The 139,161-nt window shown below is 59.5% G+C and overlaps 2 protein-coding genes across 21 annotated transcripts in view; both read left to right on the forward strand.

The window, feature by feature from the left end:
* Window positions 1-320, forward strand: part of ATP9B (ATPase phospholipid transporting 9B (putative)) — a 258,697-nt gene extending 258,377 nt beyond the window's left edge. For all 16 annotated transcript variants that reach the window (XM_059895083.1, XM_059895079.1, XM_059895076.1 and 13 more), the window contains one exon: window positions 1-320. This exon is cut by the window's left edge and continues 230 nt beyond it. The gene's annotated coding sequence lies outside the window, so the exon portion shown is untranslated.
* Window positions 321-16,818: 16,498 nt separating this feature from the next.
* On the forward strand, window positions 16,819-119,186 carry NFATC1 (nuclear factor of activated T cells 1). Of its 5 annotated transcripts, none has more exons than XM_059893743.1 (10): window positions 16,819-17,244; window positions 30,350-31,427; window positions 46,913-47,072; window positions 59,327-59,529; window positions 61,430-61,602; window positions 63,248-63,388; window positions 71,257-71,312; window positions 75,773-75,905; window positions 87,940-88,605; window positions 117,365-119,186. In XM_059893743.1, the coding sequence occupies exons 1-10, from the start codon at window positions 17,118-17,120 to the stop codon at window positions 117,412-117,414; spliced, it is 2,787 nt and encodes a 928-aa protein (XP_059749726.1). In that variant the 5' UTR covers window positions 16,819-17,117; the 3' UTR covers window positions 117,415-119,186. The 5 variants fall into 5 exon arrangements, with proteins under 5 accessions (XP_059749726.1, XP_059749728.1, XP_059749729.1 ...); XM_059893745.1 differs by having other exon boundaries at window positions 87,940-88,514; XM_059893746.1 differs by having other exon boundaries at window positions 16,820-17,244; window positions 87,940-88,298.
* The last annotated feature ends 19,975 nt before the right edge of the window (window positions 119,187-139,161 follow it).

A 139,161-nucleotide genomic window follows, 5' to 3' on the forward strand; every position in this document is an offset into this window, starting at 1 on the left:
CAGGAAGGGCCCGGGAGGTGGCCAGGGTGGGGCTCCGCAGACAGTCGCGCCGTATCCGTGCCGGGGCCGGATTTCCTTTCCTTCCCTTTTTATTGTTTCTCCAAGTTTAATTTCCATGTCGAACCAGCTTGACTTTCTATTGAAAATGAGCCCTAATGATTTCACTGCTGCTTTGTAAAGCATCCATCTGTGCCGTTCTGAGAATTGAAATGAAAGGCCATTTAATGTTCTGCAGTTTCCTAACATTCAAATTCTTTCTTTGATGTTACAATGTGGAAAGTCGTCCCCACTTAACCAGAATAAAGTCTCCATGCTGTAAAGGCCCGTGTCTGTGCCGCTCCCTCCCTCCCCGCCCGCCCCTCCCGCGGGCCACGCTGGTCCCGGCGCCGCCCACGCGCCCACGGCAGCCACGTGGCGCAGGGCGGGGCATTTGCCCCTAAGTCCACGGCAGCAACTCAGGTACGTCCCGAGGCTCTGCTGTTAGTCAGGCCCGTTTCTGAGTTCCCATCCTTTCGACGTTTGAGAAGTCACACAACTGCACGCCGCGTTGGCGCCTGGCTCCGGCCGCCTGGGCCCCCGGCTGTGGGCGCAGCGCCTCGCCGAAGCTGGGCTGGAAAAACGCTTCCCTGAGCAGCCGAGTCCTTTTGTTCAAGGGGCCCTTCTGGGCGGGGAGCGGCTCCAGCGCTGGGAGCTGCTCGGGGTCTGAGCGCTGTGCCGGGACCCTCGGCGTGCCCGAGGCCCCCAGGGCTGGGTCCCACAGGAGGAGGAGTGATGCCCAGAGCTGCTCAGACTGTCCCACCAGCACCTCCCAGGTGGCCGGTCCTCCCCTGCCCACCGGGCGTCGCTGTTTCAGCTGCTCGCAGAGCAGAGCTGCGGGTTTGCGGGGATCTGGGGCCAAGGGAGGAACTTGTGCTCAGGACCCAGGGGGGACCTGGGGGAGGCCGGTGGGCCTGAGAGGGGACAGGCGAGGCGGGCTCACGGCTGTGCCAGCCACGTGCCCTGAGAAATCCCGGACGTCTCACCAGGGGTTGGGCGCTCACCCACGAGGCCTGATGGGGGCAGGTGGACGGGCTTCCCGCCTTGGAGGGGCCGGGAGGAGGCGCTTGGGGGTGGAAGGGGCTGGAAGGCCTGTGTGCAGAGTGAGCACGGCCGCGGCGGGGAGGGGAGGGGCGACAGGACGCAGGCGACCAGGAGGGGGGCTGTTTGCAGGCCGGTAGGTGCGTCCTCTAGAGGATGTGAAGCAGACGCAGCGGCTGGAGCGGGCGGTTGGGCGGGCGTTCCCCCTGAGAGCCCAGGTCCGTAGTTTGACTGTAGCTGGGCGTGAGGAGCGCTGGGGACGGAGGGATGGGGACGGTGGGTGTGAGGGGGGCCCGGTCTCCACCACCGTGTCCCCGAGAGCCTGGACGTCACTGGCCCCCATTACTGTGTGAAGTAGATGGATGGGCGGGGGGTCAGATGGACGAGTGGAGGGGCGGACAGGCGGGTGGATGGATGACAGGCGGGTGGAGAGATGAGGGGGTGGGTGGTGGGTGAACGGCTCTTCCGCAGCCCCTGGGGTGGCCCCGTCCTATTCCAGACTCGTGACCGTCATCAGTGTCTCTGAGTCAGGGCTGCACTGTGTCCGCCGAGCCTGTGAACTCGCCCGGCGGCGCCCCGGGGGACGGGGGTGCGGGCTGCGGAAGTGGCCTCTGCTCCTTCCAGCTGGGACGGCCTGCGTCGCCTGCCCGGGCCCCTGCTGGGCCTCCAGCTGTGGGAGGGCTCAGGGACCCCGCCAGGGAGTGCCACCCCCGCCCCGTGGGAGGGTGGCCGGAGCTCCCTGCACCTCAAGCCCGTCCCCTGAGCCACGTGGGTGCGGGCGTGTCCCCAAGTCCTGTCCGGGGGCCCCTGTGCGACCTTCGGCTGGCCCCCCTCCCTCGCTCCACCGAGAGGCCCTGGAAAGGCCCCTGTGCTCTGCGGACCAGGGACTTGGGTCAGGGCCTGCTGCCCTGTCACCCCGTCCCACCGGAACCCCAGATGGTCCAAGGGCAGGACCCCGAACAGAGCTGGGGCCCCTTTACCCTCTCAGGCTCCGAGTACACCGGAACCCGCGAGAGCCCAGCCCGGGCCCTGGGACGGGGTCACCCGCTCGAACCCAGCGTCGTCCCCCCGGACGCGGCCTCGGTCTGTCCACTCGGCCTACCAGGCCACGCCTTGGGGGTCACTGCCCCGGTGACTCGGTGCCCTGGCGCCCCCGGCCTTGTCCCCATCCCAGGACAGCGCTGGACAGACAATGAGGGATGGGGAGACTGAGGCTTGGGGAGGTTTAAGGGATTCCCCACCTGGCCCATGGCCGCATCCCCAGCCCGTGCAGGTAAGGGCTGGGCGGGGACCCCGGGGCCCTCGGGCACAGGGTCAGGCTCTGTTCCCCTGGAGCCACAGCGACCACACCCCCCCCTTCCTGTACGCGGGCCGCCTGGGGACACCGTGGCCAGAGGACGGGCCTGGCATGTCCTCGATCCCAGACACGCCTCGGCCTCGGGTGGGGAGGGTCCTTCACTGACACCACCTGGTCCCCACAGTCAAGGCCGGCAGCCCCGAGCCCCTCAACACAGCCCAGCCCCTCGCTCAGGAAACAATCCTGTGTCCCCCAAACAGGCGGGACCCTGGGGCGCTGCTGGACGGGTCCACACCTGGGCGGGACCTTCCTGCATGTTCTCTCCTGAAAGCTCTTTATCTTGGAATGATTTAGGCTCGGGAAGCTGGCTCCACGCGAGGAGGACCGTGCTGGGCTCCCCTACTTCCCACTAAATCCTGGTCTGAGCCCTCCGGTCGGGAAGGTTCCTCGTGTCCCTCTGTCCCGGCCGTGGGGAGCTGGGCGGGGAGCCCGTGCCCCGAGCTTCTGGGCAGGGCTGGGACGGGCCCGGGGCACGGCGGGCAGGTCGTATCAGTTTGTGTCCTCAGGAAGGGGGTACGGTGGCTGCTCCCCTGCGATCCCGCAGTCGCCGGGCACTTTGGGGCCCAGCGGGCCCTGCTCAGCCGAGCTCCGGCCGCCTGGCTGGGCTCCGATAAACAGGAAACGCCTCGGCCTCCGCGCCCCGGGGAGCGGCTGTAATTCCGGGAGATTCCAGCAGGTGGCGCTGGAAGCTAAGAAATGCCGCCCACGGCCCGCAGGGTCCAGGCTGACGTCTGGGCTCTTAGGATCAGGGCGTCTCCTTGGGCTGCAACAGCCGAGCCCAGAAAGTGTGATTCCCTGAGGGGCCGGGGTTCGTCGCCTTGAAGAACCTGCCTTCACCCGGGCGTTTGTGTCCACGCGGCGTCCACTCTGCCTGCATGGGGCCCGGGGTACCTCCTCATAATAATGCCCAGGCGGCACCTCCCCCCGTCCTCCCGGGGAGACCCCGCCAGCGGCCCCGCGGCTCCTGCCCCCGTCCCAGTGGAGGGGGGCTCCTGGTGGGCCCGGAAGGCTCTCGGGCCTTGGGCCTTGGAGACGACGGCTGAGCGGAACCACGGGGCCCAGAAGGACCGAGGTCTGGAAACAGTCCTCCCTGAGCTGCAGGATTTTCCGAATTTTTAAAACCAGAGAACAGCCCCACTCCACCCCACGCCCGGTGCTCTTTTCCAAGGCTGTTCCCGGAACCGGGCCGCCTGGGCTCCGCAGCTGCAGCCGCAGCCCGTCCCCGCGCTGCTTTCGGGTCCCGGGGCCCTCATGGCTCAGGGAGGCCGGGAGGCCACAGGCGCCAGGCCTAGCGCGTGGCAGGGGCACCTTGAGGGCACTTGTGGACGTGGACGGCCCCCGCCTGCCTCTCCCGTCCCCTCTGCCGGCCACGGGGGGGCGGGAGGGACACCGTGGACGGCTCTGAGCCCCGGGGGACAGGCGTCACGTGGCTGCTGCCCGGCCCCCAGGGTCGCAGAGGCTCCGCCCACCGCGGGCCGCCCCGGGACACGTGGCGGCCGGCGCCCGCATCGGTCATCCATCTGGCCCCCTCCTCGGGCCGCCCGGAGCTCCACGTCTGTCCACCTGGCGGGGTGGCCAGTCAGTTCCGGAGGCAGAGGCGGGTTCGCGGCCAGAAGGCCCCGGGCTGAGGCCTGGGCAGATCTTTGGACCCTCTGGGCCGACGAGCAGACACGACCTGAGCAAAGGATGAAGAAAAGGCCGGAACCGGCAGGGGAGCGGCGCCGGAGACGCCAGGCCACCACTACACAGGGCCCTGCGGGAGGGGCTCCCGGTTCCCGGGCGCGGACGGGCCCCCTCGCCCCCCGCGGCCCAGCTGAGCCCCTTCCGTGTTCACTCAACACGATGCCCTCAGCAGAACCCGAGGGGCCGTCGTCCCAGCCGCGACCCCCAGCGTCCTGGGAAGGGGCCCCCAGGCCCTGGATCCGAGCTGGGCCCCCAAAGCACCGCCAACCAGGTGGAAGGACAGAGGTTCACCCCCTCGGGTCTGGAGGCCGGGAGTCGGAGTGAGGCGGTGTCCAGGGCCGCCCTCCCTCCCAGGCTCAGGGGCCCCGCCTGCCTCTTCCCGCCTGGCCTGCCGCGCTCCTGGCTGTGGCCGCGGCGCTCCGACCGCTGCCCGCGCCCTCACCCCCGCCACTCCCTGCGCGTCTGCGTCCAAAGCCCCGGGTTCTCTGAGGACGCCGGCCAGTGGGTGGGGCCTCGCTCCGGGACGGCCTCACCGTGACCGAGCCCATCTGCAAAGACCCCTCCCAAGTCCTGCGATCCCGGGCGACCTGCAGGGGGTGCGGGACACCTCAGCACTGTTGATCCGGAGTGACTCGATATCACTTCACGGGTTCCAGTCTCTTCCTGACCCGAAGGTGCAGAGAAATCGCCAGCCAAGCACTGAGACGGTTTTAAGTCTGTGATGGAATCAGGTGCCAGGGTATGGGCTGCGCCCTCGCGGCCACACTGTGCCGGGGCCCTGTCCCCTGCCTGGCACCCGGCCCTGCCACCCGACCCCGAGGAGCTGGATCTTGAGAAAAGTCAGACGCCTGGGTGGCTGAGCGGAGCCTCGGCGTTTAACCTGTTGGCTCCCAGGAGCCGCCGGGGGTTGCTGTAAAGCTGGGGGCTTCTGGGCACAACTGCAGGGGTACCGTCCACACACAGGTGAGCTGCACTGTGGGACATCCCCTCAGCCCCGACGTCCTCCCGTCCTGAGTGGCCCTGACTGTCGCTCCGAGGGGAGTGGGCTTATCTGAAGACACCGGGGAGCGGGGGTCCTCTGGGCATCTGGAGGCTGTTGCCGTGACGACGACTTTGGGTCTCGCCCCAGGACAAGGGGTGCCATCCTCCTTACTGTTTTCCTCGAACAGGAGAGGACGGCAGCTGCGCCCCTAGTCCCACAGCCCTAACTGGGGCGACATCTCACAGCCCGGCGTGCAGCCTCCTGGCCCATGAGCCTGTGTGAGGCCCCCGCTCCAGCTGGTAAGTTCCACCCTCATCCGAAACCATGGAGCAGAGTAACCAGCAAATGTCGAGTTTACCTGCCCCACCCCCGGCCCCCCCGGCCTGAGCACCTGCTCTGCGGCAGGTCCTGAGGAAGTCCTGGAGGAGGGAGGAGGTCTGGAGAAGGTTCTAGAGAAGGAGAGGTCCTGGAGGAGGTCCTGGAGGAGGGAGGAGGTCCTAGAGAAGGGGAGGTCCTGGAGGAGGTCCTAGAGAAGGTTCTAGAGAAGGGGAGGTCCTGGAGGAGGTTCTGGAGGAGGGAGGAGGTCTGGAGAAGGTTCTAGAGAAGGGGAGGTCCTGGAGGAGGGAGGAGGTCCTAGAGAAGGGGAGGTCCTGGAGGAGGTCCTAGAGAAGGTTCTAGAGAAGGGGAGGTCCTGGAGGAGGTTCTGGAGGAGGGAGGAGGTCTGGAGAAGGTTCTAGAGAAGGTCATGGAGGAGGTCCTGGAGGAGGGAGGAGGTCTGGAGAAGGTTCTAGAGAAGGTCCTGGAGGAGATCCTAGAGGAGGGAGGAGGTCTGGAGAAGGTTCTAGAGAAGGGGAGGTCCTGGAGGAGGTCCTGGAGGAGGGAGGAGGTCTGGAGAAGGTTCTAGAGAAGGGGAGGTCCTGGAGGAGGTCCTGGAGGAGGGTGGAGGTCTGGAGAAGGTTCTAGAGAAGGTCCTGGAGGAGGGAGGAGGTCTGGAGAAGGTTCTAGAGAAGGTCCTGGAGGAGGTCCTGGAGGAGGTTCTGGAGGAGGTCAGCCCAGGACACCGTCATCACCCTCCAGCCACACGTCTCACTGATGTCCTCGGAGCGGCTCCTGTTTTTCTCTAAGGATCCGTGGTTTTCAGTCCCCGAAGGTCGTGAGGCTGCGTCACTGTCACGGTGCCGAGGCCACTCGGGAAGAGCCACCAGCTTCCTGACGGAGGTGACGGCCCACGGGTCGTGGGTGCGTCCCGCGCGGCCACCAGCTCGAGCTCAGTGCACCCACTTCCAGGCCCCACTTGGCGGGATGTGAGGCGCTCGTGCCCAGCAGACTGGATGGGCCCCTTGGTTCAGGCGCCACCGCCCCGATGCCGAGGACCCCGGGAGCCTGGCGGGGGCTCCAGGGGCAAACCTCCCACTCCTCCCCGGCCAACCTGCGTCCTCGGCCCGGCCCTGAGGTCCCACTGCCCGGCCGCCTGGAGCCCGTGCCGATGGCGGGGCTGTGAGGTCCCCAGCTGGCCGTCCCACACCCCGCCGCCTCCGGGCGTGAAGCCTGTAGCAGGAGCCTCTCGGCAGGGGTGAGGGGCTCCCCCCGCGACCTGAGGGCGGCCACCTCCTGCCAGCAGGGCGTCCCGGGGGTGCCGGGACCCCTCCTGCCCACCGCCTGGCACCCCACGTGGGCACACATGCCCGGCTGTGGATTCCACCCCCCTGAAATCGCCGGAATATTCTGACTGATGCCACCCCCGCCCCTCGGGAGTTCTCACTGCCCCCTGACCATCCCCCCCAATTTGTGACAAAATGAGAAGAAGCTGAAATGGCAGCAAGAAGGAGGCAGGTGACCCGGGCAAGCCGAGCTCCGTCTGCCATGCGGGTCAGGGTTCAGGGAGATGGCGGCCGAGCCGGGTCTCCGGGTGCAGGCTGGAGGGGTGGGCCCGGGGGTGGGGCCCACGGGGGGCGGGGCAGCTGCCGGGTGCTGGGACCTGGGGCCGGGCTCAGGCTGGTTGGATCCGGACACAGCGCTCGCAGGGTGACAGGCCTCCAGAATGCGTTGCTAACCGTCCCTGGGGGCCCCTCGCCTGGACAATCCCCCCCCACTCCCCACCCTCCCACCCCAGCACGTGGCCCTAGCGGTCTGCAGGACGTGCTGCCCTCGGCCCAGGGACCCTGTTCCCAGAGCCTCCAGCTCGGGGCACCCACATGGGTCCTCAGGAGGAAACTGGGGAAGGTGGACAGTGGGTGGACACCCAGCTGGTGAGCTTGGTGGGAACCTGCAGCCATTTCAGTAACCACATCCCCCAGGCTGGTGGGTGAGCCACTCAGCTGCAGAACCCACCCCCCTCGGGACACCGGGGCCATCGAGGGCCCCTGTCACACTGCCCAGTAGGGGCAACCAAGGCCCAGCCCACCTGGCAGCCTGGTGCCCAGCGTGACCAGATCAGGAGGACACCCCGTGAGGACCACAGTTGAGAGCATGGCTACGTTCATCATTAAAGAGCAGTGATGGGGCTTCCCTGGCGGCGCAGTGGTTAGGAATCCACCTGCCAATGCAGGGGACACGGGTTCGAGCCCTGGTCCGGGAAGATCCCACATGCCGCGGAGCAACTAGGCCCGTGAGCCACAGCTACTGAGCCCGTGAGCCACAACTACTGAGCCCGTGTGCCACAAGTACTGAAGCCCACACGCCTAGAGCCCGTGCTCCGCAACAAGAGAAGCCACCGCAATGAGAAGCCCGCGCACCGCAACGAAGAGTAGCCCCCGCTCGCCGCAACTAGAGAAAGCCCGCGCGCAGCAACGAGGACCCAACGCAGCCAGAAATAAAAATAATATAAATAAAAAATAAATAAAAAAAAAACAAAACAACGATGACGAGGGAGGGACAGAGACAGGGAGACAGAGGGGGCCCAGCCACAGACCCACTCCTGACGGGGACGAGAGAACCCCCGGGTTATTTCTTCGCTCCCCCAGGCCCAGAGCCCGTGAGGCTGTGGCCGCGCCCTTGTCCTTGGGCCCCAGAGGCCTTGCTTCTCCGCCTGCGCTCGGACGGGCGCCGCGTCTTCTCTGGAGCGCCTCCAGCCTGGAGCTGACGGCACCCCAGGTGCCGGGCCTGGAGGCCCCCGCCGCCCCTCCCCGCTGCCCCGGGCCCTGCCGAGGTCCGGCCACCAGCCTGGAGGTCTCACCGGAGCGCGGATCCCCGGAGGGGAAGCTGTTGAGAACCTGTCCAGAGCGGCCACCGCGACGCCACCTACAAACCAAGCACAAGCCGCTGGTCCCTCGAAGAGCCCAACTCAGAAGCACCGTGGGATCCAGAAACCCCACGTCTGGGCATGTCGCCCAGAGACTGAAGGCCGGGTCTCAGGGGGAGTCCGCACCCACGGTCAGGCCAGCACCGCTCCCACAGCTGGAAGGTGGACATGACCCAAACACCCGTCCACGGACGAGTATGGAGGACGACGTGGTCCCTGCGCACGACAGAATCTGACTCAGCCTCGAAGGGGAGGAAACTCTGACCCGGGTACAACCCGCCTGGACCTTGAGGACATGACGCTGCGTGAGATAAGCCGTCCCCAAAGGACAAATCCTGTGGGATTCCACTTACACGAGGGGCCTGGGCTAAGCAGGCGAATTCACAGACAGAGTGACGGTGGGGAAGGGGAGGGGAGCCGGCGTCGCTCGGGGACCGAGTGTCAGTTTGGGAAGATGAGAAAGCTCTGGAGACAGATGCTGGTGACAGTGTGAAGGTACTTAATGCCAGTGAACCGTACACTTAAAAATGGTTAAGATGGTAAATTTTTGTTACGTGTATTGACACAAGCTTTAAAGAGACAAGCACAGTACAGGCTCTCTTGCTGTCTGGGTACCTGAGGCCCAAACGGGGGAGAGCCAGAGGGCTGTGCCGGGGTGTCGGCCCCATTCCCCCACCCGCCTGGGGACCCAGCAGCCCAGGGCCCAGCGACAGCCCCAGGCTCTAGGGTGTGGGTTTGAAACAGCACCGTCACTGAGGGATCACGTCCATTTACACTCTGGCAAGATGCCACTTCCTGTTTCCAACAAGGAAGAAAGGCCAAGCAGGCTTGTAGAAAGCTGCCTTCTGCTTCAACATCAAACAGTTCAACACGGCATCTCAATGAGTTAAGTGTAAATGAATCAGAAGCACACGGATTAAATTTCCCTTGAAATTCACTCCGGTTTAAAAGTTAATGGAAAAAGTGTCTGGCAAAACTTGTTTAGAGCTTTATTGAACCAAAAACACTTTAAGAATAGTTTGGGAAGCCCGGCAGCCCCAAGCCATGGGCAGATTCCACCTCGCCGCGGGGCCAGAGCCCTGGGCCCAGGAGGGGCGGCTGGCCTGCGCCCCCCTCCCGAAAACCGCCGCGTGTAAAACGAAAGCCAGTCGGAGCAGAGACAGGACTCAGCAGCCTCCCCGTCTAAGGCCGGGGGTGAAAGCGGCGCGCCTTGGGTTGCTGCTTAATTTAACAAATTTGCTGCCAGAAAACTATTACTATTATTCCCCTTACTCTCTCACAAAAGGAAAGCGTTGTGAGCTCACAGGTGCAAACCCCGACACTCGCCAGAAACAAGAGGTGGAACCTAGTGCCCTCCGGCCGGGTCGGTGGCCAAAGCAGATGCCGCGACGGCCAAACAGGGGAGCTGAGTGCCCTTCTCTTCCGCACCCCTCCGACTTCTCAGAAATAAAGGACAGGGCTCACCAAGCCCGCAGCTGGCCTGAGGCGGGCAGGGAGGGCGCGAGGCGGCCGCCCGGGGCTCAGGGCAGGGGGAGCTGGAGCAGGATTCCCCAGGAGAAGCGAGGTGAAGCGCCAGGCCTCTGCTCAGCCGGGGGCTCGCAGCCTCCGCCCTCACCCATCCTTCCGCCTCCGCCTCCTCTCGGGCCTTGCGGAGCAGGGGCAGCGCCCGGGTGCCAGCGGCGGCTCCTGTGGGACCTGGGGTTCTAGCTGAGGCCGAATCCCACAGCAAAATAGACGGAGGCAGCGAGACAGGGAAGGGGTCTCCTCCCCGCGTGAGGAACTCAGAGTTGGGCTTTCAGGTGCCTCTGGATCCAGATGATCAACCCGCCCAGGAATCCGCCTCTGGCCGCGCCTTCCTCGCGGGCCCAGTGGGCACGGCTTCCCGGGGGGGGGGGGGGGCCTCAGAGCCACGGGCTCACCCCCCCACGGCCCCCAGGAGCTGCAGGAGCACCAGGCCTGAGTCCCACGGGGAGCAGGGCAGCCCACGACCCACATGGAGGGGTCCCCGGGCAAAGTTGCCTGACGGGGGTACCGTGGGGAGAAGAGGGGCCTGGGGTGGCACCATGGCCACCGGCCCGGCCGTGGTGGCCTCAGTGGGTCAGGAGTGCCCCCAGCGGGCTGTCAGCCAGGCTCCACGGCGGGTCCTTTGGAGGGAGCGCTGGGTGGGCGCTTCCCGGGCACCCGAGGGAGGGAGACAGCAGGACATGACGTGGCCTGGGCTCCCGGAAGGAAATACACACCACCGGCCTTTGACTTGGTTCCCTGGAGCCGCCGAGCAAAGTACCACAAACCGGGGCCTCGAACGGACGGAACGATACTCTCTCGCAGCCCCAGAAGTGCAGGGTCAGGGCACCGGCCGGGCCGGGCTCCCTCCAGGCTCCAGGGGGAGACCCCCCGCCTCTCCCGGGGGCCGGTGGTGCCGCCGTCCTCAGGGTCACGCCCGTGTCGCTGCCCCGTCACCGTCTCTTCTCATGAGGACGACGGCCACGTTGGGTCAGGCCACCTAATGACCTCCTCTTCACCGATCCCATCCGCAAGGACCCTATTTCCACGTACGGTCCACTCGCGGGTACCAGGGGTCAGGGCTCCAGCACATCCTTGGACGACACAATCCAGCCCAGGACAGTTTGACTCTGAGATGATCGTCACAGTCATTGAGCGGCCGGGGGGTGGTCACGTTTTAACCCTCACAACAGCCCACGAGGCGGAGACCCTGATGAGGGCTCCCACGGGTGCCGCGCGGGCCTGGAAGGCAGACGCCACATCAGCTTCTGCGCTGTGAGCACGGAGAGCCCAGCTGACCTGCTTCACGGTGAAAACGGAGAAAATCGTTTAAAAGAGAACAGCCATTTAAAGCCTCTGCAAACGCTCCTAAGGACGATGGCGAATGAAACATCTATTCAAGAAAATCTGTGGAAACTGGTTTAAAAAGGAGAGTCTTTGGTATTTGAACCAAGACTCCCGCAGCGTCCCAGCTCAGCGAGGAGGGGGCTGCGCTCCCGAGGCTGCAGCCACCAACGCGGGGCTCCCTGTGCCCCGTGGGCTGAGTCCCCGGGGAGTGCGGCTGGGAAGAGGGGCACCTGCTCCCACGCAGCCCCCACTCCTGCAGTGGAATGGAGGCTGTGCCCTGAGAACGCCGGGACCCCCAGAGCCCTCGCCCCAGCTTGTGAGGGTGGTTCCACGCCAGGAGAGGCCTGCATCACAGTGAAGATGCTGAGAATCAAAGGCAAGGAGAACATCCTGAAAGCAGCAAGAGGAGAATGATGTCCCTTTCAAGGGGCCCCCAGTAGGACTGACCCCAAATGAGACTGGCTTTCCGCAGAGACACCGCAGGCCAGGAGGCAGTGGGTAACACATCCGAAGTGCTCAAAGGAAAAAAAGAAACTGTCAACCAAGAATCCCATACTCAGCAAACCTATCTTTCAAAACTGAGGGTGAAATGAAGATCTTCCCAGATACACAAAAACTGAGAAGTGGCTGCTGGCAGATCCACCTTACGAGAAGTAAAGGAAGTTCTTCAGGCTGAAAGCACATGACCCCAGACGGAAACTGAATCCACACGAAGAAAACAGAGTGCTGTTAAAGGTAAGGAGGTAATTTTATGAAGCAGTACAAATGTATATTTTCCTCCTTTGCTCTAATAACTGATTTAAAAAGCAATTGTATAAAAGAATATAGATATAATGTAATGTCAGGCCTAGTATTAGTGGAAATGTAATACATGTGTAATATTTTCATCAATAACAGTACCAAGGAAGTGGGTGGAGCAGAGCCGGGATGGAGGGATTGACTACAGGTGGTAAAGGAAGCACGATTCCAGAGTACCGCTGAGTTTGCAGCATTACTATTTGTCATTTAAGTAACATAATGCCATAAAAAGGGGAAAAAGGAATAAACCCACGTAAGATTAATGTTTATGTATATCACTGGAATTAAGCTAGTATAAATCTAAACCTGATCGTGATGTTAAAATGTAAGTGGTAAACCCTAGAACAACCACTAAGGAAATAACTTTAAAAAGGGTAAAAACCATTAAAGAATTCATAATGCTACATTAGACAACATTCACTTAACATAAAGAAAGCAGTAAAGGAAGAATAGAGGAACAAAACAGACATGAGAAAAATAGGAAACAGGAAAAATGAAATGGCAGATATAAATCCAATGGTATCAATGATAACATTAAGTGTGGATGAATTTAACAAGCTGATAAAAAGGCAGAGATGGTCAAACTGGACAAAAAAAAGGTGATCCAACTTGCAGCTGGCTGTAAGAGGCATACTTTAGATTCAAAGGCACAAATGGACTAAAGGGGTGGAAAAATATACTATGCAAAGAACAAGTACGGGAAAGCTGGAATGGCTGCACGCATGTCAGACAAAATAGGTTTTAACACAACAAGTGTTATTACAAATAAAGAGGGATGTTTCGTAATGATAACAGGGCCAATCCATCAGGAAGACATAACAATTAGAAACATATGTGCATCTAACAACCGAACTCCAAAATATATGAAGCAAAAGCTGATGGAAGGAAGGGAGAAATAGTTGTTCCTACAGCAATAGGTGGAGACGTCAATACCCCACTTTCGATAATGGATGTAACAACCAGACGGAAGACCAACCAGGAAACAGAAGGCTTGAGCCACACCGTAAACCAACACGGCCTACCAAACGTGCTTAGGACGTGCCACCCCGCCACAGCGGAACACACGTTCCTCTCAAGGTCACCTGGGACATCCTCCAGGTAGGATGTTCCAGGCTATAAAGCAGACTCGGGCTGTCCAAGGCCAGCACACTGGACGGCAGTGTGAGGGGCTATGGCGGTGGGCAAAGATGTATCAGACGGGTGATAAGGACCCGGGGGGGGGGGGCAGGTGGCCTGGAGGAGGGCTCTGGGCGTCGGTGGGGGTGATGCTGAGACGCAGGGTGGGGGGCAGTGAGGTGGGGGAGGGACTGCTCCGGCCGGGGGAGGGTGCAGGACATCAGGGGCCGCGCTGAGAGCTGTGCTTAGGGGAGCTGACTGACGGACGACTGAGGCTTTAGCCCTGGCGGTGGTGCTTGGGGTGCGTGCTCGGGAGGCGAAGAAGGGCCCTGCCCTGTTCCAGGGAGGAGGGGTGGATTAAAGAGCGATTTCACAAGTGAAAGCACAGTGTACACCTCCAAACCCTAAATCCATGGACCTCTAAGGACACCTCAGACCGAAGAGGGACGTCTGGAGGGGCTGACACAGGTGTGCAGCCCCATCTTTCTCAACTTCAGCCACGACCTGGAGATGTACTGCCATTGGCTTTTTAAAAACAACCTCAGCTAAGTTGACTTAGAAGTAAATACCCTCTTCATAATTGTGATTTTCGACTTCATGCCAGTCCCACCCTCTGGCTAGCTGCCCCTGTACCCAAGCATATCTGCCAGCACCTCTGTTCAGTCCACGTGCTTCTTGCTGGTTGCCCAGAAGCTGCTGCAGGAAGAACGCACACCTGCCCCTTATGGAGGATTCAGGTGCCCAAAGTGTTTCCAAACGGGAGGACGTTAAGCTGGCCACCACCGGGCTCACCGTGTGGACCTGGCCAGCACAAAGCATTCACGCTCAACCCGCAGACGTTTGAGGTGATTTTCACCAGCAAGAAGTGGCACCTGGGTGTGCGACTGAGGAACAGGAAGAAAGGGTGGGCCGTGGCCCAGCACCTGCCCCGGAGCCCCTGCCAGTGAAGTGTGTGCCCGGAAGCTGCCGCCCTGGAGGCTGGAAAGCCCCAGGCCAGGTGGGCCATACGGTCCCCAGCGGGGCTCCCAGGGCGGGGGACAGAGCCTCCCCTTCAGGGCAGCTCCAGCCAGGCCAGGGCTTCCCAGGTCCTCCTGACCAGGTCCCGGACCGCCCACGTCCCTGAGGGTGGCGTCTCCACAGCAGTTGTGCTTAAACACAAAAAGCCGAGCAACGGCGACTGCGGAGTCTATAGAAAATACTGGGCAGGGTGGATGAATTACCCAAGTGTGCTCCAAGAGAAAGGATTTGGCATCCAAAGGGACTTTGAAAATGGTAAGCTTCTTTGGGTGTATTTGCCCCAATAATCCACAGAAACAACAGTAATCTAAAAATAGTCTTGTTTTCTGTCCTAAGCTCCTTTTAACTTCGTTAGTCATCACCCATCCTTAAAATAAAATCCGTGTAACGTCTCTCCTAGTAGCAGCTATAAACACACTTCGAGAGGAGGCCGGAGGACCCGGAGAGGCGGAAGGGGAGCGCGGGGGGCCGCGGCCGCGGGGACGGAGGCCCGTGGTCCCGCGGTGGCCGCAGGACCGGCCCGAGGCGGACACGGGGGCGCGCTGGCCACAGAGCTGCGCCGCCGCCCCCGGAACTCCCTGCGCCCTGGCGCGCGGCCACCGTGGTCCCGGCAACGGAATTAAACAGAGGGAAACAGACGGGGATTCCGTCACCCGGGCGGGGGAATAAGGGGCGCGTTGAGAGCAGACAGGAAAAGAGCTTTTCTGGATGGAGTGAAAATTATTTATTGGAGGAAGAGGAGGAGGAGGAGCAGTGGCGGCCCCCAGCCCCCAGCTCGGCCCCTCTGCAGCCCAGGGGCGCCCCCGGCCCCAGGGGGTCTCGCGGGCTCCAGGACCGGGAGACGGTCCCGCGCGCCTGTGAAAGCGCGAGAGGGGCGGACGGGAAGGGGTGAGAGTCAGTCTTTATTTTAATACAACTTTCCACACCCCCCTTCGCCCCCCGCAAGGACTCGGCCCCCTCCTCCTGGCCCGTCCTGGTAGTGGGGCGGGACCTCTCCACGCAAACTCTCCTGGCAGAACCCTGGCACCCAGGTCTGGGGACACCAGAACGTACCGCGGCCAGATCATTTTAAAGGGCGGGGCGAGGGAGGGGCGTGGGCGGCCCGACCCTAGCGCCCCCTGGCGGCTTCCGGCTCTGTTGCACGCCCCGGGCCCCCCGCCCCGCCTCCGCCCCCGCCCCGCGTCCAGCATCCTTGCGGGGTCCCCTCCCCCAGCCTCGTCGTCCTCGCGGGGTCCCCCCAGCCTCGGTGTCCTGGCGACTCCCCCGAGCCTCAGCATCCTCGCGAGGTCCCCCTCTTAGGCCTCCAGCCTCCTCGTGGGGTCTCCCACCCCCAGCCCCGGTGTCCACGCGGGGTCCCCCCTCCCTTTGCCTGGGGCACAAGGCGCGTGCCAGGCCCTACTGTCGCGGTGGGAGCAGACCCACAGGTAGTGGCACCCGAAAAGTGTCCTGACACCCACCAGACACCCGAGGGGAGACCTGCGCCGGAAGAAGGGATTTCAGTCCTGTCCGGTCGACGCCGCTGGGATGAACCGATAACCGGCGGCGGTGACGCGGGTATCGCCCCCGCCGGGCACCTTCTTACTGTTTAATATCGCGCCCGAGGGGCAGCGAAACACACAGATGGGGTCAAATGTCGCACCCCAGTTTCCCCAGGTCCCGGGCGTGGAGTCGTTTAGGGTGCCCACCCGCGCGACCTGCAGGCCTCCTGGTCCCCGCGGCAGACAAGTCTTTTGCTCTGGGTTTATTTTAAACCACATAGGGTGTCGTGCAATAGATTTATGATTTTTATACACCAGACATTTTAACCGCCCGAACAAACACTCCAGTCCCTTCCCTCCAAGGCCAACACGAAACTACGGTCCCGTTTTGGCCGCTGAGCCGCGCCGAGGAGAAGCAACAGGGTCTGAAAGAGGAAAGTGTAAAGTGAAACGGGCCGGTTGGAGAGGTTTCCCCGAGCGCCAGCTCTCGGTTCTCAGACCAGCCCCCGTCGGTTAGAAACCCCGAAGTCGCGCCCGTAAACCGCTCCTGGCCTTCTGGGGCGGGCCGGGGGCCGGCGGCTGGGAGCCCGGGGAGGGGCTCGCGGTTCTCCCAGACCCCCCCTCCCCCCCGCCAGCCGTGCAACAGGCAATCTGGGTCGCTCAGATATTTACAGAAGAAAAATGACAATAACTCCACGTCCCGGGACTGCCGTGCAATCTGTTAGTAATTTAGCGGGATGGGAATTTCCTTTCTCGGGCCTGCCAGTGGAAGCGCTTTTCCAAATTTCCACAGCAGGGAAAGCCTGCGATTTTACATAATGACTTCAGCATGCAGGGCTCTCTTGGCACCCCCCTCGTCTCCGGCCCCCCTCCCCGCCCCCTCATTAAAGCGGAGTGTGGCTCTCTCAGGACACCCGCGTGGACCCAGGCGTCCGGGCCGGGCCGTGCGCCGAGTGCGCCCCTGCCCGCCCCCCTTGCGCCCCGCGGGCCGGGCGAGCGGCGGCCTGGCGCGGGGAGGGGCGGGCGCTCGGCCGCTGGTCCCCCGGGCCCAGCGCCGGCTCGGGCGGGCGGGGGCGTGATGTCACGGCAGGGAGGGGGCGCGGGAGCGGCCGGGCCGGCGGGGAGGCGGGGGAGGTGTTTTCCAGCTTTAAAAAGGCAGGAGGCAGAGCGCGGCCCTGCGTCAGAGCGAGACTCAGAGGCTCCGAACTCGCCGGCACAGTCAGTCACCGCGCCGGGGAGGGCGGCCGGGCGCGGGGAGCGGGCGCGGGCGCACACCTCCGAGCCCCCGCCGCCCGTCACCCTGCCGGGGTCCCGGGGCCGCCGCAGCCCGGCCCCGCCACGCGCGCACACGCCCCTCACGACGCTTCTCCGGGGCGCGCGGCGCTGAGCCCGGGCCGGCGCGCGTCCGCCGGGGGAGAGGCGTCCTTCCTCGGGAGACCCGGCCCCGCGCGGCGGCGCAAGACGCCCGCGCCCCCCGCTCCCCCTCCTGCTCCTCCCGCCGCCGCCGCCGCCGCGTGGATGCCAAGTACCAGTTTTCCAGTCCCTTCCAAGTTTCCACTCGGCCCTCCGGCTGCAGTCTGCGGGAGCGGAGAAACTTTGGGGCCCTCTGCGCCCGCCGGCGGCACCATGAAGTCGGCAGAGGAAGGTAAGCCGGAGCGGCCGCAGCCCCCCGCCGCGGCCCCCGGGGGCCCCCGGCCCCGCGCCCTGAGCCCGGCGCCCGTGCGGCCCGCGCCCGTCCGACCCGCGCCCGGCGGGGTCCCGGCCCGCGGAGGGGCGAGCAGGCCGGTCCAGGGTCCGCGCGCAGGGAGGGGCGCGGGCGGCCGGGCGCGCGGCGGGCGCGCTGCACAGATTGGGAAGCGGTGTCCCCCTGGTGTTTCCCCAGAGCAGCCCTGATTTCGAGCGCGCCTTCTTGCCAATAGGTGTCTCCTCTTCTCTAGCGCTGAGTGCGCGCACTTGGCCTTCGCTGGTGCAGCCTCGCGGCTGCTCCGGCTGTAGAAACTCAGTTCAAATGCAGGCGGCTGGGGGACGGGGCGAGGTTAGGGCCGTCAGAACCACGAAGGAAGGACACTTTGGAAAGCAGCGAGGTTTCTCTGGGAAAGAGGGATGGCCGGTTTCTTCCCCCGTGGGGCAAGGCCCCAGGAAGACCAGCCGTACAGTGAGGTTGCGGGGGGGGGGGGCGGTGTTCTGCGCCCCTCCACGAGCTGAATCGGTGGCAGATTCTTTCCAGGCGCTGGGCCCCGCGAACCGCTCCGTGTGGCGCTGCCCCGCCGGTGGCTCGACTCGCAGGACTAAAAGCCACCAAAGGAGCGGTCGGGCACAGCCCCTGATTCAAGACAGTTTGCAATCTTAGAGACTTGAGAGTTCCAACCGTAGATGTTCCGGGACAGTTTGAAAAGAGTTTCAAGGTACTTGTTCATAGTCACGAAGATGGCATAAGTGTCTGCCCTGCCCTGAAGGCTGGTGATGGCGAGGCCGCCACTACTGACGGTGCGCTTGCGACCCTCCCGCGTGCGGTCTTAGGTCCACAGTCCCCTCACCCGCACCCTCTCAGCACCCCTCCCACCCCTGACCAAAGCAGCCCGGAGTTCCTACGGCGTTCCTGAAGGTGTCTGAAGATAGCCTCCGAAAGGGGTGACTAGCACCCTAGTTCGGGACCACGATGGAAACTGGGAGACACCTTTCCAAATGCCGTATCAACCCTGAAGTACTTTGTCTAAATTATTTTAAGGAAACTGCCTAGCCTGCCAATGCATGATGAGTACTCATATTCTGTAGGGCAGACACCCTTATGGGGAGCGCTAGGAAGTAAATGCTACTGTCTCCTGCACGATTCTAATAAATATGACGGCCCCTCTTGCATTACAACTGCAGTTTTCAAAGACTGCCAGCTCGGGAGAACTTCCTTATCTTTAGCAAACGTGAGCTCAAGACCATACATTCAATATAAGAACATCAGTATGGGGTCAGTGTCTTGGTGTCTTATGTTATTTCTAAGTATTTTTATCAAGGGAGGAAGATGTATCTTGTTTCTCACCATTTCATCCCGATTTAGAAAATGTTAAAACGTAAACAGCAGGTAACGTTTACAGGACAAGCTCTTACTGTTAGAAAAGTTTTAAACGTTGTCGAGATTTTGATTTTACATCCTTGACACTTATTTCAAAGTTTCTTATCACTGCTTTTTAAAAATGTGGGTCTTTCAAAGTTTAGGTTTCTTTACTTCAACAGTCGGTGGTCTGTCTGCAATAAAGAATCTTTTTTCTCTTACAAGAGGAAAAGGCATCTATGGGGGTGGTGGTTATTTGTCATGTTTCCAGCTTAAGAAAATACATTTGAAGGTGTCCCTGCTAAGAGGCAGCACGCCAGACGTGATGATGCCCTTTGACTAAACAAATATTGGTGTATTTATAAGGACTACAGAATTAGGCTAAACAGAAAGTATGATCTAATCCTTCATATAGCCAGGCACAGGGTATGAGAGGCAGAGCCGGGCCTGCAGGTCCACGCCTGCCTTGCCGAGGGCTGGCGGAATGGATCTGGCCTTCCCCCGCAGGCCCGACTGGGCTGTAGTTGCCCATCTGAGAATCTCAGGGATTCCCTCCCCAGCGCTTTCCTCCAGTTTAATGAGCATCTGGTAAAAGCTCATTAGGCACTGCTGTTTGGGAAGGCCCTGTGCTTGTCCTTCTGCGTGGGGAATGCAGAGAAATGCAGGCCTTGTAGGTACACCCACCCACCCATTCAGAGGTTGTTCCACACAGAATGCCCGGGGCTCTCCAGAACAGAACAAAGCCTGCGCTGTTCTCCTGCCACTTAACTTCGTGGCGTTGTTTCCTAATCCAGATTAGAAAAGGCCCTGCTGCTCTATCACACCCAGGGCTGGAGTTCTGGGCCCGGTGCACACCGGCAGCCTCTGACAGGAAGCGCCAGCTAAACATTTCCATCAAGACGGGAGTGTCTGCTGAATTGGCAAATAGCTGCAAACCATTTACAAGACGAAAGGCACAACAGGGGGTGCTGGTAAGAGGAGCAGGTAAAAAACGGCCACCCTCTCCGGTTACCTTGGCTGGGGATCTGAAACTAGGTGGGGATCAGCTCGGCCTTAGGATAAAGCAGACCCAAGTCCTGACCCTGGGGGGCTCGGCTGCACCCAGAAGGGTAAACCCACTTTCTCCTGGACAGAACAGTTGAGCGAGAAGTTTTAGTCTAAACAGACGGTAGAGGCTGTTGTTTGTGTGTAAATTTTTGGTGGGGGGTGAGAAGGTGGCTGAACTTAAAAAAATCCCCAAAAAGAGAGAAAATGAAATGTTGTGGCTTCTGAACGGAAAACAGTACTTCCATTTGCCTGAAGGTCAGCAAAAAAAGCAAACTAAAACAAAACAGCCCTCCAACATACATCTCAAAGATAGAACTATTATTAGAAACTAAATCAGGCCAAAGTGAACTATAGTTTATCACTGGAGAAAACCAGCGATTTGGAAAGGGTCATGAGAGGGAAAAGGTTTGGGGGAGGGGTCACGTGATTCCCAGGTTATCTGCTTCCGGAAGAAGCAATCCCCACGGGGCCAGAGGGCCTGCAGGGCAGAGAGCAGGACTCGTTTGATTGGCAGCGGAGTTGCAGAAACGGACACTTGTGCACCCCCCTCCTTTCCCACTCGACTCCCCCCCACGTGGCTGATGCTCTCACACCGCCGTCTTGGCCACCATTCTCTTGCTCTTCCAGATGCTGGTGTCACAGGGTGCCAAGATTCTCGGGGAAGTTAGAACAAACACCTGGGAGAAAGTCCTGGGGAGAGTTGGTGCTCAGGCGGGCCTAGCTTTTTATACTGATGTTGTGCGGACGAGCTGCTCTGTGTCCAGGCCTTGGGTTTCACACCCACCCCCCCCCCCCCGCGAGCTCTCCCTCAACCTGGGAAAGCTTTGGAGTCACTCACGGGTGGCTGGCAGGCTACTTGTGCGCGCACAGGCATTTGCACGCGTGTTTCAGGACTCTGAGGGGCTAAAGTGCACGGGGTCCCAAAGAGGAAGGGCTGCCCGTTGGGCATCAGCCTGCGAGTGGAAGGCGGCAGGCGTGAGCAGCAGCCCGGCCTCAAGGTGCGAAGGAGAGCGCGCTCCCAGCCCGAGCAACCTCCCACCTTCCTCTTTCGGGCTCGGGGGGCTGGAAAACGGTGTTCCCTGTGTTCGTTGCTCTTCCGCAGCGGGTTGGGGAAGAAGCTGCTCCTTTGAAAGCGAGCCCTGCGGTCCAGGGAATTCTGCTCCGGGCCCAGGCTGCGGGGCTTCGGCTGGACGTGCGCGTTGTAGACTCGGCAGCAACCGAGACGGGCTGATCCTCGTCCTACGAGGGGCCCGGCAGCTGGGAGGCCCCTCTAGGCACGTTCAGTAGGTTGGTGCGGCGTCAGCAGCAATTCGGGACGCAGATATTGATCTTCGCGCCCCTCTGTCTACGGGTGCAGCCAGCCGGCACCGCTCGCTGTGCCCGCCTCCCCGGAGTGAGGCTGCAGGCGGGCGGGGGTCCACCGCCGGCTCCCGTCCTCGCCCGCCCCCAGCCCCTGCCCACCCGGCTCCGGCCGCAGGGGCGCTCGGGCGGCGGGGCGGACGGAGGTGGCTGGACTCCGTGTCCCCTCCCCCCAGTCCCCGGCGCACGCGTATCCCCCGGAGTGCGGACCCGTGGGGCACTTGGGGGTCTCGCTCGCGCGGGGGGCCGGACCCCGAGAGCCTCCTGGGGGCCCCGGGCGTGGGTGTGGGCGCCGGGAGCCGGGACACCAGTGAAAGGCGTGCGCTCGAGCTCGCGGGGAGAGTTTATTTAAAACTCGGAAGCCGGCGGCCGGCAAGCTGCTTGTTTATGTAAACCCGGAAACAGCGGGGGGAGGGGCGCGGCGGGGGAGGGCCGGGGGGAGGGGCGCGAGCGGGAGTCACGTTACCCGAGGACGCGCGGCCGAGCGCAGGGCGCAGCCGAGCCCCGGGCGCCTCGACCACAGGTGCCCGCGGCCGGGGCCCCGACCCCGGACGCCGACCGGACCCCCTCCAGGTCCCTAACCCCGACCCCGACCCCAACCTGGCATCCCGACCCCGACCCAGGACCCCAGCCTGACTCCAGTCCAGGACCCCGACCCAGTCCTTGACTCCTGACACCGGACTCCGCCCGACTCCAGCCCAGATCCCGACCCCGGACCCCGACCCGGGACCCCACCCAGGTCCCCGACCCCCGACCAGACCCCGAACCCCGAATCCGATCCCGCCCCTGACCTCGGACCCCGACCCCGACCCCGACCCCGGACCCCTGACCTCGGACCCCGACCCTGACCCTCTGATCTCTGACCCCCGACCCAACATGACGGGGCTGGAGGAGGACCAGGAGTTCGACTTTGATTTCCTCTTCGAGTTTAACCAGAGCGACGAGGGCGCCGCCGCGGCCACCGCAGGTGGGTCCGCGCGGGCCCGGGGCGCAGGGCGGGGGCGCGGGCCCGGGCGGGCCGGATCCGCGGCGGGAGGGGCGGGCCCGGAGGCGCGCCGCGGCTCCCGCCCCTCTGCCCCGGGGCGCCCCCCAGTCTCCCGTCCCCGACCCCCCGCGGCGCCAGGGGCGGGGGCAGCGCCCATAGCCTCCCCAGCGGGTCAAGTTGAGGGGCGAGCGGGGGTAGCGAGGGAGGCCCCTTTGGAGTCGGTAGATCCCCCGGCCAAGTGTGCTAGGCTCGGGGCCGCACTCCAGCTGAGCCCTGAGCGCATTCCCGCTGGAGGGGCCTCCTCTTTAGGGCGGGGCGCCGCTCCCGCCAGGGGACAGTGTGCCAGGCCCTGGACTTGGACGTCCCGGCGGAGCGGGGGCCACGAGTCCCCCAAGCCTGCCCGCCCGCTCCCTGTGCCCTCAGCGCTGAAGCCTCCCTCCTCCCCCCGCCCCCCCCCCCCCGGAAAAGTTCCAATGGAACTAGCCTCCGGTACCTCGGACCACCAAGTTCCCCGGGCCTTTCCTTTCTTTCGTTTTCTTTTCTCGGTCAAAAATAAAGGTTCTACTTAAACAGAAGGTAAAGGAACCCTCCAGCCCCCCAGGGTGTGTGCTCTTGGATAAGAGTAAGCCCCTGAGTGATCACGCCCCCTTTTACTGGAAGACCCAGCCTGTGCCTGGGGCCGCCTTGCGTGGAGGGAACCAAGAGCCCCCTCCTTGCAGCCTGGCTCTCCCCGACCTGTCTTTCTGCCCCCTGTCGGCCCCCTTTCTGTGTCTGTCTTCAAGATGTTCTCTCTGTCCCTGCCCACGTGGCGGTGAAGTGGTGAAGCTGAGCCCAGCGCACTTGGCACCGGCGGGCGCCCATCTCTGCAATGACTGTCTAATATTTTCCGTATCATTCACTGCCCCTCTTTTAAAAGGGCAACGTCCTGCTCGTTTTTTTTTAAAAATAAATGTTCCAACCAGGCCAAGGCTGCTTGGATCTGTCCTCCCTAAACGTCTTCTCTTTTCCTCTTCCTCGGCTGTGCCGCCTCCAGGCCTTTGGGTCGGGGGAGCCAAGGCAGGCAAGGGTGGGAGAGCGAGGCAGTTGTCTGAACAGATCTGGGGCCGGAAGTGGAGAAACAGGCCCTGAAGGCCTTCTGCACTTGCTGGGGTTCGGCTGTCTGTGCGCAGGTCCTGGCTGGGCTTCCTGGGTTGTTTCCACCGGAAGACTTTCTTCCTTGGTATCCAACCCCCTTTTCAGTCTATTTAGCAAATATCTTTGATGAGAGGCTTGGTGACGTGTGGACCGCACTCCTGACCTCTTCAGGGTGTGAAAGCCAGTCCAGGACAGGGACTGCCACGCACGTCCTGTGTCCTCAGGGGCTCTGCTGCCCCGTTGGTGCTTGGGAAGCTCTCAGGGTTGGGGACGGCCTCCCTCTGTCTCTTTGCACGTCTGCTCCCCCGACAGCAAGCTGAGTAACACTCTCAAGGTGCGTTTTCAGCCTCACTGCCAAGATACAGCCCCCACCCCAACCTCCAGGGACCACAGTCCCATTAAAGCCTCCTGCAGGAAGGCCTCTGGGGTGCTGGCAGCTGGGGCCCAGCATTCACCAGGCTTTGGGGGAAGGGCAGCTGGAGAGAGCTCTGGGCAGAGATGGAAAGGGCTCCTTCTCCTTGTCATGGTGTTAGGAAGAAGTTGATAGAAAACATTCCTTCTTATCTATTTACGTGAGAAACACACATACTTTTTTCTTTTTTATTAAGACTTTTTGAGAACAGTGTTAGCTTCACGGCAGAATTGGGTAGAAGGTATAGAGATTTCCCCCTCCCCACACAGGGACGGTCTCCCCCACTATCAGCATCCCCACCAGATGGTACCTTTGTTACAGTCGATGAACCTACACTGACACATCATCACCTAAAGTTTGTAGTTTACATAGGGTTCACTCTGGGTGTTGTACATTCTGTGGGTTTGGACAGATGTGTAATGACACGTACCCACCATCATGGGGTCATACAGAGTGTTTTCACTGCCCTAAACATCCTCTGTGCTCCCCCCGTTCCTCCCTTCCTCCCCCAGCCCCTGGCACCACTGATCTGCTCACCGGGTCCACAGTTTTGTCTTTTCCAGAATATCCTGTAGTTGGACACACCGTGTTCAGCCTTTTCAGATGGGCTTCTTTCACTTAGCAACATGCGTTTACGTCTCCTCCATGTCTTTTCATGACTTGATGGCTCTAGTGCTAAATAATATTCCCTTGTCTGGATGGACCCCAGTTTATTTATCCATTCAACTTACCAAAGGACATCTTGGTTGCTTCTAAGTTTTGGCAATTATGAACAAAGTACTTTCTTCTTGTTCTTATTAGTTACTAACATTACATTGTAACTATTAATTATTAAGTTCATGATTACGTTGTTTTATTAAATTCTTCAGCTCTTAATGGGTGACAGGAGTGACTTCACATTATTTCTGGAATGAACCTGCATAGAAATAAATGAATGAATGACTAATTCTGAGATCAATTGTGAAGCGAGCTGACGCAGAGCCTTAGAGATGATACTGAACCACAAGTGGGCACTTTCTCAAAAGGACATGGCCAGCCCTGACCTTGGGGTCCCTCGTCCCTGTCACGGTTTTCTCTGAGTTGAGAGCGGCATCTGCTCACCTGTCACCCTGTCCCTCCCGCCACCTCTTGCGCTGGGACGCGGCACCCAGGTGTTCGAGGGGCCATGGGTCCTGGGGTTCTTTATTTCCAGAGCACTCGGCAGGTGCGGATAGACAGCCGTCATTTGTTGGGAGAAAGAAAAGAGAATTTTAAAAATAATCTGCCCTGGGCTGGGCTGGGCGTTGTTTGCCCTCCCGGGGCCACTCCCGGCCCCTCTAGGGAGGAGGCTGGGCGGTGGGCTTCCCTCTCTGGGGAGCAGGCAGAGGGCCTCCGGCTTCTCTCTGGGTCTCAGGAAATAGCTGCTCTGCTGTCAGCCGGGCGGCGGGCGTGGCCCTGCTTCCCGCCCGCCCGGGGCTCCTGTTTTCTAAGTTATTTTGGCCGCCCGGCTGGGGACTGTCGCCCTGGCAACTCAGGAGGAAATGGGCCGGGCCTCGGCCTCCCGGCGGCCTCGAGGGCAGGTCCCTCGCCGCCGCCTTCACAGTGCAGGATGGCGTTTCAGGGCTCACGTGTGAAAGGGGGCATCTTCTGATGACGTGAAGATTTGGGGGCGTTTTTATTCTCAGTTCCTTCCCCAGCGGTGGTGATGGTGATGGCGAGGGGGCCCCAGAGGCCCGCGTGTCTGCACAGGAGGGCGCGGGGCCCGGGCGCAGGCGGGGAGGGCCCGGGCCCAGCACCCGGAGCGCAGGCGGCCCCTTGGCCTCTTAGCAAGGTGACTGCCCTCGCACCTTCAGCTCAGCAGCCCCAAAGTTCCAGAGATGTTTCCACCAGCGGGGGGCTTCGTCCCAGAGGACGTTTTCATTCTCTGTGATGTTTGTCAGAGGAAGGCCACAGCGACTCATGGCCACGGGGTGTTTCTAATTCCTTAAACGCGGGGCCTGGAAGGTGAAGACCTAAGGCAGTGAGGCTGGGGCGTCGGAGCCCGTCCCCGTCGGGGCGCAGGGGGCCCCTGTGAGGACGGCTGCTTGTTGCCTTTGGAAATCATCTCCCTGGCAGGCAGTGGGGTGACCGGTGCCCTCAGAGCTGCGTCTGTCTGTCACCCACGGGCCTGGCCACCCTCGGTGGTGCCCTCCTGCCCTGCCCAGTAAACAGCTCCCGACAGGAAGGTCCTGGCGTGGAGCGTCATTTTTGTTTTGTTTTGTTTTGTTTTGTTTTGTTTCCACTACCTGCGTAGTATAATCTTGCCGCGGGGGCAGCGCGCACGGCTGGGGAGAGGAGGCCTGGCGGGGCGTTTGGAGGCCTGGCTGCCAGGCTACTTCCAGTTCTATTTCTAGCTTCGTGTCCTGCGGTTCAACCCCAGCAAATGCTGAAGGGGATGTTCCGTACAATGAAAAACAAAAGTCGCCGTGGCGGGCTCCCTCTCAGGGTCTGTGACAGACGACGGGGACGCGGGCAGGGGCGAGGTGGCTCCCACTGTCTCTGGTGAGGCGGCCGCCGTGTGCGGGGTGACAGCGCAGCCAGCAGTGTGCTCCGCGTCCCCGTTGCTGCCCAGGACGGGCAGAGGGTCCCCACGTCGCTGGGCAGGGGTCTGAGCGGTCGGGAGCCTGCGGAGATGCAGCCGGCCATGGTGGAAGGACACGGATCGACTTCCTTGGTGGTTGTGCAGAGATGATACGATTGTGTGGTTCTGAAATAAATGAGTTTTCAGAATGAGAGGAAATACTTCTGCCAGCTCTGGCTTGTTGAACGAGCTGAGGATGGAGCTCGCGGTGGGCGCTGGACCCACTGGGAGCTGATGCGCGGTCCGCGGGCTCCAGGCACCCCTACTCCCCACGCTGGCGTCCATCTCTGCGCCCGCCCCCGCCGGGGGCCTGGAGGAGGCATGGCTTCAGAGATGAGCCACGCTTTCATGAATGTCCACTACATTAAGCCATTTTGAATAAGCTCTCCCCAATATTTGCTTAGACTCCTGCGCCGTAAGTTGATGAATCTCCTGGGCAGGCAGCCAGGCTCTGGAGGCAGCAGCAGAAACTGGGGGTAATGGGTGCGGAGCTCTCCAGGGGCCGCCGATGTGACACGCATCAGCCTGAGCGTCTCAGGGCTGTCAGGACAGTTACTGGAAATGTTTTCATCCCAGGTAAATGTAATCCCTTTGAATAGTTAAAGAATTCAGATTTGAATACGGTTTAGGTAGGAAATTGAGTGGAAGCTGGGAGGGATGAGGGGAGGGGAGAGATGCCCCCCGCCGGCAGGAAGGCAGGCCCTGGGCAGGCTGGGACCTACCTGTACGCGTTTTGTCCGAAAAGGGAGAACTTCCATCACCGGACTCTGGCTGAGCTCAGAATCAAGTTCAGGCACTTAAGGCTTTTCCTTTGTAGTTTATTTAATTAAGGAAAACTCATGCTTAGGGGGTCTTTTTTGTGTTTTAATAAAGGCTTATAAAGGCTTATGTTTTTCTCTTCCTCGTTGCATCACGATTATTGACAGACTTTGGTTAAATAAAGGCCCCCCCTTGGAATGCCCTGGGAGTCAGCGGGCCCCCTGCTCTCCATCTCCCTCTGGGGGCCGGGGGCAGGGGTGGGCACGCTCTCAGATACCCTCCACGACTCGGGCTCGGGACCACGAATGTGGCTGTGTCCTGTGGGCAGGTGGTGGGGAGGCCCCAAGCTGATTGCTAGGATTTGTTTTAATTCTTGGAATTACCTTCCTGCCAACAAGTGGGTAGTTCAGCGGTGGGATCAGCTGTATCTCTTAAAATAAATGACAGGTTTGCATAGTATTCTTTAGCTGGGCAGGAAGTGTGGGTGTCCACTAAACCCCCTTCAAGGCCCCCCAAGGCCTCTGGGTGCCGGGGGAGAGGCCTGGCAGGCCCGTTGAGGGCGCCTACGGACTCCCCGGGCCTGGGCTTTGTGCACAGTTCGTATGTTTCCCATCAGTGTCCTGCCTGGGCTTCCCTCCTGGAGTCGATGACTTGTCTTTAAAATGAAGTCCGTTCTTCGTCGAATGCTGGATGGTCTGTGCACTTCATGTGGAGGAAAGGGCTCAAAGCGCAGGGTGGCCACAGAAGCGAGGGTGCAGGTCTGGGGCACCTTCACTCCTCCCAGGAGCGCCCGGGTCTGGGGCCCTCTTTCAGCTGGGGGGGCTGGCACAGTGTCCCTGCCATCTGGACGTTGCCCCCTTGCGGACAGAACGTCAAGGAGGCGTGGAGCTCCTGCCGCATCATAGCTGCTGCCCCGGGGTGCGGGTGGAGGGGTGCCTGCCAGAAGTCGGGGCCCCCGGAGCCTGCCGCCCCGGGCTCTTCGTCCGCAGGAGCTGGGACGGGCCTCCTCCGTGGGCCGGGGAAGGCACGCGTCCAGGCTGGTTCAGGCCGGCGAGTACCCTCTGGTGTCAGGGCGCAGGCAGAGGCAGGGCCCATGTGTCGTGCTGCGGGCCTGGGGGGGAGCCAGGGTGGGCGGGGTGAAGACCGCACTCACTGAGGTGGGGCTGGAGAGCCGGCACCAACGGTTATGAGAAGCCGCCTGAGAAATGCCGGTTCCGACGCTTTAGCTCACGTGGCGCCTGGATGGTCGGGGGGAGGGCGGGGCGGGGAGCCAGGGTCTCTGTAACTCAAACTTGACCTGGGAACACGTCAAACATAATACAGCTACTTGCTGAAGCGTCATTACTAAAATCCCCGCCCTGGACGTGTGTAACACGATTTATTAATGTCCTCCTTACCGATCACGCGGTTCTCATCGTAATCACGCAACAGCAGGTGCTGCTGGACACACCGCCCCGTCCAGCCTGCTTTTGGTTGACATCTGACTTCTTACCTGAAGCCACACAGGTACTGGGAACAGCTTTTTGTTTCTTAAACTGGCAGTTCTGGTTAGAATGGTTTGGAAAGTGTTGGGCCAGCGGTGAAGGGAGACCCTCTTAGCGGGAGGTCTGTGGATGTGGCTATAATGTCCGTGTAATGTACCACTGCGCCGTGGCCGGAAGGGGACCTTGGTTCTGCCCGGCGCATCGGCCAGATGCGTCTGGGAAGAAACACAGAGCAGCGTTTAGGCTCCCACGGTAACTGAGAGAAGACTGATTCCGTGTTGACACCACTGCCGCCCCTGATGGGTCCGGCCCCTGGTCGCGCTGCCCGTCCTTCCCTCTCGGGATGAGGGGGTGACGAGGCTTGCGGGGGGGCGTATCCGCGGACCCGCCTATCCCCCCTCTGCCCAGGCGCCGCCTCCCACTCGGAGCTTCTGGTTCCCTCCGCTGCAGTTTCACTTCTCTCCTCCTCACGGCTCAGTCTCTCCCTGGGGCCGTTTACAATCCGGCACCGATTCTGAGCATCTGGACACTGATGCTTTCTCCCCAAAAGACAGCCCGCCCTTGACCCCCGGGGCGGGGGGCGGGGTGGGCAGGGCCGGTGTGCTCTCTCTGGGCCGCTCTTCTGGGGAGCAGCAGAGAACAGTGTTTTATGGGGCAGGGGATTCAGAGTGTAAAAGCCAGAGCTTCTCGATAGCAAGGGTATAAGGATCTGGGTTACCAGAGGGAGGTTGTATGCTCCTTCTGAAATAAGCCATAATGGAAATAGATTTCCCCCTATTTGGGGAGCTGGACCCATTTCTGTTAATAAATCCGATGGGATGTGAACCTGTACTTTGAGGCCCTTGATTCTCTGGGGTCTGCCCAGGTGGGTTTCTGAAGCCCAGCAGAAGGGCGGCACTGTCATTGGATGAAGCGTCTCCAGGCTGGTGCGCTTGGCCCGGGAGGTGGTGTAGGGTTTCCACGAGCAGCTCCATTATTCAGAGACCTTGGGAGCCTCAGCTCTAGGCACACGATAATGAGGTACCCACATGTTATAAAGGGTCTGTTCAAACTGGAAATCCAGACGTGTGGCTTTGCTGCTAAAAATGACTAATTACACTAGTAGTGATTTTTTTTAAACATATTTTACTGAGGCTGTAATCAATATATAATGATTTAATATATGGCTGAACTTCAACATCCTCTGCTTCGTTTTTCCTGTAAAAGAAGGATTCTTAGGCCATGAGCCACCATCCGAAGTTACATGAGAGATCCCGGAACCTATGTGTTCGTCCAACCCTTGGGGTGTTTTCTCTGTCGCTGGCGATCAGTCTATCACAGTGTCTTTAAACGTCCAGGCCCCCATGTCTGAAACCCGCCCGCCCGTCTGTTGGTTGGACAGATCGAGCACCGTTTTGGACCAGGCACAGGCCTGGGCCCTGGAGGCAGGAGTGAACCAGGGTAGACCTGGGCGGGCCCGACGCTGCCCTCAGAGGCGTGGGTTCTGCTGGTGCAGGATGTGATGGCTGAGGTGGTGAACGTTAGGAGAAGAAAGAAAGTGGGGGAGGGTGACACGCCTGCTGGGCTGGGGGCTGCGACTCGGGTAGGGCAGGTGGGGGACGCAGTTTTTGAGAAAAAGCAGAAAGATGTAAGGGGACCAGCGGTGCGGCTCTGCGGGAAGGATGTTTGCGCAGAGGGAAGCCCCGGTGGGCGCGTGTCCAAGTGAGAGGGCGGTGGCTGGAGTGGAGAGAGGAGGGGCCCGGGAGGGGCGCAGGGACCCTGCTGGCCGGGCCGGGGCTCGGGCTGCTGCTCCGAGGGAGCGGAGCCCATCTCGGAGGCCAGGCCCGCGGGGTGGAGGGGTGAGGCCGGTCCCGGCTCGCGGGGTCCCTGAGCTCGTGGGTTGCGGTTCCTGGCCAGCGCCTCACCCGTCTCCCCCTCCCTTCCAGAGCACTACAGTTACGTCACCTCCGGCATCGGCTCTGGCCTGCCCCTCTCCTCCGCCCACCCCTCGCTGCCGGCCCCGTGCCACGACCTGCAGACCTCGGCCCCGGGCATCTCCGCCGCAGGCTACGGGGCTGCCCTGGACGGCGGGCCCTCGAGCTACTTCCTCTCCTCCGGCGGAGTCAGGCCCAACGGGGCCCCGGCCCTGGAGAGCCCCCGCATCGAGATCACCTCCTACCTGGGGCTGCACCACGGCAACGGCCAGTTCTTCCATGACGTGGACGTGGAAGACGTCCTTCCCAGCTCCAAGCGGTCGCCGTCCACGGCCACCCTGAACCTGCCCAACCTGGAGGCCTACCGCGACCCCTCGTGCCTGAGCCCGGCCAGCAGCCTGTCGTCCCGCAGCTGCAACTCCGAGGCCTCGTCCTACGAGTCCAGCTTCTCGTACCCGTACGCGTCCCCGCAGACGTCCCCGTGGCAGTCCCCCTGCGTGTCCCCCAAGACCACAGACCCCGAGGAGGGCTTCCCCCGTGGCCTGGGGGCCTGCGGCCTGCTCGGGTCCCCGAGGCACTCGCCCTCCACCTCGCCGCGCGCCAGTGTCACCGAGGAGAGCTGGCTGGGGGCCCGCACGTCCAGGCCCTCGTCCCCCTGCAACAAGCGGAAGTACGGCCTCAACGGCCGGCAGCTGTCCTGCTCCCCCCACCCCTCGCCCACGCCGTCCCCGCAAGGATCGCCACGGGTCAGCGTCACCGACGACACCTGGCTGGGCAACACCACGCAGTACACCAGCTCGGCCATCGTGGCCGCCATCAACGCCCTGAGCACCGACGGCAGCCTGGACCTGGGCGACGGCGTCCCCGTCAAGGCCCGCAAGACCGCCCTGGACCACTCGCCCTCAGTGGCGCTCAAGGTGGAGCCGGCGGGGGAGGACCTGGGGGCCACGCCGCCCACGTCTGATTTCCCACCTGAGGAGTTCCCGTCCTTCCAGCACATCCGCAAGGGCGCCTTCTGCGACCAGTACCTGTCGGTGCCTCAGCACCTGTACCCGTGGGCCCGGCCACGGTCCCCGACGTCCTACACCAGGTAAGCGGGTCCAGGCGGGCGTGGGCCGCGGCAGCGGGTTCCCGAGGCCCGGAAGCGGGAGCCAAGGCCCGGGTGCCAGCAGGGCTGGTTCCTTCCGAGGCTCAGGGAGGATCTCCCGCTCTCCAGCGCCAGGTCTGCTGCCATCCTGGCGTCCCTCTGCCTTCACACCCCTCGGCCTTCTCCCGGCCTGTGTCTGTGTCTGAATCTCCCTCTGTCAGGACCCAGTCGTGTTGGCCGAGGGCCCACCCCAAAGACCTCACCTTCACGAATTCTCTCCTTTTTAAAGGCTTGTCTCTAGGGGAGGTCATATCTGAGGTGCTGGGGGGGCGAGGGGACAGACCTTCGGGGACAGGAGTCAGCCCATCACAAGGGTTCACCGACACGTGGGCTCAGTTTTTGTTCTGTTTCCTATAAAAGCAAGTGACGCTCGTGTCTGTGTTTTTGGCTTCCCTGCTCGCACCTAATTGCCGTCACTGCACTGTCGGTGCAGATGGGGCCTCGGCTCGGCAGTTCCCCGGAGGAGCGTGCCGGCTCCTGCACCAGCCCCGCCGGCGTTTGGAAACCACGCAGCCTCCTTCTCCCAGGAGACGGCTGCCTGGCGGGGGGCCTCAGCTCCTCCAAGCCCCGCGTTTCTCTTTACCGTCGTCGTCGGGGCTGCTGGTGCTCTGTGGGGTCCACTTACTCAGCCCGGGGCTTTTATTTTTAACTAAACAGCTTTCCCAACAGGTGGGCCACTAATGACCCCTGGCAGAGTGCTTTCTGCTCGAGGATTTTTATCAGGCGTAGACCGTGCACACGGGCCCCCCCAGGAGGTGCACGGCCTTTGCCGTGGGGCTGCGGGGGCCTCTCCAGGAAGAGGCGTGTGTGACAGGCATGCAGGCTTCTTTCTGCCTGTAAATTCGGGTACTCGAGGCTTAGCGTTTTCTTGTTCCTGCTCCCTTCTTTGTTCTGGCGGCAAGATTGCACGGTAGGGCCTAGTGCCTTCCAGCCGTCGTGCCCACGAGATGAGGAGAGCGAACCGGTAGGGTTTTATTTGTTTCGGAATTTTCTCTGTTGTGCTCAGACCCTCTTTTTTTCCACAACTAAAGCACACATGAGGTAGTTAGAGCTGCCAGCGGATAATGTAGTTCTAGGCGCCGAATGAACACGGCTAAACCTTTTTGGAAGTTTGTGGCAAAGAAACAGTATGAGAGATGACAGTTTCTAAAGCATCGGACGGTGAATACTTCCTTTCTGCTGGCACATTTAGGAGTCGAGAGGTAGAGGAGCAAGGATTACCATGGTCTGGTAATCAGAACCTGGATTTAATTCCTAAATGTGGGAATTTTAAAAATCCATTTGGAGGCATTTTAAAATATAAAAACTGTTAATGCAAGCTGTCCTCTCTTTATAATTCTTCCTTAAGAAGAAGGATGTTTTGAAGCTAACCTGCTCAAGCACACAGGCCCCCACACAGTTTAGGACCTTCTCATTTTCATGGACCATGATAAGGCATCAGTGAACCCACATCATCACGGCAGGTGCAAAGGTAGCTACCGTGTCTCCAGGAGCTGCTGTGACCAAACCCCACAGACGAGGTGGCTTAAACAGCAGGCCTTTATCCCTCAGGGTTCTGGGGCTTTGGAGTCTGCGATCCAGGCACCGGCGTTGAAGTCCTTGGGCCAGGACCACCCAGGGGCCTCGCCCTACCTTGACGGCCCCTGTAAAGACCCCACATCCAAGCGCGGTGGCCTTCTGACGTCCTGGGGTTAGGACTCCAACCTGGGACTTTTGGAGGGCCCAGCTCAGCCTGTGACCCCCGGTGGCAGATGGGGTGGCTTCCTCAGGACCTCAGCAGCGGGGAGCCTGCGGGAACGCGGGTGTTTCTGGCGGGTCGTCCTGCGTCAGGATGCAGAGCTGCTGCCTGCTGTCTGCTCCGGGGTCTCGGTGGTGATTCCCTGGTTGAGTGACCTGCTGCACTTATCTCTTGGTCCCAGAGCTCCGGGCGAGGTGTGGTGCTCCCGGCGTTCCCGTGAGTTCACGCCAACAAACCCTGTGAAGGCACCGCACTTCCCCCCGAGGGTCTGAAGTCAGCTTTTCCCACTGTTTTGGTTCCACATCAAAATATGTTTCCTGGTCCCTGGCGATGTGTTTCCGTGTGATCCCACCAGCTGGTGCAGGGGGGGTGGGGTGGGCAGCTGGAGGCCACGGGAGAAGAGGGAGGTCGGGGCACTCACCCGCGGGGAAGGTGGCCAGACTTCCTGCCCGCGGGGTCTCGGGCTGCCCAGCTGGGGTGCCCGGTGCTGACAGGCTCCGAAGTCTGGGGCGGAGGGCTTATCGGGACAGATCCACTTCCCAGCCTGCGGTGCGGCACCTCTGGGCACTCCTACTTCTGTCTTGCCAGTAAAAGGAACTTTCTAATGAGAAGTGTGCAGCGTTATTCTCTTCCCAAGGAATTTGGGGGCCGTGGGATCACTGCCCTTTTGGGGTCTTTCTGTCTGTACAGCATGCGTGGCTCGCCCCTGTGTGCGGAGCCTTCCGATAGGCCCACGGGGTCACAGAATGATGCTAAATTCTTGCCACAGAAGGTGTGTGAAACCAACAGCAGTGCTGGGTAGAAGAAGTTCATAGGTTTTAAATAAGAGCTTAGACTTATCTTAGAGCCTCGGAGAATGACGCTTCTGCTCCTAAAGCCTGGGAAACGCAGGTGACTCGTTTCAAGTGCTCCCTGTCCTCACGCCCGAAAGGCCACGAGCCTCTTCTGAAAGGAGAGGGTCTTCCCACCTCGCTTCTTTCTGCGGATGAGAAAGCAATTCCGCCAAGGATGGTGCCAAGCTGCGCCCACGATCGGCCGTGGCGGTGAGGGTGGAGATGACAGGCCGATTCCCGCTCCCGGTGGATTGTTTCTCGGTGGTGGTTTTCAGAGGACGTCATATTGTCCCAAAGGAGCTAAAGTTTAAATGTCCGTTGGTTCAAGCAAACGTACTTGAGCGTCTGCCCTGGGCGAGGGTGCTTATCCAGTGTCCTCGCTGTGTGTGTCCAGTGAACTTGTGTTTCCTTTAGAATAGGCTCGGGGAAAGTCCCAACTTTTGAGGTCTTAATGTCTCTGTCTGTGCCCGGCACAAACTCTGAATTTGCCTTTAAAGGGGCAAAGTTACACGAGGAATGTATAATACTTAAAAGGAAACTAGTTTTGGGAATGTGGATCATTTTAAGGTGAGTCTTTTGTAACAGCAACAGCACACGTGTGGAATTAAATTCCTATAGACAAACTTTGCTTTTGTGATTTGAGTAGTCAAAGAGTAGACTTTCTTAAGGGGCGAGGGCACATAATGAACAGGGTTACTTGGAGCTACCGGGTTCAGTGACCCGAGGGGCTGCATGTCCAAATCAGTATTTCAGATGTGGTTTCTTTTAGGTTTTTCGGTCCGATCGATGATTTTAATAGTATCCATAACCTTTATGCTGTGTCTAAGTGTTAGTTTCTAAAAGTCTGATGAAACTACTGCTAACTCTGATTGCATTTTATAAGTTGTTTGAATATTTCAGAGTTTATCCTAATTTGGAATAAGATTAAATGAAGCTGGAGGCTGGTAACAAATCCAACTACACGTCATTCCGCTGGGGCACCCCTGGCCCCGGCCCGTCTGCACTCGGGTGGTCTCCATCGGGCCGGCCCATTCGGGCTTTTGGACCAGTCAGTCACTTCTGGGTTATTTTCCCTTTTCTGACCTGGCAAAGGATCTTCAGCCACGTCATCTGAAGATCACAAAAGGAAGCTCACTGGGGACTCCCCTGGCGGTCCAGCGGTTAAGACTCTGCGCTTCCACTGCAGGGGGCTCAGGTTCAATTCCTGGTTGGGGAACTAAGATCCCACATGTGGCACGGCCGAAAAGTTAAAAAAAATTTTAAAAGAGTACCAAAAAAAAAAAGGAAGCTCACTGATAGTGAGCTTTAAAAAGAAGACAGTTTGGGGGGAGGTCTCTGCACAGTCCCCCTGAGCACTTGCTTACAAGACCCAGTGCCAGGGTCACATGTTCAGGCCCCACTAATAAGAGGTAGAGCTGGACTCACGCCGTGATTAGCTCACCCCGGAGGCGCCCCCTGGCTGGGCCCCTGCTCCCCGGAGCCCTGACGAGTTTTCGCTCTAATCGGGGGGCATCGGGGAGCCTGGGACCTTTCTCTGACATCCGCATCCTGCTCCCAGGATGCTGGTGGCTGCTCGGGGAGGGTGGGAGCCCAGCAGACAGAGGTCCTCACGAGGCCAGAGGCTGACCTTGGCCACAGGCCTGCAGAGGCTCCTGCAGGTGAATTCGGAGTCTGAGTGCAGGACCCGGGCTGTGTGTTTCTGCAGTTGTGCTTTCTTGCTGCAGGAGTATGTGGTCTCGCAGGCCCAAACCCTCATCCCCGCGGGGCAGGCTCTTTCTGGTTTCCCAGAGTTCACAGCTGACGCCAGAAAAGGTGCTCTGTGTACTGACTTCCAGCTGGAAAAATCAGCCTTGCAGATTCAGCTGTGATCTGTGGATTTGTGGCGGAGGGAGAGGCTTCTGCCCCACCTTTATGGCCCTTTCCCCAAGGTGTACGTGGAGGATGTAGGCCCCGATTTCTCTTTTTGATGTTGTTCTATGAATGTCTGTTTTTAGCCACGAAAAGGAGAAAGAGGATCTCAAGTACTTTTGCGTTCCTGGAGAGGATAAAATCATCTGAATCTTCGTGGCTTTACACACAGATGTTTAAGTCTAGCCATTGAGATCTGCCATGTTGGCTGATTCTGTAGATAATCCAAATGCCCGCAGAGTTTCGGCTACGAAACCGGTCAGCTCCTGGCCTGGTCCTGCCCCGCCGGGCCGTCCATCCGTGTGCTTGTGAAGGCGGGGCTGCTGCGCTCAGGGGTCTCCCATCCCGGGGCCCCTTCCCGGGTCTCCAATCTTGAGATTCCCCAAACCGTGAGGAGACCCGACCAGGAGCAAGTGTCCAGTGACGACACGCACGAGTGACCACAGACACAACAGAATTGCTTTCTGCTCAGATGTTCTCCTCCGAGGAGAGAGTGGGGTGCTTGTCGGGGACCCCGCGCACCTGCAGCACACCTGGGCTGGGCCTCCGGGGAAACAAGGGAACGGTCCTGCCGGAGACCGAAATGTAATCGTGAGGCAGCGATTGTCCACCTTTAAAACTCGGCCTTCCGTGAAAATTAACGAGCAAAATTGTATTTATATGTCATGATGGGCTTCGCCTTTTAAATAAATGCTTCTAAAATACCTTCTGGAAGCTGGGGCTTGACCCACAGCATTGAGCTGGTTTTCGGTAAAGAAAGCGACCCGCATGTTGTTTTCCCCCCTGAGGTTTCCCGTCCAGGTTGGTCTGTGCTCTGAGCGCCCAGCCGGCAGCGGCTGCGCCAGCCCACGCGACTGGGACACGGAAGCGGTGCATTAATGACGCGCTGCGTTCCACTGTTCTCAGCGACGGTGCCTTTGTCACTCCGGCCACGTTGTTTTAAAGGCTTGCTGAGGTGGGCGGTTCTGTCCTCTCCCTGCTCAGGCTTCATGTAGATTTAAGCGGGCTGTTTCCGGGATCTGACCATTCCGCTCAAGCACTGGTCGTGCCGTGGAAGCCCCGGGGCCCCTGGGAACGCCTGATTCTCTCCCGAGAGTCGCTTCCCACAGGTGAGTGTGGCCACCTGCAGGGCGGTCACACCGTGATGATGCCTGTTTCCCCTGAGCCCAGAGCGCTGCAGGGCTGTCGGGACGTGCGTGCACCGTGGCCTCAGCATCCCTCCCCGGGGACCTGGGCTCGGAGCCAGCGAGCTCGCGGGAGGCGTGGATGAGTCTCACTTTACAGATGGGGAAACTGAGGCGCTTGGAAATTGCTAGACACAAGACGGAAGACAAAAAGGCCGTAAGGCTCCAGTGGCCCAGTCTGGGGGTGGGGGGGCGAGTGCGGTCACTGCAGGACTCGAGGCCGGGAGGATCCAGTGATGGCCGTGGGCCCCCCACTGCGGGGGCGCGTCTCGGGGCTGGACGCGCACCTGTAGGCGGTACTGGCGTCCCACTGTTTTATTTCAAGTCAGATGTTACGGGAGGTGGGGGGAGGCGGAGTCCGGGGGTGCTGCGGTCACTCGCTCTTGGTGTCCAGAGACCCCAGGCACGGGGTCTCCTCCGGCCTGACCACAGGCTGAGCTCTGCGTCAGCGAGACCCTCGCTGGGGCTGTGAGCTTCTCTAGTCCTCAGGGAGCAACGCGCCTGATGCAGGTACATTCCTGTAGGTGATCTGAGAACAGCTTATCTCTTACGTCCTGAGCCACTGAAGTCTGTTTTAGACTTAGAGTTTGGAAATGGAATGGTTACTATTTCATGACTGTCCAGGTTTTTCTGTGGGTCCCCTATTAAAACAGATTAACGGTGAACTCTGGGAGTTGACGCCTGACTGTCCTGGCATCTCTGGGGAGAAATCAAATCCGAGTGTCAGTGTCATGGCTTATGTATGCCCCATCCTGCGTTAGCTCGGCGGTTCTGTTTCTTGGTTTTGTAAGCAGTGTGGCAGGTGTCAGCTGAGCTTTCTCAGGCTCCGTAATGACTGGTTAGCAGCAGGCTCTGGCGGCGTCTGAAAAGGCATTTGGGGCCTAGTAACAGTCACAAACACGCTGGCATCTGCCCCCTGTAACAAACGTGAGGGTCAGTGGAGCACAGAGGGACCATCCAGAGCTCAACTTCCCACAGGGGTCCTCACCAAGTAAACACTCCTCCACCCATCCGCCCACCCAGCCAGCCAGCCACCTATCCATCCACCCACCCACCCATCCATCCACCCACCCACCCTTCTGTCCATCCACTTGGCCATCCATCCATCCATCCACCTGCCCAGACATCCAGACATCCATCCACCCACCCATCCAGCCACTCACCCATCCATCCATCCACCCATCCACCCACCCATCTATCCACCCATCCACCCAGACATCCATCCACCCATCCAAGGCATGGGCCCTCCCTGTGCCCTTTGTTCCACTCCAAGAGTGGACGTGAGGGAAAGGCAGTGTCCTCCCTTGTCTAGACAGTTCTGGTCCCCGGGGACGGAGGAACTGGGTGCAAATGCAGTCGTCTAGTCTTGGGTCAGGAGGAGAAGCCCCAGTAGTTTGAGAAATTCCTCCAAAGTAGCTTATTTTCCACCTCAGCTGGATTTCTGGACAAGAGCTCTTTCTGTCCCACTGGGCTGCCCCCACATTGAGCTGTAGGAGCACCTGGTGTCCTTAGACGTGTCTTCTCTCAGGAGAGGGTTTAGGAGTTGGAGGGCTTGTTTTCCTGGAGAACAGAGGGCCCTGCAGCGATGCTGCCCTCTTGCGAGCCGAGGAGGAGACCCCAGGTAGCTGTCCGCCCTGGGGAGGCGCCGGGTCCAGTCTGCCTGGGGGTCCTGGAGGCTGCCTGGCCCCCCCCCCGTGCAGGTGCAGGGCGGTGGGAACAGTCGGGATGCAAGTCTGGACGGCAGGGCCTGAGAGGCTTACGTGAAACTGGCCTGTTTTTGGGGGGGGACAGGGTGGGGGTGATGAGTGGTGCAGAGTAAGGATGACGGCAATCTTCCAGAAAGCTGGAAGGAAGTCTTAGCTCCTTGGAGTTCTCCACACCCTGTTCGGTGGAGCCACTAAAAGCAAAGAATTCTTATGAAATTCCTGAATCGATCATTAAGAAAAAAAAAGAATCTCTCCACGGTGGCCTTGCTGTTCTTGTTCTGAAAGTTCCAGGTCCGTGACTGAGTTTGAATTGGATTCCTGAGCAGACCTGGGCCTGGCAGAGCCTCCGAGAGTGTGGAGAACGAGCAGTGGCCCTTCCTGGGCTGCCCACCTCCCGAACACGCACTAGGCACTAGACCCCATCCGTGTCCCCCCCCAAGTCCCCAGGGTACGGGGACAAGTTGGGGACCAGTCGGGGACAATTCGGGGCCAAGGTGGCAGCAAGGAGGGGTCTGGCACTGGTGTGACCCAGACAGGGCCTCTTGGGGGGGGGATCCTGGGCCTCACGGCAGGTCACTGGCCGCAGAATCTCGGGGTGCGGGTGCCCTGCCTACAGCACCCCGAGCGTGGGCAGGCCGATATGGGGCTCTCTCCTCTCACCTCACTGGCCGCCTTGCATTTTACTGCCCGGCTCCGTCCCTTGGCCCCCTGTTCACCCACCAGCGTCTCCGTAAAAGCACTTTTCCAGCCTCCGGGAGTGGTCAGGGCACCTCCTCCAGGCCACCGTCCTCCTCGTGGCCAGCCCTGTCCCCGAGTCCCCTCAGCGCCATCTGAGTGACAGTGCAGAGGAAGCCGGTCCCAACAGCTGGGGGTGACCACCCGAGACCCCCGGGCATGAGTTTCTGTCTGAGGCCCGCCCCCCGCTCCCATCCCTCCCAGACCCATCAGACATGCAAGGCCAGTCCCGAAGGACTTTGGCCTTTCGTGGATCACAGCCAGCCCCTCCCCGAGGGCTGTTCCCTGGGAGGGTGGGCGGGTGGGTGAGGATGCCACCCACGGCCCGCGAACCTCTGGGGGGTCATCAGTGGAGAGGCCGGCTGCGCCAGGGCGCCCTCCAGGAAGGCCGACCTTTCTGGCATGGGAGGAGCTTTCTCACCCATGCCTGGCGGGGGCCCCAGGGGGAGCTGGGTGGACCTTGGGGCGAGGTGTGTGGTCCCGGCCAAGCCTTGGCCCACGGGAGCCTTTGGGGGCCCGGAGACCCTGCTTGATTAAATAGCCGAGAACTGAGCTGATAACCTTTTTTAAAATTAGGGGGGAGAAAGACAAAACAAAGCAAGTAAGTTAGGCGGCCATGGGCTCCCGACCCTGGGAAAACGTGTTACTTTAAAGTTGGGGTGACGTCCTTCCCCTTCTGCTCTGGTTCTTTCTCTCATTCGGGCGGACTTCAGTCCTGCCAAGTTCAGAGTTTGTAGCTTCAGCTCTTTTAGAAACAGAAGAGTCCTGAAAGCCTTTAGAAAGTTTTCTTCTAAGTGATAAGTCCATATGAGCCTTAGATCTCAGAAAATTCAGAATTGAAGGGATTCTACCCAAACCATCTGAACAAAAGAGGAGCCACCCTCCCCGGGTGTCTACATGGAAGGAGAACTTCCCAGCACAGGGGCTTTGCTGAGACTCTCGTACGTGGCACCTGGCGGTGGGACGTCCGGTGCACGTTGGTTCTCTGGCGTTGAGTGGACAAGGCCTTTTTTCAGGGAGAAGGTTCCAGAAGGGCTCCAGGCTCGGGTGCAGCCAGTTTAGGGAAGTCACTGCCTCTGACTCAGAACAGTCACCAAGCTCTCCAGGGCAAGAACAGGAGGGTGAGAAAGTAGACGATTTGGGGGGTTTACAATTCATATCCTTCACTGTGGGATACTTTTTAATGCCGATAAACAAAAAGGAAAGTGAATCCCTGACAGTTCCCGGCCCTGGAATATCACCGTGGTAACTTGAGTGCCTGTTTCTCAGCTTCGCTCTTTCACTCTGTATCACAGAAAACCAAACTTGTACACGAGTCAGAGACTAGCCATGGCTCCCCGCGCCCACACCTGACTGACTGATGACTTGTGGTCCGCTTGCCTCACCTCCTCACCCACACCCATTATTTTGCGGTAAATCTCAGACCTCATGAAGTCTTACCCATCGATATTCAGCGTGTCTTTCAGAGATGGGGGCTCAGTTTTAGAAACAAATCATGACACCTGTAGATACCGTACCCGACACTGATACGTGATTTAAGAGAATCCCTTGGTATCACCGAGCAAGTGTCCAGACCCCCTGACCTACTTTCTCCGAGGTGGTCGGATTCCAGCTCCAGGCCTCGTGGTCGGCTCAGGTGCGGAAATCTCTGTTTTCCCCGCACGCGGCTGTAGGGGGCTCGGCGGGTCCCAGTCCGGGTCACCTGGCACACTCCTCTGTCCCTGGTGTTCGCGGTTTTTCCTCGAACTGGTGCAGAATCGGGGCCTTGCTGGGATCTGGCTCCGAGTTCTGGCGAAGTGGTGCGTGCCGTTCCCTCAGAGGCGGGCTCTGGCGTCTCCGTGGTGGTAGCGGTGGCCGATGAAGTGGTTTAAATGGAGAGGCCTGGGGTGAGCAGGTCCGGCCCGAGCCCCGCCCCGCTGGCCATCGGGAGCACAGAGGCGCGGTGGGGACTGAGTGAGGCTGTCTGGAGCCCTGGGCCCTGCGATGACCTTGGTTTTGAATCAGTGCGAATGGCCTCCGTCCGTCTGTGTCCCCGCGGTCAGCCGCGCTCCGAGCTGGGTCTCCTGTGCTGGAGAAACGTGTCCCTGTCAGGCTGCACCCGCGGAGACTGGCGGGTCAGCTGGTGTCCCTGGGTCCTGCTCAGGGGTGGGTTTGGTTGGTATCGAGACGGGTGCAGGCGGTCGGTGGTGCCGAGGTCAGAGCTGCAGTCTCATAAACACGTGCTCCGGGGCGGCACAGCTTTTGCTGAAGTGCGGGAGGCTGGCTGTGAAATCCTTAGTGTGCTGGAAAGACTGGCCTGCCCTCGCGGGTGCCCAGGGAAGCCCCGAGCGGGCGACCACAGTGGCCGGGCGGGGGGGGGGGGGCGGCCCGGGCAGCTGGGGCAGGGCCTCGATGGGGGTGGGAGACACGGGCTGAGAGAAGTTCAGGTTCGTCTGGGGCTCTGCATGCCCGTGTGGAGGTGGGCTCCAGGCTCCAGGCCGTGAACTAAGCGTCAGAAAAGATCCTTCACCCTTTTCCTGCCTGAAGGAAGCACAGAGATTCGATAGGACACGAAAGGCTTTCCGGTGGGAAGTGGATGGTGGCAGCAGCTCCAAGAGCAGGGAATTCAGACTGGGGCCCCGGGGGGCTCCCCGATGGAGGCCGTGTGACTCCCTTCCTTGTGTCACACGAGCCGGCGTCCCCAGCCTGGAGGCCAGGGCCGGCCAGGCCAAGCCAGGCTGCGTAACACCCACTCACAGCGGGGCTCCTGGTGGCTCGGGGAGGCCGTGGGCCTGGTCCACTCCTCGGCCCGGGGGGCAGGGTGATGGTGCCAGTGGTAACGGGTGGAAACCGCAGGCACTCAGCGCCGCCGGGGCACCAGTGTCGCTCCTCGGGGTGGGGGGGGGGCGTGAGACACGGCCTCCAGCCTCTTCTTTAAACGGGAGCAAAAGGAACGTGATTCAGGTCCTTATATACCGAGTGCAAAACAGCCATTTAGAAAAACCTTCTATTTGCAAGAATTCCAGACTCGCAGAGAGTTGCAGAGAGATCTGTGTCCCCTTCAGCCAGTGTCCCCAGCCATGCCAAGCTGATATCAAGGACAGCGACCGTCATCCCGGAGCGGCCTTTGGAGACCCCGAAGGAGCAGGAGTTGGGGTGTGGGGGGCCTGGAGTCCCACGTTGCCGTTAGTCAAATGCGTGTAAGAGGTCAGGGGACACTTGAGAGGCCTGGAGACTTTCAGAGATGTTACCACTGGGGGTTCAGAGTGTTTCAGTTTATTGTTACCACGTGATGGGCACGTGTTGCAGTGTTACAGGAAGATGCAGCCTCAGAGTGCCCTTCCCTGTGTGGTTTGGCAGAGATTAAAGCCATCGGGCCCCTATGTTGGCGAGGCCGTGCAGGGGACCTGAGCCCCGGGAGGTGTCAGGAGCCCCAGGTGTTCACGCTCTTTGACGGAGGCTGTGGATCTGTGCTGAGGAAATGACCAGAAAGGCCACCAGGATCTCACGCTGGATGTTCGCATCTCTGGTATTGATAAGAGCAACAGATTGGGAGCAACCCACAAGTCCATCCACAGAGCGTCAGTCATCTACAGGACAAGATGTGGTGCTGAGATCAAACCATTTTTGATCAGTATGCTAAAATGCTCAACGTGTGATCTTTACATTAAAAAAGCCCCAGGGTGTCACACTATATATTTTATTTTGTTAACATCCATCCCTTTTGTGTAAAAATACTTACAGATATATGCCCAGCTGTGGAGGTAATTTCTCTGGCTGATTATGAGATACATACGTGTGTGTGTGTAGAGAATGTAAAATAGCTTCTGTTTGTACAGATCAGCTGGATCTTAGATTCGAATTTAACCGTGTGTTGTCTTGGCTGCGTTGAGTGTGACTTTTTAAAAAATCAAAGTAAGATGGACGTGAGTTTGAGGTTATTCAGCAGCCCTGGGCTGAGGCCATGAGAGAATTCTCCCGATGTGGTCCCCGTGGCGGCTCCTCTCCGGGTCGTTGGTGACCCCCAGGAATGACGCTCCAGCTGCAGGGCCCGTGAGGGGGTTGGGTTGGGACAGCGCAGCCGTGAATCACCGTCCTCGCAGCCGGGGCCGCTGCGTCTTGGAACATTCCTTCCAGTCTTAGGCCTTTTCTCTGAATCAGAGATACATTTACATTTTTTGTGGAGCTGCCAAATTCATGCTGAAAATTTCCAACCCAAAACAATAATCTTCATTGTCTATATTACAATATTTATTTTGTGGACCATTCTAACTTGAAACTGTGCGCACACTGTGTTGCTGGCTTTGTCCGTGATTCAGGAGCCAATTATTTCCCCAGATCTATTCTATCGTGTTCAAGTGCAGAACAGCTCAGAAGATGCTTGCCCCGCGCGGACGGCGAGGGCTTGCACTTTCCGTCCTTCCTTTGCTTCTCTCTCCGTCGCACACTCTCGTTTTTTAATTTCCTGGGAGTCAGATGAACCTAACTTTTATTTTGTTTTTCATTTGTTTCTTTTCTATTTACAGCAAAGGACAGTCTTTTCACTTAGATCAACAGTATGTATAAGATAACAGAACAGATTAGTACGTTGGATATTCTAAACGGAGACGTGGTCCCCTCCGGGCGGGGTGTGCTGAGCTGGGCAGTTTGTCTGGGGGTCGGGGAGCAGCTCCCGTAAGATGCCAGTTACCGAGGGCCGACCTCGCGCTCGAAGCCCGTGGCTCGCTGGTCCTTCGTCCTGGCGGTGTGGCCGCATGTGTCGCTGATAACCACGTCAAGAAAGTGCTTCTGAGCGGCACAGCCCGGGAGACTGCCAAACGCATCACAGAGCTTCGCCCACCAGGAAAGCTCCCATTCGATCGCTGTTTAAAGTGTTTCTCAGAAGCCACCTGACATTTTGGGGGGGGGGTGGCTCCTGCACTCAGCCCGTGACTTGGGCGTTTCTCTTGTCTGGGCATCTCGGAGTCTCCGCGCACACACGCGTCCGTCCCATTCTTCGTGGTCACATCGTCTTGAGTTTTCCGAGGCTGTACTTAGTGAGAACCGGGGGCCGGGGGGCATCTTGTTGACGTGGAATCAAAATGTAGACAGCAGACAGGGGCCTGGGGTGTGGGCAATGAGCAGTCCCACCGCCTGCAGTCTCGCTTCCTGAAGAAACCTGGGTTTAGGTTGGCCGTTGAATAGAGGGTTTTCAAGTGCAAGTTCGTCCTGGAATCTGACACGTAGTCTGGAGGAGGGGCTTCCCAGGGTTGGAAGGCCTCCCATGCAGACGGTGATTTTAGGGCCCAGCAGGGTGGACACGGGCTGAGGGACACACTCCAAAGCGGCCTCAGTGCGTGCACGGAGGTCCTGGCCCCTGGGGGGCGCTGGTCTGCCCCACCTCCGCCGGCGTCTGACTGTTGGACAGGCCCACTTCACTGTATCTGCGGTGGATTCTAGTTAGGATTTTAAATTTCTCGCCGCATTGACTCAGATGCAGCCTCTTCTCACGTTAGAGCCTTTGATTGCTGCTCGAAGGTCGAGCTCAGGCCCACTGGGAGGCCCATCCGCCCGGGTGGCATCGGGGCTGGCGGTGTCCCTGGGACCCAGTGAAGACTTATAGTGGGATGTGGTGTGCGCGGCCTGCGTCCCGCCAGGCTCTCGGCACCAACGCGTGCTCTCAGAGGAGCCCAGCGGGCGGGGCTGCAGAACCCGAGGGTAGACAGGGCGCCCGCCAAGCTGACTCACCAGGAACTTCACGTGCGTGGCGAGATGATTCCGTTTCTACCGTCACTAGAAAACCACGAATGCCCCGAAATATACTGTCCTTTCCAGGAGTATTTTGCACGTTTTTTAGAAATTACATGTTTGATTCCAATTCAAGCTGATTTCTGGGCCTTTTCTCCTTTCAGAAAGTACCTTTATTCTATCTATTGTTTTGTGTTTTAAAACTCACCCCTGATTCGTAGTCTGAGATGAGGCGGAGCAGCTGGGGGACGTCTCGGGGAAGCAGTGGACCGACTCCTTCCAGGCTGAGACGCCACGAGCGCCGCGTCCGTGTGTCTGGGCCTCTAAACAAAACACACCCTTCCCAGCCACCTGTCCCAAACGAGCCCCCAGCACGCACGGTGTCTCTGCTGCGTGCGTGGAAACGGACACACCAGCGCCAGGTGGAGCGGGGCGAGGGGACAGTGGTGCCCGGACGGTGGAGACTCCGGGAGCGAAGGCACCTTCGGGGCTGTGTGTGGAGGGCGAGACCTGGGCGCCTCCCGTCCACCTCTGCGGGGGCAGGGTGTCCCCACACTGCTCCCACCCTGCACCCCTCCTGGCCGGCCCGGGGTTGGCTTCCAGACACCTCTGAGGTCTGACGAGCAGCGTCTCTGTTGGGTCAGGTTCTGCATGCAAGACTGTGGGGACCAAGAGCCACCGCCCCCCACTGGGCTCTCGTTGTAGGAAGGCAGTGAGTGGGTGGACCGGGCCCCAGCTCCTGTGAGGACTTGGCGGCCTCTGCTTGCGGACTGTGGCTTTTTGGGGTCGGCCTTTTGTCTTTTTACAGGGCAGGACCCTGAAGCACGTTCTATAGGGAGAGCAGGACCTTTGGCCTCACGTGGACCTGGTTTCAGGTGGCACATGGCCTCCGTCTCCCGTCTGTACAGTGAGGCTGTCAGTGCCCCAGAGATCTGAGGTTGCCGTGGGCCTCGTGGACCCCTCAGGCAGGGCCCGGCTCACTCCCCTCTCCCCTCTTCAGCCTCCAAGTGACAAACCCGGCTTGCAAATCCGCCTTGGGCCCCAGGGCCGCTCCCTTGGTTCTGTGGCTCTTTGGCTGCAGCTCACTCGTGCCCTGGGTGGGCGGCTGCCCGGGTTTTGTGCACGGGTCACGGGATGCAGGGGCTGGCGAGGTTGCCGCAAACCCGCCCTCTTATCAGGGGCCCGGCGGCATCCCCGACGGCGCACTGCTGCCCGCAGCCAGCGCGTGGGGCAGAAGGCGTCGGGACCAGGCGGCCCAGTTCTCAGGCCAGGCTGATAGAACCGTGACTCTAAAAAGGTCTTTAATTCTGGAACCTGTCTTATTAGGGAGGTTAAATAATTTATAGGCCTATCGTGAAGGAAGGAGAATATTTTAAGGTCGTGTGGGAAAATGTTTCCATCTTATTCAAGAACCTTGTCATGAAGACCTGACAAGGCTCTGGGCGTCCATCACAACCGGGTTGCCATTGGCTGTGTCAGGCCATTATCCTTATTGATGGGAATTTCGGATGCAAGCCTGGCAGGCTGTGTTGCCCCTCAGGGCCCCAGAGCCTTAGGTGGGTCTGTGGTCTGCGGGAGGCCGTGGCATGAATGTTTAATGCTCTGTGTTCCATTTCAGCCCGTCTCTCCCTGCCCTCGACTGGCAGCTGCCATCACACTCAGGACCGTACGAGCTGAGGATCGAGGTGCAGCCCAAGTCCCACCACAGAGCTCATTACGAGACGGAGGGGAGCCGGGGGGCCGTGAAAGCGTTGGCCGGAGGACACCCCAGTGTGCAGGTATCCACTCTGCTCTGACCCCAAGTCCTGTCCCTGCTGCAGGGGCAGCAGCTGGGGCTGGTTTCATCCAAAGGCCACTTTGCGGTAACAGCTAACAGCGCCTTTCATTTTCTGTCTTTTTTTTTTTTTTAAATTCTCATCTCCCAACCAGTTTAGCTAAATATTTTATACACAGTCAAGTCCCAGTGTTCTCCTCAATACATATAATGGTACAGTGAGAGTACCTGCTCTACCGTGCTTGCTTCTGGAGCACATAGATCAGCTGTAATCGTTACACCTGAGGTTCCTTTTCGGTGGAACTGCTTTGGGGGAGCAGGCGATACCCTGAAGATTGTGGGGGGCGTGACCAGCCCGGCGGGGTTGGGAGGACTCCCCTGGATGGGGTTGACGGGGTGACAGCCTGGGCCTGGCGGGGTTGGGAGGACTGCCCTGGATGATGTTGACGGGGTGACAGCCTGGGCCTGGCAGGGTTGGGAGGACTCCCCTGGATGGGGTTGCCAGCAGGTCTTTGTTCAACTAGGAGGCAGAACGGCTGTAGCTTTTGCTTGTGTTTCCTGGTGGGTAACTGAGGTGACCTCGGTACAGCCTGGCTATTGCTTTGTCCCAGTGAACAATCCCCTTTATCCCCATGTGTCCCTGAGCAGTCATGTTTGACTCAGAAAAGATGGGAAAGAGAGAAAAGAGAAGCCAAGGGGAGACAGTGTGTCCAAGAAGATGCCCTGGGCCACCTTGAGGGCCCGTCTCGCTGCCTGGATGGTGGCCAGTGGGCGGCGTGGGCTGGGGGCTGCGGGGGATGGGGCCCACCTCCTCCCGGCCCTCCGCTCAGAATTAACCCCATCCCCCAGCTCACAGATGGGGGCAGACGGGAAGAGCGTGCAGCCCTGCTCTGCCCGCGGCCGCTGTTCCCCTCCTGCGTTGGCCGTGGCTGCCCACCTCCTGGGGCTGCTTCCCCACACGTGGCCACCATCCTTGTGGCATGTCTCCCCGCGGCTGTCAACAGAGCCTCGACCAAGGTCTCCTTGGGCCACGTTAAGATTTGTCCAAAGTGAAGTCCATCTGCACGGCGGCTGCCTCTGGTTTGGGGTTTTCAGAGGCTACTTTTAAAGACTGCATCCTTTCCTCTCTGAAGCCTTGGACCCTTTGAGGCGGTGGTTCCCAAAGTAAGCCTCCCCAGGGTCCCTTAGAGATGCGATTCTCTGGCCCACGTGCCCCACGGGGCCCCGGGTCTGCTCACCAGCCCCGGCACTGGAGTGCCGGCTGGGACCCGCCACTCTGCTCCTCAGCTGGGAACGCGAGGAGCGGGGACCTGCCGTGGGGGTCGGGGCCGGGGCGGCATCGGGGAGGGGCTGCTCCGGCCTCGCGGGGAGCTGGCGGGGCTCTGTCGGGGTGGCTCCGGGCGCCGCGCCCCAGCCTCACACACCCCGGGGGAGATGGGTGTACTTGGCGTCAGAGTCAGCGTGTTCAGAGCTGGTGTCCAGGCCGCGCCCGCCATCCCAAACCTGTCGCCCTCCTCCAGCCTGGGAGATACACGTGAACTCGCAGACAGGCTGTCCTGCAGGCGTTAGCATTTGGTCGTACGTGTCACCTCGTCAGCCCAACGTCTCCCAGCAAACCCCTCTGATGTGACCTGTGACCGTCCCCTTGGACGTGAGTTTGCCCTCTTGTCCTGGAACTGCAGCCGTACGGCGTTGATGGAGACGGTTCTCCCCTGTCTATCTACGCCCCCGCCTGTCCAACCCGCTCCCCATCCCTGTCATTTAGGGAATGGTGCAAGCCGGAAGGGGAAGCAGCAGGGCACCCCGTGTTTGTATTTGATTACATTTAGATAAATAAAAATAAAGCTTGCCAGGGCAGGAGGGCGCAGAGACAAGTGCTGGTCCGCCAACGCGGCAGTCAGGGCCTGGAGTTTGCGGGGTGACGTTAGGGCGACATCGGAGGCTGTGCGCTCGACGCCCATTAACACCCACTTGGTTGGCAGCTTGACTTGGGAAACACAGAGCGGGCTCAGCAGCGCCCAGCGGCCGGCAGCCCTTTCAGGTCCCTCCCGGGCGGAGGCAGGTCGGATAATGCCTGCACTTAGCCAAGTCCATGAACGGTGTTTAAGTCCCTTCCTGCTGCGGTTTCCACTGGAAGAAAGTGCGTTGCTGCTGAATGGAAAAGACGTTACAAAGGTGAGGAAGTAGGCTGTTCAATAAGGAGAAATGAAAATAAAGCAGCAGAGAAATAATGGCCAAAAGCCCCCGTTTCTTGTAAATTATATTGGCGAGGGGTGCTGGTCCTGGAGGGCAGGGAGCCTCGTGCCACGTGGACACTTCTGTCGTGAGACGCAAAGCGCAGGACTGAGGCCCTGAGCGAGGGCCGTCCCTGTCCTTGGCCTGGTGGCTGTGGTCCTGGGGACGAGGGCTTGCCCCGCCTCTTCTGGGAGCACAAGGAGCCCACACCCTGCAGGGTCACAGCACCGCGCTCCTGTGCCCACCGGGCAGGTGGCTTGGGCACAGGGTGGTGGTAGTCTCTCAGTGTAGACGAGATGGAGAGGATTGAGACTTGTGGAAGAATTCTGAAACTTGAAACCGCATTGAAAATATCTTAAGAGTGAATCCGCCAAAATTATTTCGAGTTCAGTGATGGCAGGATGGGAGAGGCTGCTTCTGGGTTTAAGCAGAATGAGGGCCCCTCCCCCTGCCACACAGCTGAACCGCGAGAGGAAACCAGGCTCAACAGAAATGTCAGCCTCTGTCAGCATTCCTCCTGCAAGAAGGTTAGTACTGGAGAGTTCTCTGATCTCTCTGCAGTAGAGGGAGTCTGTGTGCAAGGTGAGGTAGGCAGGTAAAAACAGGGGCTTTGGGGTTTGTTTTCTTTTTCAGTTAGTGGAGCACAGGCTGGATAAAAATAGAATTTGCACATAATTATAAAACAGATGAAAACAGAAAACTCTCTCAGTTGCCGTGAAAGCCCAGTAACCACAGAGTTTTATTCTGCGCCGTGAGCTATTTTAGCTCATCCTCCGACACCAGCGGCTTCTCGGAGCCTCGGCCGCAGGCCGATCCACGTGTTGGGGAGACAGCCGCCCCCACTGGCCGTTCTGCGGTCGCTGGTCGGAGGGAAGCCAGGTGTCGGTTCCGGGGCACCCAGGCCGTCCCTCGGAGCCGCTGTCACGTGGAGCTCAGAGGAGGCCAGCGGTCGTGGGGACCGCACCAGGGGCTGTTGCTGCCCTCCTAGGACAGCCAGCTCATCGGCTTGCTTCTGCATCCCCAGGCTTGTCTGAAGTCGGGGGCGGCGGCCTTGTGTAGCGCAGAGGCCCTGCCAGGCCCAGGGAGGACTCCTGCATTTCCCGAGCATCCCAGACGCAGCGGGAGCCGCCTCCACCCCGCCGCCCCCTCCTCTGAGTCTAGGAGACGCGACGAAATGCAGAGCCTTCTCTCCAGGCAGAATCAGACTGAAATTTCAGAATAGGAGAGGACTTTGCATTCACGTGGTCTTGTCCCCCGTTTTCATTTGGGGACACAGATGCGTATGGGGCTCGCCCAGCATCCTTCGGGGGCTGGTGCCGGGAGTGAGCGTTCCAGACTGTCCACCACCCAGACTTTCCAGAGTCCTTGACGGCCCTGGCGGGTGTGCCCGGCGGGTGCGTCTGGGCCCCCGAGGCTGCTGTGACGGCCCTGTCAGGTGCTGGCTCCCCTCCCCCGCGGGCTGGAGCTGGGTGGGTGTGGCCGTCCTCCATGAGGCCCCCGGCTCCAGCGGCGGGTGTGCGTGTGATGCGGCCACAGCGAGCGCCAGGGGCCCCGGGCTCTGCGCTGGCCTTTGCTGACTTTGTAATGATGGGACCAGGGAGGAAGGGAGTGTGGGTTTCCCTGAACTTTAAAATCGTGCCTTTTCCCCTACTGCCAAAGGATTCAGACACACGTAGAATCCTCCTGGGTGGGAGGCGTCCAGCTGGGGGCAGGGTGGGGTGTCCTGGCTCCCAGTGCCCAGGGCCCCTCGTGTCCTCGGTCCAGACCTTCTGCCACCAGCGCCCCGGGTGTGTGTGTAAATCCATGGGCCGCTGGTTTAAGATGCAGGAGCCCCGGGATTTAAGATGCAGGAGCCCCGGGAGCTTCCGACGGAGATGCAAAGGCCTTTTCCGGTGGTGCCAGCAGGACAGAGCGACCCGGAGCAATCAGAGCTGGTGCTTCACACCGTTGTTCTGTGTCTCCTGAGCTGCAGGGCTCACACCGACTGTCCGGCGGGATGACTGCTGGGCCCCTCCCGGCCTCCTCGGCCCGTTAGTCTGCTCGTGGGCGAGGGTCTCTGGGTGCGGCGGCCCCTCCACCCCGGGGGCCAGGTGTTCTGGGTGCGTCTGGGGGCCCTCCCTTCCGTCCAGCCTCCCAGCCCGTCCTGCTCACACCCCGCCCCGCGTCTGCGCTCAGCGCCCGGACGGCAGCCGCAGCTGGTTCCCTGCCGTTGCCGTCAGTGGGTCTGGGCTGAGGGGGGAGATTCCCCCACCTTCTCCCTGGGGAGGGAGAGCGGAGGGCGTCGTCGGGCTGTGTGGAGTTTGCCTTTCCAGTGTCCTTGCTGATAACTCAGGGTACGCGTCCCCAGAGGGGTCCCTGGGTCCCCGTGCTCCCTCTCCGTCCGAAGAGAAAGGTGCAGCTCCAGGAGGCCGATTCTGTCCACTTCGCTGTTCTTCCCGCTGCGTCCCCGTCTCCCTCCTGCCCTCCTGGGCTGTTGTCCAGGCCTGGCCGTCCCTCCTCCCTGCCCGCTGTGCTGCATCCCTGATGCCCGGTCCCCGTCCCGAGGGCAGAGGTCCCTTCCGGGAAGGTCCCCGGTTCCTGCCGCCCCGTGGGGGCTGGGGGAGTGAGCTGGGGGTCGTCACGACCTCTGACCCAGGGGTCAAAGGATGAAGCTCTGTTTACCCAGTTACCAAAATAACCTGCTCGATAGCATCTAGCCCGTCACACAGGAGGCCAGGCCTGTGTGAATAATTAATAGGTTGCAGAAACGTGAGACTCGGTGGAGGCCTGTCAATTCCTAAACAGCACTTTAGGTTTGTAATTTGTGTTCCTGTCAGTTATGAGTGACCAGTGTAACCCCTGTCCGGCCGGGTGGCTGGCGGGGGGATGCGGGGACCACCCTGGCCCAGGCAGTGGAGACTGGGAGGCCGGGCTGGCCCAAGGCAGGGTCCCGGCCCCGGCCTCGTGCCCTGCGTGGTGCAGGGGCCTCTCTTTAGGGTGGTCGGCTTTGAGGCTCAGGTTTGCCCCCATAGACCAGGACAGGTATTTTTCTATTATGTACGACGTTTGAGCTGACACCGAGGAAGGAACACACCAGGAACCAGTCATTCTTTCCAGATCGTTACAATCAGCCAGTCGGCTGTTATCACTTTTCATTTCCTGTAGCACCCCGCACCCCTGGGTCCAGAAGCATCAGCATTTCAAGAAACAGGCTTCCTGGGAGTGTCTGAATACTGCGGACAAACAGCAGTGCTTTCTTTTATCTGGTGTCCACGGCATGCTCTGTTTTACCCAAAGCTTCGCTCCATTTTTTGTTACGGAAACCGGATTGAGACGGGATCGTTAACCTGGAAGCCAAGGTTTTCACAAAAGCCAGAGAAACCGGTGCTAGTGGAAGAAATTCCTTGGGCCCAGGGAGGAGCTGAGGGCCAGAACTGCCCGATAGCAGCAGCCCTGCTCCAGCCCAGACCCCACCCACTACCCCGGGAGCTGAGACAGCGCTCGGACGCAGGTCTGGCCCTAGCCCGGACCCCGGTCGTCTGGCAGCCAAACGCCGCTGACCTGCCCGTGGGGCGGATTAATCTTTTATGCGGCAGCTGCCCTCTGCTCTTCCAGCAGCATCTGGGCAGGTGGCCGTTTCCTTCTGGGCCGGCCGCGCACACAGGCCTGGACAGTCTCACTCTTTGTAGACACACCTGTGTCGCGGGAGCTGCTGCCATTGTTCCCGCGACACAGTGGGCTCTGCGGAAGCTCAGGGCACCGAGCGGGTGGGGGGGGGGGGTTGCCATTTATGTTCCTCCCAAAGCAAAGAGGTGCCTGTGCCTGCGTGGTCTTGGTAAGGGTGTTCAGTGGAGTCGCACCGTGTCAGCACGAGAATGCAGTGAAGGTGCCAGTAACAATAATAGGAAAGATAGCTGGGATTTTGTTGCTGTCTGCTGACACACGGCACAGACACTCGGTCTCAGGTACGGCACATTGGTTTTTAAACACCTGTTTTAGAGTTTCATTGGCCAGCAGAACTGAGGACAGCGCAGTTCAAGTTTTCCTGCAGCCGATACAGTCACTGGGGGATAAAGTCCGCGAGTAGCTCAGCAGTGGAAACCTTTTCAGAGCAATAAACAACATCGTCAGCCTCCAAAAGTCTTCTAATTCAAAAGCTTTGGCTTCTGTGTTCCAGGCTGCGGAAATTTTAGAATAAAAGTCGCTTCGGGCACAGAACCTCTGATGATTGTCCATAATTCTGCTATGGTTTCTGCATTATCCCAGGAGGTTTTCCTGGTGTCTTTTGAGGACAGAGCCGTGTGCCGGACCGTTTCAGTTCAGAGCTATGCGTCTGCACCCCGGCCCCATCGCAGCTGTCAGAACACTCACACGCGGTGCAGGTGGGAGGGGGGTGGGTGCCAGACGGTGTAACGGAGATAATGGTGAGAAACCACCGTCTTTGATAAAAATGACAAAACAGGGAAATCTGTGGCCCTGGCCGGCCCTCCCCTCTGACCGGGGCTCCATGGTCTCCTGGGGGCCACACCACGGGCGGCTGAGTCCAGTACCCTCGGCTGGGGGGTGGCCCGGTGGGAGATCCCCGCTCCGTTTGCCTCGGGGCCGGGTCTCCCTCCCGCTGGCAGCCCCCAGCCTGCTGCCGCGTGCAGAGCCCTGTCCTTCGTCTTCGGGCCAAGCTGTCCGCGGGGAGGGCCTGCCGGGCGTCGTCCTCCTGGGGCGCCGCCCGGCACAGGGACGTCGGGAGGTGCGCCCACTGCGCAGCCTGCCCTCCCTGGGCAGGAAGAGGACGAGGGCCACGGAGGCCGCGCCGGCCCGAGCTCTGGGGCCCAGTGTCTGCGCCCGGTTGGCAGGCGGATGGCTTCGAGCAGCGACCGCGTGTCCAGGTCCCCCTGGCCACCCCTTCTCCTGCTGTGCGTTGCAGACGGCGCTGTCTCTGGGGGGCGCTCTGGGTTGGGGGGCTGCTGGCTCCCTGAGCGCGGGCCCCGCCCAGCACGCAGCTGGGGAGCCGCGAGCACCCCGCCTGCACACTCGAGGGTGCGGCGGCGCCGTCTCGCCGAGCCAGGCTTCCAGTCTCCTTCTCTTCCACGGGTCCGCGGGACGCTGGGCTCTGGTCAGCCCAGGTGGCCAGCTCGGCCCTGCTGTGGGCCGGGCCCTGCCCAGCGGGACTCATGATGGTGCCGTGGTGGCCGTGGTGGCCGTCCCCTCAGCAGCAGCAGGTGCCCGGGCAGGGCTGGCCCGACAGCAGGCCAGTGACCGTCGCGTGGACGTGTGGGTGGGTGTCTGACAGACAGTGCCCTCGGCCCGCACAGCGCCTCCGTCAGCCCTCGTCTGGGCCCTGCCCGAGGCCACCCTTTGGGCGCTGGTGATAAACACCAAGGGCCAGGCCCTCTGCCCGCCCCGTAGGCCTTGGGGGTGGCCACTGCCCCCGTCCATCGTGCAGTGTTTCCAGTGAGTTCAGAGAGGCCGTCCCGGGGAAGGAGGGCTCGGGAGCACAGCCTTGGCCCTGCCCGCCTGAGGTCTGGTCTGCTGTGAGCTGACCGCATGCCCTGGGCCTGTCCTCCCTCCCGGGCCGTGGGGGGCAGGGGGCGCCCTGTGGGGAAAGCTCTCCTGTGGTTTTGGAGACCGAAAGCTCACACGACGCAGTCTCTTAAGTTAATCCAGTACTGGGAAAATTGGGGTTGAAAAAAGTGGAACCAGCTTGTGAGCTGGATTTTTTCCTTCCTGCAGAGTTCCTTTGGGTATTGTGTAAAGATGCAAATTTTACATCTGGGTTAAATGCATGATTTCCCTTTAAATTGCCTGCTGCGCTGTGCACAAGGATCTCTTGCTCGGTGTATGTTTGTACCATCTCGAAACTTAGTGGAAAGTAATTTCCCTCAATTAACTGGTCCTTTGTACGACGCTCCTGCCACTGTGGGCTTGCGCTGTGGGAATTTCAGCACCGAGTAAATTTGGCCTCAGTCATTCCCTCCGCCCGTCATCCTGCCGTGCAAGAGCGAGGTGAGCATAGCAGCTAAAAGCAAACATTTTTATGTGTAGGAAACTCAGCAGGCCTTACACCTTGAAAATGGAATAGCACATTTTGTTTAGTTTAGGTTGAAGCAAAGAGAGGTCATTGTTATGACAGGTAATTTTATAAATATTATTTTGACAGATAGTAGAACGTGCCAGGGGCAGAAAACCCATGCAGTGGAACATGTGAAGTATTTAAATTACTTCTCTTAAAGTGAACTTCATGTTTTAAATAATAGATGTTTACCTTCTGGGTTAAACCTTAAATATTCCCATTTTCACTGAAATGGCATGTTTTTAAAAAGGCAAAGTTATTCCCACAGTCCGCTGCAGCCTACGTGCCGTCAGAGCAGGGCCCCAGTGTGAGTCCCGTGGGATTTGAAGTTGTCATTTTCAAATCGTCTGACCCCGGCCAGGCCATGTGCCGGCCTGGGGGCTGGGAGGAATATACGCCTTGGCCACACAAGAGACAGTCTTAGCCAAAGACTCATTTACATATTCTTGTATTAAATGTCACAAAATGGAATACTAAGAGGCAAAATTTGTTTCTTCATCAGTCTCTGATTTTATTTTTACATTTCCTGTTTTAAAAATGTAGGTCAAGTCCAGCACAGAGTACAGGTTTCTTAGGAGGTTCGTTAAATTGTCAAAAGACTGGACTCAACGCTCCCCAGCAGGGAGAAGTTGGGTGGACCCGGCAAGCTGGTCCTGGTTCCCCCCCAGCTGAACTCTGTGTGTGTAGAGATGCTCATGTGTCCACACAGGAAACAAGCTCTTCAGTTCAAACAGGAGCGGCGTCTTGTTTCTGCAGAATTAAGCCATGTTAGCAGGACCCACCTTGAAATGAGCATCGGGAGCCGGGTGGCTCCTGGCGGGTTCTCTGTGTGACGGCCTTAGAGCAGGAACGGCTCTGCACTGGCCTTGAGGGAGGCACAGCAGGCCAGGACGACAGCGAGTGGACGGGTGGGTCTCTCGGTAAACTTGATGCTTCCGCCAGTTCTCTGCTCGCCACGGCCACTCGGGTTCAGCCGCAGGCCTGAGACCGACTCCCCTCCTCTGTGCACATGCCCATCAGACACTCATCTGGTCCATATGGGCCAGACACCTGTGGGTCAGGATGATGAAAGCTCGATTATTTTAATAGGAAGGAACCACTCTGAATATGAGCACATCCGTGGGTGCTTGGAACCACGTCACAGATGAAAACGATAGAAATAGGGAGCCTGACGCATGAAACTCCTGCTGCCAGCCAGGAAATAAGATCTTCCCGACCAGCTGCAGAACTCCAGAGCAAGTCTGGAGCGCGTGCGCGCGTGTCTGAGTGTGAATGTGCACGTGTGTCGGTGCACACCTGTCCTACATGGAGCTCCTCCTCGTCTCCAGACAATCTCAAGGGTGACATTCAGAACCCCTGGGAGCCACTCCACAGCCTGCGACAAACGTGGGCTGTTCAATATTAATCGGGTGCTACAGAATGCTCCGGAGATGCCCACAGACACCGGACACCCGTGGTGAGCTCGTGTGGGGGCCTCAGCGCTGCTGGACGTTCACCTGTAGCTGTAAATTCATTCATCGGGGGCTGCGGTCCAGCAGTGGCCAGTCCTGGCTCGTGGCCTGCTGTCTCCTGCCCACAGCTGCGACCCCACGCAGACCCCGTTGGCCGGGAGACGGGGCGGGGTGGAAGGGGCCGCTGACCCTGCGGGGGCCCCGCCCTAATAAGGCGCCACCAGTGGCCTGGCGCCCAGGCACATCCTTCCCGGGGGCCCCAAGTGGGTGGCGCGCGGGCCCTGGCGCCCTGCTTGCTGAGTGCCTGTGAGTCTCCCGTGAACGGCCTGTCATTGTTTGGGACTGTCTTCTGAGCTCTGAAAACTTACACGTGGCTTCATCTCGTTCTTAAGTGAAGTCGGCGCAGTGCTGGGTCTTGGTCAGCGCGGCCTCGATGAACGGTTGGCTGCTGACTTGAGCCACACTGGAAACAGCAGGCGCTCGCTTCTCTGGGTTGAAGAGACATTTGTTCCCAAACGCAGGGACGGAGGAGAGCTTGGGGAGGCCGCAGTGGGGGGGACGGGGCGGACGCTGCTATCTGGATGTCGTAGAAAGAAATGGAGAACCAGCCAGGGCAGCATACAGTGAGTTCTCCGCAAGGAGGACAGAGGGCGGGACACCCAGGCCAGAGAAAGCGCTCAGCGCCCAGCACCGGACCTTCCAGCAAAATGCCGACTTGTTCGTCTGGACGGAGCTTCAGCTTCCATTCTAACATCCCAACTTGGAAAAATGACCCGTAGAGACAGAAGCAGGATCTCGGTCACCGCGGTCAGCTGCAGCCGGACCGGAGGTTTCCCGTTTCTTCGGGTCACTGACGCGTGCCCCTCCTGTGCTCCCTCGGTCACCTGGCAGCCTGGCCCTTTGCGCTGTGCCCCGGCCCCCTCCGTGTCCTGAGCCAGTGCGGCTTGGAAGGTCTTGGTCATCCAGTCTGAGCTTCTTCCCTGTGGGCTGTGAGGTGAGCGTCAGGGCGCCTTCCCACAGGGCAGAGACGGAGCCCGGACGGGGCTCACGGGGCGCATGGACCCGACCACAACCCCACTGCGGGGCTGGTTCTTCCGTGGCTTCCGCTCGGCCGCAGGGCTGGGAGGGGCTCCCGACCCCCTGAGAATCCCGCGGGGGAGCAGGCGGGTCCGGGGCCTGCAGGTGGCCTCGTTGGCACTGCCGTTCCAGGGCCTCTGCCGCTGTGGAAGTAGTGACAGCGCTCTCGGGGACGGCACTAGTTTGGCCCAGCAGACTGCGTTACAGTTGCTACCTGTTGTCAGAGCGGCTAAAATTAGTCCAGGGAGAACGTGACCACAACGCGAGAAGCCGCACAGCTGTGCTGACTGAGCCTTTCCGCTCGTGGGGCTGCCCCTCCCGCGGGGGTCCTGCGTCGGGACCCTTGGGGGCTCTGGCTGGACGCAGGTCGCCTGCCTCTGCAGGAGGAGGGGCTGAGCCCCAGGGGTCCTGTGGAAGCTGCCTGCTTGCTTCAGGATTTGCCTCTTGAGCACAGTCAGCTGTGACCTGGACGGAAAAGGCGAGTCAAGTTCAGTTCTGAAGAGGACTCACCCTGAGGGAGGCAGCGGCTGGAGGTGCAGGGGCACGAGGAGGGCTCTGGCCTGCGCCCATGGTGGTCGGCCCGGCGGCGGCCGGTGTAGCTCCTGAAATGCGGGGCCAGCGCTCTCCCGTGGGCTCCTCGTGCACGATGGGCTCGTTCCGGTTCTGGGGCCCGAGTCTCACTGGGTTTCGTGCCCACACACAGTGTCTTCAAGACCGTGCGCCCAGCCGGCCGGCCCACACGATCGGAACGGCCACGCGCGGCCCCCGCCACCCCCCGTGGTGGGTCTGATGCTGGTGGCAGACGGGCCACGACCTGGGGCTCCCCGCAGCCGGGCCAGGGGCGCCTGCAACGGGCACCAGGGCAGCACGCAGCCACCGCCTGCCAAGCCAGGCGAAAAAGGGCCGATGCTGTTGGTTTCTTGTTTGCAAGCATCCTGCTTGCTGCTTCGGACTGGACTGAGCAGGGGAAAGTGGATGGCGTCCTCTTGGGCGAGTGTCTGAGTTCATCAGGGGAGGCTTGTGCGGAGGGCTTGGCACGGGCCCAGCTTCGGGTGGGGCCCCACGAGCTGCTGTGTCGCCCGCGCGTGGGCAGAGGGGTGGCCTGAGGAGGAGGCAGTGGCCCGGAGGGACCGGCTCTGCTTCCCATCTGCCCCTCCTGCGGGTCCCTGTCGCTGCCCCGGGCACGGGGCACGTGTGCTCCTGGGATGCAGGTACACGCGTGCAGGTGTGCACTGCACGTCTGTGTGCGTGTGTCCCAGCGTGGGCAGCCAAGTGTTCAGAACCGACTGCGGAGCAGAGGCCCCAGACTTCGGGGCACGAGGCGCAGGAGGGGCGGGGGGACCAGCCTCGGCCCGCGCACGCGCCCCTCTGCGCCAGCCTCTGCGCGGGCAGCACGGTGGGTCCGGGCGTCGGCGCGGCGCTCACAGGCCTGCCCCCCTCTCTCCCCAGCTGCACGGGTACATGGAGAGCGAGCCGCTCACCCTGCAGCTGTTCATCGGGACAGCGGACGACCGGCTGCTGAGGCCCCACGCCTTCTACCAGGTGCACCGGATCACCGGCAAGACCGTCTCCACCACCAGCCACGAGGCCATCCTCTCCAACACCAAGGTCCTGGAAATCCCGCTGCTGCCGGAGAACAACATGCGTGCGATGTAAGCCGCGGCCTCGGGGGCTCGGTGGGCGGGGGCGGGGGCTCGGGGGGGCGCTTGCACGCCTGCATCTCTCCCCACATTTCCTCAGCTCAGGGGCCCTGGGTGCCCTGGGCTTAACACCTCGGTAAACTTTACAAATATTTATGACAGCGGATTTGTTTCTTCCTAGGGTTTCAGCCCCTGTGCATGTTGCCACTTAAACTAAGTATCTCAGTTCACAGCTGTCAGTACTTCCTCCCTGTGTGAACGTGGCACCCATTTATTTCTGCGAATGCTCTGTGGAAGTTAGAGCAATGGTTAAAAGGCAAACATTGAAACGTTAAAGAGACCAGTATGTCTGGGCCGTATTTTCACTGAGGGTTTCTGCATCTCCGATGTGGCCAGCTGGAATGTGCAGGTCAGATCTGACTCAGTAGTTTAGAGGTGAATTGGTTAACAAGCTGCAGGGTAATCTTCTCTTGTCCAAGTACGGCCTGTGGCTTCCTGAACTGAGTGACTGCTGTGTGCATTTCACTCCTGAGCTGTGAATGCAGCAGAGAGAGGGGACACGGTTGTCCCACAAGACTTACCTTCTCCTGGGGGCCTCTGGGGCGGGGGACGTAAGGCAGGAATTCATTAGCACGGGGGGCCTGTTGGAGAGTTTGGGGGCGAGTGTCTGTGGGGGGCGGCACGGAAGCCGAGAGCTGACCCTGCAGGAAGGCAGCAAGTGCAAAGGCCCCAAGGCAGGAGTGAGTTTGGGGCGTCCGTGGGGTAGCGAGGAGCCCAGGGCTGTGGCGGGTGAGGGAGAGAGTGCGGAAGCCACATCGTGTAGAGCTTTGTGTGGGATTTTGATAAGTTATTTGTAACTCATAAACCCTCTAAGTCAAAAACAAAGGGAGGGACTTCCCTGGTGGCGCAGCGGTTAAGAATCCGCCTGCCAATGCAGGGGACACGGGTTCGAGCCCTGGTCCGGGAAGATCCCCCATGCCGCGGAGCAACTAAGCCCGTGAGCCACAACTACTGAGCCCGTGAGCCACAACTACTGAGCCCACGCACTGCAACTACTGAAGCCCACGAGCCTAGAGCCCGTGCTCGCAACAACAACAAAAAAAAAAAAAATAAGAAAGGGAAGGCCTTCTGTCCATGTTGGCTTTTCATGGATTTGGGGGAATTCATTCTAAATCCTTGGGTTTGCTTCAAGAGCTGTAATCACAGTTCCCTCGGACCAGGGCAGATGGTTTGAGAGAACTGCTGGTTCCTTCAGCGGCAGCTGTTCCTTCCGTGGCTGCATTTACCAAAACACCATCCAACCCAGAGACGGTGTAGACACCATGGGACCGGGACTGGCCTGGGCTCCAGGGCCAGGGCTTCCCTGCTGCTGCTCCGGGCTGGGCTGTGGTCCTGACCTAGAGGCATCATGCGGCCTCATTTCCTTAGCTTCTGACAGAGGGAAAGGGCTGGTTTCCATCTGATGAATGACGCCTGGATTGTTCTGCTGGAGTCTGGTGTTGAATGGAACTGTTAAGTTAAATGAAATTAAGTGAAATCATATGAGGCCCTAGAAGACTCAGGATCCTGAGTTAAGGGGGACGCTGCCAGAATCTTAAGTGGAAGGAGGTTTTCGGAGCCGCCGGGGGAGCCTTCTTTGGACGCCGCGTCCTGCTCCGGGGCGTCCACGCGAGCCCAGGGCGGTGGGGCTGGGGCTTCTGGAGCCCTGAGCGTGTGGCAGCTCTGCCTGCTTGGGCCCCGGGCGCCTGAGGCCGGGGCTGGCTCGTCTCCCGCTGCCTCGGCCCCAGCCCACTTGACGGGTGGGTGTCTGGCCGCCCCGGCCCCTGGGCAGGGCCGCAAAGACCCTGCGGTGCACGGTCGCCCGGGATGGGGCAGGGGTCCGGGGCCGAGCGTAGACTCTTGTTTCCGGCAGCATCGACTGCGCCGGGATCCTGAAGCTCAGAAACTCTGACATCGAGCTCCGCAAGGGGGAGACGGACATCGGGAGGAAGAACACGCGGGTGAGGCTGGTCTTCCGCGTCCACGTCCCGCAGCCCCACGGCCGGACGCTGTCGCTGCAGGTCGCCTCCAACCCCATCGAGTGCTGTGAGTGCCGCCCTCCCTGCCTCCAGGCCGAGCGGCGCCAGCCCCTGCCGCAGGCTTCCTTGCCAGTAGCGCCTTGGCTCTCGTGCGCACAGCCTCCGAGCCGTGCTCCTCCCACCCAGCACCCGCGCCTTCCCGCGCAGTCACGGACACGCCTGCACCCTGGCCAGGGCGCCCGCAGCTCCTGTGCGCGCGTGGTGTGAGGGCTGCCGCCGACTGCCGGCACCTGCAGGAGGCCGTGAGAGGGAAAGGAAGTTTGTCCCGAGGTACCGAGATGTTTGCGGTGACCGAATTTGACTTAATACCCGCACGTTTCAGGGAACTTGAGAAAGTGGCATTTTGGCCTTGAAATCTGTTGGATTGAAGGGACCTAAGTTTGCAAGCCTGCCCGTAACCCAGGCCTCTGTGCCCGGTGGCGCTGGGTTCGCTGCCTTCGGTGTGCGGGGACAGGCATAGGTGGTGAGATGCTTCAGGCTTGGACGCTCCTGACCACTCAGCCCCTCCGGGGGCTGGGACAGCCGAGGCCTGGGGTCAGCGTCCCCTTGCAGTGACTCTGCTCGTTTTTGTTAGCAAGTCGGGCGACCGGTTCAGCTCCGTACGGAAACCCCCCAGTGCCCGCCCCCGACCCGGCATCCGGACGCGGGGGGGACCAGACCCTCCACTGGCCACTGCCCCAGCGAGAGCCTTTCCACCCGCCCTCCTCCTCCTCTCATCTCTGAAGCACCGCCCCCCCCACCGGTGTGGGCTGTCTCAGGACACCCCCGACCTCGCGGCTCAGCCACCCACCCGTCTCGGTGGGAACGTCCTGGCTTGGTTCCTTGGCCTCTGACCTGAGCGTCGGCCAGACCTCGGCGATGGGGCACCCTCCCGCCGCAGCCCCTTCTCCGCCGCGTGGTCTTCGCCTCCTTCTCACCCCTGCCCCCCGCTCCTGTGGACCCTCACGTCCAGGCTCTAGAAGTCCATCCCCAGGCCGTGGCGTCTGCCACAGATGGCTGTGCCTTCCTGCCCTGTGGTCCCCTCCCCGTGAGATGGAGCGGGACCCTCCCTCCCGGGTCCCCTGGTTGCTGGGTGACCGTGTCAGGACGCCTGGCTCGGCCTCACCCCTGCTCCTGCCAGACTTCTGCCGCCTCCCGCGTCTGGCCTCTGCCCGTCCCGCCCTCCCCGACAGCCTGAGCTCGGCCGCCTGTGGCCCGCCAGCCCCTAGGCCAGAGCCCGCTTCGCACGGGTCCCCACATCCCAGCCCCTAGCTGGGGGCGCCTGCCCCGGGGTCTCCCTGCTGCTCCCGGCGGGCGGGCCGTGTCCTCCCCATCAGCAGCAGGACTCCCCGCGGCTTCCCCAGGCCCCTCCCATGGGCAGTCAGTCACCCTAGCAGAGCGCGTTCACTGGCTCGCACACGCGCGTGTGCACGCTCTCCACTGAGAGGTGAGCCTTCTCCACGTGGACAAGTCAGAGGCGTGGCTGCCTTCCGTGTCACTCCACCCCGGAGTAAGGCTGTGAAGACACGGACCACGAGTGGCCACTCTGTTCTGTGAACCAGGGACGGGTCGCACTGCTCACCCAGAAACCCTTTTAAAGCAGGGCCGCCCCCGGGAGGGCCAAGCAGAGGGGCCTGGGCGTCTCACTCCCGTTGCTCTCCTGCCCCACACAGCCCAGCGCTCGGCCCAGGAGCTGCCCCTCGTGGAGAAGCAGAGCGCGGCCAGCGGCCCTGTCCTCGGCGGGAAGAGGATGGTCCTGTCCGGCCACAACTTTCTGCAGGACTCCAAGGTCATTTTCGTGGAGAAAGCACCAGGTATCTTCTTTTAAAACCGACATCGAGCCCTTGCCGTTAGGGCGCCGGCGGAGGTTGGCTGGCAGGAGGTGGGCGCCGGCGGCCACGGGTGCAGTGCACAGTCCTGGGCCACTGCACGCGGTGCCGGCCGTAGAGGGGCTGTAGGTGCGGGGCCTCCAGGAGGCTGTGCTCTGCTGAGGGGCGGCCCCGCGTCCGCCTGGCTAGCGGGCGCCTCCCTCGTGGGCTCCGACCAGCTCCTGCTGCCGGGCCTGCCCGCGCGGACGCGTCTTCTCGTTTCTCAGAACCACAGACCGTCCGAGGCAGGCGCCCGGGCACGGAGCGGCCACGGTAGCCGAGCGGAACCCCACTGGGGCCCGGAGACCTTGCTGCACCCCCGTGGCACCCTTCAGGCCCTCGCCCTTGTCAGCACAGAACCCCAGGGTGCAAAGGCAGATGCTGTTCTTTTAGTGACGGTGGTCTCTGGGCCACTCCGTGCGTGTGCGCGCGCCTGTGTGGGCCTCTGCACGTGTGCTCGGGAACGGGGGCTGCAGGTTTGAAGGAGAGGGTCTCCTCCCTCTGGTGTCTGGGGAACCAGGCAACGAGTCTCTCGCTGTGCTGCAGGGGAGACGCAGGGGCGGCACGGCTCCTGCCCCGGGACGCCGGCCCAACCACGTGGCCACGTGGCAATAAGGGGAGCGTGTGGACCTTCTGTCTCTCTCAGACTCCGGAGTTTGTTTTTGGGGCGGGTTCCTTGCAGGGGGCTGGCCCCCAGGCTGGGGAGGGGGCTCCTGTGGGGTCCGGGCCTGCTGCCTTGTTCCTCTCCTTCTCTTTCCCAGCCACGGTCCCCCCACCGAGCGCCGGAGCGGGGCTCATGCTGATTACCGCAAACCGCGGAGGCACTCAGCCTCCGTAATGGGGTTGATTTTGTACAGTTTGCCGGAAACTTAAGTACTTCAGTCAAAATGGGCTTAAAAGTCTCTCACGTTTAACTTGTTCTGCCTGTACGATCACACATGTGATTGGAAACTGTTTTAGAGGATGGAGCAGACCCGACCAAGTACAATGGTAGGGGAGGAATTTGTGTTCCCCAAAAGCTCCTCTTTGGAGGAGGTGAATTCTGAAATAATTTAAGCTTCTGTGCTTTAGATGTGTGCACATGTGCAGTGCGTGTGTGGGGGGGGAGGGGGGGAGCCCAGGCCCGGTGCTGCGCCTTCACCACATGCTCAGCGCGCACAGAGACGTCTGGTGGGAACCAGCCAGCGCCCCTCGCTGTTCCCTCGGCCCGTCAGCCCCGACTTTGACCTTGGTGCCAGGATGGGACTGTGAGACGTCTCCTGACCCCCTCGGCTTGTCGTGGGTGCCCGTGGGGTGCCTAGGTTGGCGTGGCTCGCCGCGGCCCGGTCACGGGGCCTTCACAGCGGCCACCCGCCTGCAGGTGGGAGCCGAGTCCTCGGATGTCCGGCCGTCGTCCTCACGTGGCCTCCCGGGCCGCCCCGGCCCCCGTGCCGGCTGAGCGCCGCCGTCGCTCGCTGTCACGTCGGGGCCCGTCCCCAGCCCGCGCGCTCCTGCAGCGGCTCTGCGTCTGGCAGGCAGAAGGCGAGAAAGCAGCAAGTGGGTGGAGACCAGACATCCCGTGAACACGGTGTGACAAGGGAGACGTAAAGAGGCGGCTGTGCGTCCTGTCACGTCGTGCTCGTGTCCGAACAGGGCTGTTGGCCCGTTGGCGCGCATACTCGTGCCCGTTCTGAGTTTGCAGGAGGGGGCAGGTGTCCACACGCTTTCCACCTCCGCCGTCATCCTCAGTAGAGTGCACACCGGTGCTGCCTGGCCGGCTGAACTGTCACTGGGCTTCTCTTGGTTGATTTGCGGGGGGAGAAACCACTGAAGTCCATTTAGACTCAAAGGCTAATCGTCCTCTAGGCTTGCGAGGAGGCCGCCTGGTCTGCTTGAAGGTTCTTTCACGCCCTGGTTGGTGGCAGCGAGGCTGGCGCGCACAGTGAGCCTGGTCTCTGGCGCCGCTGGACGTGGGCAGCGGGCCCCGTGGCAGCCGCTGCAGGAGCAGGAATGTAGCTGCCGTGAACGCCGCCACGTCCGGCGCCGGGGGGAGCCGAGCTCCGCATCGCCACGTCCCCTCGGCTGCACTGGGCCGCGCTCGGAGCGTCCACAGAGTTTCAGCGTTCCTCCTGGCTGAGGCCCCACCGTCACCTGTGTCCTCATCGTGGTGACCGAGCAGGGTCCCCGAAGGAGGACGGCCCTCGGGATGTAGAAGCAAAGCCCCTTCTGTGGACGAGGGGCCCGTCACAAAGAGCCGTGGACCAGCCACGCTCTGGCTGCATAAGTGACAGGACCTTCCGGAACGTCCTGTGAGTCTTCTGAGGTCTTTGTGTCCAGCAGGAGGCTGCAGGGCCTGGCCTTCAAGGTTGACAGCTGTGGCCTCCGCGTCAGATGACACCTCCCACGGTGGCCACGTGTGTGCGTGGACACCGGCACAGGCTCACATAGGGGGTGCGGCAGGTGCAGGACGCCATGGCAGGGCCACCTGCAGGAAGTGAGATGCTGTGCCCCGTCTCCCACTGAAGATCTGGGGGTCTCTCTTCAGACCTGTGCACGGGGGACACATCTGTACACATGCGTGAATATTTGAAACAGCCTGACATATGAGAACACAGAGAGAGCGCCCACGTGGAGGTGAGCTGCCTCTTCTGGAGACAGGAGAGAGGAAGGCTTCAGAGGTTTCGTTGCCGTGAATGTTACCAGGTTCTTGATGCCGACGCTGAAAGTCCCCGCTGTGTGCAGCCCCGGCCTGTCCTCTGCAATTCCTGGAAACTGTGTGAAGCCTGTTTTGGCTTCTTCTGCTGCACAACAGACCTCACCAGAACTTGGCGGCTTCAACGAACAACACTGTTTGCCGGCCCTCGCGTGTGGCTGGACGCAGCCGTGGCCCCCGGGTCTCCTCCGCAAGGCGCCGGGCCTCCTCAAGGCCCAGACTCAGAGGGGCCGCACCGCACTGGGGCTCACCAGCTCCCAGCCTGCCCAGACTCGGGGGTAGGACCCCCAGGGTGTAGACGTGGAGGGTCATCAGGCACAGGCGTGACCGCCTGCCACGCGACTAGACCACCTCCTTGTCAAGCCTCCTACTAAGGCCCCAAAGCCAACACGGCCAGACCCCAGCCCCAAACCCAACAGAGACAGACCCCAGAAGAAAAGATCGCGACCAGGGTTTCCTAAGACCTTAAAACGGAAGCAGGACTTGCTTCCTGCGGGGAAGCGTCTGGAGCCGGAGTCCACACTGAACCAGACGCAGACCTTGCCCGTTTTACGGAAGAGGATCAGAGTCGGGTCGTCACGGGGCCACCCCGGCTGGGTGGTGCCCGGCGGCCCTTTGGCTTTTGGGGTCTGGCCTCTGTGGTCGGCCTTTGCCGTTGGGGGGGGTCTCGGGTAGGGCCTTGCGGTCGGGTGTCACTCACCGGTCGTCCAGCTGGCACTCAGGCTGCAGCCCCGCTGCCCCGGGTGTTGGCCCCAGGGGTTCTGGAACTTGCACAGAACGGACCCCGCTGGCTGGTGCGCCCAGAAGCCAAGACTTGGTGCGGGGGAGACGCTGTGTTCAGACGTTCCTGGCGCTGACCCGGGGAAGGCAGGCGGAGAAGGTGCCGCGCGTCCACGAGGATGGCTGTGGTCATGGGCAGCTGACCTCTGCGGGGGGCGGTCTTAGGGTAGCCCTGGGCCGAGACGCCTCCGGGTGTGGGCTCGTGGGGCGGCGGGGGCGTGGGAGCTGCTGCCCCCTGGTAGCCCCAGCCTGCGACCTGCCCGGGACTGACCCCCAGTGAGTGGACGAGAGCAGCGGCTGGGCCCCTCTTGTCCTAAGGAGGCTCCTTCTCACTTTTTGGCCTCGGAATTGAGTGATCCTCCCACGCTTCTGAACTACACAACATCTTGAACAGGCTTGGGAGGGATCACGCTACCCCGGCACCCCTCTGCGGAGATGGGCAGACGGGCAGGGCCCTGTCAGGTGCGCAGGCTCTGTTGGCGTTAGGGGCCCGAGGGCCCTTCTCCCGATTCCAAGCTCTCCCCTTTATCGGTGTCCCAGGACGCGCCCTCGCCCCTGTCCCCGGGGACCTCCCCTCCCTGCAGGGCTCTCCTCGTGGGTCCGCATGCGAGAGGCTGGGGAGGGGAGCGGGCTGCAGCTGCTGGGCCGGGCGGCGGGCTCAGCGTGACCCCTGCCCTCCCTGGCCTTCACGGGCCCCGGCTGCACCTCTCCCTCCAGGGCACGGCCGCCTGCAGTGGAGGGTGCGGGGCTGTGCAGGCCGGTTGTGAGCCTTGCAGGGGCTGCAGTAGGCGGAGTGGAGGCGTCCTGTGCACGGGTGGGGTGTCACCAGAGTGCCCCCTCGGCTTGGCCCGGCTCACTTGTCTCTTCCTCCGGGCGCCTCCCCAGGAGGGCTGCAGAGAGTGGGCCCGGGGAGGGGCAGCAAGCAGCAGGGTGGGAGCGGGCACGGCAGGAGGAGCGGCTCCAGGCCCAGGCCCGGCGAAGGCGCCGCTCTGGCCTCTTCCACGTGTTTCAGGACCTCGTGTGGCGATGCCGCGTGCGGCCGTGTGGGAGGATTCATTTTCCGTGTCAGCCACGTTGAGATGTAACTCACAGGCCGCACGACTCACCCGTTTTAAGTTCAAGGGCTTGGGTTTATTCAGAGCCCAGCACATGTGCCCCAGGACATTCTCGTCACCCCAAAAGAAGCCTCGCCCGTTAGCCGTCACCCGTGTCGTCCCCCAGCCTGGCAGCCAAGGACCGCTTTCTGTCTCCACGGATTTGCCCGCTCAGGGCGTCCTGTGGGCCCAGCTGCCCCACCCAGCGGGGTCCTCGAGGTCCATCCCGCGGGAGCGTCAGGACGTCACCCTCTGAGGGCCGGAGGGAGAGCGTCCTGGTCATCGGTCACCGTGGACGGCCGTCGGTGTCACGTGGGACGCCACAGTGGCCCGTGCGCGGGCCCCCGAGAGCACACGCGTGTCGCTCCCCTGGGCGCTCCTGGCCGGGGTGTCGGGCCTCAGAGGTGCCGCAGCGGCTGGACCTTCCCTCACTCTGGAGGCGCGTCTGCTGGTCCGCGGGGCCCCGGCGGCCCGAGTGTTTCACCACGTGTGGGTCGGAGGCCGCACGTCCGCCCGGCCCTGCGGAGGGCCGGAAACGAGCGAGGCTGCTGGAGACCCTCGGGCCTCCGTCGGCAGCCCCCGTTCAGCCCTGTCCCACGGAGTGTGTGCGCCGGCCCCGAGGCAGCTCCTCCCGGGCGGCTGTGGAAGCCTCCCGGCCGTGGGTGGAGTGGGGAAGCCTTTCTGGTGACTCACGCCGCAGGGAATTCCCTCATGATTCGGAATATTTTTACTTCTGGGCTTGCGCGCAGTTTCCTACTGAGAAAGCCAGCGAGCTCCTGATAAGGCTGGAACACAAAGGGCCATTCAGGGCCGATCGCTTCCCTTCCCGGTAGAGGCTGAACTCGCGCACGACGCCCAGCCGGGCCTGTGCAGAAGAGGCCGCCCAGAGGCCGCAGGGCCTCCCATCCGAGGGAGGCCGGGGCAGCTCTGGGGAGTCAGCAGCCAGCGGGGCTGCGGGTGCCGGTGGGGAGGGTCCCCGTGAGACGACAGAGCAGGCCATTACCAGCCCTTGGCGGCTCCTCCCGTCTTGTCCCTGAGCAGGGCTGCGCGTGCACTTCTGACCAAGGGGACACTGGCCTCCAAGAGCTCACGCTGCGCTTGGGATCCCAAGGCTGGCCCCTGGGCTGTGACTCAGACACAGAATAGGGACCTCGGGGCCAGAGCCCCCCGGGGCCAGGGTGACGGGGACACAGGGAGCCCTGGGCCTGTGAGTAGGGCTTTAGTGGTGTGGTTCGAAGGGTCTGCACTTTCAGAAACCGTGCGGGTGGCCAGGCCCAGCTGGCTCGCAGACCTGGTGCGCACAGTGGGACTGCCGGCCCCCAGGCGGGCGCTGTGACAAGGACGGTGTCCCAAAGGCCCGGGAGGCCCTGGAGGGAAGAGACCCCTCCCGCCCTGCGTGTCCTCAGCGTGCACACCCCACCGCCCGCTCCACCCCACGCCTGTATTTCCCTTAAGTTTTGTTCCACGGGTGAACGTGCAACAGCGTTCCCGGGAGGCCGGGCCCCTCCCGCAGGGTGGGTGGTGGTAAGGTGAACGCCGGGTAATGCTGGGCGTCCCTGGCCCCCAGCGGCCTCAGTCTCCCCTCTCCTTCTGTCGGGAGGCCCGTCAGCCTCTGTCGACAAAAGACTGAGCAGCTGCCGACTGTTCAGGTTTTAGCGCTTAAAGCTGTTTTGGGGGAGAGGGACAAAGATGGGCTTTGTCATGAGAAAACTTGTTGATCTCAAAAGGCACCAAGGACGTGGGAGGCTTGGTTACAGGAAGAGTAACTTCGATTTCCTCAAAGCGGTTGGGGGGCCCGACGGTGCGTCCGCGTCTGCGGCAGGTCTGGGCTGCGCCACGCAGGAGCCCGCGTCCCGGAGCGCTTTGCAAGGCACTGGGATCCTCCCTCGTTTGTCGGCCCGGAGTCAGGGCACGTCGTTCACCGAGTCCTGCGCTCGCAGGACTCTGGAGCGTTTGCTGCTTTGCAGCAGCACTCCTGATGCCTTTAAGGGCGGTGGGTGTTCTTCCCGTTTCCTGCTATTTTTTCCTAGAGGAGAGATGGATGCGGGTCCCTCGGGCCTCCGGCCCGAGTCTTATCGCCGAGTGGGTCCATCTGGTGGAGACTCAGTACGGGCACCTCCGCGTCCCGAGGGGCTGGTGTGGTCCTGGCACGTCCCAGCCTCTCTGTGACTCACATTTCCTCTCTGCTCCACCCTCCGCCCCTGCCCGGCCAGCACTGCCAGGGAGAAGAAGGAGATTCTGTCTAATTTATTTATACTTTAGGATTTGGAACACACACACATTTCTTCTTGGAAAACAGAGAATAAGCAACAGCTCAGACCATCCAGCTGTAATGGTTTGTTTGGGGAGCGGACGTTATACAAGATGCAGAGGAAGGAGGCCCCTGTAGAAGAAGATTGACATCTATTAATTCAAAATAACGGCCAGACGTAGTCCACAAACAGCATGCCTGCCAGAAGGGCTTCCCAGCTCCCAGAGCATGGCTCGGCTCCGTCACCCCAGAGGGCGGGCTTCCAGGCTTCGGCTCCCTCGAGGGCCTGGTCCGGGGACAATAAACCCTTTCTTTCACGGCACTGGAGCCTTTTCAGTTTTTTCAAACATGCAAACGCCACAGGGTAAGGTTAAAAATACCTTGTGTTTTGCATTTCTGTATCCTGATGCGGCAAAGCACAGTCACAGAGAGGATTTTCTTGTTCACCCGGCAGTTCCCCTGAGCAGGGGCAGGACCCGAGGCTCCCGGGCCCCTGCTCATTAGAATAACTCTGCTCCTGAGACACGCGAGGGCTCTGTGGCCCCTGTAGCGAGGCCCCGCTCCCACCCTGTGCACCGCAGGCCAGACTCAAACCGGGTCCGAGTCCCCAGGCGGCGCCCTTCTTACCGGGGCCATCCGCGCTCCCCCCGGCTCGCTCCCCTCGGGGACCCGCGCGTGGACCCCTCCCAGGGCTGGCTCTGGGGATGCCCACTGGCACGTGGCCCCTTCCTGCAGAGCGGGGGTCTCCAGGCCCCGCCAGGTCCCCGCGCTCGGGTTTGGGTTTGAGCTTCTCCCCAGGGCCTCGTGGCCTCTCTCCAGCCGGTCAGTCACGTGGGGCACCCCACGCGCACCGGCTGCTGGTGGGCCGGCCGGGCCAGGGTGGACCCTCTCGTCGGAGCGTTCCCGCCCCGAGTCCCGTCTGCCTGCATCCAGGTGTGATTTCGGGGCGGTGCCCGGTCAGGACAGAGTAACGGACTTCTCGCGCCCTTTCTTGCAGACGGCCACCACATCTGGGAGATGGAGGCGAAAATCGACGGAGCCCTGTGCAAGCCGGTGAGTGCGGCGGGGCGGCCGTGGGGCGGCGCTCTCTGGGCAGGGCTTTTTACCGGCGGGGGCGCCGGGCCCGAGGCACATGGCTTCTGCTTTGTTAAAGCGGACCACCGATGAACATAACAGAGAGAGCGGGGAATAGAAATGGTTGGGAAACGCCTCCCGACATAAGCGCCCTCGGGACTCTCAGCACGGGGACCAAGGAGGACAGGGCGCCTCGTGGGCTGCAGGCCCCCCACCAGGAAGACCAGGGTGCACTCACACCCCCGGGGCGTGCTGTCCCCTCTGGCTGCCATTATCACCAGGGCCCCGGGGGGCCCGCTGCCCCCCGGGAGGACCTGCTGTCCGGAGCCTGCGCGCAGCTGCCCCCCACCCCCCGGGCAGGTGGGCCTCGGGGTTCCGCCAGCACCCTTGACAGTGACTCCTCACTGCTGTCCTCCCAGGAAGCGCCAGGTCACAGACGCGAGGTCAGACCTCCGCGCTGCTGCACTGCCTTGTGCATTGGCTGGCAGCCGGGGCCCCTGCGGGGACGGACGCCCGCCGCACACGCCTGACCTCTGAGGAGTTGCTGCGCTGGCCCAGGGCCCGCCTGAGCCCGTCCTCACGCTCGGCCTCCCATGGCCTTCGTGGTTGTCCACGCACAGAGGGCCCTAAGGAAGAACGATTGTTTCTTGAGTTGACGTTGGAGGATGTTTTCTGTCTGAAGTTACGTAGCTGCTCCAGCTTTCTCTGGATGAGTGTTCATACGGCACGCCTTTCAGTCTGTGTCTGTGTATTCTAAGTGGGCCCTTGCAGACAACGAAGAGCTGGCCCTTGTGTTCTTACCTGCCCTGACAGTCTCTGTCTTCTCGTTGGGGTGTCGAGACCACTGTGTGTGGAGTGATTATTGACGGCGTTGGGTGACTGTGCGCCGCCGAGCGCGTGTGTGCCCTGCTTAGTCCCAGAAGAGCAGTAGGAACCTTCAGGCAACATAATGTGCAGGCTAGCAGGTGACTTTCTGGAGACGTTCACAGTTCTTCCAGGCTCTCTGCCTCGTCCCACCAGCCACTCCTGATGCAGGTGTGTGGATGGTCCTCCTGAAGGCGCAGGGAATGGGGGTCATTGTTCAGAATCCCGTCCAGGTCAGGGACTGAATTGTTTCCTCAGGCTTCCCCGTGTGAACAGGGGACCTCGGGCTGTGGGGTTTGCCGAAGCGATCTAGGTGCCCTCTGCGCTATGGCCGGGAGGACACGTGTTGGGAAGGAGGGCCTGGGGCCTGCGCTTCCCTCCGCACGGGTGGCGCCATCAGGAAGAAGCATCTTTCACCTGCGACTTAAGCTTTCTTTTCCAAGCACCGACCCTTTTACCAGAAGGCTTTTCAAATGGAATCAGAGGGAGATGCGTCCTCCCTGGCCCAGGGGCGACACCTGTGTCCACCACCTCGCTCCCCACAGGGCGTCCAGGCCTCTAACCTCACACGCCCTCTTGGGCTCCTCCTGGTCCCCCCGAGGAAGTGCTCCGTCTCAGGCAGCTCCACTTTCCGACGGGGACTCTGGGTCCCGCAGGCCCAGCAGCTGCAGAGCCGGCCCTCAGGTTTGCTGTGACAGACACTGGCCAACGGCCGTCACCCCGAAACGGGGGCCCTCGGCTCCCAGTTCCAGCCCCACCGCAGGCCCGAGTCCTCTGCCCCCAGGCCGCAGTGCCGCCCACCGCTTCTCCCTGGGCAGGAAGGAGAGGCCTGCAGAAGCTATGCATCTTTTGGCATCGAAATAATTCCGCCAAGTTTGCATGTTCAGATTTTCCGTTGTTGAGTTTCCTTTTCCGCTGTGAACAGTGCATATATTAAAGAAAACTTAACCGTTGTCAGTCACGTGTTCTAAAAGAACCGTAGGACATGTGAATAATGATGTACTTTACGTTTACCATTTCATCTTTCTTATCTCTTAAATGAAGTTTACTTTCATATATTTTTTTCTAATTATAAAAGAGTGTCATATTCACTGTGGAAAATTGGAAGATATAACAAAGTATAAAAAAAGAAAGCGCCTAGTGCAATTTCACCACTTGGATGTAGCCCCCATTAACATTTGGGCGAATTTCCTTCCATCCTTTTCCTGTCGTGGGTGTGTATCTACACGTGCACATGCATATACCTTATGTTGTGTGCATGTTTAAAACAAGGTCGGATTGTGCTGTATATATAGTTTATGTACTATCGTGAGCAATTTAGACAATGGGTTTTCTTTTTTTTTCAATTTTTATTTTATTTATTTATTTTTGGCTGCATTGGGTCTTTGCTGCTGCGCGCGGTCTTTTCTCTAGTTGCGGCGAGCGGGGGTACTCTTGGTTGCGGTGCACGGGCTTCTCATTGCGGTGGCTTCTCTTGTTGTGGCTCCCGGGCTCTAGGCGCGTGGGCTTCAGTAGCTGTGGCTCGCAGGCTTAGTTGCTCCGTGGCATGTGGGATCTTCCTGGACCAGGGATCGAACCCATGTCCCCTGCACTGGCAGGTGGATTCTTAACCACTGTGCCACCAGGGAAGCCCCCAGACAATGGGTGTTCTTAGAGCAGGTGACATGGATGTACCGAGTAGTGCCGTTTGTAACCCTTACTCTGTTCCTGTCGTGACAGGTTTTCCCGTCACTGCATTTTCCTTCCCACCTCTACCTTACTGTGTATTTAGCCTTAGTGCTCCCACGAGGACAGAACTTTGTCACAAAATTTCATAGTCTGTCTAGCACATCAGTCTGCGCCCACATCAAAACACACGCCTCCAGCCTCTTAGAACTAACGGAAGCTGACCGCGCAGCGTGGAACCTGCTCGAGGCTCCTTGCCGTGCCGGACGTCCCGGTACTTCCGGCAGCCGCTCCTGTTGACGCCTCCCAGCTTTGCTTCTGGCCTCGGCTTAGGCAAACCCTCTTCCTTTCTGTCTCTTGTCCCGGTTCCTTCTGTAGAGATCGGGCTCCGGTCACCGTGGACCGCCGTGTCTGCCGTCGTGGAGCACCAGCTGTGTGCCGGGCGCCAGCCTCACCTGCAGGGTCTGCTCATATTATTGAATCCTCAGAAAACAGCCCCCGAGGAGTGTCTTTCTCTTCCGGTTCCCTGTGCAGGTGGTGGAGCTGAGACTCAGAGATGGCAGAGCCAGGGCAGAAACCCAGACCCGTCGGGCCCCAGCCAGGCTCCCGAACACGGGCTGCGTAGCTGGGGTGCAGACCCTCAGCGGGGTTCTGGCCGAGCGCACACCCTCGGCTTCACTGGCTCCGTCTCCTTGGGGTTACTTTGCTCAGGCAGGAGACCCGCGTGCTTGTGGCTTCTTCCAAATGGAATGAAGCTGTTAGAACAACAGGGACACGTTGCCTGACCCAAGTGTGGTCCCAGGGGACGGAGCCCAGAGGGGGCTGCAGCCCGGGTCCCGGCCCCTCCGGCCCTGCCACTCGTGTGCCCTCAGCAGCAGTCTTCTGAGCCCCATTTCTTCACCTGGAAAGGGAAGAGGTTGCCCCGAAGTTCTCCTCAGTTTTGGTTAAATATTCTTCAGATTTCATTATTAACAGGATCCAATCAATTTTGCTGTTAAATTGGGTAACAGGCTACAGTTACTCTAAGGGAAAAAAAAAGTGATACCATGGATTTTTCTTATACATTTTCCTACTTGTTGACCGAAATCATATGACAAGAAACCTTGAAGAAACCTTTTGGATGTGAACCCTCCCTCCCCCTGCCTAAGTCAAGGGCACCTCTTTGGCGCCAAGGACGGGCCCTCATGTGGACGCCCGGGCATCTCAGCACACGGACCCCAGCCTGCTTCCTTCTTCCACACGCATGCTGCCCCACGGCGACCTGTGTTTATATCTGTACTTGAAAGGGCACAGTTTTGTAAGCATGTCGCTGACTTTTCATTTAAAACATGGAGAGGTAACAGCAGCTTCCACAAGCCACCCTGATGCATCCGTGCCTGACTGTCCGCCCCTCCCAAGTTCGCTGAGTTCGACTCTCCCGTCCCCTTCAGTCTGAGAGGGTCATGGCTTGGGCTTTGGGCTGTTGGCACAGAACGTCTCCGGCGAGCACTTCCCCTGGGTCTTCGTTGCCAGTTACCTGAACTGGTGCTCCCGGCTTCACCAGGAGCACCAAGTCGGCGAATGTGGGCTTAGTTTTCTGAAGGTCATGCCTTGGTTTGGGGGCAGAGGGGCGTGGGGTCCTGTGGAGACTTTCCTGCCGGATAGCTGGTCCCCTCTTAGCATCTGCGCTCGCGGCTTCTCTCCTGGGCCAAGTCGGTGGCATCGTAGGGGAAGCCCCCCACCTGCCCACCTCACACACCCCCTCAGCCCACCTTTCGGCGCCGGTGGGAGGAATCAAGGTCCCTGCAGGCACTCAGGGGGGCCTCTCTGAAGGGGGAACCTGCCGTGTGTGTCACACTCCGGGAGGGCCTGGGTGTGGCTCTGCGTTTGCGAGATGCTCAGCGCCCCTCCTTCTGCCGCTTTCTCACTAGAATTCGCTGGTGGTCGAGATCCCGCCTTTTCGCAACCAGAGGATCACCAGCCCCGTCCAGGTCAACTTCTACGTCTGCAACGGGAAGAGAAAGAGGAGCCAGTACCAGCACTTCACCTACCTGCCCGCCAATGGTAACGCTCTCTTTCTAACCTTAAGCGCTGCGAACGAACCCATGGGGTGCTTTTCCTAAAAGAAAATCAGGAACCCTGACATGTGGTGGTTGCAAACGGTGTGGTCGCGCTGCACGCCCGAGCTGTTACCATCCTGTTAGCAAGATCGCGGCATCGGTTCCTTCCGGAGAAACGTGAAGCTTTCAGTGTACTTTCCTTTATTACTCTTGGGGCTGGGGGCTGCTTTTGGGGATAATTACCGATCATTTTGCTGGCTGCTTGCAGATATACAACCGCCAAGGGGGAGAGAAGGTGCAGCTCTTCTGTACGCAGAAGCTGAGGTGGCCTTGGTGGGAGTTTAAATTCTAGAGATGTTTAAGGTGGAGAAGCAAATAGTTACAATGGTTTTACAGGTGCCTTTAGAAATAAACCCTTGTATGAAGCCTGAAGGCTGGTGGTTGGTGTGATCATTAACTAACAGTAATGATTTCTGTCCTCGAGCTAACGTCCCACAGAAAACTCTTGGTTAGATAATTGCATCTCCGGTGACCAGGAGGCTTTCACTCCCAAACACCCTTTACTCGACCAAAAAGCACCTCGTTCAGATTGTCTGCTCACACACTTTGAGGATGGTGTCTTGGCCTGAAAAAGACCTGTTTACCTTCTCCACCTTTCAGGCTGTTTTCTGAAGGAGAACAGCATCGTGTGTTGTTTCGCCCCTGAACTAGTAGAAAGTTGTTTCCCGGCGCTGCTCAGACCCGAGGCCTGGCGCCCGGGGCCCACGCCACCCTCCTCCAGGCCGGCAGGGTGTGTGTCCAGAGAGGGCCGCTCCTGATTCGGTTGTGTCATGTAAGCACAGCTGTGCCAACAGTCTTGTTATCCTGTGACTTCTGTTTCAAAAACTTGAGATCCGTATAATCTAGGCGGGAAACCATGCACTAGGACTAGTTGCAAAAGCAGCCGTGTCATCTTCTCAGTAAAATCAAGATGTTTTTGAAGGCTTCGCTCTTTTCCTAGTGTGAAACGTCACGTACGATAGGCGAGGTGATAGAAAGCCCTGGAAAACCCGGGGGATAGCAAACAGCATCACCTGCTTTTCGGGCAAACACTAGCCACGCCTCTCCCGTGTTGAATAACGTGGTCTTGCAGTCATCACGTCACGAGCGTGTACGTGAACAGGCCTGCAGGAGTGCGTGTTGCCGTTGGGCCGTTTGTGGGGAGCGTCTTTGCCCTCCTGCTCTGGGGCCCCTCTGGGGCTTCTGTGATGGGCCCTGCGCACTCCTCACTAATCCTGCCTGTTCTTGGATATGGCGCTACATTCCTTACAGCAGAAAATCCTCAGTCTTTGTTTGAAAATGTAATGATCGTGTCCTAATTAAAATTCAAGCATGGTTGACTAAAAATTGAATGCGTTAAAGAAAACCTGGGCTTATAAAGAAAAATTACTTTCTAAAGCAGTTTAGAAATCAGCTCGAACGTCGTTTCCTGCAGTTCCTGCTCCAAGTTCACCTCCCACTTAACACAGACGCCCCCAGTCAGAGGGAGGGGGTCTGCATGCAAACCGGGCCCCCCTCTCAGGTGGGGTAGCGAGGCCGCCAAAGACACGTCACTGAGATGCTGGGCCAGGGCTGCCGAGGGGCCACCGTCTCCCCCTAACCGTACAGCTGCCGTTCAGCCCTGCAGGCTCCCTCCCACCAGGGGCTGACCTGCCCCCTGCTCCGCACCCCGTCACCCCCATGTCGGCCCAGCACACCCATCACTCGTGCTCCGTGGACCGTCAGCCGGACCCCCCGGCCCCTCGAGCTGGTGACCCAGCCCCACCCACAGACCAGTCCGTCCGTCCAGCCATCCATCCGGACCATGGCTGGCTGGCTCTCTGTGGCCTGTGCTGCTTTCGTCAGGCCCTGGTCTCCCTTCACTTCTCTCCTGGAAATTTGCCCCATCCCCAGGGGGTCGAGGGGTCCGTGGAACCCACACCCGAGAGCCCCAGCCCTGCCCTGCCTTCCTGGGTGGCCGTGCCCCGTGGGGCTGTGAGCTCCCTGGGAGCAGGGACCCCAGCCGGCCCTGACTCCGTGCCCGGATCGTGGGGACCGTCCTTTTGTGCTTTTCTTTTTTAAAAAATAAATGGACCAGTGAAAGACCAGAACTCGAGCTTCCAGTTTTAGGTTTGGTGTTTTTTCTCGCGGTCGCTTCTGCCCCCTGCAGCTTCGGGCTGAGTCTTCACATGGCTGAGCAGGTGGTGTCGGTTAGGGGCCAGGTGGGCCGGGCCACCTCTGTCACCTCCTTCCCACGTCAGGTCTCAGCCTGTCCTTACCCTCCGAAGCCTACCACCCCGTCGCCCGCCATCTGACACATCAAGTTAGTGTCCGTTGTTCAAACTGGAAGGAAGCCCGGCTGCGGGTCTGCGCGGGGCCTGGGCCGCTTGGGCCCCTCCCGTCTCTGGGGGCCGTGTTTGGGGGAGAGCCTCCCGGTGCGTGTAGGACGCCCTGAGCGAGCAGAGTGTGTAGAGCGGGGGTTCCTGGCGGGAAGGTCAAGGGCAGAGCAGAGCAGACACCCGGGCAGTTGCAGGAGAGGCCACGGCCCCACCCACGTGCAGCCACGGAGGCTTTCCTCAGTTTCTTGTGTGTCGCTGTCTGGGTTTAACCGCAGTCTCCTGAAAGAAAGCGTCCGCTCTCTCCAGCTCTGACTGTGAGCTGAGGGGCCCTGGTACCTGTCACGAGGCCGAGACCCCGGGGAAACAGCCCCAGTTAAAGACGGAAAGCAGCCCGCTCTGCGGGGAGCGGCCCCTGGGTTCGGGGGGAAGGCGGCGTCCACCTCGGCCGTGTCCCCAGGGCTCCCGTTTCCGACGCTGCCCAGTGACCCCGGGACGAGCAGGCAGGGGCGGCAGCTCACGCACTAGGGGGGAAATCCCAGCTAATGACTTCAGAGTCATGGGCCAAAGTCAGCCTGTTCCTAAAATGAGGAAGTCAGTCATGACAGATCCTTGGGTCTGGAGGGTCTGTCTCTTCCCCTGAGATGTTTCTAGCTGGTTCCCAGGAGTGCCTGCGGTGGCACCGGGGCCCCTGCCCACCTGTTGCTCAGGGTGAGGGTCCTGGAGCTTCACCAGGGTCAGCCAAGGAGGCCCTGGGGACACGCAGGCGCCCGCGTGGCCTCTGCCAACGGCGGAGGGGCTGGCCCCGAGGGCCCCCCGCGTGCCGGGTCCAGCTCGGCAGGGCGGCCGGGCCTGGCGGCCGGACTCACGGACAGGCGGCCACTCAGCTCAGCTGGTCAGCCCTGCGGCCACGGCCTCACTGCGAGCTCTGGGTTGACCTTTTCCACTGAGCGTCTGGCTCTTTCTTCCCGAGCTCGTGGAATTGACATCGCGTCCCGAAGTACTGACCTTCCCGGCGTCAGTGTGCGCGCCCGGCAGTGACTGTGGAAGGCGCCCCAGCTCCTTCCCGAGCCTCCGCGGCCGAGGGGGTCTGGAAGGCGGAGCAGCGAAGCCGGGAGCAGCCGCCACGAGCGGAGCGGCCGCGAGCGCACCCAGGCAGCTCCTCCCCAGGGCCCGGGCCCCCAGGTTCCCGCCCCGTCCTGCGCTTCGGAAGGAAATGGGCCACGTCCCCATCTCGCCACGTGCCACAGCTGCATCTCTGTGGCTTTGACCACAGGGAGCCGTGCCTCCGATCCTCAGACACACACGCGTGTGTGTTTGTGTGTGTGTACGGCACGTGGCGCCTGCTCGGAGCAGCTGCGTTCAGAGCCCGCTGAGGCCAGGCTTCTGAGGATAGCGTCCCCCACGCGGTCCCCGTCCTGCTCCCTAAAGGGCCCTGTGCGGCCGAGTTTTCTCATCTCCTTCTCCTGGCAGGAACGGGGGAGGCTCAGGTGAAGGTGCAGACCAGCCGCTGCCCGCACCTGGGCCCCGGGCTGAGCCTGACCTCGTCTCAGAGGACCTGCCAGCCTCCCCGCAGAGCAGGCTGTGCTGACGTTTCCACCCATGCGTGTGGAGGGCTGGAACGTTCCAGGTGGCCCGGGGGTGTCAAGCCTGGGCCTGAAGGCTGAGGGGAGCCGGGTGGGGCCCGGTGCAGGCCGGCGGGAGCCGGGACGGGGCACCCGCTGTGGCTGGTGGCATGACCGCTGCCCGTGGGCCTTCTGGAACCTTCCCGAGTCGGCTCAGTGGCGTGGCGGCCGCGTGGTGGTGAGCGTGCGTCGGCGGGGGACGGTGCACGGCTGTGCACGTCGGGCTCGTGCAGGCGCTGTGACGCGCCTTCTCCTGGGAACTCCCACGTCCCGGAGGCTGCTGTTAGTAAATTCCCAGTTTTATGGGCGCTCCCGCTGTTCCAGCAGGAGAACGAGGGACCGATGTTTTCATTTCTTTCCACGTTAAACCTGCCGCCACAGAGAGGCAGGGAAGTGGCTGCCCCCCACCGGCCCCCCCGGGAGGGACGAGTCAGGGCCGGGCCGTGGCCCGTGGGGAGGGTTTGGAAGCTGCCCTTTCCCGCAGCGCTCTCCGCGGGCCTGAGCTCCTCACAGTGCGTCTGGTCTGCACGCTGCTGGCCTCGCCGTGAGCTGTCCAGACCCGGTGGCAGGAGAGCCCCGGCGTGTGAAGGGGAGGGGGCTTCCCCTCTAAAGGCCGCCATGGGGTCAATGCTGTCGACCATCTTGGCTGACACCGGTCTGAGGCCCCCGACCCAGCCTTGAATCCGCAGGGAGGGGGTTGAGCTTGGAACAGAGGAGGATGAGGGGGGTGAATCGTGGGGCCTGAACTGCTGGGAAAGAAGGCGGGTGCCCTTTCCGCGGGGGGTCCGGGGCCAGGAGGCCAGCGCGGCCACACCCAAGGCTCCCCCACTGAAACCGTCACACGCGGCGGAACGGCGAGGGGGAGGGTGGTTTTGTTCAGATACCTGAGGGCCACGGGCCACCGACTGCAAAGGCAACGTGAGTCGGGAGTGAGGCCGGACCCCCAAGATGTCTGAGCACAGCCTTGTGAGGGGAAGACCTGGTGACCCCTTCCCCCGGGGACCGGGGCTTGCCCACGACAGCGCTCGGCGCGGGGGTTACCCCAGCACGGCCCCCCACCAAGTCACAGCCCTCGGTGCGCAGCTGCTTGGGTCAGACCACAGGAGGGTGAATCCCGTTCCCTTCAGACGCAGTGCTGGCAACAGTGGGTGAAGCCCGAGCGACGCGTTTGCTGGCTCGTGTGCTCTGTTTTGCCCGAAGGCCGCTGTCGGCCTAACTGCGGGGAGTCGGAGCCCTGGGTAAGGGCCCTGGAGCCACGGGGCTGGCGCCACAGACGGCGAGGCCACCTCACCCGCTCACACCCCGACTGCCCGCGATAGGGCCGTGAAGCCGGCCCATCGCTCGCCGTCCGGGCGCCCTCGGTCACTGTCTCTCGGTGCCCAGGCGAGGCCGGGAGGACCCGAGGGGGACAGGCCACCCCGTCGGGCTTGGCGGGCGCTGCCGCCGCCGCGGAGCTGGCGTCTCGGCAGAGGCTGTGTGTCTGGGTCGGGAGGTCCCCGCCATGAGCCCGGAGCCTTGTCCCGAGGGCCTGGCGCGGTGCTGGCTGTGCCGTGCAGGGGGGACGCGGCTTGTCCCCAGAGGGAGAAACGCGGTCCCTGCCGCCACGCAGCGGTGGGGTCTGCGGGTCCCCTCGCCCACTGGGCCGTCCGCCCCCCAGTCTCCTCTCGGCCCTGGACGCGCACGTAGGGGCCCGCTTGCTGAGGGCCGGAGGTGCAGGTGGCTCCTGTCACCACGTTTCCTGCCTCAGAAAAGTGGTGCCCTGAAGCTACCCTGCTGGCGTTTGTGTCAAACACAAACAAACAGTTCGAGTAACAAATCTGTTACTCGAATGCCGCGTACAAACGGAAGACAGTCTGAGCTTCGTTCTCCGGGGCTCAGAACAACCTCTTCTGCACAGGGCGGTGGCCGGAGCCGAACCGCTGCGGCCTTGGTGGGAGGGGCGGGGGGCGGTCACAGGAGGAGTCCTCGCCTGCGGGGGGTACGCGGCGCCCGTGATGTCACCAGACGTCTCTGCAGGTCCGGGGCGCCTCCAATCAGAGATGCGCACTCACAATCTGGAGGCTGCTGGAAGCAGCGCCGGGTCCGGGGGCCCCTTCCTGGCTCACAGACACCCCCTTCTCGCCATGTCCCCCACGTACAGCGAGACCCTCTCTCCCTCTTAAGACCACAGCCCTACGGCATCAGGGCCCCTCCAACCTCGCTGAACCCGACTCCTTTCCTAATGGCCCATTTCCAAGCACAGTCACCCTGGAGTCAGGGCTTCAGCCCCCGCGTCTGGGGGACAGTTCACTCGGCGGCAGCATCCCTGGCCTGTCCGAGGCCAAAGAGCTGGGCTGTGGCCCCAGGCCTGACCCCTGGCCCCGCTGCTCCCTGTGCCAACGGGTTGGGAAGAGGGAGGGCCCTGCACCGCTGTCCCCGTGCGGGGGAGGCTCGGTGCCGCTGCCCTTACGGCTCATGCCACGTCGGGTCCCTCACCGCCTCTTAGGTGGCCATCACGTCTGTGTTACGGCTGGAAAACCGAGGCCTGGGGGTCACGGGATCAGCCCCAGGGCCGCGCAGCCGGCGGGTGCCTGCCGGGGCTCTGAGTCCATCCACCTGGGAGCAGTGCAGACGTTCGCCCTCGTCCCAGCTGTGGTCACGTCTGTGTGTCCGTCCGTGCGTGCGGGAGACTGGCTGTGCGTGTAGGAGTGCCTGCTTTTCTCTTGGTGCAGCTTCGGGTTGGCCTGCTTTTCTGCGTCCGTTTTGCCTTTATTCTTCATTCGCCTGTGTCTGGACGCCGTGCGAAGCGCCGGGGATGCGACTGTGTGTAAAACCCTGAGCTCCGGGGACTCACAGAGGAGCGCGGTCTGTCACAGGCGCGTAAAGTTCTCTGAATAAGACAGCTGGGTTCCCGTGGTGCTGGTACTCCAGAGGGCCGAGGCCCAAATGTCTCCCCAGCAGCTGCCAAGCAGCCGGCCTCGGCCTCCCCTGGGCCAGAGCACGGGCGTCCCGTGGTCGGACCACGGGGCCTTGCTCTTCAGGTGGTGGGGGACACCCAGCCCCTCCTTCGTTGCGTGAGGGTCCTGGTCTGGGCATGAGCCCCAGGCACACAGGTGTGAGGGGGGCCCGAGACGGCTGCCGTGCTCCACCTGTCTGCCCGGGGACGGTGGGAAGGTGGTCACGCGATTCAAGAGAGACAGCGTCGTTCTGTGTAACGGCCGGCAGGCCAGGGTGTGAGCCCCGCTCCCCGGCAGGGGTCGTGTCACACTGCCCACTGGCTTCTCCATCCACCTGGGATCCTGGGGGTGAGGCCGAATCGAGGACCCCAGGCCTCAGTTCTGCCCCAGGTCCTGGTGCTGGCCCAGGGCCGAGTGGCCGTGAGCCGAGGGCCTCTGCTGCCTTTGTCTGATCTTCCAGTGAATCAGTCACGGGTAGCCATTTGCAAAATCCACTGAACCCCCGGGTGAAGGGCAGGGTATGGACGTGGGCACCGATCTCCACGGATGGATGCGAGCTGAGAGGCGTCGGGAGGGCGTGCGGATGGGGTGGGGCAGCTGTGCCTGGGGAGCCGTGCGTCCACCCCGCGTGCTGCGGACAGAGCAAGGCTCACACTTGCTGCTTGGCCACGTGAGTGACACGGCAGTGCGGCCGCCTCTGTGAACCCCGAGGACCTGGAGAGCGTCCACCCCGAGGAGGCACGGGTCTGGCGGGGGATCCGGAAAGGCGGCCGGACCTGCCTGGGCCTCCCCGATCCCACTGGGTGGCCAGCAGGCGGCCCACGGCCGGGCAGGTCCCCTTCTTCCCCAGAGGAGGCGGGAGTCACCGTCTGCTTTCGGTGCGTTTAGACTCCGTAGGTGCTCTGGGGGTAGCGGGCACGCGTGCCCCGGGCCCCGCGTCTGCTCCACGTCTGCCTGGAGCTGCCCCCACCTGGCGCTGAGGCCCTGGGGTCTCTGTCCTGGTCACCGTCTCTGGGCTGTGCGGAGCCCCCAGGGCAGGCAGGGTGGGGATTGTCTCCGTTAAGTGCACAGGAGTCTGTGCCCAAAGGGAGCCCGTAGTGGTGACCTCGTGCTGGGGCCTCCAGAGGTGGGATCGGCCCACCGCCCGGGTGCGGAGAGGCTGCAAATGCAGGGGAGGGCGTCTGAGCTGAGCAAGGAGGCCCAGCTCGGCCAGGTCACCAAGGACTCGTGCGCCCGCGAAGGCCCGGAGGCTGGGGTGGGGAGGGGTCCCGCCTGGGTCACGTCTCCACCCTACCGTGGGAAGAATCCGGTGGGTCCCGACGCCATGGGAAGGTGATGCATTTCCTGAACCCTCACCTCGCGCGCTCGGCCGGGTCGGGCCCACAGAGGCCCCTCAAGATCGTCTTGCTGAGACTTTCCCAGAAAGACCCCCAGGGTGAAGAGGGAGTTAACGCGGGTGCCACCGGGCAGCTTTAAACAGGTCGTAAACCACAGACATTGAAGCGGCCAGCGGCACAGACGCCAGATCGCTCCTGCCCTCCGCCAGCCCCCGGGATCATCGCAGGGCCTGGGCTGGCCGCGTGGCATGTAAATCAGGCCCGCGGCCTCTTCCCGGCTGCACCTCCAAAGCCGGCAGAGCAGACAGGGTGAGGGTTTTTAAAGAGCTCGGGGGACCCTGGACGAAAGGGGCGAGCTGGCCCTCGTGCCTAGCTGAAAATCCAGTGCAGGAGAGAGGCGCCCAGCAGGGCTTTAACTTAACCTGCTAGACACGTATTTCCTTAAGGTCGAGAACTCTGAGCCTCAGCGCGCTGACGCAGAATTTAACCCTTGCCGTTCTGGACGCCACAGGCCACACGAGCAGCTTTCGAATCCACCCCCTCCCCCCCCCCCCCCCCCCCCGGGGTCATATGGGTTTGTCGGGGCTGTTTTTAGTGACAGCTGTGCCCACTGGCCGTTTCTGGATGATTCTGGTTGGAGGCTGCCCCCAGCCCCGCAGTGCCGTCTGCAGAGCCCATCCTGGAGCCTGAGGCTGTAGGACCAGAGGCAGGGCCGCTTGCTCCTGGGAGAGGCCGTCTTGCCTGTGCTGGAGCTGACGGCCACCTTCACACCCCGGGCACTGTAGCGGGAAGCGGGCGCGGCACATCACATGTTCTCTTGCATGCGAGGACGTGCATCTGTGTCAAGGCTGCCCCAGGCCGCTCCCCTACCCCCGCCCGCCTCCCTGGGATGCCCAGCTCGGGGCAGGAGCCCGTGTCGGGCTGCACACGGAGCTTGGACCCAGCAGAGGCCCCTCCTTGAGGTGGGCTTCCACGCGGGGACCCCAGCCGGTAGGTGCTCGCGGCAGAAACCCCAGGCTGGGACTTCCCTGGTGGCGCAGTGGTTAAGAATCCGCCTGCCAATGCAGGGGACACGGGTTCCTGGTCCTGGAAGATCCCACATGCCTCGGAGCAACTAAGCCCATGAGCCACAATTACTGAGCCTGCGTTCTAGAGCCCGTGAGCCACAACTACTGAGCCCGTGTGCCACAACTACTGAGCCCACGTGCCACAACTACTGAAGCCCACGTGCCTAGAGCCTGTGCTCCGCAACAAGAGAAGCCACCGCAATGAGAAGCCCACATGCTGCAAGGGAGCGTAGCCCCTGCTCGCCGCAACTAGAGAAAGCCCTCACGCAGCAACGAAGACCCAACGCAGCAATAAATAAATTAATTAATTAATTTTAAAAAAAGAAACCCCAGGCTACAGAAGCTGCTGCCACGGGCATGCGGATTGGGAGGGGAGAGACCCTTAGGTCCTGAGGGGCCCCCTGACGAAGCCACAGGTGCTTCTGCACTTGCGCTGGGACACGGGGCCACAGGCACATCGAATCTGGGGGCCCGGCCTAGACTGTGAGCAGCCCCTGTACCAAGTGCCGACGCCTCCCCTGGGGCCTGCGGCCCCTGCATCAGGCGCGTTCGCGTGGGGCGTCTTCACCCCCTCGCCGCGGAGGAAGCCCTCGGAGCCACGGGAGGCGCACGCGGCTGCTGCCGGGACCGGCGGGCGTTTCCCCAGCGTGTGAGCCACACGGAGATCGGTGCCACCCGAGGACGGCGGACAGCGGCCCTTCTCGGTGTCCTGCCGGCAGCCAGTGACACTTTCCCTGGAATCCAGTCCTGCGGGGGACTGGAGCCCCTCACGCAGAGCCCTAGCTGGCTGTGACAGAGAGAGGCAGAGAGGTCCCTTCCCCAGCAAAGGACCGTGAGTGTGGGCACCGGGGCAGGCCAGGCCCTGTGGGTGGTCGGCCTGGCTGATGAAAACCAACCCACACCCCCGACGGAGCACCCGGGGCGAGGACGCGCCGTGCGCCATCCGCAGGCTCGCCTGCCCCCGCCTGCGCTGCCCACCCCCGCCGTGCTGGCTGCGTCCTGTCCAAGAATGCTGGGCACACGGGGCTCTGGGCGTCCGAGGCGCCGCGTCCTACGGCGCAGGCCCAGGGCCTCGCAGCTCTCGGCCCGACGTGACTTCAGGGACAACGAGGGGCCGACCGTGGCCCGGGCTGCGGGTGGCGGGGATACTTCCCGCAGCGGCCCCGCGATGACCATCACCCACGTGTTTCCTCCCCGCCTTCCGGCTGTCAGCACCGCCCGGGGACCAGGCGCCTCCCTGCCCAGTGTGCAGACACGCCAGAGGCGGGAAGAACGGGAGCAGGGGCTGGGAGGTTGGCACGGTGAGGGCAAAACTAAAGGAAACAGCGTCTCTGGGAATCCTGAGTTGAAAGCCCAGGGCCTGGAGATGCTGAGCGGAGTTACGTGCTCCTGCGTCCGTGGGTCTGGAGTGTCACCTGGGTCCCCGCCACGTGGCTCCGTGCTGCCCAGGTGCCCCTGCGGACGGGCTTCGCAAGAGGCCGTCTTCCTCGTCACGGCTGCTGTGGATTCGCAGGGGCCCGGCTGTTACAGAAGAGATGCGTGCGTCCTTGCTGGCTTGAGACCTCTGTTAAAGCAAAGCTACGTTCGGGAGAGAATCTTCCTTTACTTAAGGAGGAGGCTGGGCTGGCGAGGGGCGTTCCCTCCGTGTGGCTGCCCCTGCCGCCAGGAATCCAGCAGCGCACACACGGGGAGGTGAAAACACGATTAGGAGGGCTCTGATGACAGCTCATTATCCATCCTGCGTTTGCTGCGGCAGCGCTGGGCATCTGTTACGAATTTAAGTGCGCTCTTACCACTCACTCTCAGGATAATTTGACCACCGGGATGTCTCCTGTAAACTGGTGTAAGAGGCAGGAACCAACGAGAAAACGGGTCGCAGGAAGTAAGCAAGGGCGGGAGTGGGGCTGTGGTCGAGGTGGAGCCCAAGCCCCTGTGCAGACCCCGCGGCACATCTGCTCGCCTTCTCCCCGACCCTCTCGGCGCCTGGTCTGGCCCACGGCCTGGAGGGGAGTGAAAGGGACCCTCCCGTCCCCATCATGCCCTCCTCCCAGCCTGGTTCTCTGCACCACCGGCTTCCTAGCGAGGGGTGGCCAGGGGAGTGGTCTGGAAGCAGTCTGGGGGCTTCCGGCTCTGCCCCAGGAGCTGCGTGATCGCTGGTTGTGTGTTGTTTCCAGTGGAAACGAAGCAGCAGGAGGGAGGGATGGCGTATTTGCTCGTGTGGAACTGTTTTCCTTGTCGAGTGGCTGAAGGCTTCTCTCCTACAGCGAATGGACACTTATCTTTTCTGTCAGATTTTTACTGACTTCCAAACGCCATCTTACTGTTCAAGTTCACCAAGTGTCAGACATTTATCAGATAGGGCGTCAGTAGCAGCAGAAATGCAGTAGTACGTCCAAGTTAAAAATTTCCCTTTGATTACTACAAATCCACGGGCCCTTGGGTCCAAGGCTTCTCCTGCAGTTTGCGAATGGATTTTTATAGCACATTAGTGCTGGGGGAGATTCCAAGGAAAACAGCGCTCTCGGTATGAGAACCAGCTGCAGCTTTCTGGAGCCGATGACTCACACCCGCTTTTTAATTGGGTGGGAGAGCCAGGCAGGAGACACACAGGGACTCAGTCAAAGCGCTGTTTGTTTTCCGAGGGTATCCTAGCCACAGGCCCGCCCCGCGGCTCCCATCTGCAGCTCGTGTTTACTTAACTTTTTTTTCCTCCTCACAGTTCCAATCATAAAAACGGAGCCCAGCGATGATTACGAGCCTGCCCTCACCTGTGGACCAATGAGCCAGGGCCTGAGCCCGCTCCCCAAGCCCTGCTACGGCCAGCCGCTCGCCCTGCCGCCTGACCCGGGCTCCTGCCTCGTGCCCGGCTTCCCGCCCCGTCCACAGAGCAGCGCCAGCCCCGAGCTCCACGACCTCTCCTGCGCCCCCTACGGCCCGGCCGCGGCCGGCCCGGGCCACGGCCCCCTCGGACTTCCGCGGCCAGTCGGCGGGGTCCTCGCCGGCCAGGAGGCGCCGAGACCCGCGGGCGTGCCTCCCGGGCCCCCCCAGCCGCCGCCCCCCGCCCCGCTGCAGCCACAGGTGAGTCCGCCGTCAAGTGGTAGCTGCTCCCCGGGGTGCCGGCCAGCGCTCTGTCCCCACAGTCCCTCCTCTCCGCTGCCGCCGGGGACCCAAGAGCCGACCCGCCTGCAGCCCTGCGGCCCCGCGCGCCCCCCCGGGACGGGCCACCAGCAGCGCCAGCCGTCCGAGGTTCCGAGCAGCGAGCCTGCAGCCGCCCGGCCCCTGCCAGCGCCCGAGGTGCGTGAGGACAGTAATCATAGTCTGGCCCCCCTTCCCGTAACGGTCAAGCGAGAGCCTCAGGACCTGGACCCGCTGGACCTGGACGACGGTAAGTGCTCGCGGGCGGGCGCGCGGCCAGCCCGGCGCCGTGGGTCCGCTGCGGCAGGAGGGGCGCGTGCGCCGCCGCCCAGCTGGGGCGCGCCTGGTGTGTGTCCTGCGGGACGCTCCTGCCGCCCTCGGTGGCCCCTGGCGGCCGGCAGTGTTGCCGCCAGCCAGCGGGTCGCGCCGCTCTGCCCGGTGGGGGCCCGTGGCTGTCGACCCTCGGGTCCACTGTCCGCGGGGCGGCACGGGGAGAGCTCGGGGCGCCCGGGTGTGCCGGCCCTGGCCGCGTGGAGCACGGCGCCCCCGGGAGCTGACGTGTCCTGTGAGGAGGGGAGGCCGCCCTGGGCTCGGCCCCGGCTCCAGCTTCGTGGCTCCTAGTGTCCGAACTGCTTCTACGTATTCGCGCAGCTAAAAGTGAGCGACTTGCACCCTGTTCAGCTCGTGAGAACACGTTAAGCGCGTGACAGGCTTGTTGGAAGCTCGGTGATCACACGATGAGGAGCCGGTGGCTCCCTGGACCGGGGCTTAGGCCCCCGCACGGCACCCGGACTCCACGGAGATGCGTTCAGGGTGATTTGGAAACGAAGCGTCCTCGAGACACCCACAGTCAGGCTAATTCGTGTGAAAATCTGAGCCCCAAGGTCTTCCTATAAAATGAGAACAGAAGGCACCTCGTCAGAAGATGTTTTTCTCTTTCCTTTGGGAAAAGGTGCCAGGGGCCCTGTGTTCTGGTGGGTGAGAGGTCACCCAGTGCTCTCGTGGGCCCCGCGTGGATTGTCCGTCTGTGTGGGCGCCCAAAGCCAGCCTGGAACAAGGCAGAGAGAACGCGTCCCCCAGAGGAAGCCGCACTGGGCTGGTCTCAGAACCTCTGCCTGAGGGGCCCCGGGACCACACGTGTGCCCTGAAAACAGCGGGCAGACAAGTGCCGTCGGCGGGTGGAGGGCCGGGAGAGCCCACGGGGGACGGGGGCCCAAGGCTTTCACCCAAAAGCTGTGAGGCTGGGCAGGGCCTGGAGGAGGGAGGCGGGCGCCTTCTGCGACCCCCGCCCGGACTCCAGCAGGACCACGGTGGAACTTGCTGACGCAAAGCAGACGTGAGGGCCAGCATCCAGCCTCAGACGCAGGGGCCTGCCTCGGCCGGACCCTGGGGTCAAAGGCAGCGTCTGCTCACGCTGCAGGCACCGGGGTGAGCGGGGTGGGGAGCAGGGCCTCCTTCCGTCCTGACCGCCGTCCTGGTCCCATCGTGAGCGCAGGGGTCTGGTTAGGTGAACCCGGCACCTCCTGGGCCGTGATCAACCCCCTAAAGTTGCCGAGGGCCCAGAACGTGGTCGTCAAGGGAAGAGCCCCTGAACTCCGGGCGTTGCCTCTGAAAGCACTTCTGAGGGTGGGAGGGAGGGACCCGGGACCCGGGACCCCGGCCTCTCTAGGATCCCACCAGCACACCCTGCAAAGGAGTCGCCTGCTTTGAGGGTGGGCACTTACAGAAGAAGAAGAATGCTTGAAAGCACGTGGCCTTGCGTCAGGAAAGAGCAGGGGAGGCACTGGGAGGGGCCCCACTGCCCCCCGAGCAGACAGGGACCTGGGAGACCCTGAGGCCTGGGGTGGCCAAGCTGACGGGGTCCAGCCCTGTTGCTGGGCTGGGGGCTGCAGCCGGGGTTTCACCAGCAGGAAGGCCCCCGTGCTCCAGGCCCGCCTGCACATGAGCGTCAGGTGGGGCGGCGAGCGGGGGGGGCCCCGGGGGCACCTGTGGCCACTCCTGGGACAGCAGCTCCAGGGACTCTGTCCCAAAAGGATCCTTGTGGGCCCTGGTTTCTACTCCGTGTCCATCCCCCGGGCCAGCTGTCAACGCAGCCTTTCGGTTTTGGCCACGAGAGCAAAGTGACGTCGGTTTCCTTGGTCAGGATTGGGGTCATGGTGTGAGGCTTCCCCAAAAAGCGGTGAACGCGTGTCCGCGAATGTGCGTGTATCTTCACACCGCCCCCGTGCGTGGTGTTTCGGTGCCACCCTGCTTGTCCCCAGTTAAAGCCACGCCAGGGTGGAGCCCTGAGCGGCAAAGAGTAAACGCTGCCCTGGCCCCGTGCAGAGTGGCCCCGACACGTCCCTGTGGGTGGACATCCTCTGCGTGGACGCTGCACCCAGCGTCCCCCCCGAGCGGTCTTTCCCAGAGGGAGGCCCCCGAGGTGGAGGGGGGCCTCGGGTGCACACGCCGTGTGGCTGGGGGGCGGCCTCGCACGAGCCCGGCTTCCCTGCGGCGGGGCTCTCGGGCCCGCGGGGTCGGTCTGAGCACACAGGCTGGAGGAACCGCCCTGGAAGTGGCCACCGAAAACTAAGGCTGTGGGGCTTCTCTCCTGGAGTTGGAACCACACACCTTCCGGTCAGGCATCCGTCCCCACTCAGGAAAGCAGCTCAAGTGTTTGTTGCTCTGTCTGAGCGGCTGAAGACTCCCCGCATCCACGGGCGTTTAGCATAGAGAAGGGGCCCAGCTCTTGCTGGAAGTCTTGTAGTGGAAGCAGCAGAAAGCACGTCTGTCCTCGTGAGAGGGTGGCCGGAGCTGTCAGCTGCGTGTCGGGGGCTCTTGGAGGGACCTTGAGGCCACATCTCCGTGTTCACCTTGGTTCCTCCACCCGGAACCCGCTCGCTCGCTCGCTCGCTCACAGGAGCTGTGATATAGACACAGGTCAGTCCCTCGTGAGTCCTCGAAAGACCGCCTAGTGCAGAATAAAGGCCCACGTCGTGGGCGTGGGGACCTGAATCCCCAGCCTCCCCGACCCAGATGCTGACGGGCTCTGGGGCGGGTTCTTACTGGTCCCTCCTGATGGGGATGGTAGGAGGGGCACGCCGGTGTCGTGGGGTGGGTGTGGGCCTCGCGAGGTTCCTGTACAGCTTGGACGCCTTGAGTTGGCACCAGTGACCTGATCCTTGGCCGATCCCACCGGTAAACGTTTGTGGTTGAGGGGTTTGAAAGTGAGTTTGTTAAGAGGGACGATGTCCGCACTCCCGCTTGTTCTGGGGCGGAGGATGGCGTGCCTCGAGGGGGTGTGTACAGAGCGCGGCCCCCGAGGCCTGGGTGGGAGAGGGAGCCGGTCGGCCGGGGCCGATCCCTGATGTAGAAAACAGGCCCCTGTGAAAGGTTTGGAAGGGGGCCTGGGGAGAGGGGGTCATCGGCCTCACTCTAAGGCACGCGCGACTTCCCTTGTATGTCTGGGTTTTAACTGGCAGCCCAGCCCAGGAAGGTGCAGAGAAGAGAAGATGGAGACGAGGGCGAAAAACTAAATCAGAAAACTAGATGCTGATTTTAAGTGACCTTGACGTTAAAAGGCAAAGACTTCATCGTTGTCATTTACACCCAGGGAGAGGCGAGTAGTTGGGGTGGCTGACGACAGGGACCAGGGAACAAGGACCAGGAGGGGGGCGCAGGGGGCGGAGGAAGGGGAGCGGTTCAGGCTGTGCGTGGCGGCCCCTCCCCAGGCTTTGTCTCAGCAGGACGCGGTTGCTGGTCCCGGGGGGGGGGGGGGGGGGGGCGCTGGCGGGTACGACCTGCTCTCGCCTGGGCTTTGCCCAGAGAGCCATGGTGCCGTTCCGCCAGGGCAGGAGGGACTAGCCGTGCGACACGGCTCACACAGCGAACTCAATCTATCTCACTTCCAGGCACGCAGAGCCATTGCGCGTCCCGACCCCAAGGTGACGGGTTAGGTAACATCCCGCCTGGCCTCGCCCCTCACCACTTCCGCCCTCAGGGCTCTCAGAGGCTGATAGGAGCCGAGGCTGCAGTGACTCTGGCCCTTACTTGCTTCGTGGGTGCAACCACTCTGAGTGAGGGGGCGATTGGGGTTCCTCGGGCTTGTTTGTGATGCTAATGGCGTCTGTGAGGAGTGAGAGCTTATTTCACATGTGTTCTGGTTTTTTATTTGGGTTTTTTGCTTTCCAGGAACGTAGAATGAAAAAGGCAATAATAGGATATCACGTCCAGCTCCAGAGAGCCTGGGGCATTTGGGGCACGTAAGTGAATCACTTAGGGATCGCAAAGGCAGCCGTGCCTTACGCGGCAAGCCCCCTGCTCTGTCTGCGGAGAGACTCCCCAGATGTGGAGGGTTAACGCACGTCCCAAGTCTCCGTTCACCTCGAGGAACAATTCAAGTGCGCGAGGACTCGCCTCGAACCCCAGCTTGTTAATAGGGTTTCTTTTTTTTTTAGTTGTTTCTACTCTTCGGTTTTGTTTCAAAAGTGTCTGGCCCATAAATAGTTCCAATTATAATTTATTCTTTGGTTCGACAATATTCGTGAAATTTAGGCTCTCCGTTCGGACTTCTCAATCATGGCAGTGCCGCGGGGTACCTTTTCTTTTAAAAATTAGCTTCATGGGCCTCACTTATTTTGAATGTAGGTTAAGTGTGTCACAGAAGCCACACGTGAGCCGTTTCCCTGGTGTGATTTCTGGGACCTGCCCCTCGCAGAGCTGAGCTACACGACCACACAGCAGCACGCCTCTCCGGCTGATGCGTTGTCCTTGACTGACACACGTGTAGATGTGGGCGGCTCACGCACACGCGCACGGTAGTCTGTGTGCCGTTTGCGTACATCTGCTGGGAAGTCATCGTGAGCGTCCCTGAAGCTCGCAGAGCTCATCCAGCCAGCGTTAATGTGAAGGGGCCCTGTTTTGCTGACGTGAGGATCCCCCTTTGCGACCCAAGCGACGGCTCCCGGGGTGTCGGCTTGCCTGCCCCCGCAGCAGCCCCTCCGCGTCGCCCCCCCGCCCGCCCCGCGGCCTCGGCCACCGTCGGCCCTCTCGGTCCCCTGCAGGGGCTCTCGGGTTTCCACGAGTCTAGATGTCATTAGAACAGCAAGCAGGTGGAGCAGGCGGCCGGGGCCGTGTCTGCCCCGCGTCTGGCTGCGCGCCCCCCGCGCCCCCCCTTCTTTCCTGCGCCTGGGCTGCTCTGGGGGAGAACACGGAGCTTTCCTCATGGAAAGTTTTACTAACCTGGCCCAGGGCCCGGCTCTGAGGCCTTCCCCGCTCCTAGTGATGATGGAAAGAGCCTGCCTTGCAGGTCAAACGCACGGGCTTGTTAACATTGCAGACGTGGGCTGCTACCCGGTGGGCGGGAGGACGCACTCAGCCGTGCACGCGGTTCCTGAGGGTCAGTCCTTAAGGCCCGGGCCCCTGGGGTGCCACCGGAGGCGGCGGATGCCGGTGGCGTGGTGATCTGCAGGCTGGATCTCCCGAGGTGGAGTCCACCGGGGCCCGGGCTGAAGCCGCCACCCGGAGGGGCGGAGCCCCCGCCCGCTCACTTCCGCTTTGCCCACCCGGCGGTGCGTGCCTCCCGGGCGCCAGAGGCCGTGTGCACGGGGACTCGGGGCTGCGGCTCCAGGGGTGCCGTGCCTCCAAGAGGGTCCGACCGGTGTGCAGGCTTGGGCGCAAGTCTCCTCCTCGACCCTGACCAGGTGGGCCCGAGCGACAACCAGTGAGTGGCGGGAGCGGGCGACCACTGCGCACCCGCCACGGGCAGCGCTCGAGCCCTGCGCGGCTGCCGCGCCCCGGGAGGTGTGTGCTTGCCGCTGCGGCCGTGCTGCAGGGCCGCAGCCGCTAGGACCTGCCCCCCGCGGAGGAGGAGGGGAAGGCAGGGGCTGCGCTGAGGTGCCCGCTGAGTAAGGGCCTCTATAAATAGGGCGCTGCATTTGGCCCCGGGGACACAGCTGGCTAGGCTAGGACGTTTGAGAGTCTCCTGCAGCTCGTATGACACTGCAGCTTAGGTGTCCGAGGTTCGGGGCGCCTCTCAGTTGCAGGATGTAGACGCTGGCTAGAAGCGTGGACTGCTTTGACTTTCTCATCAAGTCTTCTCCAGCCCAATTATTTTCTGTGCGCTTGGATCGGAATTTGGTGGTTTGCTTTCAGCTAATATTCACCTTCTCCCTTAATCCTAGGTCTTAGCTGATTTCCTTCTGTAGATGGGAGAGCTGTTTGACGTTATTAATTTGAGGGAAAGAAAGAGGGGAGAAAGCGGAGGGAAGAGCTAGAAAGGTCTTGTGGAACTAGAACCACTTAGGTCTACTTGGTGCCGGAAACACCGGCGACGGAAGCTGGTGGTCGGACCTGGCTGCGTGCAGGCCACTCGGGCGCCTCGTGGTGCGTTGTCTCCGGTCTCGGGCAGGCTCTGAGGGTGGGAGGGTGTTGGCAAGTGAGCACGTCAGGACTGTGACGCAGTTTTCCGGTGTGGCAATACTTCTGCAGAGGCGAGCATCTTTCCAGGGGGATTTAATCAGCTCCGTCTCCGTTTCAGACCAGGTTGCACAACCTTGGCCTGGTCTCTGCGTTTTCTCTCTCTGATGCCATACATTTCAAAGCGCTTTCTCGCTGAAGAAAGAGCACACCTGACAGATCCTCTCAGATCCGCGAGCCAGCGCAGAGCACGCGGCTGTATTGTGTTCACCAGAGCGTGAAGCCAGAAGGAAAGGTGTCCAGAAGCACAGTAGCCACATTCAAAAGCCCAGGTGACGATGGACCAGCAGGGCTTGGCGTCTCTTTGGGGAGAGCGGTGACCAGGGCCACAGGGGGCTCCGACTCCCTCTGCTGGACGCCCGTGTTTTCACGAGGGCAGCCAGGCACGTGGCGGCCCTGCCCTGGAGTGCCACGCACAGGATCAGTGGCGTGGCACTTCTAAGTGGCCCCTGATACAAGAGCGCCCTCTTCATGTGGATTCCTGAGGGACAGAGAGCGCCTGGCACAGCCGTCCATCACGTCCAGGCAGAGAAGAAGGTGGATAATTGGTATTGGAGTAACCGTCGTTCCCAGTCCAACCTGACACATCATCGCCAGCACACAGAAAACTCGCATGGCGAAAATAGCACCTGTGTGTGGCCTTCGGCTCTTTCCAGAGTGACTTTTACGTATAGTCTCTGTTGACCTATTCAGCCTCACAACAATCCTGTGAGTGGGCAAAACTGCCGATTCAGCCCCAGCTGACAAAGACGGAGGTTGGAGCTTAGAGAGAAATGTCACTCGACCTGCTCAGGACACAGCTGGTGAGTGACGGGACCAGGGACACCACCTTGATCCGCCAGCCCTGATTTCAACACTGTCTCTCTACTCTCAAGGTTGAGCTGTGTTATTGAGCTTTTCTTTTTTTTTAACCCACTAGAGATGTAGTGAGCAAAGACTCCTGCTCAGAAGTCTAGCTTTCAAGTATGAATTGGCCTTGCAAGCCAAAGAGAAGTGTGGTATATTTTTTTCTTCAGCAGAGAATCTCTGGTTATTAACTGAGGCACTTTTGATGACCCAAGAAGGACTGGAAGAGAGGCAGGCCTTCCAAACTGGTGGAGAGGGGACCTCAGTGAGAGAGCACCCCCTAAAGGCAGTAGAAACACTGACGAAACTTTCAGATCAATTATCCCAGAGTCTGAACATTAACCAGAGGCAGAAAAAACTGAAAAGCATTGATTCAAGGGAAACTGGACCTTGGTAACGAACGTGGGATCTGTGGTGGTGTAATTTGGGGCTACTCCCGTCCCCCCCTCCCCAGCTCCATGGAGCGTAGCCGTGAAAAGCCAGCAGCTTCACTGACAGTGAAGGAGATTGGCCTCTTTGGGGCTCTGTTAAAAAACCCCATCCCCACAGCACAGTCAGTCCTTTGACTGGTCGTGAAGCTCCCTGGAAAAGCCTCGTTCCCAGGGCAGCATAAAAAATAGCAGATGGCTGGGATCACACTCATTGGAGCTGCCCAAGGCTGCGATCTCAATTAGGGCAAAGGAGCCTGGCCAAACTAGGTGACCACAGGGGATTCTGAAAAGCCCCGACATGCTCCTGGGGGTCTGGAAGACTGCACACGTGCACATGGATATGTGCACACTCAGGAAGACCGCACACATGCGTGTGGGTGTGTGCACGCTCAGGAAGACCGCACACATGCGTGTGGGTGTGTGCACACTCAGGAAGACCTGGGCAAGGAGAGGGCCCAGCCGTTCACCTGTGGCTCCTTCACCTCGCGACTGTACGAGCAGGAGTGAAGCCCAGGCTGACTGTGAACTGAGGGCAGGTCAGAGGCGGCCTTTGCACACATATCTCCTCGACAAAACGGGGAGGCCTAAGGGTTCAAGGCATTCAGAGAAACCTGACTGATCCTTGAAGAATGCTAACCCGAGGGTGACCCCTAGGAAGCCAGGCTTAAAAATAAAAGCAAGACTCTTTTAAAAAAAGTGGAACAGAGAACTTAGCAGCTACGCACTGCAGAGATACAGAATCTATGGAATTAGTCCAGGAAAGTCACTAATCAAATAAGCAACAACTAAGGGAAAAAAAGAATCCAGCAATAACAGCAAATCCTGGATGGGGGAGGTGGGGGAGGGAGCTGATTCCAGAGTTGCTACAGTGTACTATCTCTAATGTCCAGGTTTCAACCAAAAAGTTATGAGACGTGCAAAGAAACATGAAAATATGTCCCATACACAGGGGAAGAAGCAACCCGCATGCAGTGGGCAATGTCCCTGAGAGGGCTCAGGTATTGGACTTAGTAGCAAAGTAAATCAGCCACCATAGAGATGCTCAGGGATCTAAAGGGAACTGTGTTTAGAGAATTAAAGGAAAGTGGGACAACTATGTCTGACCAAATGGAGATGATACATCTTCTAAAAGAGCCAAGTAGAAATTCTAGACTTGAAACGTACAATAACTAAATTGAAAAATCATTAGAAGGGCTGAACAACATTTTGGAGCTGACAGAATAAAAGAATCAACAGACTTGAAGAAAAGGCAATAGGTTCTCCAGTCTGAGGGACAGAAAGTAAAAAGATTAAAGAAAATTGAAGAAGCGAAACACCATCAAGCATACAAATGTGTGCATAATGAGAACCCAGAAAGAGAGAAGAAAGGGGTAGAAAAAGTATTTGAAGAAATGATGGTCAAAATCTTCCCAGGTTGGAAGAAAAACATTGTAGACATCCCAAAAGGTCAACAAATTCCAAGTAGGATAAATTCAGAGATTCACATCATAGCCAAACTGTCAAAAGTCAGAGAAAAAAGAGACAGTTCTAAAGGCCACAAGAAAAAACCAAGTCATCAGGTACAGTACGTGGACTCTTCAAAAAGATCAGCAGCTGACTTCTCATTAGCAATCATGCAAGCTGGAAAGCAGTGGGACAGCATCCTCGAAAGTGCTCAAAGAAAAAGACTGGTGACCAAGAAGTTTCTATCTAGCAAAACTAGCCTTAAAAACAGAGGAGAAATAAGCAAAGATGCCATAAGAGAATGTATTGCCGTCAGACCTGGCCTACAGAAAGTACCAAAGGGAGTCCTTCAGGTTGACAGTAACTCACATCCACATGAAGAAGTAAAAAGCACTGGTAAAAATAATTACATCATTAAAAGAACAACATAAGCGTTCTAAGAAAACTTTTCTTCTCCTAACTTATTTAAAAGAAAATACATAAGACAGTAATTACAAAACTGTGCTGATGAGCTTATATAAAAATGTCATTTGTGTGACAATAATAGTAGAAAGGAAGGAGTAGGGAAGGAAGCTACATTGGAACAGAGTTTCTATATATTATTAGAAATAAGTATTAATCGGAAATAGATATTAAGTATATTGTAATCTCTAGAGGAACCACTAAGAAAATGTTAAGAATATATGTAGTAAACAAAACAAGACCAAAAAAAGCATTTAAATGATAAACTGGAAGAAGTAAACTTAGACCCTTACCTCTCACCTTACACAAAAAAGTTAACTCAAAATTGATCATGGACTTAAATGTAAGAGCTAAAACAATAAAACTTTTAGGAGATAACATATGAGAAAATCTTTGAGACCTTGGATTAGGCGAAGATTTTTTTAGATATGACACCAAGAACACAGTCCATAACATTTAAAAATTGATAAATTAGACCTCATCAAAATTCAAAATTTTTGTGCTTCAAGAGATACCATTAAGAAAAAGAAAGACAAGGGAAGTCTCTGGCAGTCCAGTAGTTAGGATTCAGCGCTTTCACTGCCCGGGCCTGGGTTCTACCCCTGGTCAGGGAACTAAGATCCCACAAGCCATGCAGCATGCCCAAAAAAAGACAAGCAACATATGAGATGAATGTATGATAAAGAGCTTACATTTAGAAAATGCAAAGAACACATATCTCAGTAATAAGACAAAAAGCCTAGTCAAAAACTGGGTAAAAGATTTAAATAGACATTTCTCCAAAGAAGGTATATGAATGGCTAATAAATACATGAAAATATACTCAACATCATTAGTCATAGGGAATGCCAATGAGATACCATTTCATACCTATTAGAGTGGCTGTAAAAAATAACAGAGACAATAGCGAATTTTGGAGAGGATGTGGAGAAATTGGAACCCTCACACATTACTGGTGGGGATACAAAACAGTGCAGCCACTTTGGCAGTGTCTTAAAAGTTGAACATACGTTTGCCCTAAGACCCAACAAGTCTGTGCTTAGGCGTCTACCCTAGAGAAATGAACACATACGTATGTGCACACAGAGACTTGCGCCCAGACGTTCTTAGCAGCATTATGTATAATATCCAAACATTTGAAACAACCTAAACGTCCAGCAACTAGGGAATAGAAAAAGTGTGATATATCCATACAATGGAGTATTATTCAGCCAGAAGGAGGAATGAAGTACTGAGTCATGCTAGGACATGGATGAACCTTGAAGACATTACACTGAGTCAAAAAGCCAGACACAAAAGACCATGTATTATGGTTCCATTTGTGTGAAGATGTCCAGAAAGGCAACTCTCCAGAAGCAGCAAGCAGCCTGGCTTGGGGATGTTTCTAGGTCTGATCTCTTATGCAGGTTCATTAAGTACAGTTTTGTTAAAACACAGAAGGAGAAAAGTGCTTTTGAAGCGAAGGCTTGTGTGTGTCGTGCATGTTTCCCTCTGTATGTGGAACACGTGCAGCCCTCTTTCAGGAGTGTTGGGAGAAAATTCTAATTCTGTTTTTATATGACACGAACATAATGCTGATGGCAGAGCTTCTCTCAGGGAATAAAAATGCGTGTGCTTCTCCGTTACTTAACTGTTTAGTTAAATTAAGGATTCTCTTTATCAAAACGTGGGCCGCATGCAGGACCAACCCCAGACGTTTGCCAACCACGGGTGACGTGGGTTCTTCACGTAGGCTGGGCACACAAAATCTTGAGTCCCTTTACCTTTTTCAGTTTGAATTCTGACACAGCGTTCTTCCTTCCTTCCAGATTATAATGTGGACTCTTCCACACAGTAAAGAACAAAGAAAGTCTATTCCCCCTTTTAAAACATCCGCCCTTATCAGGCCCGGGGGACCCGACTAATCACGGCCTGGTCCTGGGACAATAAGCCAAGCTGGCGGGCCAGGCCCACCCCCCCTTCCCCAAGGACGCGGATGCTTATCGCTCCCAGAACCCGGTGGCCAGTTTTCTTTTGTTCCGAAGCAGGGGTAGACAGTGCTGGAGGCGGCCCTCAGCCGGGGCCTGGGGGGCTTTATCGGCCCCGCCTGCCCTCCCTCCCCGCAAGGTGAAGGCTGCCCCAGCTCGGCCGGCCGTATCAGGCCCCACAGCTGCTGTTATTTCAGATACACAGGAAGGGTGCCTGGAAGAGCCCCGGGCGACAGCTAGAAACGTCTGTGATTCCCCCAGGCTCGTCAGAGCCCTGGCGGGAGGGAAGAGGGGGAGATGCCGCCGGGGCGCGTCGGCAGCAGACGCGGGGTCCGCTGGCCCGACGGCTCCCTCTGCTGCCCTGCCGAGGGTAGGGGCTCCGGGGACAGCCCCGTTTTAAGGCCTGCCCCGTCCTTTCTCCATAAGGGGGGTTGGCTGGCCGGCTAGTCTCGAGTCTCTGCAGACAGTTTCAGCAGAGATGGGAGCTGGGCCCCAGCAGAGGCCTCAGGAGCTGACGTCTCGCCTCTGACTGCATTTGAGGTCGGAGCGTCCTGTGCAGACACGCGCGGCGTCTCCTCAGCTCGGGGACCAAAGTCTAGGGAATGAGAAAGTCACCCGGTGAGGGGCGGGGGGATCACCCTCCTTCCCCCTCAAGGGTTTTCTCTGGAATCGGTTTTTAGGGAGGAGCCCAGGTAAGACAGCTGGCATCCTCGAGTGTTTAGGGAGAGAAATGAGACTTTAGGGCATTTCCTCTTAATTACTGTCCCTGGGCGAGATTGGTCAGGGAGGGACACGGACCGTGGCCACGTGTCGGGGCCGCTGTCCGGAGGGGAAGGCCTGCCGTCTGCTGCTGTTGGCACGGCTCCTTGCTTTCACGGCGTCAAACTGAGAATCGCCTTTATATGCACTTTCCTTCTTTTTCCACAGTAGCTGTTGCCAGCAAGCTGTAAACTACCCTATATCACTCAGATTTAAGAACCTAAACTTTAAAACAAATTAAACTCTTGTTGACATTGTAATAAAAATCAGAATGGAACCGGGCGGCTCAGGAGAAGCGAAGTTCAGTTATTTTTGTGGATTTAAGGTTGTTTTCTGGGATTCGCAGGCTCCCAGTGCAGTGGAGTGATTTCCTCTTGGCAGACGGTCGGAGGAGAAGAGGCGGTGGACGTGGCTGGAGCGAGGTGGCCACGCAGGGCGTCACCTGGGTGTCTGCTCTGGCGTCAGCAGGGGTGCTTGCAACCGCCCTGGAAAAGCCGCGGCCGGGCGGCTGGTCCGCGTTGGAGGTGGGGTGCTGTGCAGGCGGTTTTAATGCGTTTTAGTTTGAGAAAAGAGCTCAAATCCTGTTGTCAGAGTCTGTCTGTTAACTCGGCCTTGTGCTGGACAGAAGCAGCGCTGGGAGCACAGGTCGTCGTGCTTCAGAGCTCGTGCACCGTCCAGGCCGCGAAACGCAGAGCAGCCGCCGCCCCCAGCTGTAACCTGCGATGTTCTCGTGACCGCGTCCTCCCCTCGCTGGAAACGGTGGTTTCCACTGGATCACACGCCAGCTTTCCATCCTGCGAGCAGTTTCCTGCCGTGATGCTGCGGGATCACAGAGCTGCAGGGAGACATGCGGATGGAAACTCCGCGGTGGATGAATGTGGCGAGCTGGGTGGGCTCCCTGCGGAGGGGCTTTGACCTGGGCTCGCAGGCAGCCTCGCCCCAGCATCGCACCCCTGCCCTCACCTGCCGTGCCCTCTTCTGCACGGCGTCCTGTTTCTCTCTGCTTTCAAGGCCAGGTCGGCTCACGACCTCTGACTCATAAACAGGCCGACATCCACCGGCCACCACAGTCGGCTGGAGCTGTCCGATCGCCGCCGTCGCTAAGTCTTCAGAGCCGGCGTTGGGGTCACCCAGACCCCCTGGCTCCTACCTGCCCCGCCGGGACACGGCGACACAGCGGGCAGGAGCTGGGCCATGGGGCGCGAGCCTCGCTCCGCAGGCGCCGTCCAGCACTTACTAAGTGGTAGGAAGATGAGGAGGAGACTTAAAAATGCAGGATGGCATTCCTTCACGGAGCCCTTCACTGTCACTGGCTGGTTAGAGGACCCCCTGGATTTAGAAACATGTCCTGCTCACCATGGGGATTTTTACAGACACTTTTGGGATTTTTTAAGCAGTTTTCATCACTTTGCTTGCATCAGTGATCTCCGCTGGACCAGGGCTTGCTAAATACGCAGCGTGTTTTGATAAAACGTCTTGCCTGTGCCCTTGCATAGGAAGCTTGTCCGACAGCTCATGGAGCAGGGGACAGTGGCCAGCAGGGAAGGTGCGGAGCTCGGAGCCCCAGCTCCTGCCCTGAGACTCCTGTCACTTCATCTCGGATCTCTTCATGCCCTGTGACGGAAATGGGCCCCTGATTTATCCTTAAGCTCACTCTGAATCCCACGTGAAAGTCCAGCGCAGCTCAGGCGTAGAGATGACCCCTCAAGGTGCCACCATAAGGCCTCACTGATCTTCAGTCTGAGTTAACATTTACTGTGAACTAATGTTCTACATAGTTTGTTCTCTACGTACTGTTTTCTTTCTTTCTTTTTTTTTTTAAGGACATATTTCAAGGCTTCTTCAGAAATCAAATTTAGATAAACAGAGAAGGAATTAACGCTAAATTTCCAAACATACAGCTCCGCCCCAGGGAAAGGAAGATGATGTGCAGGGTACTGTGGTTGTAGCTTCCCAGCTGGGCAACAAGTGCTCTGAGGCCTGCGGGGCAGACCTTGCCCAGACTCAGCCTTGGTGAGGCTCCTGGAAGGGATTAATTCAACCTTCAAAGACAACAGAACCCAGCCAGTATTTGCAGATTGCTTGATCTGCTCTGGCATCGCAGGGCTGTCGAGACGCGTGATTGGATCAGACTCCTGACCCCTGGGAAGTTAGAGTGGGGTCGGGGAGAGCAGCTTAAACAGCTAAACAGTATTTAAAATATAAACAACAATTCAAGATGACAAAGCAGGGCCCCAGACAGTACCCGATTAGCTGCCAAGTAAATTACGGAGGCCAGTGATTCCAGCGCTCTTGCTTTTAGGTTTGAGGGACTTAGAGATCATTTCAGGAAGGACTTTTCAGAGGAGTAGAGATGGGAGCTAAGCCTCAGAGGCTGTCTTCTCTACCTCAACTGGCATCTCTGTTTCACGTGGGAAATGCAGTGTCATCAGGCGTGAGGCCTCTGAAGGACACATTTCCAGCCCTGGGTTCCACATCTGTCGAGTTCGGGAGCGGTCGATTGATAGAACTTCCTCCAGAAGCCAGCCTGTAAGACCCTTCCCATGGGGATGTGCCCCTGGTGCCCCGCACCCCCCGGTGGTCCCCGGTCCACAGGCCTGTGCGTCCTTTCCAGGTTCAGGAGGGAGACACAGGTGACTCTCCTGCTTGTTCTTGCAAGTATTGTTAGAAACGGCTGTGCCATTCCTCAGGCTGAGAAGTGGACTTGGGGCAGGGTAACTCTGCAGGGCTGCTCATTTTGGTAACCACCAGGGGCACGGCGTCATTACATAAAGTCGATTAGAGTGCGTGCATGCCGGTCCTGTTGATTTGATTTAGAGCTAACGAAAGCTCCAGTAATGTGCAATTACAAGAAACTTAATGGCCCTTTATACTGAAGGCAACTTCCATGGCACCTAATATACTTTGATGAATTACTCATTATGTGCAGTGTTGGAATAGCTTCTATAAAGATTAATAATTGGATAATCAATACAAAAATGCAGTCTTGGTTTTTCCCTTTCTCCTACTCCAAAGTCAGTATGTCCTGAAGATGATGGGACCTGTCTCATTTGCCCAAATTTTCTGATTCCTTGCCTCCCTCTCTATCGACCTGTTTTCCAAATTAGGAGTTTTGAGTCCCTTGCCAGCTTGGTATTGCACACTTTTTCTTCACGCCGTCTGTGGTTTTTCTGTTCAGATCTTTAAGGAGTGAGCAAACAGGTTCTGCTGTCGGTTGCTTTTGTCAGCACTCAGAGGTACAGTGTAACCCTCAAGGCGGCCCGGGGCCATGGGGAGGGGCAGACTGGCCGCACGGAGGCGGCGGCGGGAGTGGGCTGGCGTCTGGTATGGGGGAGCGGTCGGCACGGGCTGGGGCCTGGGGCAGGGGCGCGGCCGAGGAGGGCGCTGCCCGGGGGGGCAGGTGGGCTGCAGGCACGGGCCCTGCGCGCCCTCCGTGACGTCCATCCTGGGCCCACTCGCGCCGGCCGCGGGTGGGGCGCGGGGCGCGGGGCGCGGGGCGCTGGGCGCTTGGCCGGCAGCGGTGCTTGGTGCGCAGGCAACCCGTGCGAGCGGGCGGACGGGGCGGCCACTGTGTTCAGGACCCCGCGCGGGGCTCGGCAAGATTCGGGCCGGACGGTGGAGCCCAGGAGAAGGCCGGGGCCCTGCTGCCGCGTGGCGGCCGTGCCTGAGTCCGCGGGGACGGCGTGGGAGCCGGGAGCGTGCACCCGCACCCCCCGACGGCGCGGGGCTCCCGAGGCCACGGCTTGGACCTTTTGCTGAAGTTGAACTGGAGGCGCCGCCCTGTGAACAGCCGCGGTGTCCACGCCGCGCCCCCGCTGCCGGCCTCGCCCCGAGCCACCGGGTCCCGAAGTTCTTAGTTGTCCTTCCGGTGCCGCCCCGACGATGCCGGGCCCGGACGGCACCCACGCCCGGACTGTCCTCTGCAGCCCCGGAGGGCGAGCGCTGCCCTGGGCAGGGACGGGGGACGGGGGCCAGAGCGGCGTCTGCTCCCCACAGCCGAGGCCTTGCGGTCCCAGCGCTCGCAGAGCCGGAGCCGTGCCGGACGCGCGGCCCTGGAGGGCCTGAGGCCCCGCGCACGCGGGGAGGACGGCGGAGGGCGGTGCGCTCGCGCGACCCCGCAGGAAACAGTGCGGCGCGGTCGTCGGATCGCGGCCCTCTCCCCTCCCCCCGCGGCCTGCGCACCCTACGTGGAGGTGGTCTCGCAGGAATGCAGTCTAGGAAACGGGGAGTTGCACCGATAATAATTTAAAATACTACTTTAAAAGCAGTGTCGCTTGCAAACTATACCGATAAAAGTGAAAATCTCTGCGTGTTACTTTCATTCCTTTCTCAACGCCCCGGAGGAGCCGCGCTGCTCGCAGTGGCCGAGCGCGGCTGCGCCCTCCCTGGGCTGCACAGGGCCTGTGGTGCAGCATCTCTTCTCAACGATTGGAACGATAGTTTAGAATATTCTGAAGGTGAGAAAAGTGTGCTTCCCTGTCCGCAGGGGTGTGGGCGTGGCCTTTAGGGCAGCAGCTCTGGAGAATTCTCTTTAAGGGAAATTTCTTCTGTGCTGCCGAAGGGTTCCTTTCTGCCCCCTGTCCATCCCCCAACTAGCCCAGGGCCCCCCAGACTCTTGTGGGCTCGAATCCAGTCGCTGAGGATCTAGTTAGAACGTTCAGTGGGTCTGGGTGGGCCTAAGCGTTCGCATCCTCCCAGCTCAGGCGGCACGAGGACCCGGCCTGGGCAGCGGGGCCTGGCGGGGGGGCGGGTGGGGGGGGGGGATGGCCGGGCTGAGCGCTGGGCCCTCGGGTCCCCCGTCGCCGCGGGACCGTGGGTGCTGGGCCAGCCCATGCCCAGCTTCTCTCTGATCGTGGTGCTGTTGCTGAATTATGAAAATTCCAAATGTCCACTGGGGCAGAATAGATAGCATAAAGGGTCCCCCAGCCCCTCACCCCAATTCAAGGCCAGGGGCGGGGGGGGAGTATGGCACTGTCACTGCATCTGCCACCTCGTGCCCAGATGTTTAAAACTCAGTCCCGGACTCACATCTTTCACCCTGTGTCCCTCAGACACAGGCATCCTTTTTTTTTTTTTTTTCATTTGTTTTGGCTGCATTGGGTCTTCGTTGCTGCACACGGGCTTTCTCTAGTTGTGGCGAGCGGGGGCTACTTTTCGTTGCAGTGCACGGGCTTCTCATTGCGGTGGCTTCTCTTGTTGCAGAGCACGGGCTCTAGGCGTGAGGGCTTCAGTAGTTGTGGCACGCGGGCTCAGTAGTTGTGGCGTACAGGCTCAGTAGTTGTGTTGCACGGGCTTAGTTGCTCCGCGGCATGTGGGATCTTCCCAGACCAGGGCTCGAACCCGTGTCCGCTGCATTGGCAGGCAGATTCCTAACCACTGCGCCACCAGGGAAGTCCTACAGGCGTCCTTTTAAACGGCCATTTTTTTACACAGTCACACCTAACAGAACTACTGAAGATGCTCGGGTGAGGTGAGGGTTTAGTTCAAGGTCACATTTATCTTTGAGGTGTGGTTTCTCTTCCTGCAAACCCAGGGTCTTCCTGTGCTTCCTTCACGAGCAGCATCTTCTGACCAAAACTGGCGCCAGGTTGGGGGTCGGGTCCCAGGTGGGCCCAAGTGCCCCAGCCTCGGAGTGGGCGTGTTTGACCTCACTGTCCCTTCTGACGCCCCACAAAGTAAGACCAGCCACACGGTGTGTGTCTTGGGCCTTAGGGTGCCCTAACGTCATGTGCCCGCCGCCAGAGCAGGACCTGTGTTCCCATAGCCGGGTGACAGGGGGCAAACCTGCCAACCCACAGTGGCTCCTTGTTCGCGTCCGTTTATTCTATTTTATTTTCTAATTAAAGAGGGCTTTTAAATTTTTTATTTATCCAACTCTGTTAATTGTTGGAATAGGAATTTCATCACTGGGGCAGTGTGTTTTCTAGCGGCATATAGCAGGCCCTGGAAAAATGCTTGTTGGTGATTTAATGACCCCAGCGAGTAAAGCAGAGTGAGTTTGGCACAGATAAAATAATGGCCCCGGTCACATGGAAAGCATTCACTGGCACACACCAGTGGGAGGCCCGGGGACGAGCCAGGGGACCCTCCCCGTCAGGTGGCCGCCCCCTCCCCACCGGCCCTGGAGTTTCCACGCAGGGCGTTTGCATTATTTGGCGTATTCAGGCTAAATAAGGGAGCAGCCACGGAGGTAGGACAATTATTCTGTTTTAATGGCTGGCAGCTCCACATAACAATGGTGTCCATCCGAGCCAAGCCCGCATCCAGCTGGGAGGGTCATATTTTATTAAAACCGTGACTTGTTGTCATCGTCCCTCCGCTGTCCCATTCTCTCCTTCCAAAAATAGCAGGCCCCGTGGCGGTGGCTTATTATGATTAAAAAGATAAAAATAAGTGAAGGCTGAAATAGGTCCAGGACACCCGAGGTAACACGAGAACTTACTTTTTAATGAAACTTGAGAAACTGTTTTATTTTCCACTGCTTCACAGAGCATCTCTGGAAAAAAAAAAAAAAAAAGCAGAAAAGGATTTTAGTGATGTTGCAACTCTGCATTTTCAGAATTACAGCAGTTGTGATGCGCTCGTGGCAAAATCACCGTTTTCAGCCCAGAGTCTCATGGAGGCGGCGCCTCCCGAGGGGGGTGGGCAGGGGCTGCTGGTGGAGCAGATGCGGCCACGCCGTGGACACAGAGGCCACCGGACCTGGGAGACAACTGACCCGGGCCCACCTGTGGGGAGGCGGACTTGCCAGGAGGCCGCCCCGTCTCAAGAAACTAAACACCCACACGGGAACCACCGCCTCATGTTTCCTGCACCTGAGCTGACGCCCCCCCCCCTCCCCCCGCCAGTGGCACCGGAGCACATGCTTCCCTGGCTGTGCCCTGATCTCTGAATTGCGGCTTTAATCCTGTTGAATCTCGGCTTAGCTCACGTCCACTTTGCTGCCCTAAGTGAGAACTGAGTGTAAATGCACGTGTCCAGTGCAAACGGGGACGGTGTGTGTCCATCACCTGGGGGCACATGTGTCCCAGCGGTGACAAAGTCACAGCAGTGACAATCATTACATCCATTAGGATTCTCAGCCACCATCAACGGGCTTCCTTATCCAAGAATCGTTAGATTTGCAGGCTTAGCACAGCAAATGGGACCTGGAGACTTCCTAGAAGTTAGTTCTTTAAGAAGAGATTTGGCCTGAGACAGCTTTACTTCTGTCTACCTAAATTATCATCCTCTTAGGTTACACTACTAACTTTAGCCAAAGGTATATTTTCTGGGAAAGTTAGCAAATACTTTTTTAAATTATCTTTTAGTTATAGGAAGGGGAAAGAATGTCCTTCCTGTTTTGTTTTGCTCTTCAAAAAGCTATTTTGGCTTTCCCTTAAAAATAAAAATGTTTTTGATGACTTGTCCTCTGGAAGAATACGCATTTTTCTGTCCCTCGGAGGAAAATGGAGTGGGCAAGTAACAGTTGCTTTTGTGCCATGCGTTTATTTATGTGCAGCGTTTAATTTGATGGTGAGCTTTGATGGAAAGAATCGTGGTACCTCATGCAGCATGTGGTGGTGTGTTGGAATGGAGATGGGGACAGAGCTCTACGGGGCCCGCAGTGGAATCGCCAAGACCTTCTTTGTTCCCTGTATTGCTCTTGTTTAAAGGACATTGATGCTTTAAAGAAATAGTTCTCTCCATAAAAATGCAGCATCGCAGAACGTTGTAAAGCCAGAGATGGAAAAAATGACAGTATTCCTGCTGGGCTGGCTAGTTTACTAAGTAGCAGTAGATAAATACTGTTAGTTTTTAAAAATTCATAGTACAATTCATTTCCTTATTGGAACTAACATAACTATTGAAAAAGAGAAAGATGCTTTAAACTGTGTTGTATGTAGTTAAGTATGTAATCATGGAGTTTGGCTAATGTGATAAGCTGTATCAACAAATATGGTTTTTTTTGAATTCACACAAAGGTATTATTTGTAAAGTATGGTCCTTACCGGAGTTAATTCAGCTTTTTTTTAAAGCGAGGATTAAACAGTGTGGCTAGGTTAACACTGCTGAACTAGATTTCTTATTCTCTAATCCCAAGCCCAGGCCTGAGAAACTAGGATGATGTCTGTGTGAAGGCCCGCTGGAACAGTCTAGCACCTGCTTCTCCTGGCCCCTCCTTCCCCAAGCCGGGCAGGCAGGGCCACGTCTCCGCTGGGGTCCCGACAAGGGAAGGGGACAGAGCCCACCGCCCGCTCCCAGCCTGGGGTCAGGCACAGGCGGCTTTCCCGTTGTTTTTCCCGGTCGTCACTCACAGCTGCGTCCGATGAGAGACTAGCGACACTGCCGGTTCTCTGTGACCAACGAAGGGACACGGCTGATGTTCTCATTAACCTGAAAAACCTACGCAGATACTGGTTCTGATAATAAAGGGATCCACACACACGTTGTCAGAAATAAGGAAACTAAAAGAGTTGAGGTGGCCCTGTCCCTCATCCCGCTTTGTGTCTTCTGGCTGAACCCAGACTTTGCATTAACTTCAGACCAGGGCGGCCGCCACTCACACGCCCCGTCGTCTTCTCTTTTTCCGACAGTCGGTAAACAAAGCTCACCAGAAGGTGCTGGAGCACTTCTCTTCCCTTTACCGAGGCAGGACGGCGAGCCCGCTGCTGGGGCCTTCTCAGCAGCCATCCTGCCACATGGAGACAGACCCGGGCTGCCCCCCAGGGAGGCCCCTGCCGTCCCCGCTGTGTGAGCACTGGTGCGTCTCCTGCCCTCTCTGGTCCCATCCAAAATAAGAATCAGCGTAGTAGCTGCCGCCCAGAGCTGGGCAGATGCGGGGGCCATGCCTTCCGCAGCACACAGAGCTCTAAGCCAGGAGGATTCTGTTTCTCCCACTGACATGACTGAGGAGTTCCCTGATTCCTGGGGCAGAAAGGGGCCTCAGTCAAGCCTCCTGTTTCCACAGAGAACAGCTCCAGGCCCCCCAGGGGCAGGACAGTCTCACGGGGGCTTCGGAGGCAGATGAGGACAGGGCCCGGGTGGCCTTTGTCCAGCACTTTCCCCACAGCGTGTTCAGGGCGAAGGCCTTGTATCAGGTTTTCTAAAGGAAGGTCACAGGCTGCTCACACGTCTCTGAGTGATGGTTTGAATGATACAGCGTGGACATGGCAAGAACTTAGGTCTGAGAGAAGGTGAAAAAGTAAAGGATGCTTGGCTTCGAGGTTGCCCACCGGCATCGGAGGAGCCGGGGCCCAGGCGCTGCCCAGGGAAACCGGGCCAGGCCGTCTTTAAAAACCGCTGCACCTTGAAGCCCTCCTGTGGCTTCTGTCACTCCGTAGGGATTGCTTTATATTTTGACTCTGACCACGTGCTGTCCTATATTTCCTGGGGTGTCAGGGACCTGCTGGGTGTCAGGACCCTGGGTTTTCCATCGTAGTCATTCTTTCCTCTCGCAGAGCAAAGTGATATTATTATCACTGTGTTCAAAGTCCTGATTATTTAGAGTCAAACACAGAAGCATATGTATCGCTTCTTCCCTTAGAGCAGGGGAAGCGGGACGGTTGGTGATAAAGTCTTGGGACTGATAAGGCCGTGACCCTGGCTGTGAGGAGCCGCCTCGGGGCTGGGAGGGTGAGAGGTCCCCACAAGCCCGGGCAGCGCTTTGACGGCGGGCGGGCAGCTGCTGATTGGATGTCAAACCTTAGAAACAAGTCAAGTCGGGTAGAAGAGTGGGAATAGAAGAGTGAGAAGCTCGCCAGGTCCGCCAGAGCCTCCCCAGGCTGCTCATGTGACAAGCAGGCGCTGCTGCGGGGTTGCGGTGACGTTCCTGAGACAGCGGCCAGCGTGCCCCCTCCTGGCGCCGGTACCTGTGCCAGCAGGCTGGTACCGACCAGCTCACCTGCTGTCAGCTTTAGAGCCGGGGCCGAGCTGCTGGCGTGTGGCTCCTCCAGGGCGGGGGAGATCGTCCTCGGTCACCTGCAACGTGTCCTCCTTTTCCAAAAAAAGTTTCTGAAGCACGTAAAAGCTATACAGGAAAAATGACTGAAAGAAAAGGTCTTTTTAGCTCGAACAGAACACTGTGTGTGTGGTGGTTGGTGGGCGTGTTGGTATTTTGTTTCGTTGAAAGAGAAACGTGCACAGAAAAGGAAAGCAGCGACTGTGCCCTCGCCGCCCCGCGCGTCTGTGTCCTGAGTGGCCTCGCAGCGGAGGACGTGAGGACCAGGGACAGAAGGGACCCGGGGGTCGGGGGCAGAGCCGGGAGGAGGGGACGGGCAGGCACGGGTCCCGAGGGCTGGGCTGTCGGGATCATCGAGGCCCTGTGCCCGTCCGCCTTTCCGACTTTCGCAGTAAGCGCTGAGAAAGAGCAGTTCACGCCGGCCCTGTGGATCTGCCCGTGGAGCCGGGAGGGAGCAGCCCGGAAGCTCCCAGACCCGCGGCGTGTGCAGGTGGGGAGGAGGCCGGCCCCAAGTCCTGGTCTCAGCTGCTCCCCCGTCGCTCAAGGGCAGTGGCCCCGTTCCCACTGGCCAAGCCTCCATGGTCACACTGCCTGCCTTGACTTTCTCGAGGGGTTGTCGCAGATGTACATGCAGAGGGCTTAGAAAGTAACCCTGAAGTCTGCGTAGGTGTTGGGTAAATACATGGTTTGTTCGTTCCTTAACATTTGTCTTGAGATCCTTAGTTGCATTCAGAAACCAAGCATTCAGAAACGTGGGAGCACTTTGCTTAAAGGTTAGGCGTTGAGAGGGAGAAATACATAAAAACTGTTTGGACTCACAGCTCCTTTTAGGTTTGCACGGTTCTCAAGATAGTCACACAAAACCCATGCGTGAAACCTAAGAGATGAACCATGGATGTTTCACTACAACACGAAGCTCTGACGTCAACTGTTCTCAAAGTGGGGGTCAAAAGAAGAAACTCAGATATGAAAGGACAAATATTTTACTTTAAAAAGGACATTTCACCGTATTAGTTAATTTACATGCTCATTTATGAATAGCAGAGACATCTTTCTATAGTGTCAGGAAGGATATTTACAAATGTCATGCAAGTACAGGTGAAAAGCTATGTCTGTACTTTGTACATGTTAGTTTTGGTATTTTAAAAAATGCTAACTTCCTTTTCTCTCAATTCCAGCTTTATATATAGAGGTGGATTTGTGTGTGTGTATCAGATATACACATACACCCTGTGTACATACCCCAGATTAAAACAACAATTCAAACTGCCACATGAGTTTTAGAAAAAAAACAAGAGTTTCCACCTTAGGAGCATTTTAGAGAAAAATTAAATATAAGGGAAAAAACCCTTCTTATTAAATTGTGGTATTACAGCTCACCGCATCCTGTTGCAAGGACATCTGACGTGAAGCAGAGCAAAGGTTCCGCTTTCAGGTTCCTGACGATCCGCGAGGGTCACATGTTACCTGCAGTTCAAAATACTTCTGTAAAGAGAACAAACCTCTGTGTCGGTGGAAAAGCTGAATAAGAAGGTGGAAATTATCAGTAGAGAGAAGACATTGTGGGAAATCGTAGGTGTCATCGGCACAACCATATCAAAGAGAGAAAGCCACCCCCAAAATAACCCACACAGAGCCCCGCGCCCGGGACTGATACGGGCTCGGACCCATGACCTCACGGAGGGAAGATAGGATGTGGCTGGGAGGCGGCGGGGCCCCAGGACCCTGTGCTGCGCTCCCTCGCCCGCCGTCAAAGGCCCCTCCACCTCAGCAGCCCTTCCCTGATGTGGTCTTTTTTTATCCATCTGTGAAATGGGACCGTCATGGCTTCCCTACAGGGTTCCTGCCCAGATTGTGTCTGTGGAAGAGAGTGAGGTCTGGGCGTCCACCCTCAGCCGTGTGGACGCTTGTGTGAAGCATCATCTGCCGTGGGGTTCCTGGCCGTCCAGCTTCACGTTGGGCAGCGGCCCGGCTCAGGCCCCGCGGTGCTCAGGGAAGATGCTGGAGGGTGTTTGTGCGTGTGGGGTGGTTCTTGAGTCTGTTCCTAAAAGGGACGAAACGCTGTGACTCCAGCCTGACCTTGCCAGGTGTGGACCGCAGTGGGTCCAGCTGACAGGCTGTCCTCAGGGAGGCTCGTCAGACACCACTGGCCCCCCGTGATGGGCAGGAGCTTCGGCTCCCCTGGTGCGGCCCGTGCCGCTCTCCTGAGGGCTCCCGACAGGGCCAGGCCTCACTCAGAGAGTAGCCATGCCACGGCCTTCGTCTGGGCCCAGACTGTCCAGGACACACCGAGTGATTGCGCCGCCTCCTACCACCCCGGGCGCCCCCTCCGAGGTTCAGGTGCCCCAGTGGGTAGTAGGGGGAAGCCCACTTCTGAGGCTCCTTCCCCTTTTATCTTGTCAAACAGATGTTAATTTTCCTGTGGTCTGCATAACCCTGAGTAACTAAAAGAGGCTCAGCTACTCTGCTACTGCCTTATTACCCCTGAGCACTCCCAATCCCCATCATTATTACTTTCAGGACTCCCTCTCTACCCCCATCATAATTTACCCTCAGGACACGCTCCCAATCCCCTTCATTATTACCCCTCAGGCCTCCCTCCCACCCTCTTCATTATTACCCCTCAGGCCTCCCTCCCAATTCCTGTCATTATTACCCCTCAGGACTCTCTCCCAATCCCCTTCATAATTACCCCTCAGGCCTCCCTCCCAATCCCCTTCATTATTACCCCTCAGGACTCTCTCCCAATGCCTGTCATTATTACCCCTCAGGACTCTCTCCCAATCCCTGTCATTATTACCCCTCAGGCCTCCCTCCCAATCCCTGTCATTATTACCCCTCAGGCCTTCCTCCCAATCCCCTTCATTATTACCCCTCAGGCCTCCCTCCCAATCCCTGTCATTATTACCCCTCAGGACTCTCTCCCAATCCCTGTCATTATTACCCCTCAGGCCTCCTTCCCAATCCCCTTCATTATTACCCCTCAGGCCTTCCTCCCAATTCCTGTCATTATTACCCCTCAGGACTCTCTCCCAGTCCCCTTCATAATTACCCCTCAGGCCTCCCTCCCAATCCCCTTCATTATTACCCCTCAGGACTCTCTCCCAATGCCTGTCATTATTACCCCTCAGGCCTTCCTCCCAATCCCCTTCATTATTACCCCTCAGGCCTCCCTCCCAATCCCTGTCATTATTACCCCTCAGGCCTTCCTCCCAATCCCCTTCATTATTACCCCTCAGGCCTCCCTCCCAATCCCTGTCATTATTACCCCTCAGGACTCTGTCCCAATCCCTGTCATTATTACCCCTCAGGCCTCCTTCCCAATCCCCTTCATTATTACCCCTCAGGCCTTCCTCCCAATCCCCTTCATTATTACCCCTCAGGCCTCCCTCCCAATCCCCTTCATTATTACCCCTCAGGACTCTCTCCCAATCCCTGTCATTATTACCCCTCAGGCCTCCTTCCCAATCCCCTTCATTATTACCCCTCAGGCCTCCCTCCCACCCTCTTCATTATTACCCCTCAGGCCTCCCTCCCAATCCCCTTCATTATTACCCCTCAGGACTCTCTCCCAATCCCTGTCATTATTACCCCTCAGGCCTCCTTCCCAATCCCCTTCATTATTACCCCTCAGGCCTTCCTCCCAATTCCTGTCATTATTACCCCTCAGGACTCTCTCCCAATCCCCTTCATAATTACCCCTCAGGCCTCCCTCCCAATCCCCTTCATTATTACCCCTCAGGACTCTCTCCCAATGCCTGTCATTATTACCCCTCAGGACTCTCTCCCAATCCCTGTCATTATTACCCCTCAGGCCTCCCTCCCAATCCCTGTCATTATTACCCCTCAGGCCTTCCTCCCAATCCCCTTCATTATTACCCCTCAGGCCTCCCTCCCAATCCCTGTCATTATTACCCCTCAGGACTCTCTCCCAATCCCTGTCATTATTACCCCTCAGGCCTCCTTCCCAATCCCCTTCATTATTACCCCTCAGGCCTTCCTCCCAATTCCTGTCATTATTACCCCTCAGGACTCTCTCCCAGTCCCCTTCATAATTACCCCTCAGGCCTCCCTCCCAATCCCCTTCATTATTACCCCTCAGGACTCTCTCCCAATGCCTGTCATTATTACCCCTCAGGCCTTCCTCCCAATCCCCTTCATTATTACCCCTCAGGCCTCCCTCCCAATCCCTGTCATTATTACCCCTCAGGCCTTCCTCCCAATCCCCTTCATTATTACCCCTCAGGCCTCCCTCCCAATCCCTGTCATTATTACCCCTCAGGACTCTGTCCCAATCCCTGTCATTATTACCCCTCAGGCCTCCTTCCCAATCCCCTTCATTATTACCCCTCAGGCCTTCCTCCCAATTCCTGTCATTATTACCCCTCAGGCCTCCCTCCCAATCCCCTTCATTATTACCCCTCAGGACTCTCTCCCAATCCCTGTCATTATTACCCCTCAGGCCTCCTTCCCAATCCCCTTCATTATTACCCCTCAGGCCTCCCTCCCACCCTCTTCATTATTACCCCTCAGGCCTCCCTCCCAATCCCCTTCATTATTACCCCTCAGGACTCTCTCCCAATCCCTGTCATTATTACCCCTCAGGCCTCCTTCCCAATCCCCTTCATTATTACCCCTCAGGCCTTCCTCCCAATTCCTGTCATTATTACCCCTCAGGCCTCCCTCCCAATCCCCTTCATTATTACCCCTCAGGACTCTCTCCCAATTCCTGTCATTATTACCCCTCAGGCCTTCCTCCCAATTCCTGTCATTATTACCCCTCAGGCCTCCTTCCCAATCCCCTTCATTATTACTTCTCAGGTTTCCCTCTCAATCCCCAACATTAGACATTTTTCTACCACCCCTTGCTGGTCTCACTAGAATCAGGTTTCTGCTCTGGGACTTCATTGTCCTAAAACCTGAGTGGGAGGACAAGCCCCAGTTCTGTGTGGTATGATTGAACTTTCACCCCTGCTCTTCATGTGGGACCTTGTTTACCGCTGTTCCCACCGTGAAGTCCCTGCTTTGAGGTTTTGACTGCTAATTTCTCTTCCTGGGTGGAGGTGGCCCCGCCGCCTCCCTTCCCCCTCCCAGCAGCACCTGCCACCCGGTGGGAGGGACTCTGGCCCATGTGTGGCCCCAAACCTTTCGCTTTTCTCAGAACAGGTTAGGAAGCCCCACTGGGCCCACGGCCTAGGCTGCTTTAGGACAAATGAGATGGTGGCCGCGAAAGCACCTTGTAAACCGTCGATTGCTGAGTGAATGAATACAAGGCGAAGGGCTCTGTGGTGCCCGTGCCATCACACCTCGTGTGTGGATTCCCCGCACACACGCCCTGTATCTTTCTAGTACGTTCCACACACTTGGCCTGAGACAGAGACACCCTGCGTGCAGGTGCGGACTGTCCCGACCCAGGCCAATCCCCCAAGGGACTGGGACGTGTGAGTGTTCTTTGTCCGAATGCTCTTTCATGGCGGCGTTCTGCGAGGTGTGGACGGGGCCTGTGCCTCTTAGGGACGCAGAGGCTGGACCCGTGATGTGGAGGAAACGGAGAGGAGCTCTGTCCTGGTGGCCCGAGTCCCGCCGCCCCGCGCCCCGGGCCCCGTCCTGGCCTCCTTGGTGGACGGGGAGCCTCCTGGGCGGGTGAGCACAGTCTCTCCGGTGTTTACCGTGCGAGGCCGGGGCCGGCCGCAGAGGGCGTGTGGTGCACGTCGGGCGGCCGTGTCGGTGCAGGCGTGTCCCCTGCAGGCCGCTGCCCGGCGCCCCCCTGCCCGCGTGCTGGCGGCCCCGCGGGAGGAGCCCGGGTCTGGGGTCTGCAGGGCGGGCTCCTGACTGTGAACCAGGGCCAGCGCGTTCTGTTATCAGTTCCCGTGACACAATTCCTGGTTCCCCCGCTGGGCCTTATTATTGTTATTCTTAAAAATAGTTGGGGGGGGGTGTTGAAAGGCAGTTTAGGGAAGGGAGTGGGCTCGGGAAACGCACTCCACTGATTGCTCCAGGAAGCCGCCCTCGGCTGGGCGGGGGCCCCTGCAGAAACACACGGTTTATCTGGCAGCAGAGGGAGCCCAGGCGGTTCCGTGACGCAAGCACGTCCCCACCTCTGAGCCCTGCGAGCGGTGGTGACAGCCTCTGGGCCGCATTTCCCCATCTGGTGCCGTGATGGGGGGCAGATGTTGTGCAGGCCACTCCCGTGGCCTTTGCCAGCTCCTCTCACTTCCCCTCCGGCTGCCAAAAATCACAGGCCGATCGTGGACACGAACAACGGGACAGACGTGAAGGAAGAGCCCCGAACAAAGGGAGGCCCGGGCCCGGGCGACCAGCCCTCCTCCCCGAGCTGCCCTGGCCTGCCTGACCACGAGGCCACGGAGAGGGGCCCGTGGGGCGTGGACTTCACCGGGGTGCTTCCACTGCGGAGTTTATCTTTTGGTTTTGCAAACCTGTGGGAGCACAGGCTGCGCACCGGCGCCTGGGTCAGTCGTCAGCACCCGAGGCCGAGGCCTGACTGGTCTCTGGGCCTGAGCGGCAGCTCTGGAATCACAGCGCCGGGTCCCGGGCAGCTGTGTCCTGCCGGCTCAGGGCACCTCATCCTCTGGGGACACCTTTTCACAGGCTGAACATACTGACTGATGGAATTTCTGGTGATGTATGTAAGCTCGTGTGCAGAGTCCTGTCTCTCTAATGCTCTCTATTTTTGTTCTCTTGCAGTAAATGAGATAATACGAAACGACCTCTCCAGTACCAACATCCACTCGTAGTCGGCAATTTGGACTCTGAGAAGCTGCGTGGTGTTGATTCGACGGTGACAACTGAGTCAACAGACTGAACTCACACCTGGTACCACTCGGAACTTCCACCTTAGTGAAGGCTTAGATCATTCGTACAAAGAAGTAGCTCAAGGAAGGAAGGAAGGACCACTCCATCTTCTGAAGGAAAGTCATCTCAAGAAGGAAGCGAAGGTGGGTGGGTAGGGGGAGCACAGAAGACAGACCGTGTGATGCTCCCCCGTGACCGCACCCCGACGTGGCAGCCTGACCCCACGCGTACCCTTCAGGCACCCCTGCATTTCATACTGGAAGTGCCTTATTTAAGCAGACCGCAGCAGCAGGGCATCATGGAATTGAGCATTGAACTGGCTACCAGGAGAGTATTTGTAGGAGCAAAAGCTGTAAAGACATTTCGTCATGAGGCTTTATCCTATGTATAAATTAAGAGAATACCGGCGAGCCGGGCATGGTGAGGAAAACCTAACACGTTTCCTACTTTCTTCACCTCTTCCTGGGCTGTAATATACAATTCTGTTGCCTTACTTGGTGCATTTCAGAACTCTTCCAAGGTGTCATCTCAGCTCTTTCATGACTGCCTTCCCTCCCCTGTGTTACTCAAGCCTTAGGGCTGTTCATTATAGCATGTTAGGATTTTGTTTTTAATCTGGCTTCGAACATAGCACAGGTAAGTTGAATAGCACAAGGTAGGTTACTGGACAAAAAAAGAAATCTATCTGTCTCGGGATAGATCTTGCATTTGCATGTGTGTACATATATAGCCATATATTTATGTATGAACATAACGGAGGTGGTGATACTCACTCTTCGCCCAGCAAGGGCGTCCATGTCAGCAATAACCAGTATCCATTCTGGAAAATTCACCTGAGGCTCCAAACCCAGCTTCCCAGCCATTTCCGAGGGGGCGTCACCCAACCCCCAGGAGGTCTGTGTGTTGTCATCTCCTGCAGTTAACCAAGCACTTTAGAAGCCGGGAGAGGTGCGTCCACAATACCGTCTGTTACCAAACGGCAAAATTGGAAAGAAACTATAAATAACGTTACAGAAGGAGTGTAATATATTTGTTCAGCTGTAAGATTATTATTTCACAGAAGCCTTATAACTCTGCTTCATCTAAGGAAACGATAACCAAAAACAGCGTTTAATATGTGGTGACTGTAGTGTGTTTCCAGACTAGTTACTGTTACCAGATAGGTTAGTGTGAGCTTTACTACTGCATTTTGTACCCTTAACAGCTTATTACGCGTTATTGCTAGCAGTGACCTGTCATTTCATGTAACCAAAAAGCATGGTTTAACGAAAACATGTTTAACCTGATAACTGTGCCTTAGGAACTCACGCCCCCCTCCTGGAACTCAGCCGAATCGCGCCCTCGGGGGAGGTGACAGGTCCTGTCACCAGACTCGGCGTTTTGGTGGGGAAAGCGCTCTCCCACAGAAAGAATTATTTTAAAAATATTCTTCTGTACGATCATGTCTTACTTTTTTTTTAAGTCACAGAACCGAAAATCTGAAAGCCATATTTGTAACATTTGCACATTACTGTGAAGAGCTGAAGATATATGGCTTCGTGTACATACGACCCTGCCTTCCCGCCTGAAGCCCTGCCCTGCATTTAGCCTCCTAGGAGTTGCATGAGACATTTCTCGGGAGACTGTCCTATGGAAAGGAAGTGTTTGAGACTGTGTTAGCTCTCTTTGTAGTTAGAAAATCGATCCAATAAAGCAGTATTTTTTTGCTGGACAATCTTAGTTTGAGAGTGATTCATTCTGCGCGTGGAAAATCCTTCTCTGTTCTTAAGCGCGTTCTCCGCTGTAGGTCCGTGTACTTCTGTGTCTGTAAGAGGGGCTTCCCGCTGAGCAGTGTGAGGGGCGTCTCTTTCCTCCTTACACGTCGGGGAGGCCGTCAACCTCTCTGCCCAGAGATGGCGGAGGCTGGCGAGGCCTCCCACGCTCACAGGAGACCTGCCATCGCCGTACAGGACGCGCAAGTGGCCGCCTGGCTTTGCCGTCTCCTTCTGCTCCTTGCAGGACCCTCCCTGCCCCTACCCCCACCCCCTGCCTCAGGCTTGGGTGGGAGAATAGCATCTAGTTGTTGATAAAGCCAGGGTGACACCTGGAGCTTCTCCAGGGATGAGTGCCCAGAGTTGTGGAAACAATATTTTGCATTCAGGACTTTCAACAGGCAAGAATTCCTGTTTCTCTGGCCAGAAGGTTTACAGATTGAGGGTAAAATCCTAGAAGAATCTCATCAGCGCAGCTAGCAACCGACTGTCCCAGCTCGTTTCTGTGCCGACGTACTTGAAGGGAACCCGATGATAATGTCCACGGGAGCTTGGGGAATCGGGGGCACACGCAGAGGGCCTGGTGGGGATTGTGGACAAGGTGCCCTCGAGCCCCCAGATCCGGCTGGAGAGCTGGGCCCCAGAGGGAATCCCGGAGCCTATGGGGCGCAAGGAGGGCAGAACTCCCGTCCGCCTCACTGAAGAATGTGCTGGAGGCTGTTAGTTTCAAAGTGAGGTTTTATAAGCCCACCCCCATTCCCAACAACAGCATTTTATATTCCAGAAATAAAAATATACATTTATAAAATGATGGTTTCTGCAGAGGAGGCTGGGCTCCTGCGAATACCAGTTACTTAGTTTTTGTTTGTTTTATGTTGCTCCTGAATAATAAGGAAAGCATATCCACCAGCTTGTTTCCGGCAGGCAGCTACTGTGTTTTGCTCAGGTGTGTAGACCCGGAGCGTCGGGTCACCTCCCGCCCGCGACATCCGGGGTGACCTCGGCCCTGCGGGAACCCGGGCAGGTGCGGCCCCAGAGCCGCTGACGCGGGACAAGCGGGGCAGCCTCGAGGGGCTGCCCTGCTGACCTCCCCCCTCTCCCCGTCCCACGCTGCCTGCGGTTCCAGCCCGGCCCCAGCCCAAGACGGGGCCGTGGGAAGAAAATCTGCTAAACGTCAGACCAAGTGCAGCCCGAGCAGAACTGGCCGTGGGAGTACCCCTCTCTGTCCAAGGGGGCCCCTGACCTGAGGAGGCGGGTCCCCGGCTGTTTGGAAGACTTCCTGCGGCCCCCTGACCCTGTCACCCAGACAGGCCGCTCCCTCCCCGCCACCCGGGATGCGTGTGTCCCGCCCTGGCTTCAAGGAGGGACCCGCGGGCCCAGCTGCTTCTGCTGGCCCCGTGACCCCCCGGCCAACGACACTGCGACGAGGGGCTCTCTGCGCCACCCTCATTACCTCTGCCTTCAGAAATATGTTCCGCGTTGCAATAACTAAACTGCATTTGAGCTGATGTGTTTGGGGAGAAGAAATTGAAAGAAGAAAGACCGGAGTGGCTGAAGCAGAGAGAAAAGGGCCAGATGTGGGAGAAGTCCTTGCTCCACTGTTTTTTTTTTAATTAAGGTAAAATTCACAGAAGATGAAATGAGCCAATTTAAAGTGCACAACTCGGGGCATTTGGTACATTCACAGTGTTGTGTGACCACCACCTCTGTCCCCCGGAAGGAAACCCTGTGCCTGTGAGCCGTCACTCCCCACCCCCTCTCCAAGCCCCTGGGAACCACGTTAATTCTGTGCGTGGATTTGTACGTGCTGGATGCTTCATGGCCTCTTTCACGGAGCAGAGTGATTTCAAGTTTCATCCACATCACGGCATTTATCAGAACTTCATTCCTTATGGCCAAATACTACCCACTGGGTGGATGGACCACACTTTGTGTGTCCATCATCAGCCGATGAACATCTGGGCCGTTTCCACCCTTTGGCTACTGTGAGTAACGCTGCTCTGAACATTCGAGTATGAGTTTTTGTTCCAGCCCCTGTTTTTAGTTCTCCGGGGTACACACCTAGGAGTGGAATTCCTGGTAATATTGTAATTGTGTGTTTTACTTTTTGAAGAACTGCTTTCCCTTGTTCAATTTTTAGATTATCCGTCCCTGAGACAGACTCTGGATCACTAACCTGATTTGGAATCACATATGTGAAGCACATTGTATTTATAATTCTTTGTGCCAAAAAAATTACGCTAACTATAAGATGACTAAGTGTTTGTTGATGCCGAAGCAGAAGGCAGCTCTCACCCGTGCCCACCACAGCCTCTTGGGTGGAATCAACCTGCCCTGGTTCCTGCCAGGAAACTGAGGCCTCTGCTTGTGAGTCTGAGTTGTTCAGGTGGTGCCAACCAGGCCCCAGATTACACGTGTGTCTTTTACTTCACACGTCCAAATTCCAAGAGCGGAGAAAAGCGCCTCACGGGGGCCACCGGCGCCGCACTCTGTTTCTTTAAGAACGGAGCTGCTGCAGGCGTTTCACGCGACCTCCCTGCTGACGGTGGGATCTGCCACAGGGCCCTTCTGCAAACAGAGCTGCAGACACACACACACACACACACACACACACACACACCCCGTAGAATCTTCCATCCTCCAGCAGCTGCTGTTTTTTGGAGGCTGTGACCACAGGTCTTCAAGCATCGCGGCCCCCGCCCGGCTGCAGGGCTGCAGCTCGCGGTCATGACCTTATTTACCAGGGCACATTTGTCCTCGGCAGCCACTCCTCGCTCTTCGCAAAAAGGAGGAGGGAGAACACTAATGGGCATCTGTCGGTGGGGGGGGGAGGGGAAGTCGCGTGGGGCGTGGGAGCTGGGGCGTGGGGGCCCCCATCCTCAGCCGCCTCTGCCCTCACGTGTGTGTGGGGGGAAGGGTAAGTCACGTGGGGGGAAGGGTAAGTCACGTGGGGCGTGGGGGCCCCCATCCTCAGCCGCCTCTGCCCTCACGTGCGTGTCGTTTGTGCTCGGGGTTCGTTGAGCTTCAAGGATCTGTGGCTTTATGGTTTTCATCAAAAGTGGAACATGGCAGCCACGCTCTCGTCCAGTGTTCCTGCCCCTCCTTCCGCAGCTGTAGTCACACACACGAGGCTGCGGGAAGTCGGTCCACAGTCCACCAGTGCTCAGTGCCGCAGACTTCTTCTGTTTTACTTTCCTTAGTTTCTCGTGCTGCGTCCTCTTCCGCAGCCTCCCATCCCCTGTGGCTCTAGAGTGTTTCAGGCCCGACGCTGCAGCCTTTAATGCGAGAAGCTGGGTTTGTTAACATGTTAACTCATTCCTCTGACTTCTTGAACATGTAGGAGATAATTATAATACCTGTTTTAATATCCTTGTTTGCTAACTCCATGATTGGTGTGATATTTAGTTGATTTTCATTGACTGATTTTTCGCCTCATTTGGATTGTATTTTCCTGCCTCTTTGCATGATCAGAGGTCAGACATTGTGAGTTTTACCTCACTGAGGGCTGGATATGTTCTGTGTTCTTAATGAATGCTTGCTCTGGGATGCAGTTTAAGTCACTTGGAAAGTTTTGATCCTTTTGGGTCTTTTTAGCTTTTAAACTTTGTTTGATGGGACCAGAAGAACACTTAGCCTGAGGCTAATTTTTCCAACCCTTCTGAGGACATTCCCCGATGCCCTGTGAAGTATGCTCCACCGTGTGTCAGGCTTGTGTGGGGACCAAGCATCTCTCCCTTTGATCCTTTAGGACCACCACTCTGTACTAGAACTTGAGGGGACTCCCCCCCATGCCTGTGTGGGTCAGGACTCGTCCACAGCCCGAAGACGAACCCTCCGCAGCTCTCCAAGCCCCCTTCTGGGCAACGCGCTCCTCTGCGGCAACGCCCCTCAGCTTTCAGCAGCCTTGGCAGCCCGACCCCGCCCTCTCATCTCCTCAACTCTGGGAAGCTCTGCTGGGGTCCATCTCCCCACACCGGGGGCTGGAAAACCCTCTGCAGGCCGCAGGCTGGGCCGTCGCTGGGTCCCCCTCTCAGGGATCACTGTTCTTTGTTGCCTGACGGCTAACATCTAACACATGTTTCATATATTTTTTCCATTTTTCACTTTTTTGGGTGGGAGGGTAAATCTGGGCCCTGTTAGTCCATCTTGGCTGAAAGCAGAAGTTCTGACGCTTGATTTTTCAAAGCTTCTTTGGTAGGCCAAATTTTAGTCAGAGAAGTAGTCAATCTTCCATTTTCCCTGCGTTTTATATCATATAACAATAATGCTATTCACATAAAAACTACATGTCTAGCCAAGAGAGTGGCTCATGATCACCAGACATGCCTTGGGGCCTCATATAATTTTAACCGGAAGGGAAAGCGTCAAACAGAGGCTGAAAAACGGCCTTTGCTGCCAAATATGCTTTTTACTTGGAGGAAGAACAAAAGAATCGTGGGGAAGAGACAGAGGTTTCATGGCTTTTCAAAATGCAACAGAGAAGAAAAAAACGTATCTGTGTTCAGGTGGCGTGAGACCCTTCTCACACGGCCCTGATGTCCTGCTGTCCCTGTGACAGGAAGACAGGAAGTTCGCAGCCGCGGCCTCTCCCAGGTCAAAGCCGCTATCAGGCTCATCCCAGACGACACGGACCAAGACTAACACAGTGGGCTGTCGGTGAATCTAGCTTCACACCCAGAAATGAGGGGCTGAAGTTCATGGGCGCAGCTACCTTTTGTGTTTTCATGTACTGTGCCTGGAAAACGTATTAGCTGAGACTACCTTAATTTGGAATTTGGAACAATTAGGCGTTAATGATATTTGGCTGGTTCAAGTTCACTTTTAGACTTTCTAGTGAGAAAGAGGTTTGCGAGCAATTTAATCACTTAAAATAAGAATGTAAGTGGTGTTAAGGTCTTTGGGAACATTCGTTGTTTGCATACAGATAAGGCTGCTAATTATGATTTTTTTCCTATTCATTGTAGTAGGCCCAGCAGGACTTTGACTTGAAAATATACCATTAGCAATTAGTTCCTGTAACTACATATACTTGAAAGGAATAAAGTAAATTTTTAAAAAAGTATAGCCTCTAATCCAAACCTCTCACTAATTTCTACTCACTCCACTTAATCTAGATAATAACAGTACATGGTGAATTCCCTGGCGGTCCAGTGGTTAGGACTCTGGGCTTCCACTTCAGGGGGCACGGGTTCGATCCCAGGTCGGGGAATTAAGATCCCACAAGCCACACGGCGCAGCCTAAATAAATAAACAAATAAATACTTAAAATTTTAAATTAAAAATAAAAAGAAACGGTACATGGCCCATGTATGTGATTCAATGACACTTTCCAAAGTTATTTTCAAATGCGCTCTACGTCATTTGCTACTCAAAGCCATCCTGTGAGGGAGGTGAGACAAATCAAACCCCCAGTCGACAGGTGAAGTTACTGAGGCCTCGGGGGGAGGAAATTGTCTCTTAACTTGTGGGGCAACAGGGCTTTCTCCCTGTGCTCGTGCTTTGAGGAGAGAGAACTGACATCCATCCACACATCCACCCACCCATCCAGCCATCCATCCACCTGCCCATCCACCTATCCTTCCATCCATCCACCCACCCATCCATCCACCCATCCACCCATCCATCCATCCATCCATCCATCCATCCATCCATCCACCCACCCATCCATCCATCCATCTACCCATCCATCCATCCACCCACCCATCCATCTACCCATCCACCCATCCATCCATCCACCCATCCACCCATCCACCCATCCATCCATCCACCCATCCATCCACCCATCCACCCATCCATCCACCCACCCAACCATCCATCCACCCATCCACCCATCCACCCACCCATCCATCCATCCACCCATCCACCCACCCATCCATCCATCCACCCATCCATCCATCATCCACCCATCCATCCACCTTTCCATCCATCCACCTTTCCATCCATCCATCCACCCATTCAGCCACCTTTCCATCCATCCACCCATTCAGCCACCTTTCCATTCATCCATCCATCCATCCATCCATCCACCCATCCATCCATCCATCCATCCAACCATCCACTATCCATCCACCCATCCATCCATCCACCCATCCATCCATCCACCCATTCATCCCCTGTGCCCCACCGCCCCCCATGTTTGGTGACCCTTCTCTGCTGGGGGTCATGGACCCCTCCTGCTGCCCCCCACCGTTGTGCTTAGATTTGGGTTTCTTTGTGTCTGTTGGTTGCAGTTTCCTGACAGATATGCATCCTGGCTGGGGCAGCTGGCCCAGCAGGTAGGTTTCCTTCTGCCCCTGTGTCCTTCAGCCATGCTCCTGTCGTCAGACCCCCTTGGCCAGGCCATCTCCTCCATCCTGGATGTTGGTGACAGATGGCCTGGTATTCCCCTCACATGGATTTCCTAATTATTCTTGGAGCCAGATCCAAGCGGAAGATGGAGGCAACGCCTGTGGTCCCCGCTGGCCTAGCTACCCCTGCCTGGAACTTCCTTGTGACCAGAAATCTGGAAGGTGGGGCCTTCAGGGGAGAGGCCTCGGGGGAGGGGTGTGCTTGTATCCATCAAGCTGCACATGTGGGACCCGTGTGCTGTTGTGATGGGGCCGTGGCTGCCAGGCTGAGGGGACTGTGGTGTTGGGGGTTGAGAAGGGAGGGGACTGAGTAACTCAAGGCCCCATATTTGTAACACTCTGAGGCTTTTAGCCTGAGTTACCAGCGATGGCACTTTAACAGCTTTCTAAGTTTTCTGTGTTGTCGTACTTGACATTCACAATGACCTGGAAGCTGTCTGCAGGCATCCCAAACCTGATATGCAGCGGTGAGGCACGTTCGGAGATGGTCCTGGAGAGACCCTGGTGCGGCCAGGACAGGTCCGCACGCGCTCAGCGCTCTGCCATCCGCTCTGCCGTGTGCTGGTTGCTTCCCCCTCTCAGCCCCCGGCCCTACCCGAGGTCTCCCAGGTCAGCTCTGCTCTAGGCCCGTCGTCCCCAGGGCTGGGGTGGGGGTGGGTGGCCAGGCCAGCCAAGGGGCGGCGGGTAAGCAGCTGCTGTATCGACACAGGTTCTGCAGGTGAGCGGATCTGGACCCGCGCTTCGTCCTGCAGCCCGGGATCCGCGCAGCCCAGGTTCCTGCGCGCGCCGGCTGTGTGGGCGCCGGGGGGTGCAGCTGCCCCCTCCACGGAAACTTCTCCTGGGACTGAGCTGAGCTGCCGTCCTCCAGCCCACGGAGGTGGGAGCGTCAGGCTGCTCTGGGGAACAAAAATGGCCACGTCTGGTCGCAGAGCTGTGAAAGGCCTGCCTTTCTCCTTAGGGTTCCATGGGAGTTAAGGGGTTAAGACCGAGTCATGTGGCAGCAGGCACTGGAGGTGGTGGTCTAGTGATGCATCTGAGGAAAACCTCCGACAAAAGAGGTTTCAAACCCCATTAACCAGGAAGCCCATTAACCCGATCATTTACTTCCTGATTATTCCATTAAGCAAAAATTTCTGGATTATGTTGTGATGGGCTTGTGATGAAATCCCAGGCAGTGTTTCTTTAATGAGGAGGCGTTGGGGGCCGCTCCCCCTAAACGGTGGAGCTGCCTGCCTCGCTGGCTCAGCTGGGAGGTTAGCCAAGGCCCCAGCCGGGGCAGCGAGGAGATACAGAAAGATGCTCGAGCACAGAGCTAATTAGGGGGACCCGGGGCAGAACGTTTGGCTCCAGAGGGTGAGTGGAGACGGGCGTGTGGAGGACGGGAAGCCGCTCAGCAGAGGGGCGAGATGCGAGACGGGGTCTGGATCCCAAAGCAGGAGGTGCCCGGGTTGTGGACAGAAGTCAGCACAGGCCTCGGACACTCCCGGGTCACAGGGCGTTTCATCGCAGGCCGCGTCCTCATTGGAAGCATTTGTGTTCGTGCCAGGACCCCTCTGGGCTCTGGGAGAGTAGTCTGGTTTTGTTCAACCCGTGGGACGTCTTGTCCCTGCTCTCAGTAAAGAAGTCATCGCCCACAACTGGGGGGCTGGCCCTTGGCGACTGCACACGGGGACTGGAAGGGACCCCAAGGCCTGAGCTCAGCAGACAGTCATCATACCTGCTGTCCCAGCTCGACAGGTTGCATCCCGGGGGTGGGTGTGTCCGAGCGCCCAACGAGGGCCGGGCTGGGAAGGCATTATTACAAAAGAAAATGTACCCAGGCCCTGGCCTCCAGGAGCCCCCGAGAAGGGGAGGAGAGCCGGGCGCCCGAGGGAACGGTGGACCCTCGCTCCTGACCACAACCTGACAGCTGGGCCTGCGCACATGCGCGGGGGGTCACCAGCCGCGCCCGAGGGACGGGGGCTCCGTGCTCGCACCCTTTTGCTCTCTTGGCCCACACCCCCGATGCTGCGAAGAAGCACGGATATTTGGGACTGCAGTTCTCACAGGTTGCTGCGACCTAACGGTTTTATTTCTGTCCATACGTAGAAGACCTACCCTCTCCGTAGCCCTTTCCCTCGCTGGCCGGGCACTCCGCAGGGCCACGCCAGCCTCAGCCCCCCCAGGGGCCTAAAGCTGAGCTCGTGCTCCTTCCAGGTGCCTCAAGTTTGTCCAAGTGCCGTTTCCCTGTCACCCAAACTCGACGCCCTCCCGTGGCCCCAGAATCACACTCTCCTGGCTGCCGGACCCCACCTTGTTCTCCGTGTGCACGAGGCCTGTGCCAGGGACACCCCTGGACCCGTGCGGGTGGTGAGCCCAGCCGGGCAGGGGGGACCCAGACGTACCAGAAGCCGTGGGGAGAAAGGGGGGACCTGGGCTTAGGGTGCTTTGGGCTGAACCGCAGGAGGCGAGTGTGGGGGGACCCCGCCGCGCCGATTCCTGGGGGCTGGGGGCTCCGGGGAAACACGTCGACGGCGAGTGCCTGCTCACTGCTGCCCGGCGTTGACCGGGCAGTGGCGGCCTCTCCCGGACCAGACCCGTCAGTGCCTTTGCTCCCGAAATCTGGGTGCGTTGTCTCCTGTCTTTGGTCTTGGTGGGTGAGGAGCATTACTTTTGGTACTAAAGTGGTGGTTTGCAAAGCAAATTTGCCGTCGCTTTTAGCAGGGCTTCGGCTGAGGTGTGTTCTGTGTCACCACCTTCTGAGGCCGAATCTCAGCTTTGCTTCAAGTGTGGGTTTAGGACATTGAGGTCCTGTGAGGCCCTGTTTAAACTGTAAGCTCTACACAAGCCTCCAGGAGGCCCGTGAGCCTGGACGTGGCGACAGGACGGAAAGAGTTGGAAGAAGAAGACGCTGCCCTCCTGGACCCTGTCTGGCTGTCGTCCCCCCAACCCCCGACCGCAGCCCCTCCTCGCGAGATGCACACGATGGCCATGAGTGTGGCTCATCCCCTCGCCGGCAAGGGCGCGCGGCCAAGACGGGCAGTGACGCCCCATCCCCACAGATGCAAAGGGACCCGTCCACCCTCTTTACAGCGGCGGGAACTTGGCCCCGCAGAGCCAGCAACTGGCAGGGCCGCCTGGCGGGGAAAGGCTGCGCTGGGTGGCGTGGGTGTCTCCGTGGTGGGGCCCTGCTCTGTTCCGGAAGCTTCCGTGACGAGGCCCTGTCCTCGGTCACGGGTCACTGCGGCGTGAAGCCTGGGGCATGTGGCCTCCGCAGAGTCCGCTGCCCGGGAGCGAGGCGCCGGGAGCCTGGCGTTCTGCACACCGTCAGCCGAGGCCAGCTGACGGGAGAGGAGACGGGGGACAGACGAGGCCCGGTGTCCGAGAGGCGGCAGCTTAGCACCTGCCCCTGAACTTGATAAGACGCAGATCCGTGCTGACTCAGTTAGACGTCTACACCTCCTTCTCTGCATCTGAGAAAACAGGTGCTGGCCTCAAGGGCCACACAGACCATGCTCTGTCGCCATGAAGCAAAGCTTACAGTGGCCTGGGGGGTGACAGAGTCTCAGGGCCCCCTCTCACGTGGCTGACAGTGGAGCTGACACCACATCTGCTGGGCTCTGTGCTGTGGTTTGTGCCCCGGGGGCGGAAAGGCCAGCGGGCAGGTGACCCTGTGACAGGAAGTGCCCGAGGCCACCGTGTCCTGTCTTCCTCTTTGTCTGAGAGAAAAAGCCAAAGCTCCGGGGCTGCCGCTCACACCGTCATGCCCTCCCCCGGGCAGTCAGTGGCCTGTCCTCCGTCAGCAGGACCCCCCATGGGACTCTGGCGCGGCCGTAGCGGGAACTGCGCAGCCGGCTGAGGCCTGCGGGGCTGCTGGCCGTGGGGCCCGAGTGTGAGGAAGGGATTTTCCTGACAACCCGGGGAAAGGGAAGGTCAGGCCCTGAGGAGGGCATGATGGCAGGGAAGCCACCTGCAGAGGTCGTTTTAGAGGCGAAGGGGCGGGGGCGGGGTCACAGGTGCCCAGGGCCGGTGGGGAACAAAGGAAGGAGAGGTCGGGGGTCCTTACAGCACGTGGTCCAGCTCAGACCCGGGCCAAGACCTGCTACAAGAGCTGCGGCTGTGGCCACATCCGACCAGGGCCTCCAGGGCCCCTCAGGTCCTAACGCCGCAGCTCGGGCCTCCCGTTCCTCCACCCTGAGCCTGGAACCACCCATGGGCCCCGCACCGGGGGACCCACCTGGTCCCCTTGCCCAGATGCCCTGGTCAGACGCCTGTCTCCGCCTGGTCCTCCCTCCAACTGGGCCTGGCCGGCCCTCCCTGCCTTCTGACGGGAGCCCCCTGGTGCCAGCCAACCACCCACCTGGATTTGTTTTTTCAAGAAGGCATTGTTTATTTTATCTGCTTTTGGTTCTGCCTTGCCTGTTCCTTGTCACCTGAATTTCCTGCCAATCCTTTCAGCACCTCCTGTTGGGACCTGCCCAGTGAGTCTGGCAAATTGGTTCCAATTAGCATGACTGTAAACCCGGTGGGCACACAGGGCCTCACACCCAGGTGCCTGGTTGGGCGGGAGAAAAAGCAGGAACGTGGCAGGAAAACAAGGAGGGAGTCACTGGAGGCTGTCACTTCCCTGGGCTGCCTGCACCAAGTCCCACAGCCGGCGGCCTAAGCGCCTCACGGGACTGGGGGCCGGACGCCAAGACCAAGCTGTGGGCAGGCTGGTGCCTTCCGAGCCGTGAGGGGCCTCTCATCCCAGCCTCTCCCCTGCTTCTGGTGGCCGCCCGAAATCGCTGGGGTTCCCGATCTCTGTCTGTGTGGTCATGTGGCCTCTCCCTAGGTGTGTGTGTGTCCAAATGTCCCCTTTTCACGAGGACACCACTCATGTTGGGCGAGGGCCACCCTGCTCCAGCCCGAGCTCATCCTAACCAGTCACGCGCAAAGAGGGGCACCTTCAGGGGCCCCGGGGTCGGACTCCAGCGCGTGCATCTGGGGAGACACACTCGGCCCCTGGCGGAGGTCTGAAGGCAGCTGCCGGGCTCGCTCCTACTTGCCGTCCGGTCCCCAGCGGGGCTTCCTGCGCCGCTCCTTCCCTCCCCCCTCCCCCCCATCCCGTCGCCTCGCCTCCGCCCAGGCCCGGTCCAGTCTCTCCAGGGTTCAGCCTCCGCTTCCCCAGGGACTGTTCTCCTACCGACTGTCCCTCCTTTCTCTCCTTTTGGTCACTGAGACAAAATGTATTTACACTTCCCTTGGTAACAGGACTTAATTCACCACAGTGCAGACTGAAACTAGCCCAGTTTACACAGAAGATAACATGAGTGTATTCTACTGCGTGATCTTTCTTTAAAACCCTCATTTAACCTAAGAAAAGTGAACAGCTGGGCAGGATTTCTCTAGAAAATTACAGAAATGAAAGCTGGCCCCCGTGGACCGCCCAGGCACGGTCCGCACCCTGACTCTGGGGGCCTGAGCCCGTCCGCGCCCACGCCAGGGGCAGAGGTACTGCAGGCGGAGCCACGGCGGGGCTGGACGCCCCATGTTCACGTACTGGCTGGCTCTGGGCCGGAGGCGCAGGGATCTTCTCCGAAGTTCTCGTCCCTCGGCCCTGCTCTCTGGCTCCAGGGTTGGCAGCCGGCCGTTCCCGACTGCTGTGGCTGGACAGTGTCCTGTCGCTTTTGCTTTGAATCCTCTCGTGTGCTGCGTGCGCCCTGAAGACGCGGTCCGCACCCTGCCGGGCCCCTCGCAGATCTGCCCACCCGCGTCCAGGGGTGTGCCACCTCCAGGGGGACCAGGAGCCTGCCCGCCCCGCCTCCTGGGGGGCCCTCCGCCCCTGATGGGGCACTGAGCGTGTGAAGGCGAGGCCTGCAGAGCCCCGCGGCTGAGACCTCGAGGACCCCGCGCGGACCTCCCGGGACTTTCCACGGTCACCCCCTCTGTGCGGCCGGCTGTCCTGCCCCCAGAGCTCCCCGAGCCCCACGGCACAGAGCAGGAGGCTCTAGGAGCGGGCCGTGACTCAGCCGGGGAGGAATGTATTCTTTGGCATTTGCTGCGAGGAGCTGGAGTTGGCACCGCCTCTGAACACGTGGGAGTCCAGGCCGGACGGCTCTGCGTCTGTCACCTCCCCCAGGGCGGGGAGGCTTCAGAGGCCCTGGGGGCCCACATGGCCCGGCCCTGGGACCTGCTTCTCCAGGGCTGGCAGAGGAGCTGCTTTTATAGGATTAACAGCAGCACCTGGGAAGCTGAGGAAGCAAGAGAAATGGAAATTCAGGGTGATTTTGCCAAAGGCCACTTAGGCTTCTGTCCTGTGACTTTAAAATTAGGTTAGTGAAGCACTAAATCTACCTCCGACATTCGGTTCCGACGGTCACACCTAGGGAGACACCTTCAGCATGGGACGGCGTCTCCGTGACTATGTGGCCGGGTGCCACCCGCTGAGTCACCGAGTCGGAGCCCCACGCCTGCCCCGCTGCGGGAAACCGGCTTCTCCCGAGGCGGACCCGGCCTGACCCTGTCTTCCCGCAGAGACGGAAGCTCGTGGAAGCTGCCTTCCGCGGCAAACAGCAATCCCAGGCTACTGATCTCTGAGCGAACGCGTAGACGAGTAAAGCAACGAGGGAATGCACGTGTATGAGACGCTGCGCTGGGAGCTGGGAGAGCTGGGAACAGGGGCTCAGGGGAGAGGCCCTGCTCCAGCAGCAGCTCCCCTGCGTGGAGCCGTGGGCCTGTGCCTCGTGCCCACGTGCTCCGTGTTAACCGGCAGTGAAGTTTCATTCCCGTAACTCACCACCGTCAGGGTGACACCCTGGACCCAGTGGCAGGTCTAGGCCCTACACAAGGCCCTGAGTTCAGGCTCACTTCCCCGAGCCGCCTCGTGTCCCCTCCCGTCCCTTCAGGCGCCTCCTGGCTCCACGCACTGTCCCCCCTCCGGCTCTGAACCCTCTCAGACCGCGCCGAGGTACAGCGGCTGACAACCTCAAAGAACCGCCGGCTCTCCACGGCATGTGTGCTCCCACCCCGTTCTCCGCGCCCACGGAAGGCATCACTGGGTGATCCCAGCATCCTTTCCCACTGAGCCCAGACAGCCCTGAGCCTGGCGCTCCAGCAACCACTGCTCAGCAATCGCGTTCAGACACCGAGAGGAGGCCTCCGCCTTCCCGCCTTAAGCGAACGGCTTGAGGAAGCTGATGGGGTTTCAAGCCTCTGCTGGAGGGCTGTCCGCCTGGCCGCCTCGAACCACGTCATCCGAGAGAGCTCGCCTTGCCACCGAGGACCCTTAGAAATTCCAACATCGCTCTGATCTGCTGATTCACGCAGATGACTCTCCAGGTGGAAATGCATCTCCTTATTCGAACGTGTGGCACAGCTGCCTCTAGCTTAGGAGCCGCCCGCCATTGTCAGAGGCTGATTGAAAACAGCCAGGCTATCTCTTCCCCGGGGCTGTTCATCAGTTTCGTGTGTTTGTGCAGTTTGGCTTGAAAAACGAAGTAAGGAGTTAGCCCGGGTCCAAACGCAGCGCACGGCCACGTGTAACTGTGAATCCCTGGCCGGTCAGGAGGGTGTTGCACCTTCCTGGCCCTTCGGTAGGTGTTGGGTGAACCTCAGAAGGCTGGCCGGCGGTCCCTGGACCAAGACACCCCGCCCACGCCCCACCGAAAAGTTTCTGCCCGACGGCCTCTCCCTCAATCCTTGGCAAAATTCTGTGAGATACCCAGGAGTTTTGAACTGCTGTTTAAACCACACCTTGTTTATCTTCCTAAATGCTAAGTGGTAGATGGAAAGCACATTTCAGAACACTTGGTGTTCCTGCAAACACGGAGACGTTTCTTGATTTATTCCCAGCTCTTGAATCAACAGTCCTTTAGAGGTTGCCGCAAGTCGGGGGGGGGGTCACACAGTGGCTTCCACGCTGGAGCCCTGCCACCGGGAGGCAAGTGACTTCTTCTCCTCCCCCCTCCCTCCTCCCCTCCTTTTTTTTTTTTTGCAGCCTAAAAAGCTGCATTGTTTCCACTTGATGGTGGCTTGGGAGGCCCCATGGCTGGAGGGCGAGGCTGGGGCACAGGCCCCGCCCAGGGCTGGGAAGGCCCCTAGTTGGCTTGAGATACTCGCCCAGTAGGTCACGGAGTGTGGTCAGGGGGCTGCGTCTCCTTGGAGAGTCTCCACTCCTGGTTCAGAGTGGTTTCGGGAAGTCACGGAGACAGGTCTGCAGGCAGAGCCGGCCGTCCCGAGCAGCAGGGCCTGGCTCGGGGTCTCCCAGGCCAGGGCAGCTCCGTGGTTTCTAGGGTGAAGCCCCCTCACCGCGAGACAGCGCTGCACCTGCTGGAAGACGCGTGTCCGGGAGACACTGTGGCCAGCTTGCGGGAAGACTGGCCGCCCCCTGCAGGCCCTGGGGAGAGGTGGTCCAGGAGGATCATTCTTGGGGATCTGGGGGCCCATGGTGGTGACAGCCAGCAGCTAACCACAAAAAGGGTGTCGGCTGGTCCTAGAAGCCAAGAGGACGGCCCAGAGGCTGCGTCTGGAGGGGAGCTGAGTGGGACCCTCGGAGATGGCTGAGACCGCCGGGCGTTGGGGCCGGTGACTCTGAGAACCAGACCCGCTTTTCCTCCGCACTGGAGGCCACAGGTCCCCTGCTGCCTGGGTGCAGGGCTGCCTAAATATTGAAAAGTGTTAAATCAAGCTTGCAAATTGTATAAACTCTGCCTTCATAACCACCTGAGAGCCCAGCTTTGAACTTAGACTTCTTGGCTTTTCTAGGCAAAGTGGTGGAGGGGAGAGACCAGCTCAGGTCCCCGTCTGCTTTCCTCAATCTCCTCCCCGCCGACTTGACCCCGGTCCACCTGTCCAGCCGACGCCGCCCTGGCTGTGTGGTCTGTCAGGGGGACGATTTGGGGAGGGGCTCCGAGGGTCTGCAGGGGTCAGGGTGAGGGTTAGGGCTAGCTTGGGGCAGGCCGTTCTCCCCAGGAGGGGCCCTCCCGCCTGAGGCCACGGGGGTCCTGACGGGGAGGGGCTGCCCGCCCTGACGGGGGTGAGCGGGGCCAGGTGCCCCTTGTTTGCTGGCCGTGGTCACTGGTGTTTGGGCCCCAGGTGCCGAGGCTCAGCGAGAGCTTCTGGAAGCAGCATGCAGGGTGAGGGAGGTGTTGTCCACGCAGGTCTGAAGGAGGGTGGGCTTGGGGTGGCCTGCAGGCCGAGGGGCACTTGGGCACAGTGGCCGAGCCTGTGCCCGGCTTACTGCTCCTTCCCTGCCTCGGCTGAAAGGGTCTCCACCCTCTCGGTGGCCCGGGTCAGCCTCTCTCCCACCTCCTGGCCACCTGGTCACCCCGCTCCCCTCTGACCACCCACAGATCATTGTGACCGGACATCGCCCCCTCCCCGGACTCACCGCTTCCCAGCCTCCGCTCGTCACCTCCCGACGCAGCTCAGATCCCACCCCAGCGCCCTGGGCACAGGCAAGCCCCAAGCCAGGCTGACACTCAGACGTGGGGCGGGGGGACCATGGCTGGCCCGGCGCCATCAGGAATGAGACCCAGGCTTGCGAAGGGCGGGGCGGGGCTAGGGAAGCAGGTTCAGTTCCCAGCACCAAACAGCCCCCGTCGTCCCAGGGGGCCGCCCAGTTCACTCCCCCGGGGACGGGCACCTGGCCCTCTGAGATGAGCCCGTGAGGGGACGGAACAGCGCGGCCCAGAGCTCCGGGCCGGGGCGCCGAGAGGCTTAATGGCGCTCAGCAGGCCGCTCCTAATTGCCTGTGGAATTGAGGGCTGATTCTCAGATACGGCCCCAAGGAGTGATTCCACCAAACGGGCTGAAGGCGCCGCTTCCTCGTCCATCCGCGGGTGGGGGAGGGGTGCTGCTCACACAGACCCCGTCAGGCTGCGTGGGCAGCGCCCATGGACGGGGCCCCCCGGCCCCTAAGGCAGCGCAGCCAGGGCCGAGCATCCGGGCCGGGGGCAGGGCCTTGGGCAGGACCACAGCCCAGGCCTGAGGCCCCACCGCAGGGCATGCGGGTACGGCTGCACCGGGCCTGGCCCCCCTGCGGCGCCCTCGCGGGGACCTGCCCCGCGCCCCCAGGGTTCGCTGCTCGCCACGGTCACCTGGGCCCGCCGGGGGCCTGTGGGTCGGCTGTTAGCACGCGGACCCCTGGACAGGGTCCCGCGGCGATCTAACTGGGCTTTTCTGGGGGCTGCATATAACGTTTGTGAGAGTGAGCAAGCGGAAAGCACACAGGACCGGGTGCAGGTGGAGGGCCATCTTACACCTGCTCAGGACGCAAAGTTGGTTTTACAAAAAAGCGCAGCAGAAAGCGCTGCCGCCCTCCGCCTCACTTCCGAGGGCTGGAGGGCGAGGCCCGCGCTTGGTCTGATCCCGCCCCGTGATCGTCACCGTCAGGCCTCTGGCCTCTGTCTGGGTGACCCCGTGTCTGCCGTTAGCAGCAGTTCCGCATCGCATAGCGGTGACATCCCACGGAGTGCTCGCCGCCTGGGGGGCGTCCAGGTGGTGAGGACGCGGCACGGTGGTCCCCGTTGCGGCCCCGCGGGTCTGCGCCAAGCAGGAGGGACCGCACGGTGCGCAGGACGGGGACGGGATGGCGTCCACCGCGGCAGGGTGTGGGAAGCCGGTCGGTAGCCTGAAGCCTGATTAAAGCAACTCGCGCCGCGGGGCACGGCCGCCCCAGCGTGGATCCTCCTGCGGGGACTGGGCCGGCGGGCCGTGCCGCGAGGAGAAACCAGGGGCACCGGGTAGAGCCAGGGCCTGTCGGGGGCCTGCGCGGAGGCAGCAGACAGCTCCTCAAGGGCGGCCAGGCGGGCGACCGGCCTCTGCCCTGCCAGGGGCGGCCCCAGCTTCACACCGGCCCGAAGCAGCAGGGCAGTTTCAGTGACGACCCAGGACTGGGCAGCTCTGATCGCAGGAGCTTTTCCTCATGTTGCAGCAAATCGCTCCCCTGGAACTCCTGCCGTCGTCCAAGCTCTGTCCTCGGGGCAGATGCACCAAAGGACTCCCTTCCCCACACTCTCCTCTGCCCCGCAGCTGCGTCCGAGCTCTGTCCCGGTGGCTTCGGTCCAGAGCTGAGCACCGGCTGGAAATTTGATGATGTCAAGACTATTATTAATTCTGTCTGTGTGGTAATAGATTTCTCCTAATGTTCTTTTTAAAAATCTTTATTTTTCAGGGAAAAATACCCAAATATTTATGGATGAAATATGAAGCGTAGGATTTCTGTGGCTGGCGGGGCAGAGGCCACCAGGCTGGCTGAGCTGGTCACCGTGGAAGCTGGAAGGGGGCCCGTGGGCTCTACAAGGCCATTCTCTCTACCGTTTCTGTTCTCACTTGTCTGTAATATGAAGTCAGAAGACGGGCCCGGAGCAGACGCGCCCAGTCTCATCTCTTGCGTCTTGACTCTGAGAGCTGAAAATGCAGGCTCCTCGGGGCCCTCGCACCACCTGGGCTGGAAGGAGGACCACCCAACCCCCCACGGCCAGGCTGCTGTCGCCAGGCGCCCGCCTCCCGCTGATCTTCCAGGGAGGGGCCCGGACCACTTGGCATCACCCTCACAGAGTCCCTCCTGGCTTCGCAGCTCTGACTGGATCCGGTCAGCACGGTACCCATCGAGGGGTTAGGGCCCCAGACTGGTGCCTGGGCCGAGTGCAGTGGTTGCATGGTGGCCTTGATGCTGCCAGCCCAGGAGCGGGGACCTCAGTTTCCGAGCGACACACGGGAATCGTTTTTTGGGAGGGAAGAGAGATGTGATCGGCGTATAGCCCTCCCAGCACAGGCATGGAGTCGAGGGCAAATTCTCAGAGGAGCTCGACGCGCCCCAGAGTGTGTCCACGCCAGACACATGTGCAGCCAGCGTGTGTGCTACCCAAAGCCAGCGCGTGTGTGGACACTCCCCGTGTTTCTCTGATGTCCACTGCAAGGGTCCCTCCAGGGAAGCTGTGGTTGGAGCTGGGGACAAGGGGACAGCCGCGGCGTGCGGGGGGGTGGACGCCCGGAGCGGGGGTGCTTAGCCCAGGTCTGCACAGGTCCGGCTGCACCTTCCTCGTTCTGCCCACGTTCCGGCCACCTTTGCGTCAACACACCTTGGCCCTGGTAGCTCCGTCTCCCCGTCCTCCTCATCTGAAAAGACCACCTGCCACGGGCAGCCTCCGAACGCCCCTCCTCGCCAGCCAGGGGCTTCCCAGCCTTCTTAACCGAGGTCAGTCCCGCCACGAGAAATGGTCCTGCTGTCACAACAGCGTACACGGCACACGCAGATGGGAGACGACCTCGCCGGGTGAGCGATTCCCCAATAGAAATCAGTGTCTGTTGCAATCGTAGAAATGGACATTTCTATTCCATTTTTTAATGCTAGTTAGGGCTCATGACGTTGATTTCACAACCAGCTAATGGGTGGTGACCTGCAGTTTTCAAGTCGCCTGCAGCCTGGCTGAGCTCACGAGGGAACGCCGTCTACGCTGGCCTGATGGCCCCCGCAGCTGGACACCTAGCCCTGCCCAGGACCTGCTGACCCAGGGCGGCCGTCCTCTGCTGTGAAGGTGCCTGGGGGACCTGCGTTCCTTTGCCCGAAGCTCTCCTCTGTTGTGGCCACAGACCAAGACGCCATCGATATTACACCAGACAAAGCACAGCAGAGCCTCAGCCGACTGTTATGGATGACTCTGAAAATGTTCTTTTTTTTTTTAACTGCGTTTTCCAAATTGTCTCCAATGGATCAAATCACTTTTAAAACCAGAAAGAAAATCAAGGTTAGGAGAAAGCAGCATAAAACGGGGCCACTGCGGAGTCTGCCCACGTTTCACGGGACAGCGGGTGCCCAGCTCGAGGCAAAGCCTCCGTCTGCGGGGGCCCCATCCCTCCCGCAGGGCTGGCCCTGGTCCTGGCACACCTTCCCGCTGGGACACAACGGAGGAGGAGAAACTAGACGGTGGCCCGGCCGCCCGCCCGCGTCCCCCGGCCCAGGCGGCCTCCGCGTCGCAGCTGAAGCCTGGCTGGTGTGAGTCCCCCCCTCGCAGGTGGGCAGGGGCTCCCCTCGCTTTTCCTCAGGGGCCTCTTCACCTCGCCTGCACCCCAGCCGGGTGAGCCGCGTCAGTGCCTCTCAGCCGATCGGAGCTTCAGGCCGCTACTCCACGACCGGGCTCAGGCCAGTCTCCGCCTGGAGTCGTGGACCGCCCGCGGCCACCCGGCCTTCAGTGGCAGCGATGGGGTCGCCCGCGTCCCGAGCGAGCGTACTGCTCCCGGAGCCGAGTCGGCCGAGGGAGCGCTCGGCTCACCCCTGAGAGCGGCGCACGGACAAGGGGCTCCTCCGAACCCTGGAGGCAGGAGGGATGGAGGGAGAAAGGGGTGCCGAGGCCCCATGTCGGTCCTGCTTCCCGTCTGTCTTCTGCTTCATCGTCTCCAGAGGCTGAGAGGACGGAGTGCAGCCCTGATGGTTCTAGGCTGGGACGCGGCGGTGCAGCAGAGGCTGAGAGGAGGTGGGACAGGAGACCCTAGGGGTGACCAGGACACAGAAAACCTAACAACAGACACAGGTTGATTGATCTGACTTCATGAAAATTAAGAGCTTTTGTTCATCAGAAGACACCGTTCAGAAAGTGAAGAGGTGCCACAGACGCGGCATCTGCAGCCA

Source organism: Balaenoptera ricei, chromosome 14 (genome assembly GCF_028023285.1).
Source record: "Balaenoptera ricei isolate mBalRic1 chromosome 14, mBalRic1.hap2, whole genome shotgun sequence".
NCBI lineage: Eukaryota > Metazoa > Chordata > Mammalia > Artiodactyla > Balaenopteridae > Balaenoptera > Balaenoptera ricei.

Bases quoted from the DNA above. Each gene is read 5' to 3' on its own strand.
- NFATC1 (XM_059893743.1), top strand. From the start codon at position 17,118: ATGCCAAGTACCAGTTTTCCAGTCCCTTCCAAGTTTCCACTCGGCCCT. The intron at 17,245-30,349 runs GTAAGCCGGAGC...CCTCCCTTCCAG, and splicing joins CATGAAGTCGGCAGAGGAAG to AGCACTACAGTTACGTCACC. The intron at 75,906-87,939 runs GTAACGCTCTCT...TCCTCCTCACAG, and splicing joins CACCTACCTGCCCGCCAATG to TTCCAATCATAAAAACGGAG.